This window comes from Ctenopharyngodon idella, chromosome 9 (assembly GCF_019924925.1).
Source record: "Ctenopharyngodon idella isolate HZGC_01 chromosome 9, HZGC01, whole genome shotgun sequence".
Lineage (NCBI taxonomy): Eukaryota > Metazoa > Chordata > Actinopteri > Cypriniformes > Xenocyprididae > Ctenopharyngodon > Ctenopharyngodon idella.
The window spans coordinates 34874323-34983954 of NC_067228.1; the positions used below are offsets into that span (position 1 = coordinate 34874323).

Below are 109632 nucleotides of genomic sequence, written 5' to 3' on the forward strand. Positions count from 1 at the left end.
TCAATGGAGAAGCTCTTATTATTTCATTGGAAATGTTTTTTGCCTTCATCTCTAGGTCAAGTCTTTGGTTACTACTGCGCTCTAGAGCAAGATACTTCATGTGTAAGCGCTAAATTACAAGATTCCAGCTCTGTGCTTTCTTCTCTTTTTTGTACTTTTTATTTTATACAGCATATTTTGAGAAAATAAAGAGAACTAAATGTGACTCAAACATGCGAAGCACTTACAATGGAAATGAATAGGGTCACAGTTCTGAGGAAATGGAAGCTTATTTCCTAAAGCACTTACAGTACATTTACTCTTCTGTTAAAACTTCTTATACTTGTTCTTGTCATTCTCACAGTTGTTTTAGCCATTGTTTTACATAGCCATGGCAACAAAGTTGTAAAATTAGATAAACTTTACACAGAAAAGATCAGTAAGTGATGTTTCATAATAAAAAAAATGTAGCATACATTTTGTTGAATGTTTACATCTTGTGGCTACCTGTCAGGAGTATACTTCATTTAGCTGCCTTTTTGTTTCCATGTGTTTGTCACTTGTGTTTTCAGTTCAGTTTAGTCTTGGTTAATCCCTAGTTAGTTCCCTTAGTTACCAAATACATTCACCTGTCAACCATTATGTCTCCGTGTGTATTTAAGCCATCAGTTTCCTCAGTTCTTTGTTCGGTCTCGTCTTAGTATTATGTGGTAGTTATGCTTGATTCCTGGTGATCTCCTGCGTGTTTCCTTTTTAAATGTATTTTTAAAGCCTGTTTTTGTTCCTACTCCAGGGTCTCATGATTCATCACAGAACAGAATTTTGCTTTTTGCTTAAAAAAACATAAAATAAATAATTTTTTAATCAACATTATGCCACAAATGTTGTCAATTTAAAGTTGTTGAGCTTTTATTTAATAACTTAATAAAGCAGAATAATTCTAAAACATTAGAATGAGCAATTTATTACTAACTTTATTCATTCAGTTACAGTGTGCATCCAAATAACACAATAGTAAGTAACAGAGTTCTTTCAAGAGGAGCTGAAATATCATTCCTCATTATTACAGTCTTAGAAAAAAGGTTCAGTGGGGTTCTATATAGAACTCTAGGGTTCTTGACTCAGTTTTAAAGAACTCATTACACCAAAAAGGTTCTATATAATGAGATTGCATAATCCCTTCATGTTTAATGGGTTATTTCATTTTTTTCTATTGATAAAGCGATAAACCAAATTAGTTAATTAAAACTAAATCCATAAAATAATCCCATGATGGGATCTTCTAAAAGGTTCTACATATGAAGCGCCTGATGGAACCCTTTAACGTTCTATATAGAATCTTTTCTTCTAAGAGTGTACTCTTAAATTGGTCCCAAATGACACTATGCACTATGTACTTATTTAGTGCAGGACTCTCCAAACTTGGTCCTGGAGGGCCACTGTCCTGCAGAATTCAGCTCCAACACAAAATAAACAAATGAACCAGCTAATCAAGGTGTAATTGGGCATACTAGAAACTTCCAAGTGGGTTGAGGCAAGTTGGAGCTGAACTCTGCAGGACCCCCCTCCCCCCATTTATACAACAAAACGGCATAGAATAGTGCATAAATACACAAATTGGGACACATCAGAAATGTTCAGAAACACTTTAGAGAAAAGTATATTTATTCATTTCATATGGTTACAGGAGAAACTATATATGATTTACTTTATATATATATATATACACACACACACACACAGTACTGTGCAAAAGTCGTAGGCCAACATTAGATGTTGTTTTAGCAATGGTATAATGGTCTTAAGCATTATTGGTCTTAAACAGAAAAAAAAAATCAGAAAAAAAAAAAACAGCTTTTATAGGCTAAAAAGGCAAGTATTTAGTGACCTTTCCTCACACTTGAGCAATAGCAGGAACCGCCTCTCTTAAACCTAAATGGAACGGAAAATGACTGGAAGGCCAAGAAAATGTTCAAAATCTGATGAGAAGATTCTCAGAGTTTCTTCTTTGAAAAAATGGAAGTCCATGAGACGTGACAGAAGGTCACGCTAAATACTGATTTTTGCTTAAAGAAACAATTTTCTTCAGAATTTTTTTTTACATTTTGTGTACATATTTCCTATATTTTCTGTTTGTATCATAATAAAGAGACTGAAAAAATAAATATGGATGGTAATTAAAACATTGCTAAAACAACAAAGCTGGTGATGGCCTAAGACTTTTGCACAGTACTAATATTATATATATATATATATAATATAGATTGTGCTAAATATAAAAGAGATGATGCATTAAATACATATTTACTGTAATGTACTGCATAAGGTTTAAAGGTGCAGTAAGCCATTTTTGGAAAATGCTGTTGAAAGTGGATTGGAACAAGCATCAAAACAATCTTGTAGCCAATCAGTAGTAGGGGGCGTGTCCACTCATGATGGGGGAGGAGACGGAGCGAGCAAGAGGGAGATTTGAAGAAAGACTGATGGCTCAGAGGAATATCACTGGGGTTATGATCAGGCAAGAGCTTTAGGACCTTTAGGATTTTAATATTAGAAAAGCTTTCCAGCGCTGGAGGGACCTAAACGGGAAGGCCTGAAAACGGACGCCGAGGTTATGTTTTTCTGCTCCATACGTTACTTTGCTTCTCTTCAGCTATGATAAAGAGACATCCACACTTGCATTGCGTGTTCATGCATTTTGGGGGCTGAGCAATGAAGGGAGGGGTGTGCTTGTTTGAGTTGATTTCAAATATCAACAGTGTTTCTCAGAAATCACTTACTGTACCTTTAAAAGCCAGTATTTCCCAACCAATCAGTCAAAATTTATTTTCAGTTCAGTTGGAGCTCTAGGGTGCGTTTGGAGTGACGGCTGAGCCCATCAGATGGAGGAGTTGGCCATGGGCTCTTCGGGAGAGCAGCTGGCCAGTCCTGAGTCTATCTCAGTAGCTGACACAGACTGACTCAGCTCTCTCAGCGAGTTCTTAGTGAAGTTCAAACACGACCTCCTCACCAGTCTACGCACCTTCTTGGTGAGCAGCACGTAGAGAATGGGGTTGACGCAGCTGTTGAAGAAGGCCAGGCTGGTGGCGAGGGGGAAGCCCACGATGAGCACGCTGTGCAGGTAGGTGGTGTGGTGCATGCTCAGCTCCATCAGGCTGAACGTGTGGAACGGCACCCAACACAGGAAGAACGCAAGAATCACAGCAGAGACGGTTCTGGAAAAGCTGGTCAAACGCACCGAGTCGGACTGGCGCATCTTAACAGCCAGCAGCACGCCGCTCACGGTGATGGTGGCAAACGGAAGCAGAAAGCCCACGGTGGTGCGCAGAGACACCATCGCAATGTGTCTCACCGCTATCATGTGCGCGCTCTCATCGTGAAAGTTATTAAAACACACAATCTTCCCGTTATGTTGGATTACGTCACGGAAAATCAGGGCCGGACAGCTTAAAAGGCAGGATGTGATCCAAATCAGCGCGCACACCCACCAGGCCCGCCGGACGTTTCGAAACCTTTCCGACCAGTTCAGGTGGACCAGTGAGATGTAGCGATCCAAACTCAGGATGGTGAGAAACAGCACGCTGGCGTACATGTTCATGGTGCACACGAATGAGTTCAGCTTGCACATGGTCTTCCCAAAGAGCCAGTGAAAGTCCCGCAGCACGTAGTCGATGGAGAACGGGAGGAAAAGCACAAACACAAAGTCGGCAATGGCCAGATTCTGCAGCCAAATGCTGTTCACGGTCCTTTTGCTTTTGAAGGCAGTCACCCAGATCACCATGCCATTCCCAATTACACCCAGAGTAAATGCCAGGCTATAGATAATCACTGATATGATGTGAAGAGCTTCTCTCTGAGTGTAGCTGCCAGCTTTGGCCTCCTCTACATAGCCATACTCCAAGTATTCGTAAGTGTCGTTTTCATAGTCCATGTCTTCTTGGGTCATCATCCTAGAGACAAAATGGGAAAGACAAATTTCTCTTCAATATCTATTGTTTTAATGAGGTTAAAAGGAAAGTGAATTGTTTAAAGGTATTTTTGTACCACTAGCATCACCAAGCGAAATTGCAAAAATTATCAAACATTTTTCACCAAACACTCCCCCATTCTGCCATTGGTCGGTCAAACAGATAGCCACGCCCCTATCTCCCACTATTGGTTGATCCTGTGTCGGGCTGCTAGGGATGTTCAAGCAAACAGAAAACCCCGGCTCATTGGAAAAACATGCCAGTTTCAGCACAATATTATTACGTTGCTTCTTACATGTTTTGCAAAGCGAAATGTCCAGTGAGTGGAGCTGAAGACTGATGAACGCAAATCTGGCAAGGTTTTATACAAATTAAATATCTGGTGAAATGTTAATGCTCTCACATTTAAAAAAAACATTAAAGGGATAGTTCACCCAAAAATGAAAATTATCCCATGATTTACCCTCAAGCTATCTTCTTTCAGATGAACACAATCTGAGTTATATTATAAAATATCCTGGCTCTACCAAGCTTTATGATGGTAGTAAATGGCGCTCACGATTTTGAAGCCCCAAAAAGTGCATCCATCCATCATAAAAGTAATCCATACAACTCCAGGGGGTTAATAAAGGCCTTCTAAAGCGAAGCGATGGGTTTTTGTAAGAACGCTGATGTGCTGCATCACGAACAGTTTGTAATGATCCATTTTGAGAGTTATATTTGCTGTGTGAGCTTCTCCTGTATTGTTTATGCCTCAGTGTATTGGAATCGCAAGATTGGGGTGGGGAGCACGAGCTCATTTGCATTTAAAGGTACACACACCAAATCAGCGCATTTTTTCTCCCACCCAAAAATAGGCAGTTACAACATGGTATAATAAAAGATCCATGGGGTATTTTGAGCTGAAACTTCACAGACATTCTGGGGACACCAGAGACTTATATTACATCTTGTAAAAAGGGGCATTATAGGTCACCTTTAAATCCTGCCTGGCTAGCGCGCTTCCCATAATGTTTATGCATTAGGTCAGTAGGTGGAGAGTAGGCGGTTGGAATGCATTTAAGCACATGAGCGTTTCCACTATGGAAACAATCCAGTCAAATACATTTCCGACCACCTCTGGAAGTGGTCATAAGTGGACAATTACAACTGTATTTAACGTTATCTACTTGTGATCTGATCGATCAAAACTCGTGACTCGTATTTCGAACAAGTTTACTACATCAGAAAAACTTTACATTTGGACATGTATCAAGGTGTATTATTTAGAGAAAATACATCATTGCAAAAGTGTTTTGACATAGAATTGGGCAAGTAGCTGCACGGAAATAAGTCTGTGTCAACAGAAAATTTGCCCCTGTAATAATAATTATTGTGAAAAGGAATAAAAGTTGTTGGCGTTTTAATTACACTAGTGTTTATTTCAGCATTTAATTGTAAGTATTGGTACGTTTTAGGAGATCTGCCAAAATGTAGGCTTTGGTAGCGCCACAGAGTGTTTACACTTTTCAAGGGAATCAACCTACAAATGGTTTATTACAGTTGATTCTACATATTACGCTGTACATGTTATATAAACCCAGCTTCTACATATTAGGAGAAAGTATTTTAACATCAAAAAAAATCCACACGTCAACAATGTCTCAAGCTGTGCTGATAAATTGCCAGCATACCAAAGTCTCCGATCAGAAGCCAGAGATTGCAACAATTCTTGTCAAATTCATTTTAAGCTCAGTACTCTTACTATACGTATTTCTTCTAAAAGATTTTAAGTGAAATATCTGAGTCAAAGTTGACACAAATGAAAAATAACCGAGATGTGCATTAAATCACCCGAGCTATGAAAAAGACACATCTGATCAAGGCGGTTTTGCTTTGAGAATTTCACAGAGCCGCTACACAAGTATTCTAACAGTCACACTCAGTTCATGGAAATATTGAACATGTTATTAAGATGCTATTTTCTCTCAGTAAGCCTAGATCGAAATTGATCCCAGATTTTGCAAGTATCATGGAGCCTCAATCCAAACACACTATTTGAAAGACATTTCAGAGTTACAGAAATGAATTACCTGACTGTGTTTTGCTCACAAATTTCAGCTCCTCTGCAAAGATTTCGGTGCCAATTTCACGAAAATATTTTGTTGTCCCTGCTGGGTGTTCCCCTGTTATTGTTCCCAGAGTAGAGAGAGAGGGAGAGGGTAAGAGAGGTGAAGAAAGAGAGTGAGGAGAAAGGATTTGGTCTAAGCCTGGCCCCTCCACGCACACGCACACGCACGCACACGCACACACACACACACACACACACACACTTTTGTCCCTTCATAAACTCATCCCTGTGTTTTGTTTTGTTTTGTGTGCCGTCAGGAGCGCTGGTGTTTGTTGTCTGAGTTTTGCCAGCATGCACACAGAGGGCTTTTTATGATTCAGATCTGTCACTAACTCACAAACCTCTCACTCAACAGGAATGTATCACAGCAGGATCTTTCCATCTGTGCGTCCAGAGGACTTTATGATCCTAATGAGAGACGCATGATATTCTCTCTCTGGAAATGTGATCTGTTAATGAACATGGCTGTAATTATGATGGGCTCAACACAAAGCAGCTCGTCATAATTTTGAAAACTAGTTAGACAACTGAGCTGTCATTGCTTGCAAACCTTACAGTGCAATGAATGAGCCACAACTGAAATTGTATTGTAATTATGCCACACCACTGCAGAATTAATCCCAGCTTGAGCAATAAGGGAAGAGAAGTCTTCATTGCCTGACCTTCAGAATGAAACTGGTTTCAATTAGAACCAAAAAAAAAAAAAAAGATTTAAAGTCCCTCAAAGCGTTTTGACTAGCAGTTCTGGAAAACCATCCATACTGACACTTTAAATAATCCAGAAATGAGCAGCCAATGATCTTTTTAAACTCCAAAGCAAATATAGCTCAACCTACAGCAAAAATTTTCTTAATGAGAAAACGGTTCTTTGCCAAATTTAGGATGATAAAAATGACCGACTGAAGTACTTTCACTGTGTAATGAATAATGCATTTAGTGAAGGCATGTTTGTCATTTAAACTAGCCTAGTGAGAGAAACTTAAAGGTAAATCGTCGCCGTACCTTGTTTGTCGTTGAGGATATTGTTCGCTGGAGTAGGTCGCAACCTCCAAAAGTTTACGCAAATGTTTGCCCCATTTGTTGAAAGCGGTTTATAAGCGGTGTAAAGTGTCGTTTGGTGGAGACTTCACGCTTCACCACGCCGTCCAGAGGGCTGATAAATCACTGCACTGACTGAGGCGAACATTGAAAGGGAGCGAATTCTCTCTCTCTCTCTGTGTGTGTGTGTGTGTGTGTTACAAAATACTTATAATATATAATACATTATATTCAAATAAATACTGTTCTTTTGAACTTTATATTCGTCAAAAAAAAAAAAAAAAAATCGTATCATAAATGTTTCTTGAGCATCAAATCATCATATTAGAATGATTTCTGAAGGATCATGTGACACTGAAAACTTGAGTAATGATGCAGAAAATTCAGCTTTTGATCACAGGAATAAATTACATTTTACAATATATCCACATAGAAAACAGATGTTTTAAATTGTAATAATATTTCACAATATTACTGTTTTTTAATCATATAAATTAATCCTTGGTAAACACTACGAGACTTCTTTCAAAAATATTTTAAAAAGTCGTACCTATACTCTAAACTTTTGATAATTTATAAACATAAATTTAAATATAGGCCTAAAATTAGCAAAATATAAATGGGTCCTTTGTATGAATTTAAAATAAAGACTTGTCTACTGTTTTTATAAAGATTTTGTTATATCACCAAAAAAAAAAAAAAAAGGCTCATGCCAAATAACGCTGATCTAATAGTGATTAATGAAAGTTATTATTAGATATGATTAATTCAGCATAATTGGGACATTTTCCCCAGTCATCTCAATGACAAAAAGTGTCGACATTTGCCTGAATTTACCCCTATTTCCTGCTATAATGATTTGATTTAAAGCACCAGTAGTTTGTTTTACTGTAATTACCAGAAAATATGTTGCAGTGACCAGTTAATACATTTTATAAACCTCTGGTCTCTGTACCTATCATATTAAATACAGCAGTCAGATCACAGGTCTTTCATGTGTAAAAAAATGACATCTGTGAATAGTAATCAGTGATAATCTTTGCAGTCTGTCAGGATCTACATTTCTGAGCAATCACTGCCCCCTGCTGCAGTTGAAGTACGGCTTTACATAAACAGGATGTATATGTTATTATGTTAAGAAATCTTAGGGATGTGTGTGAGTCACTTCCTATTCCTTGGGATATGGACTACAAATTAAGAGCTAAATTTATGCTCTATTGTTGCTTCATGAAATCTGTGCCCAGAATGAGTGAGATCTACAATTCATTTGTAAAATATTTTGCCTAATTAGTCATGCTTTCAGTGTCTAGCAGTCAATTTAATACATGTTCATCATTTTTTTTTTCTGTAACACAACAAACTTCTGTAGGTTTACCCCTAAAATTATCACAGTAAATGTCTGCAGATGTGGTCTAGCCTGCTTATTAGACAGAGACTGCTGTAACCCAACATATAACCATCACAAACTGTAACTTCCACACTGGACAGACTTCAAAGAGATGTGAATGTCTGGCAGGTAATCAGTGCAGTTTGGCTGTGACTTGTTTTAAATCATGTATTCTCAATGATCTGCAATTAATCATTAATCATTTAGCTACCTTTATCACTGTGTGGCCTGTGTATGTAAAGTAAACAGCTTGTTCTGAGGAAATGAAGAATTCAGGCCAGGGATCTGAACTGGGAAGGAAGGGGCTGTTTGGTTGAGAGTCATAGTTTAAGGCTATGGTATGTACAGCATTTGAACACAGAAATCTGATCATCCGGGATCTCTTTCCAACATCGCTACAGTGGCTCCACTGGAGTCTCATAATTTTAACAGGATGTCCTGGAATTTTATAATGTTTGGGACAGATAGTTCGAGGACACCTGACCACTAAGTAAACATTAATAACCTGGAATGCAGTATTTATGTATTATATAAATTTGGAAAACATTTTTATATTAAATCATTTTGTTTGAATTCTTTCTAAGCACACACAGTCCTGCCAAAAAAAAAAAAAGAAAAAAAAAAAAGAAAGAAAAGTTTTCTTAAATATTTAACCTTGTATATTCATTAATTTCCTCCTCAGTTTATGTTGCAACCCACTTTAGTTAAAACTTAAAATAACCAGAAATGTTTATACTGTTGTATATTATTGGGATGCTATGGTATATATTCTCACTGGGATTAACAAGTTATCAAATTGTAATTTATCACCCAAGGTAATGGATAAGATCATATCTTACTGATAGAAAACACTGTGTTCGAGTAGACCATAAAACTTCATGAGCAGTCACTAATCCTGTTGGTGTACCTCAAGGTTCAACATTGGGTCCCTTGTTATTCGGTTCATATATTAATGACCTACCTGACGTTTGTCCATCTACTGTTAATTGTCAGATGTATGCTGATGATATGGTTATTACATGCATGCTAAAAGCAAAAAGCAAGCTGCAGAAGAATTATCAGCTGCAATGTTCAGTATCTCTAATTGGTTAATGTGTTTACACCTTAATGTTAGAACAGGGGTGTCCAACCCTGCTCCTGGAGGGCTACCGTCCTGCAGATTTCAGTTCCAACCCTGCTCCAACACACCTGCCTGTAATTATCAAGCAGCCCTGAACACTATGATTAGCTGGTCCCCTGTGTTAGTACAATTGTATGTTGTTGTTTTTTTAAAGTCTGCACACAGATATCCAGATGGAGATGTTATAGTAGCAGGAAGAAGATTATTAGTAGTAGTGCATGAGTATAAATATTTAGGCATAATAATGGACTCTCAACTTACACTCAGAAAAACAAGAAAAAAAAAGAATTAAGTTTAATCTGGTAAATTTTAGACACATTAGTAATAATTTAACTACTGAAGCCTCAAAGTTATACATTAATGCCATGACCTTCTCACATATTGTCATGTAACTGCTCTAAGACATGTAGGTTGAAGATCCAAACGCAGTATTTATTGAAAGGGTAATCCATAATCACAGTCCAAAAACAGGCAAAGGTCAAAACAGTCACAGGAACACAGGCAAACAGGAGAAACCACGAAACCATGAACAATGGAAACTAATGACAAAGCGCTCAGAAATGCAGTGATACCACTTACAAGACTTCACAGATGATGACTGAGTCAACAGGGTTTATAGGCTGGGTTAAACAAGGTAATGAGGAACAGCTGAAGACAATCATGGCTGATTAGTCTGGGCAGTGGGTTATGGGTAATGTAGTCCGAGATGGTGTGGATGGTGTCTTGCCCCCCATTGACTACCATAGTATTTTTTTCCTACTATGGTAGTAAATGGGGGGCGAGAATTGCTTGGTTACAAACATTCTTCCAAATATCTTCCTTTGTGTACAGCAGAACAAATAAATTTACACAGGTACAACAACTTGAGGGACAGTAAATAATGACAGAATTTTGATTTTTGGGTAAACTATACCTTTAACTGCTTAAGTTAATTAATGAGCATTGTCCCTTTAAAAAAAATACATAATTAAAACAAATCTTTCTGCCTACATTTAAAATACTACAAGAATCTCATAACCTAGATATGATTATACATCATTTATATACACCTCACATATAAGTACTTCAGGAAACATGTACATATCTTAAAAGACATTTTAAACATCTGATACAAGAATACTTCAGGGTGTTGATATGCAGAGATGAGGAGAGTTAAGGATCTATTAGCAAGCAGTTTTTATTCCATAGGCACACAAACACAAAGACAAAGACAATCCAAACAATGAAGATATCGGAAACAGGAGACACAACAGCTTTACATTGAGGACAGAGACAACGACCGACAAACAAAGACTGAAACACAGGGGTATATATACACAGGCTAACAAGAGGATAACAAGACACAGGTGAGACTGATTAAACACTATGGAGACTAACAAGGGTAACTAAGGAAACAAAGGCAAACCAGAACTGAACACAGGCACAGCAAGACAAAAGACTATCAAAATAAAAGTCCAAGAACACTAAACACAGGGAATGTGACACAGGTATATACTGTATATGGTGAATAAAAGTAAAGGTGGACACTTTTCGAAAAATTGTTATATTGTTAGAAGTATAAATATGATGCAAAATGGCTTAGACCATTTAAAAAAAAGCTAAATATCTCCACTATATAAGTAAAAAATAAAACAAATTATTTACAATAATATTAACTTAAAATGATGCATAAACCCCAATTTGACATTGTCCAAACCTCAACAACTTAATTTATTGTCAAAGTGGGACATCTAGGTTTTTTTTCCATTTTAAGCACAACAGCATTTAATTGCATATGTAATTAATATAATACATGTCAGCAAACTTTCTTTGTCTTAGATTTACAGTTTAAGTTTCCTCTGATTTATGTCTTCGCTGACTGCTAGTCTGCCCTCTGCTTCCCTTTCCCCTTTGTTTGTTTGTTCACTGCTACTGGATTCAGAAGGGAATAGTTTATAGTAATGAGTCATCAAACCAACAGAACTAACAAGCTTAAGTATAACACATGGTTTTAATCTCATAGGTGGCACTTTAGTGTTAGAGTAATAGATTGTGAAGTGTAAACTCCCCGTTAAAACGACTTAAAAAAACAACAACAACAACAAAAACAAAAACAAGAAGTAAATTATTTTAGTACATTCTTTTCCACTATTGCATCCCAAAAAATACCACACCCACAAACCATCCATCACATTTTATAACCTTAACATGATTTGCTAGAGGACTTTGTCATTATGTTGGGTTATAAATTGTCAATATGTCTCACTGAAGAAGCCCTTTTCATCACCTACTTTCTAGGATGAAGTAGGATGCTTTTTTTTTTTTAAAGGAAGAATATGCATATAATGATAATGATGTTCCGCTTAACTTGTATTCAACTTCCCACAGAATTCCACATAGCCAGACCTTCTTCTGTGTTTACCAACCTGATGCAAACACTCAATATTGAATGACATAAGCCTGGAATTTCCCCAAAAGTTGAAAATGTAAATCAACATTGTAGGTTTACCGTAGTAAACACACAAACGTCACATGTGCAAAAACACATGTGGTTACATGTGACCACATATACATATGATTTTGCACATGTGAAATTTAACATGTGAAAACATGTTAGAAGCAAATGTGAAAATATGTGGATCACATGTGAAACGTGTTTTGCACACGGGAAATGTGTGCTTTTGGAACGTTTTCCATGTGAAAAATGTGTGAAACCCCATGTGATCACATGTGAAACCCCATGTGAAGGATTTTAGGATTGGATCTGTTATTTTCACATGATGACTGGTCTATGTATATTGGCATTACTCAAAAATATAAAGAAGCAGACCCACAGCATGCGGTCTAGAAGCCATCCAAAACTGAGTTGTAAAGATTGCACGATCATTAGTATCTTTGTTGGTCAGTTGGTGTTTTAATGGCATGCCCGCCAAGGTTTCTTGGCATGTAACAATGTAAAAACTTATACAAGGCCTTTAAAGTTCACTTTGGATAAAAACTTTAAAATTGATTTATTGTCATCAGTATCTTAGCATTACAGCAGTGATGCCCAATACTGTGCCTAATTATCAAGTGTTTCTGAAGATCTTATTTACCTGTTTCAGTGGTGTTTGATTAGAGCTGGAGCTGAACTAGGTAGATCTCCAGAAACATGATTGGGCACTCCTGATTTGCAGTATAATAGGTTACAATGTTCACCTTTCTGCTTGCCTTCGGAGATCTTTCAATTTTTGTGCCATGCACACCTTAATCTCAGCGTCTCCGGTGCCAGGGTGTTTCTTTTTGACATGGTCTGTAAGAAATGAGAGGCTTCATAAAATATTTTTGTGTTTCCATTTGCACAAATAGCAAAAGAGAAACTCCACAATAATGTTTTCACAGCTTTCAAAAATAGGACAAAATAGAGTGATTGATAACAGCAGTCAGAAGAGAGAAAGATGTCATTTTTACCGCCACTCCCATAGCTGCTATATTAGAAACACCCTCACGGCAGCGTTAACTAATTTTTTGTAATTTGATGCAATGGTAATGTAATATTAGGTATAGTGTAGGGCTGTCACAATATCAGATTTTTCACACCGTGGTTATTGTGGCCAAAAGAATTCACAATATCGATATATCGCGATATCTATAGAAATCTTGAAAAAAACAAACTAATGTTATCAGTCAAATTCATCTTTATTTTGTCAATGAATCACACCATTGCATACAACAACTACACTTAAGGGTAATCAGATAACAAATGATAAACAAACAACTGATAAACACAAAGCACAGTTATTTTTACTTTTTGCATTCTCTGTCTTTAGCAAATTTTTATGAAGGAAGACAAGCATTTAGTTTATCTGATTTCAAGCTGGAGTAAAAAACACTGCCTGAATGTATCCCGAAGAACTGAAAAGACTTTCTGATGCACATTTTAAAGACCATGCTGTGTGATTTTATTTAGAGGCAGAAATTATATCATTTATAGTATTCTGTACAGTGATAAAGGCTGTGTAGATTAGCATAGCATTATATATCCTTGCGAAAAGGGACGCGCTTCAGTTCACGTGCAAGTGATCGCGCCGGCGCCTCCATTATATTGTCTGCTTTGTTTCTTATTTATTAAATCCAGGCAACTGGTTGATGAAACACTGATTAAAATGAAGATCCAATTTTTACAACTTTAACGAAAGGCTTTCTACAAAACAACATTTAATGAAGAGGTCAAAATCATGTATGCCCATTCCATGTCTCTCGTTAAACTGCGCGTCTTATAATGTAGCTATCCTATCTTACTCGTGCTGTTCACTTTTCATAATCAACATAGATTAAAGAAAAAATAACATACTATTTAAAGATGAATATAAAACTAAAAACCATTTTCGCTCACATGCTCGGCTGTGCAGAGAATCTCCTCTGTCCTACCAGACGACACGATTTTGCATGGCAGTAGCAGCTGAGCATGCTGCATTTTCTTCTGTTTCATGTCTGATGGCAGCGTTAAGGTGCAATACCGCCACCTATTGTACTTTGGGATGTCAACCAGGTACTGGCGCTGGATTATTTACGTGTTATATTATCATGTGTATTATTCATTTTAAATATTATGGTTATCACGGTATATTGTTAGATCCTGAATTAACTCAATATCGATTTTTCATGTTTTAAAGGGAACCCCTGGTGTTAAGACTTGTATGGCTTAATATAACGTAATGATGTCTCTTACTGAAATATGTAGTAGAAAACGCATATAAGTTGTTATTTAAAAAAATCCATGACATATTTGGACAATGGGCGGCGCCATTTTGTTTGCGTTCTATGTCGATGACATCAAATGGTTGCACTCACTGCTCTACTGACACTGTCCTATTGCTTTTTTTTAACACAACACAACTAGGAATATAATATACGATGCCACATTGTGCAGCTTTCGGTTGTAATTTTCAGTCGATGAGCCAGAGAAGCGATGCAAGTCTTCACTGCTTTACTAGCGATAAGAGGAGAAAAGAATAGGAAGTTGTGCAGAATGTGGACGAATAAAACTTCCTAACTGCGTCTTTGTTGTCTTCACTTTAGCCGTGATGACTGAGGCTTTTTATTTTATATGACAGTGTCAGTCGCTCACCGAGTGCAACCATTTGACGTCACCGACATAGAACGCAAACAAAATGTTTGCGTTCTATGTCCAAATATGTCATGGATTTTTTAAATAACGTAAATCTTATTATATTTCAGTAAGAGACATCATTTACATTATATTAAAGGGTTAGTTCACCCAAAAATGAAAATTCTGTCACTTATTACTCACCCTCATGCCGTTCCACACCTGTAAGACTTTCGTTAATCTTCGGAACACAAATTAAGATATTTTTGTTTAAATCCGATGGCTCAGTGAGGCCTGCATAGCCAGCAATGACATTTCCTCTCTCAAGATCCATTAATGTACTAAAAACATATATAAATCAGTTCCTGTGAGTACAGTGGTTCAATATTAATATTATAAAGCGACGAGAATATTTTTGGTGCACCAAAAAAACCCAAAATAACGACTTATTTAGTGATGGCCGATTTCAAAACACTGCTTCAGGAAGCTTTGGAGCGTTATGAATCAGCGTATCGAATCATGATTCGGATCGTGTGTCAAACCACCAAACTGCTGAAATCACGTGACTTTGGTGCTCCGAACCAGTGATTCGACACGCTGATTCATAACGCTCCGAAGCTTCCTGAAGCAGTGTTTTGAAATCGGCCATCACTATATAAGTCGTTATTTTGTTTTTTTGGCGCACCAAAAACATTCTCGTCGCTTTATAATATTAATATTGAACCACTGTACTCACATGAACTGATTTAAATATGTTTTTAGTACCTTTATGGATCTTGAGAGAGGAAATGTCATTGCTGGCTATGTAGGCCTCACGGAGCCAAAGGATTTCAACTAAAATATCTTAATTTGTGTTCCGAAGATGAACGAAGGACTTACGGGTGTGGAACGGCATGAGGGTAAGTAATTAATGACAGAATTTTCATTTTTGGGTGAACTAACCCTTTAAGCCATACAAGTCTTAACACCAGGGATTCCCTCTAAATATCACGGTTATCGTCAATACCGGTATATCGCGACACCCCTAGTATAGTGTTATACACGGGGTGTAACAATACATCGATATAGATTGACTAGGGGTGGAACGGTTCAGATTACTCATAGTTTTTATCACGGTTTTAGGGTCATGGTTTCGATAACTAAATACAAGAAACAGCACAAATAAATACCTGAAAAACCTGTAAAGCATTGTTTATTTTGTTTGTATCTTAGCTTTCATGTATCTAACAGTAGCTTTCAGGTACAGAAATTGAATAAATTAAACAAATATAAAATAACACTGCATATAAACTTCTTTGAATAATTAAATAAAGATGAAACATTATTGAAGTTACAAAAGCTATTCAGTCAAGAGTGATTTCTTCGTCTTTTGTCATTTGATTAACGTTAAAACACAGAGAGCAGGAATATTAGACTGCTGTCCCTTTAAGATATAATTCAAAGATCCAGTACACTGATACTGATACACATGCGTTGTCTGTCACGTTTTTCTCTTAAGACAAAACCTACTATGTTTGTTAGGATACTCACTAAGATGGGCATGTTGACATAATTTTTGTGTGAATTTTTCTGTTTAGGTGCAAGACTTGAAATAGAATATGCGCAAGAGTATTTGAATGCTGTGACGCGGCTCTCCATGCACGCGCTTCGGGTTCGAGTTCTCTTTCACGTCTTACAGATGAATGTTTAAATTGGCAAGGTTTGAATGAGTTTAGTTTAAACACAGATAGTAACGTGAGATGTTCAGGTCTCACCTGTGCTTGTGCGATATCAACACCCGGGTGATGACGGTGTAAATGACTGGACATAGAGCATCAGGGTCACTGCACATTTTTTAAAGTCAAATTTAAGGCTTTTTAAGACCTGAAGAAATAAAAATTTTCATTTAAAAATTGTAATGTTATTAGAAATAAACTATAGCAGAGGTGAAATGCAGAAAAGAAAAAGAATAATATACAGAATATACAAAAAAAAAAAAAAAAAACCTTAAGATAATAGAATTTACATTTTTAGGTTTACTTATTCAGTAATGCTCATACAGTTTTGTGTTTGGAAATGTTTACCACGAAAAATCAAAGTGTTTGAAATAGTTTCAGCCCATTTTCACTCTCCATGTACGTAGGGTTGCCAACTTCTGGAAAGGAAAATAAGGGACAGTCATAGTTCGTTACAGGAAAATAAGGGACAGAATAAGGGACAAACATAATGAAGAAGAAAGCCAAACTATTAAATGTAATGGATGTATATTTACTGAGTAATCCACTATTTTGTAGAGGGGGGTCAGAATTACAATTTTCACCTGAGATTTGGAGTCAGATTACAAGGGGGTAAAATGACTTTAGAACAACATATTTTACACAGAGATTGGCAGGCCTGTTAGTTAAATCTGTTGACTTTAGCAATCTTTGTTGCATTATATGCCAACAGTTCAAAAATGGCAAAAAGCACTTCATGTGTTTTTTGCCCAAAGTTTGCATTTCTGTAACTCATATTACAGATATCTTGATATCCTTTTAGATTCTAATTCTTAACAAACTTTTCTTTTCTTAATTTTTAAGGCCCAATATGGTTAATTTCCAGAGATAGGGATCTCAATGCCCCTCCATCAGTAAATTGGTACACATTTTCAATGGTCGCACATTTTTATGAAGAATAAATAATGTTAAAACTAGAAATTTATCTCATTTTTTTTTTCAACACAACACAGTCAACACAACTGAACATTCCTGTCTGAGTGCCATAAATAGTATTTTTCCAAAGTTTGAGTGCCTGTAATTCTAAAAGTATTAAAGATATCTCAATATCCATCTATATTCTCATTCTTAAACTTTTCTTTTGTAATCTTCATTTTAATGGCCCTACAATATGGTTCAATCCCATAGATATAATGTGGCTTCATGTTCAAATTTTTGATTTTTACCCATTTTCTATATATATATAGCTACACCAATGGATACTAAACATCAACCTCTATTAAAAACCATAGTTAAAAAAAAATGTCAGGAAGATAGGCCTACATAGATGGCATAAAATTTGAAATCTTTGAAATATCAGCCAATAAAGCATTTTTTTTTAAATAATGGCACTTCAAAGTTTAAACTAAATGTTGTTGCAACGTGTATGAATAAATTAAAATGCATATTTTTTGATTAAAGAGAAGTAGAGAACTGAGAATTAGCCTAGTATGGGCTGCTTTTGGTGCTTGAGACTTTATTATTTTGTGTTTCAATAATGAGGTCCAAGAACAGCCTAGGGCATAACATGGTTTTTTTTCTCTATTTCACAACATTAGCAATAGTGAAAGATGACTTCCCTTTTTGATCATGTCTTCCCTCAGGGAGATTGCATGTTTTCTTGCGTGGCTGAATGTTGCTGAAATCAAACGCGAACACTGAAAGGGATTTGCCGTTAGTGCGAGACCCGCTCGCTGTGAAGCAGGAGCGACCAGCCGGCAGAAGAGTCTGCTTGGTCTTAAAGGGATAGTTCACCCAAAAATGAAAATTTGATGTTTATCTGCTTACCCCCAGGGCATCCAAGATGTAGGTGACTTTGTTTCTTCAGTAAAACACAAATGATGATTTTTAAGTCCAACCGTTGCAGTCTGTCAGTCTTATAATGCATGTCAATGGGAACTCAATCTATAAGAGTCAAAAAAACATGCACAGACAAATCCAAATTAAATCCTGTGGCTCGTGACGACACATTGATGTCCTAAGACACGAAACGATCAGTTTGTGCGAGAAACCCAACAGTATTTATATCATTTTTTTACCTCTAATACACCACTATGTCCAACTGCCTTGCGCACGGCATCCGGTGTGTGAGGTGTGTACGCGCTCTGGCATAGTTTAAAGGATTAGTTCACTTTCAAATAAAATTTTCCTGATAATTTCCTCACCCCCATGTCATCCAAGATGTTCATGTCTTTCTTTCTTCGGTCGAAATGAAATTAAGGTTTTTGATGAAAACATTCTAGGATTATTCTCCTTATAGTGGACTTCAGTGGTCTCCAAACGGTTGAAGGTCAAAATTATAGTTTCAGTGCAGCTTCAAAGGGCTTTAAACGACACCAGACGAGGAATAAGGGTCTTATCTAGCGAAACGATCGGTCATTTTCTAAAAAAATTCAAATACAAACACAAATGATCGCCTTGCACGTGCTTCCGCTTTCCGTATTCTTCAAAAAGCTTACGCTGTATGTCCTACCCTTCCCTATTCTACTTTCATACGGAACGCTTCATTGATGCCTTAAATACGGGATGATTCCGTATTATATGGAACGGTTGGCAACCCTACATGTATGTGACATCACCGATCGTACAGTGCATACTTTAGGTTAAATTAATTAGCTTACCTCCATTCATTCATTGAGAAATTGCCAGCAAAACCTTTGCAAATCTATCACAATCTCTCATCTACACATACACGCTCATTAAAAAAATGTAGAAGTCACGCAGAATTTACATAAATGTAGATTTGAAATATTATATTACATACTGATGGAGTGAATTAATTGATAATCAGATAAAATGTCCTAAAACTTGATAAATTATTAAGTGGATAGTAGGCATGTGCTACATCAAACTGTAAATAGAATAAGAATATGTAAACAGTATTGAGAATGTAAAACAATGTTTTAAGTCAGTTTATCTAATCTAATCTAATATAATATAATATAGTATAATATAATATAATATAATATAATATAATATAATAGCTTTAGAAATGGCAAATGTGGTGTAGAAATAAAATTGGGATGTGGTGACGTTCACATGTGGTGACATTCACATGTGAACATATGTGGTGACAGTGATGACTTGTGGTCACATGTGATCACATGTGAAATTCATGTGTTTTTTCTGTAAGGGGTGAATCGGGGTAAGGCAATAACTTGGATTTGAAAACAGTTTTGTACAGTATGTAATCGCTCAGTAATTGAATTTTGTTCATTTTTAAACAAAATATCTTCTGTAGTGTAGCTTTATTTGACCCTTTCTGCAGGTTATGAATGAGTCATTGAATTATTCACTTAACCGATTCTTTCAAACACACACTGATAGGAAATCTAAAAGTATCACAGCTATTCGGAACATATGTTATAGGATAATATAGTTATCTTATACATATCCACCTACGTCACACATGACCTTTCCAACGTAATTACGTAATGTGTAGCACATCGCAGAGCAGTGCAAGATGAGCATTTATGCTTAAAAAGTATATACATTTTTATATATATATATTTTTTTAGAAAATGACTGATTATTTCTCTAGATAAGACCCTTGTTCCTCGTCTGGGATCATATAGAGCCCTTTGAAGCTGCACTGAAACTGACATTTGGACCTTCAACCCGTTGAACCCCAGTGAAGTCCACTATATGGAGAAAAATCCTGGAATGTTTTCCTCAAAAACCTTAATTTCTTTTCGACTGAAGAAAGAAAGACATAAACATCTTGGATGATGTGGGGGTGAGTAAATTATCAGGAAATTTTAACTCTGAAGTGAACTAATCCTTTAACATTGCCATATTCAATAACATGCTAAAGCTATTTGGAGAGCTGTAATGATTAAAATAAAATTATAGATACATAGCTCCTTATACATACTGCCAAACATATCTTCTATAGGCCTATAAAAGATCTGTACAGGCCTAGATATTATACACCTATAAGACACTAGAGAAGTCTGCATAACATTATATGAAGATGTTATTTTTATATAAGAACTGTGTACAAGACGTATAATTTAATCTAGGCGAAACCTGTAGTATGCATACATAGATTTAAAATATAATCTTATGCAAATAAGGATAAGCAGAGCAGCTGGTCTAGAGGGCAGGGCGACCATGTGGGCAGATGTACGGCACCTGCGCGCGGGCGCATCATTATCTGGAGCGTGCTCGCGGAGATCTCGGGCTGGCCACCGCCTTCACGCGCTGCAGCATCAGGACCATCAAGGACAATGAGCCCCTAGCAAGTCACCGCATCCATTCGTTTAATCGCCACCAACTATGAATCATGTATGCGCTAGTGCTTTCAAATCTGCTCGCGTGCATCCTCGCTTATTGTCTCCAGCCATTCGTAACATCAGCGTCAGCCGGTACGTACTTAACCTTAACCGAATCACTTTGTATTGAGTCTGACAGTACGAAATCTGATTGTTTTAGTGTGTTTTATAAAGGAATGTGATGTGCTTTCGCGAGTGCCCGGTATGGGATGTGTTCAGTGAGTTGTGCTTCTGCAAGGACATCCTGTCTGTGTGTGTGTGTGTGTGTGTGTGTGTGTATGCGGAGGACAGCAGCAGCGCAGAGAGCAAAGTGTCCTGAGAGGGACAGAGACAGACATGTGCATGCAAATACAGCTTTGGTGTGTCTCCGCTACTTGATATGGTCTGGGCTCACAGAGGAGACTGCAGAAGTTGAAATGCGTCTATTTCTTATTGTTTTGCTATTGAAATTAAATAGAGCCCGTCACGGTTAATGCCTCAATTGATACTATTGCGTAGAGCTTGGAGTCCCATGTATTTTCTTCTTAAAATAACCAGAAATGTTTATACTGTTGTATATTATTATAAGGGATGCTATGGGATATTTTTTCATACGCATTAACAAGTTATCAAATTATAATTTATCACCCAAGGTAATGGATAAGATCATATCTTACTGATAAAAACACTGTGTTCGAGTAGACCATAAAACTTCATGAATAATCACTAATCCTGTTTGGTGTACCTCAAGGTTCAACATTGGGTCCTTTCAGTTTGTATGTTAATGACCTATACCTGACGAAATTGAGAAAGTGAGAAATTATATCTTGAGAAATTGACTTTAGAAGTCTCACATGTGTCTCCCATTGAGTCTGGTTTCATAAAAACAGGAATTTCCAGCTTGTAGAGCGGGGTCCCAATAAATGTCCTCAATGGTATCATTGGGCCTGGGGAAAAAGGCAAGGCACCCGTATGTCCCGCCTCATTTTTTTTCCCCAAACAATAATAATAACAGCACAACAACACAATGACGCCTGAACTGTAGTCTGCATACAGTACACCTGACACCAAAGTCTTCCTGTAATTCCTCACTGATTTCTTTGAGGTTCAGTGTCAGATTGGCCTAGTTTAGATGGTGTTAGTGTCAGGAGTGTTCATTAAATGTGGAGACGGTTTCAGTCATGTGTGTGTGTGTGTGTGTGTTGTCAGTGTTGGAGGCTGAGATCCCCGGGGAGGCGGTGTCAGATGATACTGCAGCCGGACAGAAGCACAATGCCAGTGGCCCGCAGGAGTCACAGCGCACACTCACATACCCCTCTCGCCTCATCTACTACCTGAACGAAGCTTCTGAGAGCACCTACCATGACCTGAACACCCGCGCTAAGATTCCTGACCCACACGGACAGGTGAGAGCCGCTTCACTGCAGCTCGGCATCTGTTACAGGATATGACACATCAGCTTATGTCTATAGAAACGATCTAAAGAAGTCACTGCTGAGGCAGGATAGAGGACTGTTTTAAGAAACAGTCATCTAGACATGATCCCAGCTAACACAGAATGTGTCAAATTCTCTCCAGATGTGATATTCATACACTGTGCAACAAGAAGCAGTAGCCATTTCTTCACCTCAAACTAAATGTAGAACAAATCTAGTAAGGTGTTCAGATTTTAAAAAATGATTATTCCCATGGTAAAAATTGCGTTCCGGGGGGTAAAATACGCGTTTTTGGCTGGGTTCCCTGGTAAAATTCGCATCCCAGGGGCTAAATATCATGTTATTTGGGGTCGCTTCAAGCCGCGGATATTAAAAGCAACCCGCGGCAACAGTGTAAAAGTAGCCCAATTCCACGGGAAAACCGCAGACTTGGCAACACTGGTTGTAATGCAACTAAATAAAATATTTGCATCATCTAAAGATTGCCAGGATTTTTTTTTTAATATTTTTATGTTCTGCGGTTGCTGTGTGCATATTGACATCCATTACTGTGTGGCCTTTAGCCTCACAACAATGGCAAAACTAGCGCAAGCAAGTAAACCCTAGAGGAAGATGAATGGTAATATGACTAAAAGCTGCTGTAGCAAGCGGATCCCTTTAGTGGCCAAAATAAGCACCACACGGCTGAGGTGTAAGCCAGAGCTACTCGCACAGGATCCCTTTATTAGCCTCAAGATCCCTGTGAGAAAGAAGTGTGCTTAATTTTACTGAATGTGCACTTGTAGTGTACTTTATATATTAAAAGTACATTCAAAAAACTGTGCTTGCAGATAATATAATAATGAATAAAAGGCCACTTAAAAGTAAAGTACACTGTAATAATGTCAAATTAAAAGATTTATTTTAAAATCCATTTGAAATCATTATGTTTTAATAATCTTTTGTTGTGCTTCAAAGAAGTACACTTACTTTAATGTGTAAAGTACATGTAAAGTACTTACAAATGTGTAGTTAAAAATATATTTGAATACATGACACACAAGTTTCAGTAGAAATGACATTAAAGTATATTTTAGTTTATCATAAATGCTTGTCAGTTCATTCAGCAGTAACTTTAACCATATTTCAAAGACTGTAGAAGTAATTATGAAATTACATATAAAGATGTACTTAAGCCATACTTACGTGGGTCAAACGCTCTCTGAAGTCATTTAATAAAAATTGAAGCTATAATACATTTTCATTTAATTGCAGTTAACACACAATTAAGTGTCCAAAAATGTTACATTTAGTTTGCGCTTAAGTATACTCGTTTAAAGTATTTTATTTCCATTATATTTACTCTTTTTAAAAGTATTCTTTAAAAAAAAGAACTTTATCCACTTTATCATGGAAGCAAAACAAAAGATAAGTTCAAAACATCTTCACTTTATGTAACATTTATCTGATTGCAGACAGTACTGACTGGGTGAGTCACATTTCACCAGCCTTGATAACAAGACATGTTTGTGATTATTACTATGATAATGGCATCATGCAGACATTGCTTCACAATGTTGTGATTGTACCATAAAAGTCCTATAAAAATGGGCACATTTCCAATCGGGACTCGATCTGTAAACAGTGATGTCTGCTCACTCTAGCATCTGGCCTGACTCTAAATCCTGACTGTTTTTTTCTTCCTTCAACAGGAGGTCCATCTCGCTCAGGCTTCATTTCAACTTCAGGCCTTTGGATCCCAATTTATTCTGGACCTCACTTTAAACAAGTGAGTATATGAGTCAAATCAGTATAAAATAGCTTGACTGTGCCTGTATGTACAGACTCTCATCGGTCTCATGACATGAGCGTGTCTCGCATGACTGTTGACGTGCCAGACTATTGATGTGTTGTGTCTCTGTGAGCCTATACACATGCACTTATGGGAATACAGGTCCTCTCTTGTGTGTTACTGCAAGCAAAGTTTGTGTGCTGGGATCCATTCACGGATTTACACTGGAAATAACTCCATATCCCTTTGTCCCCTCAATATAAAGTGGTATTGAGCGCCTGACTGGTTATTACAGGTTTTGTAACCAAAACACTACATAACTACATCCTCCAGTCATCATCCAGAATCTCCAAAGCCAGACATTCATCTGCAGGGAATGTGTTTATGTGTGGTTTTGGTTAACACATGCACACTCACAGACACCGCATCCCTCGCGAAAAAGAAGTGAACTTTATTTGTACCAAATGGGCACTTGCAGCACTGAATATTGTGCTTGTGGAGTTTCAAATCTTAAAAGTATATTATTAAAAAAGCTTCTTGCAGATAATGTAATATTAATGAAATAAAATGCCACTTTAGTGTACCTAAAGAGAGTACACTTACATGACTGTTTCTTAACACACATAAGAAAGTGCACTTTGTATTAAATGATGCATTAATAATGTCTCTGGAAATTTCTGTGCTTTCACCAAATTGTGATTATTCGTATTTAGTGCTTGCTAAAGCATATTAATACTCAAAATATTAAACTTCATTGTCTAACTTTACCCACTCCATTTGTGTTAAGCACTTCAATGATATTTTAAATCGTGTTGCTTGCTGATGACAAGTGCTATTACTTTTCTAAGCAATCTGACTTAAAATTTTTGCCTGCTGGATGATAAATCGAGCAAAAAACTCATTAAAGAAGTGCCCTGAGTCAAAATAACTAGCTGAAAGTCATTGTCATGGTTGCGTTGCTGCATCTTACTCTTGAGTTGATTGAGTAGGCGATTTTGACACGAGACCTGAGAGGCTAAAAATACTGTAATTGTGAAAGGGAAGTGGCGTCTGTCTGTCAGACTGCTTTGATTGATAAGCGGTTTACCTCCCAGACACACTGTCTCTCTCGCAATGCCTCTCTCTCTCTCTCTGTGTGTGTGTCCTGTTAGCATGTCAGTGTGTGTCTGTATTCTGTGTATGTGTGGCCGGTGTTGTGGTTGCGTGACAGTCTTGATCTAAATATAGCCGTCCCACAGCATGCAGCCCAGAGAATCCCGCTCGGACTCTCGTCGTCCTCTCGCTGCACCTGTAAAACATCACTTACCTGTTATAAGTTACTTATAGTTAGAATGTCTGAAGCGAATTATCGAAATAAAGTGTTACCAGAAACAGTCATGAAAGTGTACTCTCTTTAAGTACACTTAAGTGCCATTTTATTTCATTAATATTATATTATCTGCAAGTACAGAAAAAAAAAAAAAAAAAGATTACATGAAGGATCACGTGATGCTGAAAATTCAGCTTTGATCACAGGAATAAATTACATTTTACTATATATTCACATAGAAAATAGCTATTTTAAATTGTAATAATATTTCACAATGTTACTGTTTTTTGATCAAATAAATACAGCCTTGGTGAGCGGAAGAGACTTATTTTAAAAACATTAAAAAATCTTAAAGTTCCAACACCAGACTTTTGAACGCTAGTTTAAATTGCTAGCAAATTGCTAAATAATGAATACAACTACCACAAGGATGTGAGTTTACATGCTGAATGAATCAGACAGTGGTTGTAGTCCTTCCATTTTTCCCTACAAATACAAATCATAAACAGCTCTGGTTCCCGCTTTATATTAAGTGTCTTTACTATGTACTAAAATTAAAATTAATCATTTGATACAATGCACTTATTGTGTGCATACATGTTTTACGTCATACTTATATTTAAAAAAATACCTGCATGTAATTACAGCTGTATTTAATTGTCGTAACTACATCTGTAACTAGATATATATAAAAACAACAACAACAAAAAAAGTTTATCAAGACAAAATTTGATGTTGGCTTGAGAAAGCCTGACCAGAAAGTTGTTTTTAGTTTGAAGTAGTTTTAAAGCTTAAAGTTTGAAGGTTTTGAAGGGAATACAGTCTATCAGAAAATAGATTGCAAACATGTTCCTAGCATTAATTAGCACAAGCATGTTTTAGCATATTGCTAGCATGATTTAACACAGGGTTAGCATGAATTAACACATTGTTTGCATGAATTAACACATTAGTAGCTTGTTTTTAGCATCAATTAGCACATACCAGGTTTTAGCATGTTGCTAGCATTAATTAGCAAATTGTTTGCATGTGTCTAGCATGAATTAGCACATTGCTAGCACGTTTTAGCATGCTACTAATGTGATTTATCACATTGCTAACATGTTTTTCATATTGGTAGCATGAATTAGCATGTTTGCTAGCATGTTGTACTAGGCTAGTTGTTAAGCTTTGCTAGTGATAGACAGCTTAACTACTCTATAAGAGTTATCCCAAGAAAACATGGCCCGACGGCAACATTGTGTCCCAGGGCAAAAATAGTCATGGTAGGATGGGATAAATCAGTAAAAATATGTAACACAGAACATTTCCTAAAAACGCATTCAGATACATTTGTACATGTCTACAATTCTCTGGGGTTGCATGTACAATTTTTACTTTGACTTTTAGCTATGTGTAGTTCAATATATAATAATTAATTGGTGCTATTATTAATTAATTAATTAATTAATTAATAAGATAAAGTCTAAGACGTCCGTTCAAAATTCATTTTGGAACTATTTTTCAACCATGACGGGACGTGTCGGAAGGACGTTTTTTCAATGGTCATTAAATGTCCAAATGTTGCTGGGATTGTACTGTATAAAAGTTTTGACCCCCTCAATGAAAGTCTATGGGAATTTGGGATTGGGAAGTCCGATATGGGAATTCCTATAGTCGGATCATTTAGAAAAGATATAGCAACGCGAGTCAGAACAGTCTGATAGTCTTACCCGAGTTTGGTAGTTGTAGCTTGAAAGCTCTAGAAGTTAGAGTCAGAAACTTTAGTCTCAGAAGAAGAAGAAGAATTTTAAATAGCATTTCAGTAAGTTGGCTTTCTTAAGCCAAAATGTTGACCTTCCCATACCCCTTAACCCACCCTTAAACCTACATATACCACCAAACCTGTCTGTGCTGCTGTGGGACATTAAAGTCAACAAGGAAAATGGTCCCTGCCCTATATCTGAATACACATTCCTGGTGAGACCGAGCACAATTCCAGATGTTGTTCCAGAGAAAATAAATCTTTTCCTTTGTAATAGTTCATGAAAATCTAACAATTCCCCTTGGCGGCTAAGATCACCTAGGCCGTATGTAGATGTTTATCTGCGGTTGTAAGTAATGTAGCCTTTCTAAAATCTTGCCAACAGTTAAAGCACTAATTTAATGGTAGTTCAAGTTATTGTAAAAAAGGTTGCGATAATAATAGCAAATAACAAATGACTGATAAAAGAAGTCTTACCATTGGAATACACTGAGATTAAGTTATTGTAGTGTTACTTTATCAGTTCATGATGGTAAACCGGGTCACACTGGGACAATAGCATTGCTATATCAAGGCCATTCATGTACACAGACAGAGAAGGATGTAGTACAGCTCTTTCTATCACAGTGTGTCCTGATATTCCTTCAAATACGCATGCACACCAGCCTAACCCTCATTAATGCCAAAAATAGGCTAATATTCTGATCTGATCCCTGTTCCTGATCTGATCCCTGTTCCTCATGAGGAAAGATGACTATGTGTTAGTGATTTCCACAAGGTTACAGGAAAATGCCTTTTGGCAGAAATGCAGCAGTCAGATAAGAATGAGTCAGTTAGCAGTTTGTCAGCTAGAGTGCATGTTTGTGTGTTCTGCCTCGCTGACTCATGTCCAGGCCTGTGATGTTAAAGGATGTTGAAGGTCAATTAGTGTCACCTCCTGCTGCACAGACACTGAACACTGCCTACCTTCATTTTACACAAATACTCACAGAGATGAATGTGTCAGTCTCAGCCGAAAACACCTGTTAGAGTCGTCTTTTTTGACATAACACATCAGGCGTGTGATGACAGGGCCGACAGATACAGTATGTGTATCCGGGCAGCTATTTTCGAAGACTAAGTCTTGTCTACTTGGGAAAATAGTAAACTTTGGGTTCACAGCAAATTTTTTCTTCTGTATTGAAACTACTCTGAACTATACTGTTAATTTACTATCTATACTCTATACTTCTAGCCTGCTTTTTATAAATGAAGGTACACTTGAAGTATACACTCTGTAAACTAATAGTTTTTATTCTGCAATTGTACTTAACATCATACTTACCTTACAGTTTATTTATTATTTTTGCACTTTAAGTATATTTTTAAGGTTCATATTTAGATATTAATTTTTATACTTAATAATAAACCTTTAACTGTACTTGGAGTAGACTTTGTTAATTACATTTATGTATTATGAGTTATGTATTACATAATGTACTACATTTGCTAGTTAAATACATACTAAAAATGTTAAATAAACTACAATAAAAGTATACTTTGAATACTTCATTATGCCTTTCTTAAGTATATCTTGATCAAAAGATTAAGTACAATTATAGGCCAAATATACTTTTCTGTACACTTGTCAGTATAAGGCAAGCATTTTTGTAAAGTACAAGACCATCCTCTAAATATACTTTGTTATTTTTAGTTTAAAATAAGTATACTAATAGCACTTGAATTTCTTCTTCTTTGTATGAGTATGTAACAGAAATGCTGAAAATATGCAGAAAACATGTGTTGCACATATGTTGAACTGAGTGCAATGACATTTAGCCTGAATTATAGGCTCCGGTCCAACAGACTTGGGTTCAGATACTTCCCTTTCATACAGACAGTCTCTGTGTGTAAACTTGAGCCAGAATACCAGAGTCTTCTGATATCCAGAATCAACAGATGATCATAAGTTCTGCCAGTTCATATTTGTGTGTGTTTGTGTGTTCCAGTGACCTGCTGTCCTCAGACTATGTGGAGATACACTATGAGGAAGGAAGGCCCGTCCTTGGGAAGGTATAAACTAGGCATTTTTAATTCATTGTTTGTCACTTTACTCTGAATTGTATAGCTGCTTTTCCACCATCAGGCACCGATCCGGCCCAGCCGGTACGGATATGGTTGCTTTTTGCTCTGTGGGTCTGATAACGAAGCTTTTTGGTACGTAATACAGATGCATCAGTAGTTGTCTTGATAACACAAGAGTTTACAGATGGTATGAGATGTAAATAGCCACTGCGTTATGAAGCGTTGATCATTGTAGCCAATCACAGACATATCTGTTGAGTGGCTAATCAGAGATGTTTAAGAATCCGCTCAACAATGCTCAAAATGCTAGGGGGAAATGCTGGTATCGTCACATTTTTAAAATTTCAGTACCGACTTGGTAGCAAAGACGATACTTTGGACAACACTAGAACAGAATATTACTGAGGGTTTAAATACAGAAAGGTAACAAGAAGCTAAATGAAGGACAGGTGTTGATGTTTAGTTGACATGGTAACAAACAAGGACTGTGTTCAAAATTGCTCCCCTATACCCTCATTCACTATTCCCTACATTAGTCCACTAATATAGTCCACTTAAAGGAGTGAATGAAAACGAGTGAGTGAATTCGGACGCTGAGTGCCGCTTTTGCATAGTTTATGCTTGCTGTTTAATAATCATTTGAAACTTAGCAAACTGGCAGCTCCAGTAGTAATGAAAAGATTGTCACATTGATGACATGTTGACCTAAGACGACTGTCACAGTTCATTATGGGTATTATTATTATTATTATTATTATTATTATTTTAGTTAACAGGGACATTGCACATTAATAAAACATTTCTGTAAATGCACCAGAATTAGCCGAAGGCTATTTTTCATCTGTAGTCTCTGGACAGAATGTTACAGGTCACCCTAGAAATAAATATGTGGTTAAAATACATACTAGTAATTTATTAAGCCGTTGTGCGTATATTGTTATTGAGGTGCATTGTGGGATTGAATGAGTGCACTCGATAACTTCAACTATGTTTTCGGGCACCACTGCAAATGGCTGTCCCCTCAAATAGTGCCCTAGTTCACCCAAAAATGAAAATTGTCCCATGATTTACTCACCCTCAAGCCATCCTAGGTGTATATGACTATCTTCTTCCAGATGAACACAATATATTTTTAAGAATATCCTTAGGTTTATAATGGTTGTGTATGGGGGGACTGCGTTTTGAACAAAAAAAAAAATAAAAAAATGCATCAATCCATAATCAAAGTAATCCATATGACTCCAGTGGGTTAATAAAGGCCTTTGAAGCGAAGCGATTTTCTTTTTTTTTTTTTTTTTTTTTTGTATAAGAAAAATATCCATATTTAAAACCTTTAGAAATTCAAATAACTAGCTTCCGTCATACATCGCGTCACGGGTTACTCATTTGGCACAAGCCGACTTGCGCAGTATGCGTACGGTCGTCTGCCGAAAGCTAGTTATTTGAATTTATAAAGTTTTAAATATGGATATTTTTCTCATAAAAACGCATCGCTTCACTTCACTTCAAAAGGCCTTATGGATTACTTTGTCATATGGATTACTTTGATTTGTTTAAATATAGTAACTGCACTTGCTGATGCAGTGGTAGTCTCTTGCTGTGCTATTTTTTTTAAACTTAAATGGACTGAGGCAATTGGTTTCCTCAATTGAGTTGTCCTGACTCGTTGGGTGTTACAGTGTAATAATCCGACCACCTGCAGTGTTGTGTGATGGTAGAGATGAGATGTTTCTGGAAAATGACAGATGTGACACAAAGATTATGAGAGAGGGGTAGAGTAACAGAAAAGAGCATGACGAGAGGAGGAGAAAAAGAGAGAGAGAGAGAGAGAGAGAGAGAGAGAGAGAGAGAGAGAGAGAGAGAATGCTGATAGGTGCTAAATCATTTAAATCAAGACTTCACTGCTGAATCAGCACGGCTTGTTCACCTGCAGGTCAGGTCACATGACCAGCAGGCGTTACTCCGCAGTAGCAAAGCAGAGAGAAGCTGAAGATCAATCACTCTGACATTCCACGAAGAATCACTTTTATAGTAGCTATACAAACATCAGACTGTTAAACATTTGTACCCAGATACCCACCGTACAGAAAAACTGGTTCTGAACAATACATCTTTTGTGGGAACAAATGCATAATGGGCAAAACTGAATACACTTTACACTTGAATACAGTTACTTAATAAGTTTTTACTTGATCAGATAGCTATCTGATTTGTTAAATTAGTGTTCCATTTACACTTAGCAACCTAAATGTATCTCCGCAAAATGAATGAAACATTCACTTCCCACGCTATATGCAAATTTAACAGAGTTCATGTCAAAGAAAGCAACAGATAAGGAGAGAGAGCAGCATCAGCACTGGATAAGATAATTTAGTCTCACTACTTTAAATGAAGATGACTGTGTGTTGAGCTTCAGGATGTGATGCCAAAATTTCAGTTTCATTTGCGGCAGATTGCGGGTCGATTTGATGAAGAGATACTGAGCTGCTTTTCTGTGACAGGCCATATCTGTGGCAATGTCTGCTGCAGTAGCGCTGACATAAGCTGCGTTCACACCACTGGTGACTTTGTGGTCGCTAGTAACGTTTATGAATCGCATTCAAGGATGTTATTCATTTTGTAGACAAAGAATCAGTTTTCTTGCAGCTAAAACAAACATTTCAAAGGGGCTAAATACAAATGGAATAAGTACATAAAAAGCTCAATACTAAAGATGAACGAGAAATCTTTGCTATTTATATGCAGCGGAAGCAGAAACACCAGTCAGCACAGCGAGTATCACTGTATGTACACAAAGTTACTGACCGCTAAAATAACTTCTCCTCCATCTTGCCGCCGACACTCTCCACTACAGGATGAAGTGACGGATCACGTGTGCTCCACTTACTTCACTCCTATTGGTTGTCGCTCCCTTCATTTGCATCAAGTCACACTGCCAGCAGCACGCAGCAACATGATCCCATTCATTTCAATGGAGAGCTGGCAATTTCTGGCAACAGTGACCTTTGGCGACAGGATGTAGGCGTCTCCAGCGACACAACAAAGTTGAGATGTTAACCTGATGCAAATGAAGAGTGAAGTCAATGGAGTGCACGTGATCCATCACTACATTTTGTAGTGAAGTGTCTGCGGCAAGATTGAGAAGTTCATTTTAGTGATCAAAAAATTCTCTATAATTAACCTGACCTCATCCAGCCACAGCTCCTGCACCAGTCGGTGGTACTCGCCATGCTGATTCTAAGATTGAATGGTTTTGCGAATCCAGATAGCACTTGCTGTTTCTCCTTCATATTTAATAATAAGCATTTTAAGTACTGATTCCATTTATATTTAGTCTTTTCCCTCCAAAATGTTTTTTTTTAGCAGCTAGAAAACTTATTCGCTGTCTACAACGTGTAATAACATCTGTAACACTCATTCACAAACGTTGTTAGGTAACCAATAGTGGGACCTGACTGCCAGCCACAGGAGACATGCAGCGACAAAATCACTGGTGGTGTGAACTGGGCTTCACAAATCTCCAGCTCTCCATTGAAACGAATGGGAACATGTCGCTTAGTTGCTGCGTGTCACTGTCGGTGTGAACGGAGCTGTATTTGGCTACCAGAGCCAGTAGCCTATAATAAGCTCTCACATGTTTTTAAACCATTTGGGAGGACTAAAATTGACAACCAGTTTCATCTGGAATGCGTCTCAGACCACCTCCTGAATTGGTTTGAGTGATCGGATTTAAATCATGAAAGCATTTTGGAGGGCATTTACACCTGGTCTTTTCACGATCAGATAGCTATCCAATCAGAGAAAACACATGAAGTGACCAGGTATAAACAGGCCCTAAATGTGTGTGTTGTCAGGGTGGAGAGCACTGTTACTACCACGGCCAGATCAGAGGGAATGACAACTCACATGCCGCTCTGTCCACCTGTAACGGTTTACAGTGAGTACTGGAGTCAATACATCCACTTAAATAACATCTCAAAGATTTTTCCGCTGTATACTGACTTATTCGATTGTGTTGTATATTTTCCTCATTTTTAAATATTTTTTTTAATATTATTAATCAACTTAAAAATGTATGTTTAATTAGTGCCGTCAAATCAATTAATCACGATTAATCGCATCTAACATAAGTTTGTAAATATATACACTGTATATATATATATATATATATATATATATACCAATCAGGCATAACATTATGAACACTGACAGGTGAAGTGAATAACACTGATTCTCTCTTCATCACGGCACCTGTTAGTGGGTGGATATATTAGGCAGCAAGTGAACATTTTGTACTCAAAGTTGATGTGTTAGAAGCAGGAAAAATGGGCAAGCGTAAGGATTTGAGCGAGTTTGACAAGGGCCAAATTGTGATGGCTAGACGACTGGGTCAGAGCATCTCCAAAACTGCAGCTCTTGTGGGGTGTTCCCGGTCTGCAGTGGTCAGTATCTATCAAAAGTGCTCTAAGGAAGGAACAGTGGTGAACCGGCGACAGGGTCATGGGCGGCCAAGGCTCACTGATGCACGTGGGGAGCGAAGGCTGGCCCTTGTGGTCCGATCGAGGTCCGACGAGCTACTGTAGCTCAAATTGCTCAAAAATGTTAATGCTGGTTCTGATAAAGGTGTCAAAATACACAGTGCATCGCAGTTTGTTGCATATGGGGCTGCAGAGTCGCAGACCAGTCAGGGTGCCAATGCTGACCCCGTCCACCGCCGAAAGAGCCAACAGTGGACACGTGAGCATCAGAACTGGACCACAGAGCAATGGAAGAAGGTGGCCTGGTCTGATGAATTACATTTTCTTTTACATCACGTGGATGGCCGGGTGCGTGTGCGTCGCTTAGCTGGGGAACACATGGCACCAGGATGCACCATGGAGGCTCCACCTCGCAACTTACATGACTTAAAGGATCTGCTGCTAACATCTTGGTGCAGATACCACAGCACACCTTCAGGGGTCTAGAGGAGTCAATGCCTCGACAGGTCAGGGCTGTTTTGGCAGCAAAAGGGGGACCAACACAATATTAGGAAGGTGGTCATAATGTTATGCCTGATCGGTGTATATATACTGTATATATACTGTATGTGTGTGTGTGTGTGTGTGTATGTGTATACACAAAGTCATGGTCAGGATTATTGTCACCCTTGATAAATATGAACAAAGCAGCTTGTAAAAATAAATTTGCACATGTTAATCCTTTTGATCTTTTATTAAAAATGCACAAAAATCTAACTGTTCATTGAAGCAAATAAATTGAAAATGTGGGAAAAAATCTTTTAATGAAATAAATGTTTTTCTCCAATATACATTGGCCACAATTAATTAACTTTTTGCAACTTCCTTTTGCCAAGATAACAGTCTTTTCCTATAATGCCTGATGAGTTTGGAGAACACCTGACAAGAGATCAGAGACTATTCGTTCATACAGAATCTCTCCAGATCCTTCAGATTCCCAGCTCCATGTTGGTACACTCTCCTCTTCAGTTCACTCCACTCATAGGGTTCAGGTCATGGACTGGGATCAGTGCTTGAAATGGGCCGGTACGCGGCTTCTCTATTCTTACCTTTAGTGTACTGTCAGCATACCGGCACTTCTGCCATGTTGCATGTATAGAAGCCCACCACGCCCTCCCTTCTTCAGGAAAGCGTTTTGAACTGAGCATCGCTTTTATTTTTCCACTTCAAGCACTGACTGGGATGGCCATGGCAGAAGCTTCATTTTGTGCTCAGTAACACATTTTTGTGTTGATGTTGATGTTTGTTTTGGATCATTGTCCTGATGGAAGATCCAACCACAGCCCATTATACGATTTCTAGCAGAGGAGGTTAGGTTTTGATTTTTTTTTTCTGTTGGTATTTGATAGAATCCATGGTGCTATATATCTGAACAAGATGTCCAGGACCTCCGGCAAAAAATAGGCCCACAATTTCAAAGATCCAGCAGTGTATTTAACCATGTGTATGGGGTACTTTTTATCCCTGTTTGCACCAAACCCATCTGGTGGGTTTGCTGCCAAAAAGCTCTTTTTTTTTTTTTTTTAGTTTTTGCTCATTTTTTGAATGAAAGATCAAAGGGATAAACAATGCAGATTTGTTTTCATAGCCATTTGATAACCATTGATCATATTTACCAAGGATGGCAATAGTTCCTGACCATGATTGTATATATTATATTTTGTTAGATGCGATTAATCATGATTAATCGTTTTGACGGCACTAATGTTTATGCTACAAATTATGTTCAAAACTCATTGTAGCATAGTTTGTAGTGTGTCTGTTTTCCTCATTTCAAAGTTCCTTTGGATAAATGCAGATAAATGAATAAACTTAATTGTTTGTCTCTCTCTGGTACCCAGTGGCATGTTTGATGATGGAGTCCATATGTACACAATTGAGCCACTTAAGCAGACTCACTCTATTGTAAGTTTTCTTTTTAAATTTCATTTTTATACACTTAATCAGCTCCACAGACCAACATTTATGTACACTACAACTAAAGCATATTATCCAGTTCTATTATAAATACGTGATGATAAATAAATAGTAAATTCATAGAGCTAGATGTGATGTTCCTGAAAGAAATCAATACTTTTATTTAGCAAGGATGCATTCAATTAATCAAAAATATCAGTAAAGACATTTATAATGTTACAAAAAGATTTATATTTCAAATAAATGCTGTTCAAACTTTGTTCATCAAAGAATCCTGCATATTTTATTGCATTTTTCACTCTTCATCAAGCAGCATAACCATTTCCAACTGTGATAAAAATAAAAGCGGTTTCTTGAGCATCAAATCATCATATTAGAATGATTTCTGAAGGATCATGTGACACTGAAGACTGGAGTAATGATGAAGCTTTGATCACAGGAATAAATTACAGTTTAAAATATAATCATATAGAAAACAGTTATTTTAAATTGTAATAATATTTCACAATATTACTATTAATATTACTGTATTTTTGTATCAATAATGCAACATTACGGTAATGTATGTTTGGGGAACGTGATGAAAATGTATGAATATGTGTATTTCCTGTAAGCATACAAATAAAGCATAAATTTCCATTAGATTACTTACTGTATGTTTTTCTTAAAATAATTAGGTATGATTAATAGAAGGCCATATTTAGCTTTTGCAAGTTTTTAAAACATCAATTTAGTCATATGATGTCTATAGTAAGAATATGTACAAATCTCTTATTGGAAATGAAAATGGTTGTATAATTTTTTGTTGTTACTGCAGCTCTAGTGTAGCCATTACCTCTGTACATCAACTCTAAACACTTTAATAAACTACATACACACTCTTCCTACATACAGTCTCAAATTAATCTCTGAACTTTAATTTTAAACTAACAAACCATCTTCTAAAAAACCCAATCAAAAACCAAATTGCACAATTCATTATAAACAAAACTAGGCCATTTAAAACTGTGAGATGTGCAGCTGAATTCTCTTTGGATGAACTCAGTGAGATTTGGCTGCGTTTTTTTCATTAGGAGGGAACAGCGAGACCACATGTCTTGCACAGAACGACTATCCTTCAGCAAACCCCACCTACAGGAGAAAAAGGTACATACAACACAGCTCTCTATGAACTGTTAGGACATCCTGATGAGTTAAAAGAATAGTTCACCCACTAAAATCCTTACTAAAATCCTTGTAAAAAAAAAAAAAAAAAAGAGGGGGTTAATAAAGGCCTTCTGAAGCGAAGCATTGCGTTTGTGTAAGAAAAATATCCACATTTAAAACTATAAACTAAAATAACTAGCTTCCGACAGAAAAAAAACAGATCACCCCTCCCCCCTTGTGCTGGGCTACAAGAGGTAGTTAAGCACTTAAGAATCTGGAGTGATGATGTAAAGTGGTGTGTCGTGGTGAGATGAGGCGGCCCACTGTCTGATTGGTCCAAGGCAATGCTTAATGTGAGCATTGCTGGGTAACAGTTTTAAAAAGGTTGGTCACAGTGAAATGATGCAGCCTCCTTTTGTTCCTTTTGTTGCCTTCTTTATTCACAACTGGAGGTTTTAGGCAGTGATGATGAAATAGATTACGTTTGTCCAGCATACCTGGGTAGGTATCTGGCAAACTCTTTGTGGATGATCGGTGCGACCCCTTCGCTTTATCACTCCATCATAAGCTGTCTCAGTTAAAAAAGCAATCTTTTCTTTTTCTTTGAACTCCCTCCAGTACTTCTAGAGGTTATTGCAAGTCTTCAGAGGTGGGACAATGGTGGGGAAAAAAAGAATAGGAAAATGACCATTTCTCATCAGTTTCCCTTCAGTATATCGGCCTAGAGGTTATTAAATGAGGATGGGCAGGGACTAGGCCTGGGCGATAAAACGGTATCTATATTTATCGATGGTACGTCTTAATCGATAAGGATAGAAAAAATGTTCGATATAACTCTTGATATAGTTTCACTTAAATGCGTTAAAATGTAAACAGACATGAAGTTCAGTTGCATGAACAACTCTCAAGTGCGCTCCATCCTTAGATCACAAACAAACGCGCTACGAGTGACACGCAAACAAGCTGCTGTGGAGTTCAGTTGCGCAATCGCCACATGAGATCAGATCACACAAACACATGAAAATGAATGCTGTACCTACCGGCGACGAGGAGATTGTGAATAAAAAGGACATGTCAGCTCGTCAGTGTGGCAGTTTCATGGTTTCCTTACGTCTTACAGTTGATCTACTTCAAAGTTCGTCTTGAGAGAGCAGTTGTTATGTCGGTATAAACAGCTGCACAGTGGCTACGTTTACATGCACCAATTTTCGTCAATTCGAATGAATTGAATCCGATTGGAGATCTGTTTACATGTACTCTAAACATCGTACTCTGATTCAAATATCCATTTATATGTGTTTCATATACATTCTGATTAAAACTTTTGTGCACGCGCTCTGCGTGTGTGACGTCATATCAATCACACTTGCGGTAACCCGGGTCGCGTCAACAGACGATGATCATGTATCGACGATAGCCAGAGATATTGTCAAAAGCATCAAATCTTGGCAATATTAAGAGGATTTGGTATTTCCAATTAATGTAGGCCTGTTACCTTCTTCTAGTCTATTATTATAACTATTAGGTTCGGCTTCTTTTATTATTAAAGTAATATTATACGTGCTGTGAGGATAATAAAAGATTAGGCTCTTAGCTATCTTCGAAAATGTTTTAAACATTTTTTTAGGTCTATTATACAATGAATTATAATTAAAATTATTAAGAGTGTAGGCTATAATATTTCCTAACACCGCAGTCGTCAATGAAAATTAAGCGCAGCTTTACTTCACTGACTTTTAAAAAATCAAACTGTTTAACACGAAACACTATTATTCTCATTTGTTTCACTAGTCTGTATGGCCACAAGAGAAATAATGGAATAAATTAACACAGTTATATACCGTTATCAGCATGTTATGTTGAAATTCGTCTCTGAGAGAATATCCATTAATGCAGCGTCAGAGAGCTCCGTCACTTTTTACTTTCAATTTCTGTAGTGAATACTGACCCAGGTTGAGACCTTTCACCGGCATAACTCTTTATCTCTTTTTTCGAGGTAAATAGAATTATGGTGGGCGGCCTGCAGAAGCGTCCCTCTATTTCGTTTACCTCCCTCCCCAACTATTGTTGGGTTTTGAAGCAGGGATATAGGCTCCTATTGGGATTGGTGCTTTCAATAGATCATTGTCCATAATGGTTCTCAGGAGCGTGCCTTTACTTTCAGGATGTGAGCTTGGTAAAGAGAGTTGTGGATGGTCAGCATAAGCATCCCAATCTCTTATTGCCGCTCTCTCCAATTATTTATCATGGTTTTAAGTAGGGCCTAAGCTCCCCTGCGATTTCCTTGGGGTATAGAGCCTGGTTATTGAGAGTTATTTTAGGTAAATTGCAATGCGTCCCATTTTCTTGTTTACCTTCCTCCTTGATAATATTCTGTGGTAGGGATATATGCATTCCTGTGGATGGGTGGCAATACTGAAGGTTATAGCATGGGCAGAGTAGAGTCTGTGGCCTTTTCTCAGTAATCTAATCCTGGAGATATTGATTACTGAGGTTTTTAGCACCTCGCATGCGGTCTTGGATGTCAAGGATGCTCCTTGGAAGCCTCTCAGAAAATACTTGCTGAGGCGCTAGTGATTCATAACTAGAAGCTATGTTGTTTATTCCTCCTTATAGCTCTGATGGAGCTCTAGGTTGAGACCTGTCTCCGAACAGGGAGTAGGTGGGATTTTTCTCTAGCACCTGTGGATACTGGCTTAGAAAGTAGTGCCACTGTGCCATTTTTTTGCACGTCACATAGGATGTGCCCTTGGGTGTTGACACGTTCTTGACTCCCGTGTGGTTCCGCAGAGTCACTTATTTGCTATGTCCACTCTGTGTATATTCACAGCCTACTAGGACAGGCATTTCTTTGGCAAGGCGTAGTGGGTACTGAGTTCCCATAGTGTCAACATCAAGACCAGTGGCGTAGTGCAAGAGTTATGCCAGTGAAAAATTCTTAACCTCGGTTAGCATTCACTACAGAAAGTGAAAGTAAAAAGTGATGGAGCTGTAGGCGTCTGACGCTGCATTAAAGGGTTAGTTCACCCAAAAATGAAAATAATGTCATTTATTACTCACCCTCATGTCGTTCTACACCCCTAAGGCCTTCATTCATCTTCGGAACACAAATTACGATATTTTTGATTAAATCCGATGGCTCAGTGAGGCCGGCATTCACAGCAATGACATTTCCTCTCTCAAGGTCCATAAAGGTACTAAAAACATATTTAAAACAGTTCATGTGAGTTCAGTAGTTCTACCTTAATATTATAAAGTGACGAGAATACTTTTTGTGCTCCCCAAAAAAACAAAATAATGACTTTTCAACAATATCTCGTGATGGTCGATTTCAAAACACTGCTTCTAAGCTTTATGAATCTTTTGATTCGAATCAGTGATTCGGATCTCCTATCAAATGGCTAAACTGCTGAAATCACGTGACTTTGGCGCTCCGAGTCACTGATTCGATTCATAAAGCTCCGAAGCAGTGTTTTGAAATCGGCCCATCACTATATTGTTGAAAAGTCGTTATTTTGTTTTTTTGGCGCACAAAAATATTCTCGTCACTTTATAATATTAATGTTGAACCACTGTACTCACATGAACTGATTTAAATATGTTTTTAGTACCTTTATTGATCTTGAGAGAGGAAATGTCATTGCTGTGAATGCAGGCCTCACTGAGCCATCGGATTTAATCAAAAATATCTTAATTTGTGTTCTGAAGATGAACAAAGGTCTTACAGGTGTGGAACGACATGAGGGTGAGTAATAAATGACATTATTTTCATTTTTGGGTGAACTAACCCTTTAACAGAGCATATTCTCTCAGAGACGACGAGAGATGAATTTCAACATAATATGTTGTTAACAGTATACAACCATCTTAAATTTATTCCGTTATCTCTTGTGGCTCGTATATATAGTGAAACAAAGGATAAGAATAGTATTTCGTGTTAAACGGTTTGTTTTTTAAAGTCGGTGCGAGAAGTAAAGCTGCTCTTCATTTTTATTGATGACTGCAGTGTTATTAAATATCATAGACTGTTAATAATTTGAATTATAGCCCTATAATTAATTGTATACATTTGTATACAATTGTATACATTTAAAAAAAAAAAAAAAAAAAAAAAAAAAATTCAAAGAGGAGCTAATAGCCTAATCTTTCATTATCCTCACAGCACGCAAGTTATGAGGTGATGCGCTATGAAATTATTGCGGGGCAAATTTATTATAATATTAATTTAATAATGAAAGTAACCTAATAGTAATAATAATAGACTAGAAGAATGTAACAGGCCTACATTAATTGGAAATGCCAAATTCTCTTAATATTGCCAATATTTGATGCTTTTGACATTATCTTTGGCTATCGTCGATACATGATCATCGTCTATTGATGCAACCCAGCACAGGGGGGTTATCGCTGGGCCCCCGCAGTGCGTGCCCATCCACTACCAAGACACAGTGTCGAAGTTCCAGGGAACGTCTCAGGTTGCATATGCAACCCGGCTTCCTGTAAAAGGGAACAAGACGCTGCGTCTCATTGCCATGTTTCAGGCATGCCTGCACCTCTCCTTCAGACAAAAGAGTTGATGACGTGTAACTCAGGCGCCCTTGTATACGCACAGGCACTCCATGTGTGACATCATGGACTGCGGTCTGCCAAAACAATTGGCGTGTGTTTACACGTGCTCAGACACTGGTCATGCCGAGGGCATTCCCCATAACGTCAACACCAAGACACAGCGTCTCGTTCCTCTTCTCAGGGAACCGGGTCGCGTACACAACCTGAGATTGTCAATATAATATTGTCATTTTGGGGTGAACTTTATTTAATGAAACATCCAGATATACAGACAAAAAATGTCTGCATAAGTTTTCTGAATGATACTGTAGACCAGTGTAGACAGCAAAAAGAAGAGCGTTCTAAAGTCTCTACTGCATGACTACAAACTTTATAAAAAAATAAATTAAAAAGAAGTATGTCTTACAGTGTATGCAGGCAGGAAGACACTAAGTTTACTTATATTAATCCAAACTGGTAGCGATCCATATAGGTAGCAGAATAACACATATATGAATAACATATGTGTAAACGTGACCGGACCAAGTGTGCAGGAGAAGGTACCATAATAAAACAAACTCAAACAAGATAATTAATCAAACACAGCTGAAACGTAGAACTAATAATGACGGTAACCAAGGAGACAGATGAGTGGCAGGAATCTGAACAAAGAAGACTGAAACTAACTGAAGAAAACTGTTACAGTATGAGAGTTTTGAGTGTAAAAAATTTCATGCCACATATCTTTCCACTGAGAGCACTGAATGTTCAGATTTTATCATAGGCTATGTTGTTTGGAGAAGAGATAATGTGCTTATTGTGTCACTGAAAACAATAACACTGTTGTTAGAAGATTCAAATTTTGTTTTGGGAAGGACTTAATCTTAGGAAGAGCTGACAAACGAACGTATGTTTGTGTGTATGTGTGTGCAGGCATGGACGACGATTTGTCTTGGCTCCGACGGAGGAAAAAGCGAGCTGTAAGAGTTTGAATGGGATGCAGCTGATGCTGGATACAGGCCACAAAGTGATCTAGAACAGAACACTGTCAATGACAAACCAACACACATCCCATAATGCCAAACAGATAGACTCAGCCTTAGTACTGGCACTTTTAGTACACAAAGGTTACATCCTAATTTGCATAAAATCCATGCTAGATTGTATTCATGTATTTCAAACATTAGTAAAGTAAAAACAGTTTTACACTGGTGCCTGGATGGGAGGCTACAAGATTTATTTGTGGACTTTGGAAGTATGCATCCATTCATGGATTTTTTAGGTTAATGTTGCACACAACCCTTGGCATTATTACTGAGGAGGACGAGTGACTCTGTTCAGTTTTTGAACACATGAACATAAAAATTAAGTTAAATTAGGTCATAAAAAACAGCTATTTTAAATTATAACAACATTTCACAGTATTACTGTTTTTTTACTATATTTTTGATCAAAGTAGAAGAGACTCCTTTTAAAAACATTAAAAAAATCTTATCAACCCCAGACAGTTTACTGGGGTTTACTTTCCCATGACCAGAAAAATGCAAGCTTTTAGTACGCAAAAATGTAGTCAGTTTTTGAAGTTAAGTTAAATGAAAGTCCATAAATTAAATTATGTCGTTGCAGAAGTATGTAAATTGGGATCCATCCAAAATCTTTGATCCAGAACAAGGCACATTCCTTTATCCATAAATGTAACAGCAGCCCATTATGAGAGTTTGTAATGTATGAAAGTGATTATAGGACACATTTTTCATGCAGCAGCTGAGCCATGATTGTATTGTCCTTTTTCTCTTCCAGATCCCGAGGAACCTGTTTGAGGAGATGAAGTACATAGAGCTGATGATCGTCATTGACCACAACATGGTGTGTTTGAATGCTGTTTGAATATCATAGTATGTGAGTGTCTTTGGCCCATGATTTCCTTTGCGAAGAAGAACTACAATTTAGCAGTACTTAAAAAGAGTACTTATAACAGGAATGATATAATCAATAAGCCATGGTAACATGTGTTTTTCCATTTTCCACTATAACTCATCAAAATAATTTAACTTATTTTTTTTTACAAGTTATACAAGATTCAATTAGGCAAGATTTAAAAAAAAAAATGTTGAAATGACTTGAAAATACAGCCAATTTAATTATTCTTAAAAAATGTAAATACATAAAACACTTTCACAATTAACAATTTCATGTTAATTGCATTTCTGTCATGACAACTCTCTGAGTGTTTGGCATGGTAAGGGGTATGACAATGTTGATATGTTTGGTCTTGGCGGAATAGATCTGCTACACTATTTCTGCTGTTATTGCGGCTGCTGCAGAGCAAGTACAGGACTTGCTACTGCCAATACATACACAACACGCTGCTGTGAGCAAGTAAGACATGCTGCTGCTGTACAATATAGTGTACATGAATTACCCGTAGCAGATCTATACAGGTGGAGCTGGGGAAGCTGGAGGGTTTCTTAAAGCATGCTGTGCTGCTGAGGCAAATGCTACCCATGTTTTTGAAGGTTGAGCATGCATGCTCATTGGCTACTGATACAGCAGGAACCAATCAATCAGCTGTGCCTTATAGATAACGATGTGATTACGAGCAGGTTGAGTTAAAGGACCTATTAGCCTGTGCCATCTAGAGTTTCATGACAGAACTTTGTATTTGTCTTTGAAATATAGTTAAAGTGTAGCTGAATGTACCAACAAGCATTTATGGTAAACTAAAATATATTTATTTTATTTGCTTAAATGTAATTTCTATTGAAATTTGTATGTCATGTATTTAAGTATATTTGTAATTAAACAACTGTAATGATGTTGAATATAATATATATTAACCTTAAATTATCAAATAATATTAAAAAAACACTACAGTTAAAATGATAATCAAGTACTTTACTTGTGTTTTAGTATGTTAGCCAACTAGGGTGATCACCAGTCCTGAAATTGGAAGCTTTGTCCGGCGTCCCACAAGTCAAAAACAATTACAATTCCACAATAATCAAAATAAGTTAATAAGAAAACACTGAACATGCGCAGTGCAGCCGTTTGTTATGTACTGCTCCAAAGCATGAAAGATTGAGGATCCAAATGCAGTCTTTATTTAGAGGGTAATCCAAAAACAGAGTCAAAAAACAGACAAAGGTCATACACAGGAGAGCAACCCAAGGCACAGGCAAACAGAGTAATCCAAAGAACCAGGCAGAATACAAAAACCAGGAGAACCAGGAATACAAAAAAAAAACATGAAAACAGAGGAACTAGAAGAGTGCTCAGATACGCAATACAAACACATGCAAGATCTAGCGATGAGTGACTGTGTCGACCTGGCTTTTATAGACAGAGCTAATAGCCAGAGCGGAAAAACACTAAAAAGAAAAACAAATCTAAAATGGATCTATCCGGAGCTCCCGAGAACAAAAAGCATCTATGTCCGTATAATAAAGAATGGGAGAAAAAATATACATGGGTAAAACCAGCTACAGGTAACCTAAAAAAGGAGAATTAAGTATATGCTACTGAAGTTTCACCATCATGCATGGAGGTGAGGGGGATATAAGGAGGCATGGAGATGGTGAAAGTCATTAGAAAAATGCACAACAAAGAAATGCTAATGCTAGCATGACAAGTTTTTTTGTTCTCTCCGCCAAAAAATAGCAACCAAAATAAAATCACAGCAGCTGAAGTGACAGGTGTCTACCATAATGTGCAGCATGGTTTGTCGTATAGGTCAGGCGACTGTACTACTAAACCAGCCCCAGTCATTTTCCCCGATTCAGAAATAGCAAAGAAGCTTGCTTGTGGAAGAACTACGCCAATGATTGCTGATAGACCAGATTATCTTCCACCTTTCTCAATTGGGTCTGGTACCATGTAACAACCAAGTTATGCCCATTAGCATTAAGATATTACACACCTGACCTAGGAGTGCAGAACAAACTTTAGGATTTTCATGATGATTGCAACGAAAACTCTGATGCCAATTGTAACCAGGTCATTTCAAGGCTCGAGGAGAGAAACCTGGGGTTAGAACGGATCTCTGCATACTCGGCTGATAACGCCAGCGTTAATTATGGTGTGCATAACTCAGTGTATAAAAAACTAATGGACAAGAATGCCTCAGTTATCAAGAGCAACTGAGTGGCCCATATTCTGTGGGAGGCATGTAGGCGATAAGCTGAGAATTGACATTGAGAACATAGTCACAAATGTTTACAACCCACCTTTCGTCTTCAGCTAAACATGTGCAAGAATTAAAGGGAGTGTTTAAGTTTGTGGACGTGGAGTACACGGCTCTTTACAAGAATGTGCCGACGCGGTGGCTAAGTTTGTGGCCTGCAGTCAAGCGTCTGCACGACTCCTGGCCAGCTGTCAAAAGCCATTTTTCATCTCTTGGAGAAGAGCGCTGTCCATCAGCACTTTGGAAACTGCTCGCAAATGTTGAGGATGGAGAGGACTTGCCCTGTGAACTCCAGGCATACCTGATGTTTTTGCAAAATAGCCTCAAAGTTTTTTTTTCTATGTAGTGCTTAAAGTTGAGAGAGATGAGACAACTGTGTGTGAGCTTTTTGAGTTGATGACCAATCTCAAATTGAAAGGGAAAAGGTTCGATTCTTTGGATTGGAGACCAGCACTCTTCTGCAATAGTTTCCCACCGCACAGACTGCTGTTATAGAGCAGGACTTTATGTTCTATCAAAGAGCGCTTGCTTACATAAACAAGTGGTTTGATTTCACTGATGGCAACTACCTAAAGCACATCTCATGCCTGGCTATCAAGAGGAAATTTAGTTTCCTAAGCCCTGCTGAAAAATCCAGCTAAAACCAGCCTAAGCTGGTTGGCTGGTCTTAGCTGGTTTAAGCTGGAAGTAGCTGGTTTTAGCTGGTCTCCCAGCCTGGCTTAGCTGGTGTTCAGCTGGTTTAAGCTGGTCTCCCAGCCTCCCAGTCTCCTAGTTAACCAAAACCCCTCTAAACCAGCTATGACCAGGCTGGGAGACCAGCTAAAACCAGCCTGACCAGCTTAGGAGGAAATCGCATAAAGGAAATCGCAACAACAACAAATCCTGTTGCATCAAAATGGACAGCTCTGCTGAAGCATGTCAGTGTCCCAAACATGACAGCTATGGTATCTTTGGCTTTGGCATTCCTGCTTGGACAGAGACAAGGAACCAAGCAACTGTGGACCTCATAAAAAGTGAACTCCTGGTGAAAGTGAACTACAGCTATACCTGCCAGGAGTTCTACAGACACATAATGAATGAGAAGGCCTTACTTGAAGCTGCCAGATCAGACAAAAAATATATATTCAAGATGCACTGATTCCGGTAAGAACGCATCTAATCTTTCTAGTCTTTCCTAATGGAATTTATGTGCTTATTTGAAAATGTCCTTTTTAACGATTAGATTATTATTTTTTACTTCATTATATTTAGATTGAATAGGTCCGTGCTGTTAAAATTAGTTTGTATCATAGACCCTGTGCCAAACTGAGTGGCCTTCACAGTGTCGGTCAGCACCATCATTAACATTTTACAAAGCCTGTTAGCGATTTAAAGCATGTTAACATTACTGCAAAAAGACATGGTATAATAATAGTAAGTTATCTCTACCTCGTGTCCTGTAATGTCCTGCAAAATCAGGTCTGCTGACCTGTAACAGAGCAATAGCCAGGTGGTCACCCTATAGTCAACACATCAAAATAAGTGAACTTCTTTAAAGCACAACAAAAGGTTATTAAAACATGTATTTTAAAGTTTAAAAGTGTCTAGGTACACTTTTCATTAATTTCATTAATATAAGTACAGTTTTAATAAAACAAACTTAAGGTTTGAAGTGCACATTCAGTATATTTAAGCACAATTCTTTTTCACAAGGGTTAAGGGGTAGAGTTGTTGTTAGGGATAGGCATATGACTATTGTTTGAAAAAAAAAAAATGAAAAATGTTTATGCAATCTTCTTGAGTAACTGTGCCCATCGTTTCAGAAGGATGCAGTGCAGTAGTGTCCACTGGACGGCACTCTGCTTCTTTTACAGAGTTTGTTCTCCTCACTAAATCTACTGCATTGAATGCAGTATTAGCATTGAAAATGCTGAATGGCCTCAGTAAAGGCACATTTAAGTGTACTGAGTTTTTATCTTTTGGTTTGATGTTTTTATAATTAGGCTATAACTATATTAATATTATCCCACAGTTTAAGAGACTGGGGACCAAGCAGCGCACACTCAACTTTGCCAAATCTGTGGTCAACCAGGCAGATGCTGTGAGTTTTTGAATGACTCTAATGTTGTTTAAGTAACTATTATTGATCAGTTTTCAGTGAATAGCTTGTGTTAATGGTCAAATTAACATCCCATAGAGCTGGGTTACAGAAACCCCTAATGGTTTGTGGACCCGTAGAGATGAGAAATGCCAATTACAATTTAAGTTAAAAAATGTATATATAGATATTATATGGAAAGATGTTGTTAATTTTCCCCTTTTGCTCTTTCTCTCTGTCTAATGGAAGATTTTTAAAGATCACCTGTACACACGTGTGGTCCTGGTCGCCATAGAGATCTGGACGGACAAGGACCACATTCCCATTAGTGTGATTCCATTCGATATGCTGCGAAACTTTTCCAAATACCGACAGCAGCACATCAGGAAGCATGCAGATGCAGTGCATCTGTTCTCGTGAGTTCGTATTTGTGCATAACTGCTTACATACGCCCTCAAATATGCAGTAATGAAGTATGCATAATGCAGCTACTGTGTGTATCTGCAGTAACGTGACGTTTCACTATCCTCGGGGCTGTGCGGCGTATTTTGGAGGGATGTGTTCTGTGAGTCATGGGGTTGGAGTCATTGAGGTGAGTGTATCACATGTAGGTTGACTGATTCACAGCAAATATCCAGGAGGAGCTGAACTCATCAAAGTCTGTATCAAAATGAAGTTTTCTTTATAGTAGTAAATGTTACAGCTGATTTTACACACTGATCTAAGTCTTTGTTTGCAATACTGTTAGTGTGAACTAGGGTACATAAATCAAATAAAATTTCTACAAAAACTACAGTAACGTTTAAAAGTTTGGAGTTGGTAATATTTTTAATGTTTTTGAAAGAAGTCTCTTCTGCTCACCAAGGCTTTATTTATTTGATACAGTAAATACTGTAAAAACAGTAATATTGTGAAATATTAATACAATTTAAAGTAACTCTTTTCTATGTGAATATAATTTATTCCTGTGATCACAGCTGAATTTTTAGCATCATTACTTCAGTCTTCAATGTCACATGATACTTCAGAAATCATTCTAATATGCTGATTTGCTGCTCAAGAAACATTTCTGCTTATTATCAGTGTTGAAAATGCCTCAGGTTACAACTGTAACCATGGTTCCCTGAAAAGGGAACAAGACACTGCGTTGGAAATAGCGATGCTATGGGAACGCTTCTTCGTGATTGTGTCTTGAAGCGCACATGTAAACAGTTATCCCGCTGTGTGTGACGTCATGACTAGGAAGCTCTATAAATAGTTCCCAGACCAAACAATATCAGCTTCTGATAGGCTGAACAAGTCACTCACAGGCAAGCTGGAAGTATGGCAAATCGATGCAGCATCTTGTTCCCTTTTCAGGGAACCATGGTTACAGTCGTAAACTGAGATGTTCCCTTTCAAGGGAACTCGTGCTGTGTTGAAAATAGCGACACTATGGGAACGATAAGCACTTTGCTGTACTGACAAGTGCCTATCTAGTGTGAATCATGGCAATCACAACTAGGACAAGAGCACCTGGGACCCCAGAGTGGAGTCCAAGTGTAGTGCATAGAACCTCACAAATAATTGCGGAGAGGACTAGCTTGCCACATCACATACATCTTGTAGGGACACCCCTGACAATAAGGCTTTAAAAGCTGCCATACTCCTAGTTGAATGGCCTCTGACAGCCATAGGTGAAGGCTGTCCAGACACGTCATAAGCAATAGAGATAGCCTCAACTATCCAATTGCTCATTCTCTGCTTGGATGCTGGGGCCCCTCTTTTAGGTGACCCAAAGCATGTGAATAATTGATCCGGTTTATGCCACAGGGCAGCTCTGTGGACATAAGCATCCCATGCCCTAACCGGACATAGCCAATTCTGCTTTTCCTGGTCTGACGTCTGAAAGGGGGGAAGACAAAAGGCCTGCAAAACTATAGATCGCCCCATGTTAGTGGGGACCTTAGGAATATACCCTGGTCTAGGGTGTGGAAAGGCTTTCACCTTACCAGGTGCAAACTCTAAGCACGAAGGGGCAACCGACAGGGCTTGAAGGTCTCCTATTCTCTTTAGGGACATAATGGCAAGAAGAAACTCTGTTTTAAATGTTAAAAAATTCCCTGAAACCTCCCCGATGAGTTCAAATAAGAACAACGGCCAAATCCCAGGCCAGTACCCTTGTGCAGTTTGCAGGCCTCAGCCTCAAAGCACCACGGAGGAAATGTGACACCAACAGGTTTCTCACTAAAGATTCCCCACTCAAAGATGCATGGTAGGCAACTATGGCAGCCATGTAGACCTTCAGAGTGGAGGGGGATAACCCTGGGGAGAACCAACCCTGCATGAACTCCAGCACTGTACCAACCGGGCTGTTAACGGGGTCCCACTGGTGATCTCCACACCATGAAGTGAAGACTCTCCACTTCAGGGCATACAGTTTCCTTGTTGAGGGAACTCTGGAGTGAAGTATGGTCTCAACAACCTCAATTGAGAGACCAGTCTCTAGAAGTTGGACCCCATCAGAGGCCAAACCCACAGTTTCCACAGTTCCAGGCAGGGGTGAAGGATCAAGCCCTCTTCCTGGGACAGAAGGTCCCTCCTGACCAGAATCTCCCTAAGAGAGCCATCGAGAAGGGACACAAGGTCCAAGAACCAAACTCTATCTGAAACTATCTGTTCTGTAATCCTGGCGGATTCTCTCCAGAACCAGGAGCAGAGCGATTGGGGAAAAGCCATACAGACGCAGCCTCAGCCATGTCTGCACCATGTCATCAAGCCCCAGTACATCTGGATGTGTAAGGGAGTACCAGAACAGACAGTGTGTCATTTCCCAGCATGGGGCCCTGGGACAAGAACCAAGGTTTCTTCCACATCACCAAGGTACAAAGGCACTTGCATGTAACCTTGATCATGCAAAATGGGTTGCCGCTCAAGGAAAACCCCTTGGTCTTGAGTCTCTGGAACTGTTTGACAATAAGTGACTGGACTAGCTTTATCTTGTTTATGGCTGCGAGTATCAAAAAGATACGAGCAGGAGACAGACGTGCCTGCATAATCGTTGAATCCCACACCATGCCTAGAAAGTGGTCCTCTGAGCTGGAGGAAGTACACTCTTCTTGGAGTTCAGCTTTAACCTCAATTCTTTCATGTGGACGAGGATGACATCTCGATGCTGAACCTCCATATGCTCTGTTTGAGCCAGAATCAACCAATCGTCTATGTAGTTTAATATGCGAATGTTCTGGAGTCGCAGAGGAATCAGAGCTGCATCCACACATTTCGTGAAAGTGCAGGGTGACAAGACTAGGCCGAAAGAATTACCCGATACTCAGATAGCTATCGTGTGCAGTATAAGCTTTACCCACCAAGGCCGAAGTTGTTATACATGGCCTGGTTGACAATGTTGGGGCCTTGAGGGATGATGCTGTATGAGGAGACAGATAGCTCGCATGCATCTCCTCCACCCTGAGCATCGTCCCATACCTGTGTTCTTTCAACCCCATTAAAATAGTTTGTAACTTGGGGGCTGAAGACAGGATGAAAATGGTCTCCTCCACAACACCTCGGTGTGGAAAAAATGCAGGCCCCTGCGTGGAGGTTGTATTTTTGTGGGCAAAAAACCTTCGTCCAGCTTGCTTCTTAGATGAACGTCCTGCCTCTCAGCCAGCCAGTTGATTTTTAATTTGGACATAGCACAAGTCACAACCTCCACCAGCCCCTTATAATCAAGAGAGTGAGGTGGCAAGTCCTCACTCCTTGCTTTGATGCTTAGCACGTCCACCTCCTTTGAGCTGGATAGCTGAAGCACTGGACCCTCACTCGGGGCAAAAGAAACCACAAAGCATGCTTCCGATCCCTGAGAGAGGGCACTGGATCTAGTGGGTGAGGACAGAGAAAAGGCAGAGCCCATCTCCAACCCCTCCTTTCCCTTGGCAGAAGCTTGGACCACAGGGAATGTGAGCCTGGGCAATCACAAAGAAGCATTCCCACTATTTCTGATGCAGCATGAGTTTCCTTAAAAGGGAAGTTTCATATTTCATATTTTTCTGGAAACCGTGATACATTTTTTCATGATTCTTTGATGAATAGAAAGTTCAAAAGAACAGCATTTATTTGAAATAGAAATCTTTTGTTAACATTATAAATGCCTTTACTGTCACTTTTGACCAATTTAATGCTTTCTTGTTGAATAAAAGTATTGATTTAATTAATTTTGAAAAAGCTCGCTCTCTCTCTCTCTCTCTCTCTCTCTCTCTCTCTCTCTCTCTCTCTCTCTGTGTGTGTGTGTGTGTGTGTGTGTGTGTGTGTGTAATGTATGTGCAGTATGGCTCTTTGTTGACACTGGCGCTTGTGCTGTCCCAGAGTTTGGCTCAGAATCTTGGCATTCAGTGGGATACAACATCAATTAAAAGTACACACTTTTTCTCAGAATCTTGCTGACTTTACTTTGATACTGACATATAAAATATTGAGCATTAACTGACTGTTTGTGTGTATGTGTGTGTTCTGTTTTATCAGATGATTGTGGGTGCATGAACTCCTGGCAAGGCTGTATCATGGAGGACAATGGGTAAGTTACTCCACACAAAAATATTTTGTGATACATGACAAGTCTCCAAAGTCCATATACAAAGTACTCTATCATTACAATTTCTATGTGTGTGTGTGTGTGTGTGTGTGTGTGGGAGAGAGAGAGAGATCATAGGTTGTGATCATTTAGACAGCTATGTTTAGTTCTGACATCACTTTAACAGGAAACTCAGGAACGACCTCCGTGGTCGCATCTAGACAAACAGAAGACTTGGGAATAACCTCCGCTTTAATAAGAGTATGAGAGCAGTGTGCTGCCCAAACACACATTATGGCCACTGTGGTAACAGGGAGAGCAATCAGTAGGAGAGGGTTCTTTGTGTGGATCTCTGGGATGATAGCTGGCATTGGGTTTAGCTCTGGGACGAGATTGGGCACTGGGCTGATCTCTGTGACGAGAGCAGGCACTGGACTCTGGTCAGGGGCTGGAGCCTGCACTCGACTCTGGTCTGAAACAGATTCTTGGTCTGGAGGGAATTCTTGTACGGACTCAAGGACTAGAGCCATCTCTGTACTGTGCTCAGTGGCTGGAGCCGTCACTAGACTAAGCTCTGAGCTCTGTTCAGGGGTAAATCAGACACTGGGCTGTGGTCAGGGGCTGGCCCGGTAGAGGACCGTTTCTTCTTCCTCTGCCTCCTCCTTTGGGCAGAGCTGGAGCTGGTTCAGAACTGATCTCTGGGGCTGGAACAGGCTTGTTACTTTCCCCTCATAGGAACAGACTGGTGAATTTCTCCCACGGGAACAGACTGGGCAAGTTCTCTTACTGAAACAGACTGGTGAATTTCTCTCACTAGAACAGACTCATGGCTGAATCCTGTAGTGGGTTCTGGGGCTGGAGTGGACTCTGGAGTGGTTGAGATGGTCCCGATGTTAAGGGAGGGTTTGGTTGCAGGCTTGGGGTGAGTTGAAGTGCCCAACCGCTTTCAGGATGGGACTGGATGAGGGTTGTAATTGTTCTTTTTAACTTCTTCCACCAAGAAATCAGAACCATTTAGCCAAAGGATGAAATTAATGAAATTGACTAATGGTGAATGGCAATGACCAGGAGACAGGAACTGAATTACCTCATCATCCAGTCCCATCTGAAAGCATGCATTGAGAGAAGTGTTGCTCCAACTCACCAGATGGGAAGACTCTAAAAACTCCTCCACGTATCGCTCCAGAGGATGACCATCTTGACGGAGAGAGAGAGATGATCTTCAGAGTTTTATTGAATAACACACAGGAAGTTTGCAGGTGAGTCTTTGGATTGCAGATCCTTAAAGGGATAGTTCATCCAAAAATGAAAATTCTGCCATCATTTACTCACCCACAGGTTGTTCCAAACCTGTATAAATTTCTTTGTTCTGTTGAACACATGGGAAGATATTTTGAAGAATGTGGGAAACTGAACAGTTCTGGGGCACCATTGACTTCCATAGTATTTTTTTTCTACTATGGAAGTCAATGGTGCCCCAAAGCAGCCTGGTTATAAACTTATCAAAATATAACAGAACACAGAAATTTATACAGGTTTGGAACAACTTGAGGGTGAGTAAATGATGACAGAATTTTCATTTTTGGGTAAACTATCCCTTTAAGGTGAATACTCCCATGTGAGTGAGAAGTCTTATCTGCTGCAGGTTGAGAAGAGAAGTGGCTGGAGGACTGAAGACTGGCAGACGATGATACACAGGAGACTGAAGAAAACAAAGGACGGGACAGTTTGATGCACAGGTAAGTAATCCACAGGTAAGAGATCAGATAAAGAGGTTCAGTGTAGGACAACGAGACCAGACAGAGTGATTAAGTGTTTGACTGCTTAAATGTAGTGGAGCTGATGAGGGAGAATGATGGCAGGTGTGGATGACTGTGAAGTGTGTGCAGGTGTGAGCCAGGAGGGATTATGGGAAATGTACTTCGGAGGTGACTGGTGATGGTAAAGTGACTGGACTGGTGACTGAGGATTGTGACAATAATATACATTGCTGCATCACCACTTTCCTCACAGTGTCTAAACGGTTTGATAAAGGATTCAGTTTCTCTAAACCCCTCCTTTCTGAGAGCCTGCTCTGCTCTGATTGGTCAGATGGCCCAGTCTGTTTTGATTGGTCTACTCTGCTCTGATTGATCAGATGGCCCAGTCTGTTGTGATTGGTCTACTCTGCTCTGATTGGTCAGATGACCCAGTTTGTCGTGATTGGTCTATTCTGCTCGGGTCAAATACTTACAGCGCGTGTCAGAAACCAAGCGTCCATTAGCATATCTGAATTTCAGCTTTTCCTCAGCACTTGATACACAGTGATACGAACAGTAACGATGGCATCAGTTTTACTGTATCAATCTCAAGTGCATCAAAGTGGATTTGCATTGCAGAAAACGGCATCTTCTCATCATGAACAACATAACATATACAACATGCTGCTTTCCAGCTACAACTACAGTGTTTGAAGGTCAAAGTAGACATTGTTCTCGGGCAGCCAATGAAGACCATAGGCTGCCATTATGCAAATGTGTTACAAATATACGTAGGTATGTTACGGAAGTGAGACTGGAATTACTGATGACTCATTTCAGCAGTTCAGAATTGATTCTTTCTTTTAGAAGACAATAACTTTATTTGTTGTGCACTTTGATCTTTAAAACTTTGAACCCTTTTACATTCACACACAGCAACATCACACACTGCATGAAAAGTAATATTCAAAAAAGCATAATAGGGGCATTTTAAGACATATGCACAATAATATCAGCTGACCTGTTACCACACACATGCACACAATCTATAAAAACACACACTTATTATTATGGTATTTATACCATATGCAATTATTTCCTTTTCATTTAATAAATGTTTTCAAATAACATGCATCTCAGTGGGTCTGTCAGTGGAGTAAACTGTTGCAATATGTGTCATTTGCATGACAAAACAGAAAATATGTCCTCCATTTGTCTTTCTCCTCAGGGTTCAGACCCCACGGATTTTCTCTAAGTGCAGTATCACTGGTTTTAAAGAGTTCCTGTTGAAGGGAGGGGGATCCTGCCTCTTTAACAAACCCACCAAGGTCAGATATCATAATCATCATCAGAATTTATCCAAAAATGATAAGAAACAGCCTGAGAAAGTATAAGGAGGAGACAGGCGGTCCTAGCTTTCATTTAAATTGCCCTGGTCATCTGTGACATGCTGCACATTACCACAGAAATTATTTTCTGTAATAACTCATCCCTTTGTATTTAGACTATAGTTTAAACTGGACGTGTTTTAAACTCTTCCGTTTGTCCTTTTATCGACAGACTCAAGTGCGTGGAGTACTGTATGTATACTGTACACTGTATCCAGTGTAGACAGTGTCAGTGACAATAAATGGTTCTATTTGCTTTTGACGCAAAGTGACACTCACATCAAATGTAGGCAAATGTCAGCCATTAAGTGACTGAATGCCAGTGGGTGGGGCCTATAGTGTGATGATGTCCTGCTCTGGAGGCAGGCATAAATATGCAAATGTATTTGCCCGGGTGATGGTCCCGCCATATCAAAACGAGCTGTTTTTGGAGTTTTATTAAATGCTTTGTTTACAATGAGAAGGACATTTTAAGCTACAGTATAAACTTGCAGGATGTTCCCTGCCGAGAGAACTTGCACTGCATCGTACGACAACACTTTGGGGAATGCCTTCGGTGTGCGAGCGCCTGAAGCACGTACGAAACTGTGTCTTGATGTAACTAGTGACGTCACGGTGTACACAAAAGCTACTAAAGGATGCCAGCGCACAATAGCGTCAGCTACAAAGCACCCTAGTTTGGCCTCGAGAGGCTGATTCCCATAGTAGATTTTTTTGGAGGCATGGAAAAGCCTTCAGAATGTGTCTCAGTAGGTCCTGCACACTTTAGAGAAAGGTTATGGACCACAATTCGGGTCTCGCCCACCGAAATTCAACTGGGTGTTTTAAACTTCCATAGACTTGCAGCAGGATCGGGTACTGGAATAGGAAGTTCACTCCTCCTTGGTTGTGTCCCATTATAGATCTGTGACATTTGAACTGTTCACTGAGGTGATCCAGGTTCAAGATGTTAACTATTTCTATTATCATGTGCCGAATCAGGTCCGAGGACTGGTTTGTCATGATAGATCCAAAGGACACATACTTCCACATTTCCATCCTTCCTTCACACAGGAAGTTCCTGAGGTTCGCTTCTGGTGGCGAAGCATTCCAATATTGGGTTCTTCCGTTTTGGCCTAGCTCTCTCCCCTCGCACATTTACCAAATGCATGGATACAGGTCTGGCTCCACTGAGACTCCAGGGTATCCGTGTGTTGAATTATATCGACGACTGGCTCATACTGGCCCAGTCTCAAGATATGGCATTTCGGCATCGAGATGTTGTCCTTGGCCATATAAAACGCCTGGGGTTGTGACTCAACACAAAAAGAGTGTGTTGACACCTTCTCAGAGAATGACATTTCTGGGGGTGTTTTGGGACTTGACTACGATGCGGGCACAACTGTCTCCTGCATGTATCGAGACCATCCTGGCCATGGTGTCCAAGATAAAGCTAGGCCATGCCATCACTGTAAAGCATTTTCAGAGGCTACTGGGGCTTATGGCAGCTGCATCCAACATTATACCTTTTGGCCTCCTGCACATGGGACCCCTACAGTGGTGGTTGAAAACCAAGGGGTTTTCCCCCAGGGGAAATCCGTTCAGTACAATCAGGGTAACGTGCAGATGCCTTTGTTCCCTGGTGATATGGAAGCCAGGGAGCACCCAGTGTTGAGAGCACCGTATCACCGGAAAATCATCTCGACAGACACATCCCTAACGAGGTTGGGTGCGGTCATGGATGGCCACTTTTCAAGAGGTCTATGGGGGAACCATCATCTTGGCACAAAAAATTGCCTGGAGATGTATTCAGGGCTCTGAAAAGTTTCCTTCCAGACATCAGGGGCCACCATTTTCTAGACTGATCGGACAAAATGTCGGTGGTTTACTATATAAATTATCAGGGGGGTCTGAGGTCGTGCACTCTTTGGCGCACCTGAGGTCTGGGGAATGGAGACTTCACCCTGAGATGGTGGAGTCGATATGGGAGAGGTTTCGCTTCTCTGCTGGTCTTACCCCATCTACACTTAAGGTGTACATGGCAGCAATTGCGGATTTCCATGCTCTGTTAAGTGATAGACCTCTGGGGAGGCACCAGTTGGTCGTACGGTTCCTCCGTGGAGCATGGAGGATGAGGCCTGCAAGAGTCCCAGCCTGGGATCTGGCTGTGGTTCTCGAGGGGTTATCCCTGGCCCCCTTCGAAACGCTTGAGTCAGCATCTGAGAAGTATTCACGCTTAAGATAGCTTTCCTTTTGGCTATAATGTCCCTCAGGAGAGTTGGGGACCTTCAAGCCCGTTCTGTTTATCCTCCCTCCTTGGGAATTTGCTCCTGGGAGGCTGAAAGTTATCTTGCATCCTAGACCAGGCTACATGCCTAAAGTGTCTTCCAATATGGCTCGGTCTATGATCTTACAGGCCTTCCATCATCCACCGCATGTGTTGGCAGAACAAGAAAGACTTCACTTACTCTGCCCTGTGTGGGCCTTAGAGTTTTATGTTCAGAGATCTTCTCTCATCCTAAGCTGTGCCTGGACAGTTTTACACTAGGACAGGCATTAGTCGGTGTGGTGCAGTGGGCATTGCGTTACCCAAATTGTCATCATATGAAGCAGCGCGAGTTCCCTCGAAAGGGAACGTTTTGGGTTATGACTGTAACCCTTGTTCCCTGAGAAGGGAACGAGACACTGCATCTCTTTGCCTCACCTCTGTATGTCTGAGAGCAACTAGCTTCGACCTATCAGATACTGATGCTATTGTGTGCCGGCGTCCCTTAGTAGCTTCCGTGTACGCTGTCACATTACTAGTTACATCATGACGCAGCACCAATCAAGATTGAACTAGTTTCACACATGCTTCAGACACTTGCACGCCGAGGGCGTTCCCCAAGGTGCCGTCATACGACGCAGCATCAAGCTGCAGCGTCAAGGTTAGTTGTAACCCAAGACATTTTAATGGTACAAAGACCTCTTATATGTCAAAAGATCAAGGCAAATTTGATTTCTCATGTCAAGACCCCTTTAAGAGAATATACTTAAGTGTGAACTGAATGTTCACTTTATGTATTTATTGAATCACTTAAGTAAGTTTTAAGTACATCTTTATGTAATTTCATAATTACTTCCATTGTCTTTGAAATATGGTTAAAGTTACTGCTGAATGTACTGACAAGCATTTATGACGAACTAAAATATACTTTAATGTAATTTCTATTGAAACGCGTCATGTATTAAAATACATATTTTAATACATGACACAAATACATAAATATATTTGTAATTACATATTTGTAATGAAGTGTAATTTAATACATTCAAAATATATTAACTTCAAATGTAATATCAAATAACACTAATAATTGTTAAAATTATAATTTAGTATGTTAGTCAACACATCAAAAAGCATGACAAAAGATTATTAAAACATTTAAAATGTACTTCAAAGTAAAACTTAATTTGACGTTATTACAAAGTGCACTTTTGAGTGTACTTAAGTGTGTTTAAAGACATTGTAATGAAAGTGTACTGTCTTTAGTTTAAATGACCTTTATTTTGGTGGTCCACTTTAGACATTCTACTAGCTAGAAGTAACTTTGCAACTATGTCAACTTATTCTACTTACACCCTAACCCTAACACCTAACCCTAACCTAACAGTCTACTAACAGTCTACTAATACTCTAATTGTTAGTTGACTTGTAGTTGCAAAGTTACTTATAGGGTCTAATGTGGACCATCAAAATAAAGTGTAACCCAGTTTTTTAACGTTTAAGATTTGAAGTACATCACAAGTGCACATTCAATACAATTAAAGGGAAACAAAAATTATGAAAATTCTGCCATTATTTACTCATCCTCATGTTGTTTGCATGCATCTCCTGCAGCTGTTTGAAGAGACAGAGTGTGGAAATGGATTTGTAGAAGTGGGAGAGGAGTGTGACTGTGGACCAAGAGAAGTGAGTTTACGTAATACTCTAGAGCAGTGTTTCTCAACCCTGGTCTTCAAAGACCCCCAACATTGCACATTTTGAAAGCCTCCTCTTTCTGACACACCAATTTCAGGTCCTAGAGTTTCTTCTAATGACCTGATGAGTTGAAACAGCTGTGTTTGATTAGGAAGAGTGTTGGGGGTCCTTCAGGAGCAGGGTTGAGAAACACTGCTCTAGAGCAGTGGTTTTCAGTCCTGGTCCTGGGGACCCACCGCTCTGCACATTTTGTATGTCTCTTTTATCTGACACACTCAGTTCAGTTCATGGAGCTCCTTCCTAATGAGCTGATGATCTGAATCAGGCGTGTTAAATAAGGGAGACATACAAAATGTGCAGAGTGGTGCATGGGTCCCTAGGACCAGGACTGAAAACCGCTGCTCTAGGCAGCACTTAAATGACTTCTGTATTTTACACATGAATATTATATGAGTTCACTACAGTGTCATGGCAGTATTCAGCTGTGTATATGTGTGTCTTCTCTCTGTGTGTGTGTGTGTGTGTGTGTCATAGGAGTGCATTAAAGAGTGCTGTAAAAAGTGTTCTCTGTCTAACGGTGCACACTGCAGTGACGGACCCTGCTGCAATAACACATGTCTGGTGAGAGTCAGTCATACAGTAGTCATTTTTTAAAATGCATTTTCATCTATTATGTATATTTTTAAATATGTTTGTTTTGGTTGATTTTACTATGTAAAGTTATTTAAGAAGCTTCTGTTAAAGGTGCTATATAAAATAAAGTTTATTATTATTATTATTATTATTATTATAGAAACACTCATACATATTCAGATCTGTCCATTTCATTTACTTGTATGCTTAGCTGGGTGGTTAAAACATGTTAAAGGTGATGTCATTTTTTCAATGTTAAAATGCAAAAATATCCTATCCTAGCTTGATATGCAGAGACAACTTGTAAGTGAAGATTTAGTAAATTGCTTACCCAAAAAGTGTAAACACTGTGGCGTTAGTGATGTTAAAAGTGTTTGCTATGCCCCTTGTGAAAAAGAAGTACACTTTAGCATACTTTCACAGTGGGGCAATCAAAAACAAGAAGGGAGGATCTAAATGCAGCAAATATTTTTTATTAATTTAAAAAAAAGAGAAGATAATCCAAGATAACAACAAAATTAAACTAACATGTGACACATACTTTTAAAAACAGTACTTACTTATTATAGAAATAATATACTTTAAAAGAATATACTGAGTGTGATGTTTTCTAATACTTACAGTTGCATGTTATTTACAATTTAATGAAAATGTATTAAATTTATATTAACCCTCTGGTATTGTTCATTTGGGGGTCACACTTGTGTTGTTCGCAGTCAAAAGTGACTGAACACCTGAAATTTAACTTTTTTAGTATTATTATTATTCTCAGTAAAAATCAATGTAATATATCTTTGTTCAATAATATTTTTTTTTTCTTTTGTATTTTGAGAGAATTTCATTGTACTAATTAATATTTATGCAATAATTAAATAATTATGCAAAAGTTTTTTTTTTTTTTTTTTTTCAGTTAAAGCAGTATTTCATGGTTAAAAAATATCTAATTTTTGAAGGCAGATTAGTGCCATCTGGTGGGAGTAAAAAAGAAAAACATCTAATGCCATGGTGATCTACCCTAGTAAAAAAAAACTATAAATAATTTTTAAAACTAATTAACTAATGAACCTTATTGTAAAGTGTTACGAAAAACCTATACAAAAATCTATTTTTAAATACATTTATTTCAGAGTAAGTATACTTCAAATCCATTAACATATCTATTGACATATCACTTGAGACTTACTTATATAAATCTATAATTAAACTTTATTTGGAGTATTTCTTTATTGCACAATGCACATATCTTAATATTATGCCTAAAGTGTTTTAATATCACTATTAGTAAGGATTGTATGATCTTTGTATAATATCAGTCAAGATATTTAAAGTGCTCCTAAAGTATACTTGCAATAGCTCCACTTTAGCACAATATATACCAGTTTAGTATACCAAAAGTACAATTGCAGGGTAATTTTTATTAAGCACATAAATATGTAAATGTATTTGTAGTACACTTACCACAAAATAAATGTATTTCAATTACATTTTAGTATATATATATTTTTTTTACTAGGGTTTATTAAGGAGCTTATAAGTTCTCTAGTTGTCTTTAGACATAAATACTTATTTTTAGACTTAAATACTTATTTGGATATATATTTAGACATTCTCAAAGATAACTTTTTGTAAACGTTAACATTTTTTTTTTTTTGAAATGTTGATTTGAAGTGTCAGTTTTTGCATTAGTTTTACTACAGTCAAACCTAAACACAGCTTTATCAGAGGTGGAGTCTTCTGGCTCAATTTTGCCATATTGTTACAGCCACACCAGTTCATTTGTGTGTATAATAGTGTGTTGTTTGTTTGTGTGTGTGTGTGTGTGTGTGTGTGTGTTTCTGTTTTGTACTCTCGAAGTTTTAGAGTGAAACCCCTGTCTTGCTGTCCATTTTTTTACTGCATTGTGGCTGAGTTATTGAATTTATTTCAGGCATTTGCAAAAACTTGCGTTGTGTTATAGTCACGCTAGCTCATATATGTGTGTCTGTGGGGCAGTGGTGGGTGGGTGTTATGTGTCTATTTTGCACTCTTGATATTTTAGAGTGTCACCCCTTCTTTGCTGTGCACATTTTTTCTGCATCATGGATGATTTGTAGATTGTACACACAACAAATTCTTTGTATTTTCATACTTTTGCGTATTTCCCATTCATTTCCAATGGCAGTCAGTCGCGTACAGAACAAGTGTGACAATTTTTTTTTTTTTTTTACGACCATTTAGCTTTTTCCAATCAAGTCCACAATTTATTTATTTATTTTTTTTTTGTGTGTGTGTGGTCACATAGCGACTGCAATAAAAGTCATCGGGTTTCGTACCGTTCAGATGAAGAAGTGATTTTTTTAAATTTTAAATAATGTTTTTCCGGTCTAAAACGACCGAACAACACCAGAGGGTTAAATGCAGTTGGCTTAACTTTAGAGTGCTTTTGACCCACTTAAGTAGGACTTAAATCTTTATATGTAATTTAATAATTACTTCTATTGTGTAGCATGTGTAGCATTTAGTGTAGCTGAATGTACTGACACGCATTTATGGTAACTAAAATATACTTTAATGTCATTTCTCCTGAAACTTGTAATTACATATTTGTATCAATGAGGTTGCAAATTAATACATTTAACATATTAATTTAAAAAGTGATATCGAATAACACATTACAGTTAAAATTATAATCAAACAACTTGTGCTTTAGTATGTTCGTCAGCACATCAAAGTAAGTGTACTTCTTTAAAACATGACAAAAGATTCTTAAAACAAAATGATGAAAAAAATGTACTAGTGCACAACAATATATTTAAGCACACTTATTCTTCACAAGGGGTGTGTGAGAGCTCTCTCTCTCTTTCTCTCTTTGTCTCAGTTCTACCCGCGAGGTTACACGTGCCGCTATGCAGTAAATGACTGTGATATTTCAGAGATGTGCTCAGGAGACTCAGGGCAGGTCAGTAACATATCAGCACTACGTCAAACAAATATAATGTTCTGATTATCCATGTTTTTATTGAACCTTTCTTTGTGTGTCTGTCCAGTGCCCTCCCAATCTACACAAGCAGGATGGTTACTTCTGCTCTCTCAACCAGGTACACACCACACAAACTGTTACTCTACTGAAACATGGTTTTGTTCTTTATTAGGTGTTGGCCAGAAAGTTGTTTTATTTTTTGTTTTATGGCCAATGACAATATCTAGAAAGCAGGGTGAGCAACGACCAGACAGGACAGACTGAATTTGTCATGATCTTAAAGAGTTTCTGATGTAAAAGCTTATGTTTTAATGCAAGAAATTAGTTTTGTAGACAAATATGAATTGTGCATACTAGATTTACATTTCTTTACAAAACTTAATTTCCATGTAACCAGGTTTTTTTTTTAAAATTTTTTATTTTATTTTATTGCATAATACACATGTTTCCACTTTTGTAATTTCATAGCTTTTATTGCTTATTTTATTACACTTCTGTTTGTAATATTATAGGTAGAAATGTATAATATGGATAAGTTAATGAATGAAATGTAAATAAATAAAATAAATTTAACGTTAGTAAAAAATGAATCTAAGTATTAATCTGCCTGATCGATATATGTTGGTCTTTTACTATTAATTAGTGAGATGAACTGTGTTGTTTTTGCAGGGTCGCTGCTACGCTGGAGAGTGCAAGACGAGAGACAGTCAGTGTAAATATGTGTGGGGTCCAAGTGAGTGACCATTTCCTGTCATCATAAACAGACAATCAGAAGACTTAAACCCAGCAGTCTGCTCCCCTATGAACTGAGTATCAAAAGACTTTAGATATACAAAGACGGTGCACTCATAATTCTTTTGAATGGGAACTGCACGTGTATTGGCTGGTCTAACCTGAAAAAAAGTGTTTTAATGCTATTTGAGCATAAGAATCAACATTTATTAGACAGTTGTTGTCAGATTTCATGGATGGTTTCAAATATGAAATTTAATCATAAGCTTGGTGAACAGCTTTGAAGAATTTTATGTTTCCCAATGCAAAGAGATAGGAGCTGTACTTGCATGTCGGGGCAGCATTTACATATAACAGTTGCCATTCCCTGGCATTCAGAGAAAATGGGAAATAAACAGCTCATGATGCTGCTTGTTAGTTCTGTTGCTTGAGCTGGCCTTTGGCAGAAATTGCAGCTTTGAAAAGCAAATTTAAACAGCCTAATACCGTGTCTTAACCAGATGTGAATAAATCAAAAATCACAGCCAATCAGAAGAGCATGTGGGCACGAAATGAACTAATAGGCCTACAGTATCAAATTCATAAATCTTACACCATTTTAACAAGATTAAAAATACATACTGAGCGACTGAAAAAATATTTTTTTATCATAGGCTAGAATACACTTTGTTCACCTTGAGTTAAGTTGAACATTGTTGTTTGCTTTAATTTATTTTCAAGATCTGAGGTAAATTATCCTGTCCATTGTTGCTTTCAATAGGCTGTCTATAAAGATCACAAAAAAAAAATGATATTGAAACTCATATGAAATTATTTTACATTGAATAGGCCTAAAGCACATAATTGGCACCTGAGATTATCATTGACTATGTTTACATGTGCACCAATAATGCATATATTTTTGATAATCAGAGTAAGGTCTTAATCGGGATGAAGATATGGAGCAGAGACTGCGCAGCGAGTTGTGTTGACAGAATTTAGTGATTTGGAGAGCCATAGTACTTTGTAAAAGAGAGAGCCAAAGCAGCGATGTTAAGGCCTGCAACACAGCCATCATGTGCAAGGCACCACCTGTCTGACCCACTGCCATTTAAGCGCAAGGTGGACTGTAGTGCCTTAAATGGCAAGGCCAGAGCCTTCAGAGAGGAAGCTTCATCCTGCGAGAGATAGCCTGCTTCTCAACAGAGGACATCCTCCCATATCCTTCCTCCCGCAACTCCTCCACATTGGGCAAATGGAACGGAAATGGAAATTAAATGAGCAAATGTGAGCTGAATACGGTTTCTTTCATGACTTCTCCACGTCTGTCTGGAGTTCGGGAAGAAACAGTAAGGCTTACTGGGGTGGGACGATTATGGCCTGACAGGAATCGCTCATCGAGTCTGCCGCGAGCGTCTTCCTATTTCTCAGGCTGCCAAACCAATCCAATCTGGTTGTGGCACAGGCCATAACATCTAGCAGCTCCCCATATGTGGGGTTCAATAAAAGCAATTTTCTCACCCTCCTCAACCACATCTGCCTCTTCCTGGCTGGATGGCGCCAGCAGCATGCTATCTGCTAGATCACATGACTCAAGGGACAGCACATCTTGATCCAACAGATCTCTTGACCTTACAACTGAGGAACGTGAAAGAGCCATACCTTTCTCGACCAGCTCGACCTGCGTTCCCCACGACTTCAGCCCTGAACCGTGAGGTGCAGACGCTTGTCCCACATCCCTTGAGAATAGGTTGAAGCGTGAACGGAGCTTCATTATTATGAACTTTTCACAATGGTCGCATTGAGAACCCTTGAGTACTAAACAGGCGTGCTCCTCATCCAGGGGTGGACTGGCCATCTGGAGCGCCGGTGGCCTGACGGTCATTCTGGCCTGTCGTGCAGTCAGCTTGACATGTAATATGCTGATATGTAGCTAAGAATGAAATGACAGACCTTTAGAATCTACGAATCAGGCAGTCGCGGTGTGAAAATGACACCACCACATGACAATTGTGCAAATAAATGGTGCATAAATGCAAAGGTGCAGAGAGGGAGTGGATAAAAAAGAGAAAAGCCTTGGCCACAGATGCAGCAAGGTGCTGCAAAATCACAGCCATGTAAAGAAGCAGGTCAGACAGAACATGCATCTACAGCTTGGCTAACTATCATCTAATAAGTCCACTTTGTGCAAGCTAATGGTGTTCCCAAAATATTAAAAAAAAATAATAATGATAGAAGTTTTAAAAGAGCATGTTGCAACATCTTAGAAAATGACAATCTATCACACTGTTTTAGAGATGTGGATACTATACGTTTTTTCTAGTGCCAAATTTGACCAGGTATTTAGATTTTCTGTTTTATGGTGTTAGTGTACCCTAAGCTAGCCTGCAATATCTAGCCTACAATGTTTCCGCAGGTCTTAAAAAGTCTTCTATTTGTTGTATCAAATTTAAGACCATAAAAAGTCTTAAACGGTGCAAGAAAGTCTTATTTATCATTTCAAGAGGGGACAGAAATACAAGAATTGCGATATAGCTTTATGATTAAACTTCAAAAGACTAGAACTGAGAACTGTAAGTCATGCTTTTTATGGTTATATTAGATTATGGTAGTATAGAGGGTGTTTTACTAGTGAGTTTTTGAGGGTTCACCTATAGACATATATATTGTACCTTGACAACTCAGTATTAAGATAGAACACTTGGTGGCCTGGGATGGAGTAAAATTCCCTGCCTGAATTATCTCAGTCCGCCACTGTCCTCACCCAAGCACAAAACAAAAGGTGTCAAAAACCTGGGACACGGAGGCACACATTTCCTGAAATGCTTGCTTGAGCTTTCCATTCCATTTCCATGCAGTTACAAACAATTGGGTCCTGAAGACAAAAAAAGATGATGATGTGTATTACAGCTGTCCTCTTATACTCACGGCTGCTCCACTAGTGACGTCACGGACTGTCGTTGTCCAATGAAAATGGTGTGTTTGTCACACATGCTTCAGACACCGGTCATGCTGATGCCGTCCCCATAGCGTCAATCCAAGATGCAGTATTGAAGTTTCACTTCGAAAGGGAACTACTTGCTCTACAAACCAGTGCGTTTATGAATAAAATAAAATAATATGATAACAAATACTACTTCGCAATATCATACTGGGCTGTTTATGTACAGCTAAAATAACTGTAAGCGGATGACACCGGAAGCCTCGACACAATCAAGTTACAAATGGCCACGCTGGTCTTACGTTAAAAATAAGTTGAATACTGTAGAGTAGATCTACATACAGACAACTACTATTAGTCAAACTAGTTTATATATCCTGAATTTTATTTTATTTTATTATACCCTTTGTTTCTCTCCTTTCACTCTTTTTCTTTCTGTTTTCATACAGAAGCTGCAAGTTCTGAGAAGTTCTGTTATGAGAAGTTGAACACAGAGGGCTCAGAGAAGGGCAACTGTGGTCAAGATGGGGAGAAATGGATCCAGTGCAGTAAGCAGTGAGTTCTAAACCATGCAAAACTTGCCACTGCAATATAGAGCATTCTGGGTGGTTGCTTACTGGCCCAAGACTAAAGATCCCACCTCTCTCTGTGATGTTCTGGTCTAGATATGGCTTGGGTTCCAACTGTGAGCATGCTGATATCAGGAGCACCTAGCAATTAGTTAACCTATAATTTTTTACACAGATATAAGCAGATTTATTTCTCTGTTAAAAACTAGGACAGTCTCAGAAGAATAAAATCATTACAATTGATCTACAGCTTTAGACAGTCTTTAGTAAGCAGAATGAAGAATGATCAAATGTATGTGTTGAAATGATTGTGTTAAATACATTTACTTCATATTTAAGGTTGACATTCCTACTTTGAAACATCTTTATTTATTTATTTTTATTTACATTACCCCCAAAATGTTACTTACACAACTTTTGAACAGTAACGTACTATAATCGTTTTAGTAGTAATAGTAATTTTAGTAATTCAGTTGTCTGTCTACTGCAGTACATATATGTATTTCAAATATACTAGTTAATACACGACACAGTTCCTAAAATCATAATGTAAGAAATACAGACCACCCAGTGGACAGGAAAGAATAAATCAGAGAGAGGGAAACTACACTCTAAGAAAAGTCAATAAAAAATTTGGGCACAGTGTAATATGAATAAACTGTTAATATGAAGGAATTTTCCAAATTAATATTTTGAAATACGCATTGCATTAAAGAAAATGTCTATAAACTTAAAGGACAATGTTCTGTTAATGTCAAAACATTACCAGTACCATTTCATTTTTCGCAGACCCTCTAGCACCCTCTTGTGGCCCCCAGACATCTGTTTGAAACACATTATAATTCTTAAAACAACCTGCTCCTATTTTTCATACACATATTTACACACATTAAATCAAGACACAACATGAAGATCATTCAGCTTCAGTTCTGTGAGTTTATTATGGCATTGAGTATTAATGTGCTTTGTAAACTTGTAAACTTTTATAAACTTTGCAAACTTTTAAACTCATTGTTTTACAATGTAAAAAAAAAAAAACTTTCTGATTTTCAGCAGAAGCATGTGCTATTGATGTGAATTTGAGTATTTGAGTACAGTAGTGTCACTGTGATCTCTATATTTGCAGTGATGTGTTTTGCGGGTATCTGTTGTGCACTAACACTGGCCGAATCCCACGGATTGGAATTATGAAAGGAGAAGTCACTCCCACAAACTTCAACCATCAGGGCAGACTGATCGACTGCAGGTGAGAAGCACAGAGGCAAATGTATGGTCAATAAGTTTTGATCGTGTATGTTAATCAGCATCTATTTCAGTATCAACCAATTGCAATGCATTATTACTGACATTATTACTTGCAATACTATTACTGCATAATACATTATTACTGAGATTATGCTGCCAATATCAGAATGCTCTGACCTGAACACACACACACACACACTGTGTTCTCAGCGGTGGTCACGTCTTGCTGGATGATCAGACTGATCATGGTTATGTGGAGGATGGAACTCCATGTGGTCCGTCAATGATGTGTCTGGACAGGAAGTGTCTCCCTATTCAGTATCTGAACCTGAGCTCCTGTCCCACCGGACCCAACGGACACATCTGTTCCAGTCATGGGGTGAGAACATTCCTGACTACACACACTAAATACATGCCATGTTGAGGTGTACTTAGACATAATTAATGTGATTTGTTTTTTTATGCATTGTTTTGGTTATTTTAAATGTAAACAGGTGTGCAATAATGAGGCGACATGTACATGTGACACAACGTGGGCGGGGACAGACTGTAGCATGCCTGACCCTCCAAAAGAACCGGCCCCTTCTGAAGATGAGGAACCCAAGGGTTTGTTGCTTTGCTCTTACACAAACACATAGGAATTCATTTGGAAAAAATCCTACTGACCCCAAACTTTTGAACAGTAATCGTTTTTTTTAGTAGTAATTGTAATTTTAGTTACTTAGTTGTCTATCCACTTCAGTGCATATATGTATTTCAAATATACTAGTTAATACATGACACAGTTCCTAAAATCATAATGTAAGAAATACAGACAAGCACCACCCAGTGGACAGGAAAGAATAAATCAGAGAGAGGGAAACTACACTCTAAGAAAAGCCATGAAAAATTTGGGCACAGTGTAATATGAATAAACTGTTAATATGAAGGAATTTTCCAAATTAATATTTTGAATTACACATTGCATTAAAGAAAATGTCTATAAACTTAAAGGATAATATTCTGGCAGTGCCAAAAATATTACCAGTACCTTTGCTGTTTTTCTTCATTTTTTTCTTACAGTGAGGCAGGGCCATTACAGGCAAACATAGGTATACTGTACTACCGTTCAAAGATTTCAGGACATTAAGATTTTTTTTTTTTTTTTTTTTAATAAATTAACACTTTTATTCAGCAAGGATGCATTAAATCGATCAAAAGTGACAGTAAAGCCATTTATAATGTTACAAAGATTTATATTTCAAATAAATTAAATTTCTATTCATTAAAGAATCCTGAAAAAAATGTATCACGGTTCCACAGAAATATGAAGCAAAAAACTGTTTTCAACACTGATAAAAGGAAATGTTACAACAAAAAAAAAATCAGCTTTGCCATCACAAGAATAAATGACATTTAAAATTATATTCAAATAGAAAATAATTTTTTTAAATTGTAATATTATTTCACAATATTACTGTTTTTACTGTATTTTTGATCAAATAAATGCAGACTTGGTGAGCAGAAGAGACTTCTTTTAAAAACATTTAAAATCTTCCCGACCCCAAACTTTTGAACAATGATCAACATGGAATAAACAAGCATAAACAGGAAGTCCAAAAGGTAAAACAGTAAGTAGCCACCTAATTAGGTAGTTAGGTGAGGAAAAAAAAACACAGTTTGATCCTTTGTCATTACATGCAGTGTTATTAGGTCTGACCAGAAGAATTGAAATAACAAACATCAAGCATAGCATAAAAATGCTGTATCTTTTGAAAACACCATCTGTTTTGCTGGAGCAGATATTTTGAGTTCTAGCGAATCAAAGCTCATGTCCCGTCTAACCACACTTGCCCAAACAGGTCCTAGCGCCACAAATCTCATCATAGGGTCCATCGCAGGGGCCATCCTGGTGGCGGCTATAGTCCTGGGTGGGACGGGCTGGGGGTTTAAGTAAGCACCAGTCTGCATGTCTCTTCGCTCTAGGCAACACTATACCTGCAGCTTACACTTACACACATGGTTTGGCTTTCTGCTGCAGACACTGTACCAGGAGAGAAACGCTCTGCAGATGCAACTGACTGAGTGCCAGAGCAAATAATGCAGAACTCTGAGCATTAAAACCTGGTTTCAATTTCACTGCAGCAGAAACTCAAACCAGCTTGTAGAGCCCAGCTGAAATCCTGACCTGCATGTTAAAATGACACACAACTTCAGTTGTCATTCACCATCCACGAGCCTCACGAACTGGCGTTCGCAGCACAAGCTAGGGAGGCTGAATCTACATGCTGCAGAAAATCTCTTGATTGATGTGGGGAATAGATAGATTAGAATCAGCTGAAACTAACAGCTTTAAAACTTTCAGACAATAATTTAGTGAATTGTAATAGATGTTCAATGCAATTAAACGTACAATTAAATTCAGCTACAGTATTGTACTGCTGAAATCTTTTACAACCAGTCTTGCACAACCAGTCATACAACACATACCACATTAGCAACTGTGTCTACAGTGCTCTATGCATAACCCGTCCGCCATATTGAAACAGTCAAAGCCGGTCCATGAGCACTTGAGAGCAAGTTGATTGTGAGTCTGCAACCTAGTTATTCACATTCATCAGTATCTTAACCGCAATAGTCTTTAGCAAATGATTTTCACAGGATTTAGTGTATCATTCATAGGGCTGGGTATCGTTCAGAAATTTTCGATACTGATACCTAAACGATACCTTTTTCGATACCTCACAAAAACTGTTTACATGTTTACACGTATGAAATCCGTTTTAACATGATGACATAACACATTACCTCAGAAAAACTTTGGTTTTATTTTTTCAGTTTTTCCCTTTTTTTCAACATACTCAAACTCATCTCCTTAGTCAGTGCACAAACAATAAACAAAAGCACAGAGGAGCAAAATGTAACTAACACCATACACATCAGTGCAAATAGATTTAACAAAGTTTTAGTGCAAAATTAACAGTTTTGAGAGGCTCACTGCTGCATATGTAGGCTTTTTAAAACACTCAGCAGTTCTTCTTCAAAAAAATCAGCATGTCTGCTTTTTTGGGAGACAGACAAGCCTGCTCCTGACTGATAATGTCCCCAGCAGTAGAAAATGTACGCTTTGACGGTGTGGAGGATGCTTGCACACAGAGATACCTTGTTGCCAAATCAGAAAGCAATGGCACAGTGTGCTTCATGTCCCACCACCAGGTTACTGGACTCACTGAGGACAGCGTAGATGGAAGTGATTGTAGTGATTTATCTCTGCCTGAATCTTCTCGGTAGTGCTGCTGACAGTGGTCTCTGTTCTTACTTCAATTGCCATGTCCTCCACAGCAAACAACTCCTCAAGGGCAGAGAGCTTTGGCTTCTTCTGTGAACAAATGAGTAAAGAAATATAAAACACTATCGAGGTAAATGCAAACAAGGTAATTTTCTTCTGAAAATTAAATGGGGAAAAATAGGATGTCTTTATATTTTCTTACCAGTGTTGGTACTGCAGATGCTTCTTCATCAGATGAGCTGTCAGCTTGGTCACCTGCTCTCTCTTTCTCTCTCTGTTCCTTCTCCTGGGCCTGAGTCTGTATTTAATAGAATATGAGGGCCATATATATTGATCTACAATTGAAGAGAAGTAGAAGATTACCAATAAGATTCAACACCTGTTCTTATGAGGTATTTCTGATCAGCTCCTCCTCCACTCTGGTCCACACTTCATCTGACACTTTTGACTTGAATCTGGGATCCAAGGCTCTGCCCTCCTCCAAGAACTGTCTGATGCTGTCAACCTGCAAGGCAAAAACATAGTACGAGTCCCTGAATTCATTAATCCTAATGAAAACAAGTGAGACATCAAAAAAATGGGATTACACTACACACCTGGTATCTTTTTGAGAGGTCATTCCAGATAGTGTTCTTGATGGTCTTTGTGAAGGAGGAGTCCACATCATTAACTGTGAAGTGGTGATGGAGTTTATCCAAGATTGGCAGAATCTGACCCAGCGTTGGGCTTCTTTCGGCAGAGATGCAGAGAGTTGAAGTGTAAAGTATCTTTAACACTTTTACAAACTCTTCTGCTTTTCTGAAGTCATCATCAGAAACTCTCTGTAGTCTGAAAAATATAATCAGTTTCATTAGCTGGACTATAATTTTATGAGCATGATTCACACTGAAAATGGTATAAGCTAATGACAAAGTTCTTTACCTGTCCTTCTCCATTGATTTCTTAAGTCGAGGGTCCATGGAGGCGGCCTGGATGGCAGAGAACTGCTCCAGGAATCGCTCCACCATCAGGAACAGGCTATTCCATCTTGTCCTCACATCCAGGATGACAGCATGTTCTGCAAAGCCTAGAGAGAGAGAGATGGCCAGAGTTTTGCACTAAGGTTGATCTATTTTGATTTCTACTTACCAAGAAGACGCAGCTTCTCTTTAAGGACAGGTTTAGCCAGGCTGGACCTTTTCAGCCACACCACCATTGCTCTGATCCTTCCTGCCCACTGTGAGACTGACGGTATAGTGTAAAGCTTTTGAGCAGCAATATTGAGAGTGTGAGCAAAGCAGCACATTTTTTTAATACTCATCTTTTTTATTGCTACATCCATGTTTGCTGCATTTATCTACTGTGACTGCAACTACTCTGTCCTTTATTTTGAATTCATCAAGAATATCTCCTATCTCTTCTGCTACAATTTCCCCTGTCTGGGATGTGTATACTGCCCTTGTGTGTAGGACTTTCTCTTTCATGGAGCCCTCTCTCACATAGTGGACTGTCAGATAGTGGTCTTGTGCAATGCTGGTCCAGCCATCAGCAGTCACAGCCACATGCCTCACATCTTGTAACTCTTTCTTGATGTTTTCTTTTTCTACAGCATAAATATAAAAATAAAAACCAAGCTAACAGAAAAAATACAGCAATTAACATTATAAAAGATTTTTAACAACGCTTTAACAGATAACTAGTTTACTGTAAGTTTCACTTGATCAGTTACTGACAACCTTAAAGCATTTTAGCTAACTATTTATAGCCACACATCCAAACAATATCTAACGTTACGTAGGTCTCAGTTTATATGCCTTCACCTGCTATGGAAAATATATCTTCGCACTTATGAAGTCGTGATTACGAGCTCATTGCAAGGGCATTCACGTCCAATTTTTTAACTAGGAAACTAGTAACTAGTGAACCCCTTAGGTATCGAAATTTGGTACCGAACGACAAGACATGTTTCGATACTCGGTAGTACCGAGGCATTTCAGTCGGTACCTAAAAAGTATCGAACTCGGTACCCAGCCCTAATCATTCATATTAAAATTCTGCATATGGTAAATAAAAAGCAATATTGGCTGGAGCTCTTATAAATATTATTGATCATCAGAAAACCCTACAGCCAAATTGCTCTAAGCTTCTAATAAAAGCAGAGAATGCCTCAGGTTACGTATGTAACCCGGTTCCCTGAGAAAGGAACGAGATGCCAAGTCATGGCTTGACGCTATTGGAACTCTTTGTGTGAGCCGGTGTCTGTAGCACGTGTTTACACGCCAACTGAGAATTGGCTGAACGTGATGACGTAGCGATGCAGTGTACTATGTCATTGAAACCATAAATAGATGCCATACCAGCGTGTCGCCAGATTCTTCTGTCTGAAGCAGGCAGAGCAGGGCCATGGCAGACCAAAGTGGCATCTTGTTCTACTCTCAGGGAACTGGTTTACAAACATATCCTGAAACGTTCCCTTTCAAGTGGAACTCAAAACCGCATCATAGCTTGACGCTATGGGAACTTTAATACCAATGTCGCCATACCACTGGACAATGCCTGCCCCACAAGGCTGGGTTTCTGCACAGATAGCTGTGAGCATGGGCTAATTCCGGATCAACCTTGAAGGACCTGGGATCCTGGGCTTGAATCCGAATCCAGACTATAAAACTCGATGAATGTATGTGAAGAGGACCATCCTGGCGCTCGTAGACATATTAAAGTTAAAGCTCCAATCTCCTCCTGAAAATCCCAAAAAATGTCTGTTGGTGCCTCAGTGACTACTTTGCTCAGAGAAGCTGTCAATCATGATGTCACACTCCAGTTTTTATAGCTTCAAATAACTAACTAAAACCAAACTTATTTAAGAAAAAAAAAACGAACACTTGAACTTACATCAGCATGATAAACAACTACCAAAAATGATCTTTGGAAAAAAAAATTATTTGAAGTGTAATTTTATTGTTTAGTTTGTCTCTCATCCCATAAGATTGCAGAGAGAGGGTGGGGTTTATGACCTATACTGGGTCCAGCCACCTGGGGGCGATCAAAACATTTTGGCTTCACATTTCAGGACTTGTGTGGCACACTTGCTGCCGCAGCACAAACATCTTACAAGGGTGCACTACTTCCCTAGCCCCTAGAGGCGAAGCTATTCCATGCACCTTATAGAAGAGGGAAATAACGTCAGTGATCCAATGTGAAATGCGCTGCTTGGTGACCAAATTCCCTCTATTGTGGCCTCCAAAGCAGACTAGGAACTGAGAGAACTTACACCACTGGCCTGAGTGTTGATGTAGATCCTCAAAGCACAGACCGGATATAACAAATGCAGACTTTCTTGCTCTTGCATCTCATGAGGCAGAGGGAAGAGAGCCTGAAAAACCAATGGCTGATCAGCCATAGATGGAACTTTTGGAATATAGTCTGGGGTGCAGTATAATTTTGACATCACCTGGAACAATGTCTAGACATGAGGAGGCCTTTAGCGAAGTCAGTGCTAATAAGAGAGACACCTTAAGGGTCAGCATTTTTTTCTGAAACTGATTCTAATGGCTCATATAAAGCTTCTGCTAACACTCCCAGGACCAATGCTATGTCCCAGGATGAAACTTGTGACCGGCAGATAGGCCTCAGCCATCTAGAACCATGCAAGAACCGAGGCACCAGAGGATGTCTCCCAACAGAAACCCCCTCTAAAGGTATGTGGCTAGCTGAGACGTTGGCCACATATACCTTTAGTGTAGATGTGGTCAAACCTGTTGACAAACATTCTTGAAGGAACTCTAGCACTGAACTGACCAGGCAGTTGACTGGGTCCAAGTAGTGCTGCTCGCACCATGATATGAAAAGTCGCCATTTCAGAGCATAACGCTTCCTGGTGAATGGGGCTCTGGAACTTAAAATTGTCTCAACAACCTCAGTTGAGAGACCAGAATCTATGAGCTGGGACCCTTCAGGGGCCAGATCCAAAGTTTTTAGATCCCTGGCCTGGAGTGGTTGATTGTCCCATGCACTTGAGATATAAGATCTTTCCAAACTGGAATGTCCCATGTAATGCCGTCCAAAACGGAGCCACTAAGAGAACGTGGACTTCCCTGATTTCTAGGCAATTTATGTACCAATGAAGATGAAGGCCCCCCAAAGCCCACTGGCTGGGTGACCATTGAGAACCGCACCCCATCCTGTGAGAGAGGCTTCTGTTGTTCAAGTCTGGTGACTGCAACACTCCCAAAGAGCCTGGCTCTTGTTCAGGAACCGTGACTTCTTCCAGAGTCAAAGAGCACATAGCCCATGGCACATGGCACGTGACCCTTGCAACCCTGAAGGGATGGTTCAGAGGATGAAATCCTCTGCTTTTGAGCCAGAACTGAAATGGTCTCATGTGCAGTAGGCCTAGTGGAATGATGTTGGCCGCTGCCACCATTACCCCTTTTCCACCAGCACGAACCGGGTGCTAATTCAGAGCTAGTGCTATTGCCAGTTCACAGTTGGTTCAACTGTAGAGCCTTCTAAGATCCGTTTTGCCTTTCCACGGGCTAGAGAGCCAGCACAGAGCCAGGTCTTACGTCACTGTATACGTCCTATCTTTCACAGCAACGCTAGTGTGGCAGCACCAAACACAAACACACCAAGCTTGTTCGTCTTGCATCAGTGATCGGTGCATGACATCAAAGCACCACAAGAGCGATCCAAAAGTACAAGGAGTCGTGTGTTCTACAAACGCTCCCGCTGTCCGATGTCAGACGCTGATCGGTCCGCGCAGCTCCGATGCATCTCGAACAAGCCTTCCATCAACAATGGCGGACGTTTCGTTACTGTTGATGCTCATGGCTTTGTGAACCTACATCGGCATCCAAACACGGCTCGCCGTAATTTGTATAGACAGAGATTACAATCGAGCTGCTATTAGCTTGATTAGCTGCTATTTCAAAAATGGTGGTCAAAGTTTCTTGTTGGTCATGGTATCCCCGCCCCCGGTTGTTACTTCTAGACCAGCAATGTTTTGGTGCTACTTACGAACCACTTTTCCTGGTTCAGAGCTGGTGCTTTGGGTGTCGAAAGACAAAGGACTGATTTGAAATTAGGCTCTGGCTCCGAACCAGCACTCAAACTGCCTTGGTGGAAAAGGGGTACATGAGACCTAACAGGTTCTGAACTTGAAAAACTGAGAGCTCCTGACCTAGCTTGATATCTTTCATAGCATTTAGAAACTATTCTACACGTGCAGGAAACAGACATGCCTGTATCATGTTCAAGTCCCAAACCACCCCAAGGAAAGTGGTTCTCTGAGCTGGAGAAAGCACACTTTTCTTGGCGTTCAATCTCAACCCCAACTTTTTCATGTGGGTGAGCACAACATCTTGATGTTGCGATTGAGCCAGAATCAGCCAATCGTCTATGTAGTTTAGCACACGGATGCCCTGGAGTCTCAAAGGAGCCAGAGCACCATCCATGCACTTGGTGAATGTGTGAGGGATAGAGCTAGGCTGAAGGGAAGAACTGGTATGCTTCAACCCCGAAAGCGAACCTGAGAAACTTCCTGTGTTCTGGCAGAATCTTGATGTGAAAATAGGCATCCTTTAGATTTATTGTCACACACTAGTCCTCAAACTGGATTTGCAACACAACTAACTTTAGGGTAAGCATCTTGAACTTGTATGTCCGAAGAGTACGGTTCAGGCCCCTCAGATCTAGAATTGGATGCAACCAGTTCTTTTTGGGCACAATAAGGTATCGGCTGTAGAACCCTAAGTCCCTCTCTGGGAGGGAGACACTTCCCATGGCCCCTTTTGTCAAGAGAAACTGTAGTTCTTGTTTGAAGAAAACTTTTTCTGACTTCTGACGTACCAATTTAGCTACTGCGTCATTGAATCAAGGTGGGCGGAAGGCAAACCGAATCCTGTATACTTTCCTTACGATATTCAGCATAATAGTTTAATAGTTATATTTTAAATGTATATAATAGTTATAATTTAATAGTTAATAGTTTAAATTTATATTAAATGCAATTAGCTTAACTTTAGAGTGCTTTTTGACCCACTTAAGTACATCTTAATATGTGATTTCATAATTATTGTCTTTGAAATATGGTTAGTGTACTGCTGAATGTACTGACAAGCATTTATGATAAACTATGTTTATGTACTTTATGTACTTAATGTACTTTAATGTCATTTCTATTAAAACTTGAATGTCATGTTTTTAAATATATTTGTAAATACACATTTGTAATAATTAGTAAATTTAAAATTAACTTTAAATGTAATATTGAATAACACACTACAGTTACAATCATGTACTTTACATGTGCTTTAGTATGTTAGTAAACATCAAAATGAGTGTACTTCTTTAAAGCATGACAAAAGTTTATTAAAACATGATTAAAATTACTTTACATACTTTAATGTAAAATTTTTCCTATTACAAAGAGCACTTTTTAAAAGTGTACTAAAGTTTGTTAAAAGCGGTCATGAAAGTATACTCTTTTTAAGTACACTTAAGTGACTTTTATGTCAGAAAATTTGAAGATCACTACAAGTGTACATTTAATACAATCAAGCGCACTTATTTTTCAGGGAATGTGGTATTTTTGAAAATTCATTGGTTTTTAATGTGACTGATGAGTACTGTCTGAAATGTTGATGTTCCAAGATGGCGGACACGTTGGCGTATCTGGAGCAGTCTAATGTGGTATCTAGGATAGATATCTATGCATACAAAGTTTCTACAATGAGCTTCATATTCACAATCAATTTTAAAGAGCTATTTCACCCAAAAATGAAAATCCTGTCATCATTTACTCACCCTTTTGTCGTTCCAAATGTATGACTTTCTTTCATCCATGGAATAAGAGGAAATGTTTAGCAGAATGCCCAGAGTGCTCTTTATAGTGATTTGATTAGATTACGATCCTTTACCTTATGATTGAGATGCATCATGAAATTTGAAATTGAGTCACATTTCAATCAGATTGGATTCAGTTAGCTATCAGCCGTAATGTAAAAGTAACTGGTGAGACAATTTGCACTATACGTACAAAAATTATACATCAGACTCGACATTAATGTCTCAAAAATTGAATTTTGGATCATTTGTGCTTGACAGACAAAAAGAAATTCATCCAGGTTTGGAGGGTTAGTAAATGATGACCGACTTTTCATTTTTGAGTGCACTGTTCCTTGAAATGATGAAGTGTGTTGGTAAGCAATGGAGGAGTGTGGCGAGACATCATGATAACAATCTTTCAGCACTCACTCTAACTTACACTCTTTTTCAGTCTTGTGTAAACTCAAGAGGAAAGCAGGGTATCAGCCTTTGTGACATGACATGTGCTGTTCACTTCCTGTCTCCTTGTGGAGCTGCTGGCTGGCAAATCCACCTGGTACAGACAGCTCTCACTGGCACTGGTCTGCATGACCACGTCCAGAAATGCTGGCATTTCACTCTCGCACACAATTACACCATTTGCATGGGGCTGTCCAGGAAATGCATATTTTTGGAGGGGCGTTCACACTGACAGTGACTCATTACGTTCGCTGGAGGTTGGCAAGTAATGGTACTGCTAGTAGATGTTTCTGCTCGACTGCGGTGTGCGTCAACTGTAGGTGGATCATGTTAGATTTACTCCTTTTGATAGTAGGGTCAATGACATGACACTCATTTTTTTAATGATTTTTTCTGATATCAGAGAACCCCTGCAGACCGTCATGACTGTGTGTCAATGAATATGTTTACATGTGCACCAAAAATGAGATTATTTCCAATAATCACAGTAATTACTTAATCACAGTAAGTTTACATGATAATTATTTACAAACCCCAATGCACAGCATAAATGGTGAACTTACAGTCACTGGCCTCTGTTGTAATCTACTTACGTAAAATGCAAAACACATTTATTTTTAGACACGATATGTGAACGGCCCCTTATTGAATTGTTTTTTTTTTTGTGATGCACCTAAAATTTCATCGATGTTTTCGACCATCAATATACTGCATTATATTCATGTCACACAACATGTTTGTCACAAACACATGCGCAATTTGATTGGAGTGGAATATAGGCCTATGCCATTATAGTGTTTTACATACCTGTTTATTGCAATTAAAACTGGCATATGCCACGTATTTACTATGATTATGGTTGCTGGGATTATGAGCTTAATCACATCAATTTGATCAAAGTATTCTGTTTACACAAGGTAAAGTTTAATCGCAGTATTTCCTAAATCTCATTATAATCCCATTATGAGGGTGCATATGAACGTAGCCAATGTCATTAAATCTAGTAAAATATCAGATAATTTGACGAATAATTTGGTTAGCTAATGTTGTAAAATGACATGTGGTGTGATGAAAAATGTGACTAAATGGTATTTATTATACTTTTTAACTATATATATATATATATATATATATATATATATATATATACAGGTGCTGGTCATATAATTAGAATATCGTGAAAAAGTTCATTTTTTTATTGTAAATTATTTTAAAAAATGAAACTTTCATATATTCTAGATTCCCTACATGTAAAGTAAAACATTTCAAAAGTTTATTTTTTTTTAAATTTGTTGATTAGAGCGTACAGCTAATGAAAGTCCAAAATCCAGTATCTCAAAATATTAGAATATTTACATTTGAGTTTCATTAAATGACCATCCCTACAGTATAAATTCCCGGGTATCTTTTGTTCTTTGAAACCACACTAATGGGGAAGACTGCTGACTTGGCAATGGTCCAGGAGACAATCATTGACACCCTCCACAAAGAGAGTAAGTCACAGAAGGTCATTACTGAATGGGGTGGCTGTTTACGGAGTGATGTATCAAAGCATATTAAATGCAAAGTTGACTGGAAGGAAGAAATTGGGTAGGCAAAGGTGCACAAGCAACAGGGATGACCGCAAGCTTGAGAATACTGTCAAGTAAAGCCGATTCAAACACTTGGGAGAGCTTCACAATGAGTAGAATGAAGCCGGAGTCAGCGCATCAAGAGTCACCACACTCAGACATCTTCAGGAAAAGGACTACCAAGCCACTTCTGAACCAGAGACAACGTCAGAAGCATCTTACCTGGGCTAAGGAGAAAAAGAACTGGACAGTGAACAGTGGTCGAAAGTCCTCTTTTCAGATAAAAGTAAATTTTGCATTTCATGTTGAAATCATGGTCCCAGAGTCTGAAGGAAGACTGGAGAGGCACAGAATCAAAGCTGCTTGAAGTCTAGTGTGAAGTTTCTGAAGTCAGTAATGATTTGGGGGGGCCGTGACGTCTGCTGGTGTTGGTCCATTGTGTTTTATCAAGTGCAAAGTCAATGCAGCCATCTTCCAGGAGATTTTGGAGCACTTTATGCTTCCATCTGCTGACAAGCTTTATGGAGATGCTGATTTCCTTTTCCAGCAGGACTTTAGCACCTGCCCACAGTGCAAAAACCACTTCCAAGTGGTTTGCTGACCATGATATTACTGTGCTTTATTGGCCAGCCAATATGCCTGACCTGAATCTATGGGATATTTTCAAGAGAAAGATGAGAAACAGTCGATCCAACAATATACAGATGATCTGAAGGCTCAATAGTGCCTCAGCAGTGCCACAGGCTGATCACTTCCATGCCACACTTCACTGATGCAGTAATTTGTGCTAGGAGCAAGTCATTTGCTGTAATATGTCCTGCCGATCAAGTATTGAGTGCACAAAAGAACATACTTTAAAGAACTTGAACTTTTCTGTTTTGCAAATCCATTTTTTGATTGATCTTAGGAAATATTCTAATATTTTGAAATACTGGATTATGGACTTTCATGAGCTGTACGCTCTAATCATCAAAATTAAAAAAAAAAAAAAACCTTTTGAAATGTTTTACTTTACATGTAGGGAATCTAGAATATATGAAAGTTTCATTTTTAAAAATAATTTATAATAAAAAAATGAACTTTTTGATGAAATTCTAATTATATGACCAGCACCTGTGTGTGTATATATATATATATATATATATATATATTTTTTTTTTTTTTTTTTAAATGACAAAGAATGATTATTGCAATGTGTGCTCTCACATGTATTCAAATGCAAGGAAATATTTTAGCACTTTGGTAACACTATACCAGTGGTTCCCAAACTTTTTAGAGTGGTGTACCCCCTAAGGCATTTACCATCCTTCTGCATACCCCCTCTCTTCCACTTAGACTGCACCTTTTCCATTAAAGGCCAGAACACACCAAGCCAACGGTCGGCCGTCGGGCAGTTTTTGTTCGTCGGCCGACTAAGTTTTCTCAGTGTGTTCTGCACCGTCGGCTGAAGTTGGTCCTCGTCGGCTTTTTTTCGGCCGATTCGAAATGTTGAATCGGCGTCGGAGCTCGTCGGTCCGTCGGGCCATCTGATCATTCTGATTAGTCGTTCAGCTACTGCCACCTGCTGGTACGGAAATGCATTTCATCTTGCGCAGGCGCAGAATGACGTGCTACTTGGCCGTCGGGTGTCGAGCGTCGGTTTGGTGTGTCAGGGCAACTTTGGACACAGACACTGCCGACATGAGCCAACCCCGCAGTCTGCTTTCGTCACCACTAGTTCGTCGGCGTCGGCTTGGTGTGTTCCGGCCTTAAGAGACAATATTTGCCCCCTAAAATGACTTTCCAGTGCATTTATTTTATCCTTATAAATACCTTTACAACATTAATAATGTTTCAAATTTAAAAAAAAAAAAGTTCAGTAGAGAAATATGCAATGATGATAAAAAAGTGAAAAGTGATTCTTTTAAATACTAAAACCTTCAGTAGGTAGCAGTAAGTCACTGTCTTAATGTGTGAATCATCGAGTCATTCATTCATTCATTCAGTAACAAAGCGAGTGGCTGTATTTATGAATGAATCATTGAATCAATGACTTTCACGAACGATTCGTTCAAAGCCGCAGATTTGTTCACGAAACACCGCTGTGTGTTGTAGTTCAGCTGTGGCTTTCGTTGAAACTATTATTTTGTTGCAAAATAGAGCAAATACCGACAATACTGTGAAGAACATCAATTAATATTAACCTTTTGTTTGTAGAACTCTTGTATAAAATCAATGTCACAATTGCAATCGTGTGGATATTTGGATTTGCATTCTTGCTTGTATCAACATTAAAAACAAGAACTCGCAGAAGGTAGGCTATGTTTTGTATCAAGAGTTTGAATCTTAAATTGATCTCTATGCACCTTCTGTGCCAGGCTATTTGTTCTTCATGCTAGTGCTAAATCTACAAGTACATTGTCGAGAACGGCAGTAATGTAGCACGATTTGCTGAGACAGCAGACTCTGCACACAACCTATATGCACCCATATGCACACTGCTTATGTGGAAATGGATGCAGTCAGTTTTGACTGCAAAAAAATGTGGTATTTTGATCGGATGTTATGTATTTACGGCATTGTGCCTGTTAGAAATACATGTTCGGTTTTAATGTTATTTTAAAGTGGGGAAGAATTAAATGAACGGCAAAACTAAGCATTTTGTTTGCACTCTTTCACCTCACGTATCCCCAGGGGTACGCGTACCCCAGTTTGGGAACCACTGCACTGTACAATAAGGTCCCATTAATTAACATTATTGCATTAGCCAATATTAGCCAATATATTAATAATGAATAGTTAAAAAAAAATGTCATTGTTAGCTCATGTTAACTAATGTAGTTAAATAATGTTGACAAATAAAACCTTAATGTAAAGTCTCACCTTTACTTTTTACTGGATGGCTAGAACACATGACATTTTAGAGTAATTCAATTTAAAACTAAATAAAAAACGTATACAACAATGTATAAAGGTTTTATTACATAAAATGAACATAGATACAAAGTGTACATTTCTACTACATTTTTAAAAGTTTTTTTTTTCTTTTCTTTATATTGGACACACTTATGTCACATCATTGCTCATGTCACCTCAAACTGGTTGCTTGGTCCCTGCAATTTGCTGTCAGTGTAAACGCCTTTAAGACCTACACCCCTTCAGTAGATCACATATACACGGGTGTGGTCTGTTCTTCTTGAAGCAGTGCATTTCCACTGAAATACTCCATTTTCGCTCTTTATGTCCTTGTCTGCTGACGTAAGGCTTGTTCTCTGTAGCGCACATTGTTCTGCTTCAGTTCCACAATGTGTAAACTGTATACAATTCACTACATAAGCAACACATTTCAGTGACCATGTGCAGATGCATAAAACTGTATACACTTAAACTGTAGAATTTGGATCTTCTTATTTGGATGCTGTGGAGCTGAAACAGTTTTGGTTATGATACATTTCTATCTCAAAAACAGCAATGTTTTGTTTCCAAATAACTTTTTTCTTCTTTCCTCTTCTTCCAAACAACAAGAAACGTCAAACGGCGAGGATATGATCCAAGTGCTTCTGCCATCTAGTGGACAGAAGGAACTCTCCAATCTGCAGAGCTTCTGTATTCTGGCATTAGTTATACTTGAAAATATTATACATAATAGTGATGAATTCAACCAACACTACCTTAGTTGTGTAGCTCCACCCCCTTTTATATGCTCCACCCTTCTCTCTCAGAGCCAATTTATTGACATATCCCCCTCTGCCCCAACAGCCAGTCAGATCATTCTTACATTACAGAAGCATGATATAACAACAGCCTGGCCTTGGCACCTCTTTGAAGAGTTTGCATGGCTAATGCCCATATTCAGCATAACAACCTATGAAGAATATAATTGTTGTCAACACGATCTCAGACCCCCATCATTTCTTAATTGTTTATCTGACAGAAGAAATTGATAGCTGCATGGCTTAGCCTTAGAGGGACATGTTGAGTAGAATTATGGGATGGACTTGATTCTACATTTAAATGGCCAGAGAGGAATAGTTCATACAAGGTAAAAATTCTGTCATTATTTAGTCACCATCATGTTGTTCCAAAACTGTGCGACTTTCTTTCTGCAGTAGGGCATTAAAGAGGACGTCAAGCAGAATATATTGGCGACTCTTTGTATACTGTGAAAGTGAATGGCAATAAGCTCTAATAAGGTGAAAATAGCACAGTGAATGTGCCATAGTACAAGGCACAGCAGAACTACACATGAGTAACACAAACAAACCTTTATATTGAAGACACCAGAACGGAGGGTTTAAATACAAAGACCAAACGATGGAGCTAAACGAAACACAGGTGATCACAATGGGTTACACAGAAACAAATGGTCACACATTAGGAAACTAGGTCAAACTAAACAGGGACAAGGAACACTAAAACTAAACCAAAACTGAACATAAACATGACAAATCCATTCCCTTTTTTTAATTTAGTTCAATTGTGGCCAAGAAGGAACAAATTAAGTTGTGGGAGCAAATTTTGTGGCCACAATCTCTTGTTTCCACATGTCATGTGCAGGGCTCCATACAAAATAACTCAATTTTAGAAAAATCTTAAGGCTACATGATGACAGAATTTTCATTTTTTGTGCGAATTATGCCTTTAAGATGAATAACATAATTTATAACATAATTTTGCTCTTTCTAATTAATTATTTTTGTTGTTTTTTTTTTATGTTTGTTTATTGCGGAGCACGTTTGGTGCCCATTTTTAGGAATGTTCATGACTAAATTGTTACACTTTTTTTTAGTGAACATTAATATGTTAATATAAGTGAAAGTTGGTTTCATACTGTATAAATCCTGTTCATTTAATAGTGTGTGTATGTTGTAAGTTTTCTGTTATTTGTCAGTCTTTTGCTCTGGTATGGGGCTGTGCAGCTAAATATAAGTGAACACATCTATAGATGCTGCACATCACCATTCACTTTGAATGAGGAGGTGATTCTAAGCCAAAGATCTAGGGTAAAAATGTTAGGATGTAATACACAGCACTTTACAGTGATATTGTTTTCCCTGCTGGGGCGAGGTATTATTATGGTAACTGATCACCTGAAATACATGCAATAACCCTGATCAGTCCTTTAAATATACCTTGTTTCACCCGCTTAACGTAATTGCAATTGTATGCCCAATCTGTTGGTCAAGACATTATTCAGACCTTATTATATGGCCTTTCTCGTCCATCTCCCTCAGCTGTCAGTGCTGCTAACCCTACTGGAAATGATTGCTTTGCTGCATGAATTCTCTATAGTGGGCATATTACTCTGTAAGTATGAAGGACAAGTGCCCAACCCCATAGGAATATGTATATTATATACAGAGACTGTGCTGTGCTGTTTGTGCATGTCAGCTACAAAATTTTATTTACTGTACTATGCAAAAGAATTTGCTGCACAAAGTGAAGGGTTAAAACAGTAAAATACTACACTGAAGTATCACAGTTGACCCTGTTTTTTAGCCATGATATGATAGTTATGCTGAGCTTCACATATCAGGAAAAATAACATCTTTGTTGCTCATTATCCTTTAATGAAAAGGAATGAATGTATTTCCCTTTGTTAAATAAAAATAATTCCCAGGTTTTTCACATTTGAGGTTTCTGCCTTTCAGGTGTGATTTTGGACACTTGCCTTTTATATTTTCTCTGTTTTTCATCATCTCTGTTCATTAGCCTAAATGTCCCTCCATTTACCTGCTGCTGTTACTCTGAACTATAGAGAAAGTCATCAAAATAAACAATAAAATCAACAGTATTTTACACCTCTGCCTGTGGTTTCTCAGGTTTTATTTAATCTGGTGAGTTGTGAATAGTCCATCATTGGTTAATCATCTGGAGAGTGGAGTGCTCTTTTTTTGAGGATGTTTTATATTTTTGTACCCTGAGTTGTTATAACAGCAGTAAGGAGCTTGGGTGCGGACCTAGCATCGGCAACAAACACAACGCCTCCAATGCCTGGAACTGAACAGGGGGTTGGGAGGTAAACACATGGTTGCTTGTATGGTCCGGCCTTAGTGGGACTTAACCTTCTACTTTTTGTGCCCGAAACATCAGGGCTACTTAGGCTGCTGCTCAGGGTCCATCACTATCTTAGGACGGGGTCCCTGGCACCTTGGAAAGAGGTAGCTTAGAGCTACAGGAGCGGAGTTCTACCTCGGGTTCTGCCTTGGGCTGGGACTGAGCAGGCGTAGACACTGGCTTGGCATGCTGCTGAGTCGACGCTGGCCTGGGGTGACTGAAAGCTACAGTAGAACTAGCCCTCATGGGAAGGAAGTTGCGCATGGCTTGCGATGACATCTGGGCCATGGTAAAATGCTCAGCAAATCCATCCACCGCGGAACCGAACAGTCCCGGGGGAGAGACGGGTGAGTCAAGAAGGGTTGTCTTGTCAGTGTCCTTGATCTCCGTTAATTTTAACCAAAAGATGACACTCGAGGACCACCAAATTGTCAAAAGCTTGTCCGATTGTCTGGGCTGTAGACTTAGTGTTTTTTTTTTCTGTAATTTAATTCAAAAAGTAAAACTTAAATATATTCTAGATTTATTAGACATAAAGTAAAATATTTCCAGACTTTTTTGTTTCCATTTTGATGATTACAGCTTGCTGCTCATCAAAATAAAAAAATCAGTATCTCAAATTACTAGAATATTTAATTTCAAATTCTATTAAATTACCATTCTCAGGGTATAAATACTGGGTTTAGGTCAAGGTTAAGGTTAAGACGATCATCAAGACCCTCTACAATGAGGGTAAGCCACAGAGGGTCACTGCTGAAAGAGCTGGCTGTTCGCAGAGTGCTGTGCCAAAGCATATTCATGGAAAGTTGACTGGAAGGGAAAAGTGTGGTAGGAAAAGGTGTACAAGTGAATGGAATGACCGCAGGCTTGAGAAGATTGTCAGGCGAAGCCGATTTAAGAACTTAGGAGAGCTTCAAAAGGAGTGGACTGAAGCTGGAGTCAGTGCATCAAGAGCCACCACACACAGACGTCTTCAGGAAATGGGCTACAACTGTCACATTCCACGTACCAAGCCACTTCTGAACCAAAGACAACGTCAGAAGCGTCTTACCTGGGCTAAGGAGAAAAAGAACTGGACTGTTGCTCAGTGGTCCAAAGTCCTCTTTTCAGATGAAAGTAAATTTTGCATTTCATTTGGAAATCAAGGTCCCAGAGTCTGGAGGAAGAGTGGAGAGGCACAGAAACCATGGTGCTTGAAGTCCAGTGTGAAGTTTCCACAGTCAGTGATGATTTGGGCTGCCATGTCATCTGCTGGTGTTGGTCCACTGTGTTTTCTGAAGTCAACGCAGCCATCTACCAGGGAATTTTAGAGCACTTCATGCTTCCTTCTGCTGACAAGCTTTATGGAGATGCTGATTTCATTTTCCAGCAGGATTTGGCACCTGCCCACACTGCCAAAGGTACCAAAAGCTGGTTCGATGACCATGGTGTTACTTTGCTTGATTGGCCAGCAAACTCGCCTGACCTGAACCCCATTGAGAATCTATGGGGTATTGTCAAGAGGAAGATGAGAGACACCAGACCCAACAATGCAGATGACCTGAAGGCCGCTATCAAATCAACCTGGGCTTCCATTACACCTGAGCAGTGCCACAGACTGATCGCCTCCATGCCACGCCGCATTGATGCAGTAATTCATGCAAAAGGAGGCCCAACCAAGTATTGAGTGCATAGAAATGAACATACTTTTCAGAAGTCTGACATTTCTGTTTAAAATATCCTTTTTTTTTTTCATTGATCTTATTAAGTATTCTAATTTATTGAGATAGTGAATTGGTGGGTTTTTGTTAAATGTGAGCCAAAATCATCACAATTAAAAGAACCAAAGACTTAAAGTACTTCAGTCTGTGTGCATTGAATTTATTTAATACACAAGTTTTACAATTTGAGTTGAATTACTGAAATAAATTAACTTTTCCACGACATTCTAATTTATTGAGATGCACCTGCATGTGTACATAATTGTATTATAGGCTACAGTATGTATTACCAGTGGCAGATTTAGGCATTGGCGACAAGGGCAACCGCACAGGGCAGCATCTTGACAGGGGCGGCATGGGGCGCCCGAACAAAAAAAGAAAAAGAAGAAATGCACGATCTGGGTTTTAACGCTCATTTGCACATCATGTCAATGATATCATGTCACCATATGGGTCATAAACCTGGTCGGGACTCGGAGTGTGCGACCAGAGAAGTACTTTCACTTAGTCATAAGTAAGAAGGAGCAGGGGTTAGTTTACGTCACATCAGGAGCGGTTCTAAATCAACACAAATTGAAATTGGATAAGAAAAAAGGTCTAAGCCATCAGGAGCCTTAATGAGGAAAATAAAGAGAGGAAACTATGATAAAATAATAATAAATAAACAAATAAAGGTATGTAGGTATGTATGAGTATAATATGCATATAATAAAATATACTAATATCACTTACATTATGCCAGTGCTTCCAAAAACTGGGGGGCATGATCCCTAGTTCGTTATAAAAAGGGGGGCATGGCAAGGCTAAGGGATAGTGTACAGTCAGCATACTGTTATGCAAAAGAAACCTCTTCAGGGTGATACAAGACCCAACTGAGTAAATATCCTACTTATTATTATTATTACTACTACTTGACACATAAGTAAATAATTGAACACAAAATATTAATTTGACCCACAGTACTCGCTTGACGGGATGAACGAACAACTCAAACCTGAACCCGAAGACTTGAGAGGTGAACTAATCATTTTTATTTCCTGTACAGAACCTAAAAGATGTTGCACAAACGCGGTCAAGACAAAATGAACTAATCACTCTGAGACAACTCAGTGTTCCCGAGTCATATTAAAGATTCATGATCGAAATCATGCACACAATTATATAAAAATTGGGTCGGGCACGTGTTTCACTCAAAATTTAATTGCAAGTCACGTGGAACGGCCATCATAATCAATAAAAGTATTCCTTTTACTACATCTGATATAATATCTGACCCAAATGGTAGATATATTATTGTAACCGGGAAACTTTATAATACCCCTGTAACACTGGCGAACATCTATGCTCCCAACTACGATGATGAGAAATGTATAAACTCAGTATTAGCAATCCTACCCAACCTTCACAGTCACAACCTAATTTTAGCAGGAGATTTTAATCTGGTGATGGACATAGTATTGGACAGATCATCAAGCAGACAACAGTCTGTATCTAAATCAGCCAAACTAATCCAGAATTTTTTTAAATCAGCAAATCTAATAGAAGCATGGAGATATTTAAACCCAACTACTAAAAAGTATTCTTTCTTTTCGCAACCACACAATTCTTATTCTAGGATTGATTATTTTTTCTTAGACTCCAGATTACTTTCGTCAGTAAAGTATATTGACTATGAAGCCATCGTCTTATCAGATCATGCCCCATTAAAATTACAACTAACCTTCCCCAACAGATACACTTCCAGAACCTGGCGAATGGATAATTGTTTATTGTCTAATGAAACACATGTTGAGTTTATAAAATACCAAATAGAATGTTATATGCAAATGAACAAAACCCCAGAGGTATCTAAAAGCATATTATGGAAAGCTAACAAAATATTAGCTAAAATAATGGCCATTAGATTAGAAAATATACTTCCATCAATAATTCATGTAGATCAGACAGGCTTCATCAAAAATAGATAAATGGTTCACAACATTCGCAGATTATTTGATATAATATACATCAAATTGGCAGAAGGCCCATGAGAAATTAAGTCAAAAGATGTACAGTAGCTAGAAGTTGGTCACCCTTACTAAGAAAATTGTCTCTTACATAAGCAACACCTGCAATCATATTAGTGAAATGACTATGGTAGAAAGGTCGGCGAGTACATGGGAAAGATGTGTGGGGGGAGAACATATTACCATTGGATATTACCAGCCAATGATATTACTTTGGTGTGTTTTAAGAGATAAGAAAAATGTATAAAAACTGTGCCCCAGCTAAGAGAGATTCAGATGCGGAGCTGGCATCTCACTTTGTTGCTTGACAATAAAGTTAAATACTTCTGAGACCTGGAACTTCGACTCTGTGAGTTTTTCTTCGAGACCAGAACTGAAGGGACACAGAGACATCGAATTTGCCACGACATCATCTTTGCAATTAAATCAGAAAGACATTTGATATTAAGTGCAAAAAGCAGGATAATTAATCATTTTAAAAAGGCTATTATTCACCTCCTGTATGTGCTTTAAGTCTTCAACATAGACTACAGTCAACTCGTGAAATATCCACTCCTGTACGTCCTTTACATAATCATCAGGGCTTATGATCTGTAAAGCTGCCTGAATCATAATCACGCACTGTTCGCTGTCGGCTGAACTGGCCCCCTGACTGAGCCTGGTTTCTCCCAAGGTTTTTTTCTCCATTTTAACACCTGTTTGTCACCTGATGTCACCTGTTGGAGTTTGGGTTGCTTGCTTAGTTGGGGACACTTGACACTTGATATTCAACAATGTTTTTGATCTGCCTGCATTGACACCATTGTATGCGAACTACATTAATAACTATTGATTTTTACAACAGAATGAATCAATACTGAATTTACTTAAGCTGGACAATGACACCATTTTCTTTAAGAGCTGCTGTGCAGCCAAAATTATTTACCTGTTACCACTGTAAAGCTGCTTTGACACAATGTGCATTGTAAAAAGTGCTACATAAATAAAGGAGACTTGATCAGACGATCTCTTGTCGGTGGACAGACTGTAAAGCCGCAAAATGTGTGATACAACAGATGGGGGAAATGAACAAATTTAGTTTGTGATCTAGTAAGAAGCTGCACTGCTTCACTGCATTACAGGCTCATGACTCCTCTGAACGCAAAAAGGAGTGTAGCTTTTGGTCGCACTACACCACTACTTGCTGGAAAAAGTAGTTAACTACTGGAAAAGCTACTGTTTTAAAAGTAACTGAGCTACTGTCAAGCTACTGAGAGGGAAAAAAAAAAAAGAAAGAAAGAAAAAAAAACAAACAAAACAGGTAGTTAAGTTAATTATGTCACTACTTGTAGCTAGCTACTGCCCAACACTGTGGACTGATTAATAGATTAATTAATATAAATTGATTTTAATTAAATGTGTCATCATGCATTAATTCCTTAACAACATAGTATTAACTAATAGTGTAAATGAATGTGTTAATTACCACAATGAGTTGAAGATACAGTATGTATTTCAAATTCAGTTTGTCTGCTTTAATTAATCATTAGCTCATGTGTTACGAGCCCCTCTTTTAATCTAGGGGTGGGAAGAGAATTGTAACAAAAATAACCTGAAGAGAATGAGAGAACTGCCGTCTCCAGGTCCCAGGGTAGATACAATAATGCTCAATAACAAGAGATTAAAAAACAAAAAAAAACAAGACTTATTAAACAAATGGTAGGAATTAACACATCAGGAGGGGAGGGGCCAAAATAACAAACAAAAGGACATCTTACTAAATTTAAGGGATAACTTATCTACCAAAAGAAAATGAAATAAAAATACAAACACAATTCCCTAACTCCCTTTCTACATAAACACAGGAGAAAATGTAGTTCTGAAATAAAAAAATAAATATAAAAAAATAAAGGCATCCACCTCCCTGCAAAACTAAAAAGAAAAGATTTAGAGTAACAAGAAAATTAAGGCAACAAAATAGAATAACTGATGTTCACAAATAAAACTTAAATTAACTGGAAAACTCAGTACTGCTCAGGTTATACTCAAGTCTCAAGATTGAAAATGTTAGCTGAAACACTAGGCAGCTCAGGTACACCAAAGTCAGCTGAAGCACACTTAAAAGCTCAGACTGTATTAGATATACACCAGTTAACTGAGACACTTCACAGCGCTTTACCTGAACACTATAGGCAAAACAATATACACAACAAAGAACAACAGCACTAGGACCAGAAGATGGTAGTATCTCTCAGAGGAAAGCCTCAGTCCCTCTTCTGGACTGGAAGTTGTTGGGTTCCTTTGTACTTCACCTAACGAGCTGCAGCAGGATTCAGGTGACACTCATGAGCCGTCAAGCAGACAGTAGGAGGAGCAAGAGCAGCATAGAAAAACAGAGCACACACAGAAAAAAAGGACACACATAGTACACAAATCATTGGAAAATAAATAAGATAAATTCCTACATCCCCGTTATGTTATGACTTTACTTGTTGAGGCACCTGGTGACCAACGTGGTTCTGGAAGAGCATTATCTCATAGTAGGAGTTGTTGTGGTAGTGGACCATAGAGCCATTCCTATCAACTCCAGAGGGAGAAGTAGTGGAGGCACTTGCAAGGCGGCTTCCTCGCCGACCAGCTAGATCCCATATATAGTACGTGGCCTACAATATGTGAGAATGTGTAACATGGAGGAGGAACCACATGCCAGAAAACGCTTCATATGCAAATTTACAAAGGAAGCGTTAGGCTTGCTACGGTAGTCGGTGTTACCGGTGTTACTGGTGTTCAGTCGTAACACCGGTTTCATCACTTGCCCTGCGGCACCGAGGCAATTTTTTTCAGGTTAACGCGTTAAAAGCATTTAATGCAGTATCCATTTTTCTGCGTTATATGATCAAGATCTTATTCATACAAATACTTTTAAATCATTCAAGCACGACAAGATAAAAGAGAACGCGCTGTCTGTGAATGTCCTGCCTATGTGACACACACACACACAACGCGTGCCAGTATCGAGTTCTCTTCCGTGCTTGAATGAACCATAACACACACAAATTATACCAAAATGTCAGTTTTATTGAGTTTTCTCATAAGAGCAGTCTCAAATTAGTTAAATTAAGTCTTGAACATAAAGATTTGTGAGAAAATGGGACGCATGTCAGATCCTCGTTGTGTGCAGCAGCGGCATATCTTAAAGCAGGGGTGTCCAAACTACGGCCCGCGGATGAATTTCAAACGACCCGCAGCTTGTCTATTAAAATATATTATATGTGGCCCGCCATGCATAATTTACAAATCGTGCAGTTTCGCAATGTCAACACAGGGTGGCAGTACTAGATTTTAGGCCAGGGAAACAACGCGAAACGAAACAGCGCTACTTTTGCGCACTGTGCAGCGTGCGACTCAGGAGCTCACAAATGTGTTTACTTGTCTCGATCACGCGACCACTAAACAGCCAGTGAGAAGTGTTCGAGTTCGGAGTAGAGGTCTCAGGTACAAGCTGCAAATCTCTCTGTGATTTAATTTAGTTTAAAGCCAGTTAAAAGAGCGCTGACTTAATCAACAACACTAACGTGCAAATCAGGAGAAACACTGAGCCGATCCAGTTAGAATACTGTTCAACCAACAATTCAACAACATTTATCATGAATTTACTGTGGTAACACTAACTGTAACCGTGGTATTTTGTCAGAAATGTAGGTTAATATCTCATTTTATTTTCATTTTTAATGTAGACATGTATTAAATGAGTAATAAAGGCCAAATTAGACAATTTTTTGTCATGAACTTGCAGTTTTGTGCATTCGTATTTATATTAAATGTGTTTATAGACTAAATATCATAAAGCCATTCTAAATATAGAAACAGTATTTTTACTTTTTACCATGTAGTGAGGTGCCATGTGTGGTTTAACCTGCAGTGATCTAATTGGAGTACTTTTTAATTTAAATAAGAGTAGAGTTCTAACTCAGTAATATTATTTAAATTTCACCCTTTAAAAAACGAGGTTGTTAAAAGTTTTACAGATATTGTTTGTGTAATAAATTTACATCTCTGTCCTATCTCAAGCTACTGTCAGCTCTGTCTACTGTCAAAACATGTAATATAAATATGTATATGTGTGTGTGTATGTATGTATGTGTGTGTGTATATATATATATATATATATATATATAATGGATGAGGAACTGGCCCCCCAGATGTGTCCACATCATCGAATCTGGCCCCCTTTAAAAAAAAAATTTGGACACCCCTGTCTTAAAGGATTAGTTCACCCAAAAATGAAAATTATGTCATTTATTACTCACCCTCATGTCATTCTACACCTGTAAGACCTTCAGAACACAGTTCATCTTCAGAACACAAATCAAGATATTTTTGATAAAATCCGATGGCTCAGTGAAGCTTCTATTGACAGCAAGATAATTAACACTTTCAGATGCCCAGAAAGCTACTAAAGACATATTTAAAACAGTTCATGTGACTACAGTGGTTCAACCTTAATACTATAAAGTTTTACAACTAATACTATACTTTTTGTGTGTCAAAAAAAACAAAATAACGACTTTTCAACAATATCTAGTGATGGCTGATTCAAAACACTGCTTCATGAAGCTTCGAAGCTTTACAAATCTTTTGTTTCGAATCAGTGGTTCGGATCACATATCAAACTGCCAAAGTCACGTGAACTATTGAAATTGCGAAACACTTATGACGTAAGAAAGCCTCATTTACTGAAATCACGTAACTTTGGCACTCCAAACCACTGATTCGAAACAAAAGATTCGTAAAGCTTCGAAGCTTCATGAAGCAGTGTTTTGAAATCGGCCATCACTAGATATTGTTGAAAAGTAGTTATTTTGTTTTTTTGCTGCACAAAAAGTATTCCCGTCGCTTTATAATATTAAGGTTGAACCACTGTACTCACATGAACTGATTTAAATATGTTTTTAGTACCTTTCTGAGCATCTGAAAGTGTTAATTATCTTGGGCGAGGGCAAAAGGTGATCTCCCCCCGGAGCCAGAGCGAGAGATTGGATTTTGGTGCTCACTTCTGGCCCGAGATCCTCCTCTCCACTCACTGTCGTCGCTAACATCACCATCACACAGTGACTGGGCGAGTCCGATAGTTTTAGTGCCTAAAACAGACGGCTCAGTTCGCTTCTGTGTTGACTATCGCAAGGTGAATGCTGCATCCCCAAATTAGTAAGACGGGGAAGACCAAAAATGAGGTAAGACAGTTCCTCGGGCTGGCGGGATATTACAGAAGGTTTGTACCTAATTATTCGGACTTCACCACCCCGCTGACTGATCTCACTAAAAAGGAAGCACCAGATCCGGTCCAATGGACGGAGCTGTGCCAGCAGGCCTTCACCTAGGTAAAGGCTGCTTTGTGTGGCGGGCTGCTATTATACTCACCTGATTTTTCTCTCCCCTTCTTGTTGCAGACTGACGCGTCGGACCGGGGGCTTGAGGCAGTCCTGTCCCAGGAGATAGAGGGTGAGGAACGACCGGTGCTGTACATTAACCGGAAGCTCTTTAAGAGAGAGGCTAAGTACAGCACCATAGAGAAGGAGTGTCTGGTGATCAGGTGGGCCAATCTCACCCTCCGCTATTATCTCCTGGGACATGAGTTCACCCTCTGTTCAGACCACGCACCCCTGCTCCACCGCATAAGCAAACCAATGCGCAGATCACCCGTTGGTATCTGGCATTACAGCCCTTTAAATTCAAGATGGTCCACAGGCCGGGGGCGCAGATGGCTGTGGCTGATTTCTCTCCAGAAATGGGGGGGGGAGGGGCTGCAGGCTGGATTGCTCCCCGGCCTGAGTTGGGCGGTGGGGGTTTGTGGCGAGGGGGGCGTGGCTCAGCAAGGTCTCCAACGGGAGAGAGAAACAGGAGACGAGCGGTGAGTAAGTAGGTCAAGTGCTGGATGACATACACCTGTGTCTCTTTGCAGTAATTGGCATGGGGAGACCGGATAAAGCCAGCTGGAAACAGGAAGCTGGGAGAGAGAGAAGCTGAAGACTCGTGTGGACGTCTGCGGGAAGCTCTGGAGAGCTGGCAAGTGTTGTTGTGCAGAGAGATTGACTTTGATTTATAAGCGCTGTTAGCGTGACTTTTGTTTTTGAGTAAAAATACCAATAAACATACGAGTCTCAGCAAGCCGACCCTGTCTCCTTCCTTCTATATACTTTGAACATTGTTACATAACCCTTTAAAGTGTCATTTATAGAGTTATTTATCACACCGGAGGAACCTTTTCATAGTTCCTAGAACTATTGGCTGAAGTACCTGTATTTTGCTGTGTTCGCACCGCAGGAACTAGGAACAATTTTAGTTCTAGGAACACCTTTTGGGGGAACTAAATTAGCCCCTACTTCAGAGCAGGGTCTAAACCAGCACTATAGAAACTATCAGTGATGTAAGTATATGCTGATTGGTCAAACGCATGTCAAACACCAGCACCCGGCATTTTTAAAAAGCCGTGTAAACATATTTACCTCACAAACATGGAAAACAACGATGAAGGCAGGGTTGTGTTCTTTTCTCCGCCTCGATACTGAAAGTTGTCATAGGAGATTTCGTCTCTTAGCCCCACTTTTTGCTCTTTCAGTCGCGTAGATTATGTTTACATTCCATTCTCCGTTATCACGAAACCCATGACACACAACAAACAGCTCCGATCGCGGCATCCTCCATTCACCAGTTTTTAGCGTTTGTAGACGCCGCTGGTGGCCGCTTCGCAGTTCCTATTTTCAGTGCGAATGCAACCATGGACATGGCCCGGGGAAGAAATTAGTTCTCGGGGAACTATCCTAGTGGCTAGTTCCTAGAACTATTCGGTGCGAAAGCCCCTAATGTTAATCAAAGAGCAAAGGGAATTGCTCACTGCTCTTGACTAAAGAACTTAAATGTTCTGTTCCTTATTTATTTGGTTCCACAGTTTCCACGGTTTGATTTTCAGGTGGAGGTGGAGGCCCCACCCCCCGGTGACACCTGTATTACCGGTGTTGTCATATGTCGATTAACAGGTGGGAAAATTTTCTCACCGTCACATCCCTAGGATGCGTTAGAGGGAAGTTTGGACAGCCTTGCCTCTTCCTCCACAAACATGAAGAGTCCTTGATGGAGCTATGCAGTTTATTTTTTATATCAAAGAATGTCTTGAAAATAAAACTCAGATTCAGTGGTCAGGGCTGTAAGAAATTGTAGTCTGACTCGACCCAGATTCCACTCCAAAGTATATTTTAGAATGAGCTCATCCCCAAAATGGCTTAATTATCATAGAGAAGAAGAAAGTCAACTGTTATATTGCTTATGTACCATTTGGGTTGATCACATCCTGAGCAAATGGTCATCAATTGTAGAATGGGAATGGGTATGGGACACAGAGAACCATCTCAGACAATGAGGTGTCCAGTGTTGGGGAAGCTACTCTGAAACATAAATTAAAGTAGTTAAAGTCAAGCTACCCTTCTGAAAAAGTAGTTAGCTACACTACAAGTTACTATCAAAAAGTAGCTAGCTACATTGAAACTACTTTTTTTTTCTTTTTTTTTTTTTTTAAAATGAAATAGCCTATTACAAATAACTGGATAACTGTTAATGAAGAATGTTTAAGTAAGATGTTTGGGGTTTAAAACAACGCAATGCACTACAATTATGATTTCAAAGCGTACTGTTTTATTTTGTAATCTTTATCAAAAGATACAATACTCAAATGTAGCCTATATATCTCACATTGACTGTCAAAGTGCAAAATTGCTACAAATGTCACACCAATGCAGGCCTGCTTCTACACACCTAAGCACCCTCAGTTGATACTGTATAATATCATATTGGCAAAACAGATTTGGCAAATGCTCCAGTGCGTATTTGTGTTTGCGCTCTGGAGAATGTCAAATGTTTCTATTTACAACATGATTTTGCAGCGGTGAGCAATGTAGCCAATCACAGACATAGCTGTTGACCTCTTGAACGCAATGGCCAAATCAGGGGTGTTTAAGTTAGTTAGAATCACCGGAGGACACACCGGAGTTTTTGTTCAGCACTGAGTTTGCACGCTTGCGAAGCCTCCCATTAACAAAGTGTAGACACGATGTAAGAGACTCATTGTGCAGTGTAGACAGCTATAACTGAGATGAGTTATAACTTTTTAGTCATTATAAAGGAAGTGCTCTTTGCACGCTTTATATATAATACATTCAGAATTTTAATATAAGTTTTGTTTTTCATGCTATAAGAGGACCGATGACCAATTGCACTCTGCATTTTCAGAAGTGATATCTACATATAAATGCAGGATTCACACTCAAAATTGCTACCATAACCGTAACACGGGACAAAAATATGCAATAATAATAAGCAATGTAAATGCAGACTAGAAAAATATTAGAATTTTTGTATCAATATTTTTGAAATTCTATTTGTAAAAGTATGACTTAAAAAAATCTTAAATGTCTCACTGTATACATTGCTATTCTTATTATGTTGGAGTCGTTGTTTACACATTACATCTGCACTTTACTATAGCACCCTCACTTATTTCAGAAGCACCCTCACTGATTTGATTCTGGAACCAGACCTGCACCCATGCAAGAACAAAATATAGCAATGCAACTTAAATTGGATACACAGAAAAATGCAGGTTAAACATACAGCACATGAAAGAGATAAAGCTTTGAGACGCGAATTATGCGCTTCTTGCGTGAACATTCCGAAACCAGCGCAATTTTATTAGATCAGCCTTTGCCGTGTGATAAGCGCACTAAGCTTTGATTTTGTTTTCTGTACAATTGACGGATGCTTTGCCAATGCAATGACGCAAAACACCGCGTTAGTGAACTTATGTTCATTATAAAACTGGCGGGACAGATTAGACTATGGCGGGTCTCCACTGTAATAAAATAGTTCGCATACATTTGATATAGACTGCAATAAAGCAGGACAATCAATTTAAAAAGGCTATTATTCACCTGTATGTGCTTGAAGTCTTCGACACAGACAGCGTTTTAATCACTTGTTTGTAAATTAAGTGTAACCTTTACTTATCGATTCGTGCAGTGTGAACCCACTCCTGTCCTTTACATAATCATCAGACGATCTCTTCACGGTGAACTGTAAAGCCGCAAGATGTGTGATATAACAATAGATGGCGGTAATGCACGATTTTAGTTCGTGATCTGAAGACGCTGTGCTACTTCAATGCATTGCAGGCTCGTCAGAATATGGTCAGAATATGGTCAGAACGCAAAACAGAATGTAACTTGTAGCTTTTGGTCGTGCTACACCGCTACTTGCTGGAAAAAGTAGTTAACTACTGGAAAAGCTACACTGTTTTAAAAGTAGCTGAACTACTGAAAAGCTACTGAAAAATGTAGTTAAACTAGTAGCGTCGCTACATGTAGTTAACTATTCCCCAACACTGGAGGTGTCACAACTTCATTAACATACACACCACAGCTGTTACAACAGGAGCAATTTCATTTACATGAAGAGTGGTACTGTAAGAAGATAAAAGGTTTGAGATTTGGATGTTCTGGGTTCATTCCGACTCTAATGACACCCAAGGTGCTACATGGCAATAAACTTCATATTTGAGATTTTCAACATCCTCATAATTTTTTCTTACAGGGCAAATGACTTGATTTCATCTCCTGTTTTCTTGTTCAACACAATTATGAGTTATGTTCTATTCAAGCACACTTGTTCTGCACATATGCGTGTTGAATGTTCCCTTTTTGTCCCTTTGAGTGCCTGATGTCAAAAGCAGGATCCAGATTCCAGGACAATTGCATTTTCAAGGGCATGTGAATATGTGTAATGCATTTCATTTCACAGCATTACTGTTGTGGGTGTAAAAAAACCCAAGTTTTGTTCGGTTTGTTCTTTATACATCAAGAGACTGAATGGCAATAAGGAAATGGAAATCTGAGTCTTTGTTTGCAAGAAAGCTGAAGGTGTGCTGTGGATATGCTGCTCCTCGAATTCACAAGCGTATGCATTCCCAGCTAGAGTTTCAACATCAACATGAGCCTTAAATATTTTCATATGTCTGTGGATTATTTGTTATTTGTATTTAATTTCTTTTAGCCATTCTTTATTAAAATGTTTTACTTATGTGTGAGCTTTTAGACTGTGCAGTTTAGGGTAATAATCAGGGTAATAACAGTGAATAGATGGAGAGTCTTATTCAGGTAACCAAGTCCCAATTTGAAACATATTTCTGCTCAAATTTACATTATTTACAGCAGTTGTCATTTCAAGTTTGTTTTTTGTTTTTATTGCAATAGACTCAAGAAATGGTTTTGCTGCAAGGATTGTAAAGCACATACAGCATCTGTATTACAGGATGATTGTGTGACTGATAATGTTCCATTTTTTTTTTTGCAGTTCTATCATTTAGAGCATATTTGGTTGACACAGCTTTTGAATTCTGCTAATATCTTTTTTAATAAAAAACATGCTTTTTTTTAAAAAACGATTGACATTGAAATTTTAATTCTAATGTCATTTTTAATGCAAATTGTGCAGACACTTTATGTAAAGCAACTTACATTACATTCAAGATATACAATTTATTTCATGCATTCACTGAGAATTGAACCTATTCTCCCTCTGTGCAGTACTGTTATAGGGGGGTTTAGCTCGGAGTTTGTGCCGAGCCTCGGGTTCGAGCCTCCTTCAACGACAGCAAGTTAAGTTTGTTTACCATTTCCAATTAAGACTGAATGGGCAGGAAAACTCATGATTCTCTCAATGAAACATAGTCAGTAGTTTCAAGAAATGTATTCTTCTATTTCTTTTCTTTTCTTCTGTGGTATGACCAAAAGTTATAATGCCTTCTAGAGTAGTTTTGATAGAACCTCTCGCGTCCCCTCCTGTGGCTTCGTGCCTCGGTGTTCCACATGTCATAGAAATCTCGAAAGTCTCTCCAGGCTGAGGATGTGCTATGTGCAGTTTTCCCTTGTTGTAGTTCCTCAATTCTGTTTTGCAAGTATTTAAATGCCTCATTAGCAAGTTCTTCATTCCCTGGATTCTTGTCTGGATGCCACCGGAGGTAGAGACGTTTAAGGGCTTTTTGTTTGTCCTCACTTGACATATTCCAGATTTCATTTAAGCTTTGGTCAATTTCACTTTTGATCTCTTCAAACGTCCCTGGAAAGACTGTTTTGGGTGGAGGTCTGGATGTCAAAAGACGTTCTATATCTGTGCAAGTGGACTCTGTGTTGGGTGGAGGTCTGGATGTCAAAAGACGTTTTATATCTGTGCAAGTGGACCCTGTTGACACAGTTGCCTTCTTTTCCCGTTTAAATTGGTAAAGGTCAAGAGAGCTTACTTCAATGAAGTCATCACTGCCAACTTGTATTTTATATCTGGCAAGAAAATGTCTCATTTGTCCCAGTGGATCATCTAGTCGGTTGATAACAATGGCATAGAAATATTCACCAGATTTGTCCTTGTTGAAGCCAACATACTCTCCACTTTCAAAGTTGTTAAGGAAGCTCATATCAAGGCAGTCATGCCATTCTTCACGTATGTGACATCCAGGTTTCGGTAAGGCACTGTGTCCTTCCTCCTTGTGACCACTGTTATGAATGCCATGATTTGCCAAGGTTTTCTCAACATCCTCCATGTTATCACACAGCAAAAGTTGCCCAAGGACTAGAAGGCTTGAGATGGTCAGACAGTTCTTTAGAAGAGCATTGATTTCTTTAGTAAGACACATATTCATTTCATTTACTACTTTGAAGGCCATGTCCTCATTGTGTTTCAAGTAGAAACTGCATCCTTCTTTCTGTTTTTTCACATAAACATCTGTTTCAGCCTTACTACCTTCAAGTGGCTCATGGTTTAACAGAAGTTCAGTTTGAAGAGTTTTGCAACAGATAATTTGAATCTTAGAAAAGATTTCTTCACACTTTCCTGCAGCTTCAGACTGTGAAACCTCACCTTTGCTGTCTTCTCTGATGAGACAGACTAGTCCATGAAGAAATGCAGCAGAAGACAAGTGTTTGTCAAACCAGCCACTGAATTCACATTCCCCTTCATCACAATATTGGACACTTGCTCCCTCCAGGTTTTCAGAAATTACATCTGAGAGAAATTTGGGGCGAACTTGCTGGGGAAGGAGCTGCAACAATGTTTGATGTTCATAGTGATCATCTCCAAGATAACAGCAGTTTAATTTTTCCAGCAGTTTCAGCTTGGTTTCCAAAGGACCCTCAAGTCTTTCAGGCTGGAAGACTGTGTCATTGAAAAACAAAGTGCTGGATTCATAGAGTCTTCCATCTGTTGATGGAAGATAAAGTGGATCGTTTTGGAAAGAGGTTTTGTCCTGTTCCTCTTTCAGCAGGCAAAACAGCTGTTGTACAACACGCTTCACAGCTTTCTGCTGATTTGCCTGAAGGCTGTCTTTGTCAGAACTATCAGAATAGATTTCTTGAAGAACAGTGATATATTGATTGACTGTGGGCCTCTCCTTTACACCAATCTTTTTGAAGAAATCTTCAAATTTTATATAATTTGAGGGAATGCGGTACAAATAAGGCCTAAACTCAAGATCATGTTGTAACACAAGTGCTGTCTGTTTGGCCTTTACAGGTTTTGTCCCTTTTTCCACCAAGATAATGGGGAGGTCTGAGAACAGAGAGGCATCAAAATTTATTGACTGTAGGTATGCGTATGATTTGCTAAATACTTCTTCTCTTGTTTCCAAAAATCTGTCACTGTGGCACTGAGAAGTACTGATGTTTCTCAGATTAGCAGCTATTTGTTCAGGAGGTGGAGTCTCTAAGGCTCCGGCATCCTTCATTTTCTTTATGAGATGTGGAGAGCAGAGTTCTGAAGGTAGGATTGGCATAGATGTCCATATCAGATAATGGTGATCACTGTATCTGTCAATAAGTGATCCACTGATTGCAACAACCTCCCTCTCTTGAGTAAAGGCCTTATGATAATCACAAAGTGTTTGCTGAATTTGTATTGGGAAGATGAATTTAATGTTAGCAACACTGTTCAGTAAATTTGAGTTTTTGTAATTACTCTTTGACAAAACAGTCCTAAACAGCAGTTTTGATCTTTCCTTAAGAACATCTATAGGAGTTTTGCCTCTAGTTTCAGATTCAATTTGTTTTGCAAACTGAATGATTTCCTCATCAGACACTTCATGTTTCAATCCAAGGTCCTTTAAGAGACGATGTGCTTCAGTACGTTTATCTCTGAAAATCTCCCAAAATGTTTCTGGCACAAATCTCTCTTTTGGAAGCATTACCCTGTAAAGGGATACGCTGTCATCATAGAAGTATGAAGCCACCTGAAGAGAGCCATGGATGTCTCGAATAAATCTGACATCTCTCAATGCAGAGACAATCCTGGGGTCCACTGGTCCAAGTTCCACTAAAAACCGCATTAAATCAAGAAGCTTGGCCTCATTCATCATGTGCACAGAAGGAAGAATAAACTGTACACAGAATTCCACATCATTTAGAATCTGTATGTTTAGACATTCTGCCAATTCTAGGTTCACCCAGGTGTTCTTCAGGAAAATACTGTCACATCTATCGACATGGTACAAGATCGGAAAATCAGTGTAATGCAAAGAATTCAGGATACATACCATTCTGTGTGAATCAATCTTTTTCCGTTTTCCAGTTATTGACTCAAACAGGGGCAAGGACTTCAGCATCCACACATCTTGACTCTTGTTATTGGAATCTCTGATCCCATGTTGTAAGAAGCTTTGAAGATCTACACATTCTTCTTTAGACAGCTCCTCAAACTGTGAATGAGGTACATGATAAACCTGCCCCAAAACAGCACTACTGTCTCCTGTTTGCAGGAGTTCTGGATTCATATACTTGAGACGGAACTCAAGTCTGAGATCACCGAAAAAGCTGAGGTCTAAATTCATGAACCCCAGTTTTATGAGAATGGATGCTATTTTTTCCTTTTGATACTCAATCACTTTTGATATGTTCCCCATTGTTTGTAAGAAATGTGCGTTATTTTGACTGGGGCAGATTACTGGTAAGATAGGGCTGTTTTCAAAGTGCTTCTTTATCTCACTGAAGACATTCAGACTTTCATTTTGGTTGCTTTTCTCTTGATCATCAAAGAAGCTCCATAATGTTTTCAGCCATTTGATCGTCGATGTCTCTGCTTTGTAAAGCTGGCACATTTGATCAGGTAATGACTGACTGAGCAGTTCAGCAAGTTCTGGTTTCAAATACGTTGCTGCTATGTCAATTGTTAAGTCCTTAATGAACTTTCCTTTACGCAGAATTTGGACATGACTTCTATTGACATCACTGTCTGCAAACATTTCCTGATGTCCTTGGAAAAGACTGCTAAATCTTGATATCAGCTTTGGGGATTTAGAGTCAAAGACTCTTAACATCTGATCTTGCGTGAGAAGAAGAGGCAGCCCATTGAGGTCATGGACATTTTTCTCATTGGTATTTGTCAAGCAGAAGCTCAGAAGTTTTGAACATCTTATTTTGTCTTTGATCCATGTCTGGTTGATGGGCAAAGGTAAATCACTATTTGTCTGGGAAGGGTCATTCAGCGATCTTTGCTTCAAGAAATTCATCACTGTTGAAGCACTGACTTCTGTCACATTCACACCAGCTGATTTGAAGTTGTCTTTTATTTCATGCATTTTATAAGAATTTGGCACCAATTTCATCCCAGTGTCATCTAAAATTTTTAAAATTCCACAATTTTCATTACTTGTAAAATATGGACAATTTTCTGAATGTGGTTTAGATGGACTGCACCAGGTAACTGTGTATTTTTGTAGTGAAAGATGTGATGATTCAGAAACAGCGTGTACAGTGGGTATAACAGGAAGGTCACGTTGGCTGATTGATTTATAGACCTCATGGATCATCTCATGCCAGACTTTGTCTACTTTCGGTGAAATGCATGGAAAGTAATTAAGGCGAGAAGACTCCAGCTGTGACTTGAGGGATACAAGAGCTGTAGGTGTATCCTTCATGACTGAACACAGATGTAACAGGAGGTCAGCATAGAGTGGTGAAATGATGTTTACTTTCAGTGACTGGTTCCACTCTGTCTTCAGACTATCACCGTCTTCTTTCCATAAGTCCCTTCTAGAAGAATCTACTTCAAAATTTGCATTCACATGGACTGGTAAACCAGTTTTTACAGGTAAAGGCAAAGAACAAAATGCCCTGCCAGTAAATGTGCTTTTCCAACATGCAGCCAGAGCAGCTTGAGGAACTTTGAAATGATCTTGCTTGTTATTCTGCTCATAGTTTTGTTTTGAGAAGCCAAAGCGCTCTGCAATGACCCACTGACTTTGTTTATTTCCCGATAACATTTGCATCCCATAGATGCTTGTGAAGGGTTCTGCTGTTCCTGACATGAGGGATTCTTGAACATGTCTGTGAAAGTTTTCCTTGCTTACCATGCTCTTCTCTGTGTATTTCTTTACAATAAGGAAAGAACTTTTTTTCCCCTTTTCATCTTCACTGATCTCCAAGAACTGTATTTTTGTGATGTGCTTCAAGAAGAGAATTAGTCCTTCAGGATCTTCAGTCAAGGCATAACGAAGGTCCTCCATGTCACAGTCTGTGACTGTATGTCTAGATATTTCAGATTTTTCTGCCATTTCCTCTGTCCTGAGAGGGAGCCTAAACATGGTTCCAGAATTGAGTGCAAACATTTCTGGAAGAAAGGTATGATAAACATCCTCAAAAGATTTTTTTAATTCATCATCAATTGAAAACATGCAGCCTGTGGAATGTTTTGTTATACCTTCCACATATTTTAGATTTGGATCAGAAATGCAGAGCCATTTGTCACCAGTCAGGATAGATGGACAATCCGTCAGATGATACACAGAATTGAAGCCAAGTCCATATTTTCCAGTTCTCCCTAAAGTGCCATGTTTTCCTCCTTCCCCCAGCTGCTGAATACCTTGCAGATCAGCATCAGAAAATGTTCTGTTGTTGTACACACAAAGAGCCGGGCCTTGAACTAGTTCCCATTTCTTTCCAAATATCTTTTCTGTCTTATGTTGTCTTTTGTCCCACACAAAGTGAATTTCTGTTGCCTGTGCATCATCAGCATTTTGAATGAGCTCTTTCAGAATATCCTTTTTAGATGGATATGCATCAATTATATTTTTTATTCGGACAGTTAGTTTCTCAGTTTGTCCAAATTCTTTGGCGTGAAGGGGAAACCCACTGACTAAATGACTCTTCAGAGTATGGTGTCTTGTTGTCATTACACCAAAATGACAGGCCACAGCACGAGGTATCAGATCATGGGCAAGCTTGACACCAGCTGAGACAGGCATCCATGGGCTGTCATTAAATCTCAGCTCTCTAGAAGATGTCAACACACCTCTCTCATCAGGTATGAGACAGTTTGTAAGCTTTTCATCTTTGATTTTGTATAGCCCTTTCATGAGTATTGTGACACACCTTTGAAGGTCTGACATAGAAAGAGGTTGAGATTCATATAAAGACTTGATTTCATTAAGTGCAGCAACAAATTGCTCTTTTGTGAATTGTTTGTTGACACCAAGGCAGTCCCAGAGCCTCTCAAATTTGGAGAAGATGACTGGAAGCACATAGAGATATGGTTTCTCCTCAAATTCTTCACTTCTGGCCACTGACCTCACATTTACAAAGTGATCCTCAATGAAAATGAATGGAAATGATCTTGCATGGCCAATAATGGGATTTGGATCTTTCTGTTCCAACAAGTAATTGTTGAGATATTTATAGCAAGACTGAGCAATGCTGAAGAGAGCCGTCTTTTCAAATGCATTGCAGTGTTGGTGTGCTTTTAACAGCTGCTGAAGCACCGTTTCAACTGGTGGATTTGTCAGGACTCTTAATTTTTGGAGAACTGGATCATCATTGTGTATTTGAAGGTTTGAATGATCAACTGTGAATTCTGTCATGCTTACTAAATTGCGACAACTGTCACTGTAAACTTCAGAGGGTTTTTTAAGAATGGTGGCATTCTTGCTTTGCTGAACTAAAGGAACTAAGGCAGGAAGGAATGGTATTTGAGACAGTGTGTGCCAGTGCAGAGAATTATCATCTTCTGAGGAGTCTTTCATTGACTCCAACAGGCACTGAAGACATTTACGACATTTAGATTTAATCTGTTGCCAAACACTGGATATCTTCCCTGCTCTTTCTATGATGTCCTCTAAAGGGAGGCGGTCACTCAGCATTCCCAAATATGAAAGTCGTTGAATCCTTTTTGGTGAGAGAAATTCATCTGCTGTTCCTTCAAGAAAGCGTCCTTCCTTAAGTTCATACAGACAGGCCACTTTGCCAGAAGGATTCACAAGTCGCTTGATAAATTGAAGCTTCTTACAACTCTGTGTTGGAATGCAAGGGTAACTTTTCAATAGGTCATCAACAGCAGGATCATTCAAGTCGATGGCATTCAGCACAAGAGTATTTCTGCTGTGTGTGTCCACAGAACTCAAGTTCTTAAAAACAATTTTGTAAAACTCAGGCCAGCTGATTGTTCTCTGATTGATCTCTGTCTTGAAGCCACAATCGATGAAACTCTGTCTTACCGATGATGGGAGAGAAACAACACTGGAATATGAAGCTCCCAAGCTCAATAACACTTTCATGGCAATGTCTTGAATTACTCGGTTCTCCTCAATTTTTTGATCCAGAAATCTCACCTTGTCCATAGAACACCAATTATGTCCATTGCTGAAAAGCTCCTGAGATTTGCCATTGGCATTCTGCACAACAGTTGAGTAGAATGACTCAACCATGGGTAAAAATGCTTTGTTTACTGTCTGTGTGTTAGGCCAGAATGTATGGAAGGAATAGTTCTGGATATGTCCATTTTGGGCCATTTTTTTCAGCTCAAGCAGTGTAGTAATGTAGGCAGAGGTTACAGCATCTTTCAGTAAAGCTTTGTTCCACTCAGACTTCACTCCTTTTTCCCATAGACCTTTCCTATTTGATGTGACTGCAAAATTTCCATTGACATGGACTGGAAGACCTGTCGCAATTGAGAGAGGAAGAAAGCAAAAAGCCTGGCCACAGAGGTTTTCATCAGGGGACCATGCATTAGTTTTTGCCTCTCTATGCAAAGGTACAGCTATGCCTCCAATTGGAAATGAAAACACATGTTCTTGTTCATTTCTTCTCTGGAACATTTGCAAAGAATCATCTGTCCCAAAACATGAGTACAAAAGCCAGTACTGGGTGAGGGATTTCTCTGAGTGCTCTTGAACTATTTTAACAATGTGTGCTTTGTTGGCATCAATAATGTTGTGGCATTTGATATCATCATTTCTGAAGGTGTTCTCAATCTCTTGGAGACGTGTGTCATTCAAAACAGCAAATGAATTCATGACTTCTCTGGATATTTTGAGAGGAGTCTGAATCTGATCATTCCATGGGGGAGTTGATGCATTTTCAGGGACAATTTGAAGGGACAGTGATGTAATGCTTTTCAGAAATAGTAGGTGTGTTTGTGAGTTGTCAGTCAAATGATTTTTAAAACTTCTAATTCGCTCATCATCATATACCTTTGAACTGATCTCTGATTTGTTGGCCTCCTCCAGGGTGCGAAATGGTAATTTGATCAAGGTGCCATTGTAAGCTTTCTTGCTGTTTTGCACTGACAGATCACAATCAAAAATTCCTTGATAAGATTTAAACTGTCCAGGAAACCTTTTGTACAGTCGTTCCTGGAATGGGTCAAGTTTAATTCCTGGGTTGCCTTTGCTGAGTATGTGTTTTTCCAAATGGGTGACATTTGGATCAAGAATAAGAAGGGTTTTCCCACTTAAAATTGAGGGAATATCACTCACATGGTAAACAGCATTAAATCCGAGCCCAAACTTTCCAATCATCTCGACTTTGTTTTCCTTTGATGCTGATCCCACTTTGACAATGTTTCTCCAATCTTCTTGTGAAAAAAGCTCATTGTTGAAGATCCAAAGGCATGGTCCATTACATAGAGCCATTCCATCATCAAAGAGTGTTTCAGGAGGGTCTGTGTGTTTTCTGAAGTCAAGGAGGAATTTACACGTGGTTGCCCGAGCATCCTCAGCATTTTGTAGGAGTTCTTTGAAAATGTCACTTTCTTCATCATACTCTTTAAGTATGTTTTTAATTCTTTGAGTAATTGGTTCAGATTGCCCACACTGTTCTATACCAAAGGACTCTTGCTCTGCTTGTATGTACTGTGGTTTTAAGATGCGAGTACTTAAGAATGGGACTTTCAACCATCTTGCAGTGACAGGTAGAACTTCTTCATGAATGACATAGAACTCCTCATTGTCTTGTTTCAGGTCATCAAGTCCTTCGGCACTGATGTCACAGAAGACTGTTTTGGACAAAGACTGCAGAGTAAAGTTTTGATTTTGTGCCATAACAGGCACAGGGGTACTGTCCTTTAAAAGCTTCTTATTCTTTCGCATCCAGTCAAGAATGGCAATTGACACTTTAAGTTCTGTCAAGTTTCCATGAGGAGGATACCTGCAGTCAATTCTTTGTTTTATGTCATGGAGTATGTCTTCAATCTCCTCATCGGACAGTGTTTTCTTCACACCAAACTTTGTTAGCAGGTTTTCATATTGCAAAATCTCTTCAGGCACTTTCTTAATGTAGGGGCTTAGATCCAGTTCAGGTGGATAGGCTAAAACTATATCTCCTGGACAGACAAACTCACTTTTATTCCAAATCCAGGGGATGCTTTTTGTGTCCAATAAATCTGTGAAATTTCTCATGTTGTCTTGCATGA

General features: G+C 38.6%; 2 protein-coding genes across 6 annotated transcripts; one reads left to right on the top strand and one right to left on the bottom strand.

Annotated features, from left to right (window-relative positions):
* Positions 1-933: 933 nt before the first annotated feature.
* Positions 934-7239, bottom strand: cmklr2 (chemerin chemokine-like receptor 2). 3 transcript variants are annotated; one of them, XM_051906278.1, is made up of 3 exons: positions 7060-7237; positions 6020-6112; positions 934-3929 (listed from the first exon to the last, which is right to left on the bottom strand). In XM_051906278.1, the coding sequence occupies exon 3, from the start codon at positions 3926-3928 to the stop codon at positions 2858-2860; it is 1071 nt and encodes a 356-aa protein (XP_051762238.1). In that variant the 5' UTR covers position 3929; positions 6020-6112; positions 7060-7237; the 3' UTR covers positions 934-2857. The 3 variants fall into 3 exon arrangements, with proteins under 3 accessions (XP_051762238.1, XP_051762239.1, XP_051762237.1); XM_051906279.1 differs by lacking the exon at positions 6020-6112 and having other exon boundaries at positions 7060-7239; XM_051906277.1 differs by lacking the exon at positions 7060-7237 and having other exon boundaries at positions 6020-6334.
* Positions 7240-20542: 13303 nt separating this feature from the next.
* On the top strand, positions 20543-85926 carry LOC127519146 (disintegrin and metalloproteinase domain-containing protein 23). Of its 3 annotated transcripts, XM_051906642.1 has the most exons (26): positions 20543-20770; positions 21866-22062; positions 23784-23860; positions 28905-28968; positions 32835-32917; positions 35339-35402; positions 36488-36560; positions 42042-42088; positions 42909-42974; positions 47300-47368; positions 47615-47781; positions 47873-47957; positions 51671-51758; positions 51866-51917; positions 54882-54981; positions 58901-58972; positions 59516-59602; positions 62472-62552; positions 62641-62691; positions 63243-63306; positions 66675-66780; positions 67921-68040; positions 68250-68418; positions 68534-68645; positions 69881-69971; positions 83646-83921. In XM_051906642.1, the coding sequence occupies exons 1-26, from the start codon at positions 20689-20691 to the stop codon at positions 83689-83691; spliced, it is 2313 nt and encodes a 770-aa protein (XP_051762602.1). In that variant the 5' UTR covers positions 20543-20688; the 3' UTR covers positions 83692-83921. The 3 variants fall into 3 exon arrangements, with proteins under 3 accessions (XP_051762602.1, XP_051762601.1, XP_051762603.1); XM_051906641.1 differs by lacking the exon at positions 69881-69971 and having other exon boundaries at positions 83646-85926; XM_051906643.1 differs by lacking the exon at positions 83646-83921 and having other exon boundaries at positions 69881-69975.
* The last annotated feature ends 23706 nt before the right edge of the window (positions 85927-109632 follow it).

Coding starts and splice junctions, on each gene's coding strand:
- LOC127519146 (XM_051906641.1), top strand. CDS start 20,689: ATGTATGCGCTAGTGCTTTCAAATCTGCTCGCGTGCATCCTCGCTTAT. Junction 23,861..28,904: donor CTGGACCTCACTTTAAACAA/GTGAGTATATGA, acceptor TGTGTGTTCCAG/TGACCTGCTGTCCTCAGACT. Junction 47,369..47,614: donor TGGTCAACCAGGCAGATGCT/GTGAGTTTTTGA, acceptor GTCTAATGGAAG/ATTTTTAAAGATCACCTGTA.
- cmklr2 (XM_051906279.1), bottom strand. CDS start 3,928: ATGATGACCCAAGAAGACATGGACTATGAAAACGACACTTACGAATAC.